We start from the raw sequence: 144,179 nt of genomic DNA, 5'->3' as shown, positions 1-144,179 counted from the left end.
ACTGAGGCTACATGTGATGATACCTCAGAGGTTATGGTTAGTTGCTTCATCTCCCTGTGATCAATGAACAAATTAATGTTTGTAGGTGAAAGTGAGGCCTGCAGATGCTGGAGATTAGAGTCAAGATTAGAGTGGTGCTGAAAAGGCAGCATCCAAGGAACAGGAAAATCAATGTCTAGGGCAGGATTACTGATGAAGGGCTCCTGCCCAAAATATCGATTTTTCCTGCTGCCTGACCTGCAGTGCTTTTCCAGCACCACTCTAATCTTGAATTTAATGTTTGTTCTGAGTCAGTCTCGCATATTGTATTAATTCTAAAGATCCCAGTAAATATTCTGTGTTTAGGTCTAACTGGTTTCTAATCATTAACAATTAACAATTAACACCACTGATTGCTTTGGGACGATACTATGGCTTTAAGAGGTGTATTTTGTCCTGTTTAATTCTTTTTTTATGTATAAAAAACAAAAATGTTTTAAAAGTACAGAAAAGTAGAAATCTTGTATTATTATATTATACTACAGTAATGTTGACAATAAAATGCCTACTCTTCAAGATACAATCATCTCATATTTACTTAATTTAACCCAAATAAACTCAAATTAAATAAAATAACATGAAATTAAATCATGATCCACTAGAATTAAATTACACTACATTGTAATATATTACATTACTCCACTTGCCACATCTCCATCAAGGCTCCCGTCCACGGAAGCAAAAGTTATTATACCTATATTTATTAGGCCTCACCCCCCACTGGGGCCCCCAGACCACCATATACGGCCCTCATGGCTATATAAAAGCCTAATCAGTCTCTAATCAGCCGCCATGTCTTATAAAATTGCTCTGTTCCGTGGCGCACCATACTTGTCAGATAAACTTGAGGGACATACTTCATCATAAATCTGTGCCACCCTGCAAGACCTGGAGGTTTTTCTGATATCCAATTCATTACGATGTTCTGCCTCACACAGTCTGTAAGAACATTGAATAACCTCTTCCTGTGCTCATCCAAAGAGGGAAGATTCGGTAGTCCCAAAAGGAGGGATACTGGATCCTCCCGAACTTCCATTCCCAGGATCCTCTCCAGCTAATTCACTATGGCCCCACGGTATCTGCAGATCTTGTAAAAGGACCAAAAGCAATGTGTAAGGGTGCCAATACTGATTTTACAGTTGGGACATTTTGGAGAAGATCCTTTCTTAAACTTTTCTAACCTCTCTGGCACCATATGGACCCTGTAAAGGATCTTCAATTGCATCACTTGTGCCTAATTGCATATTGAAATTTTCTTTACATTCCCCCATATATCCTCCCATGTTTCCGATGAGATTTCTCCCCCTAACTCCTGATTCCAAATCTACTGGAGTTTCTCCATATCCCCCAAGGCATTCCCTTTCTGCAGATGATATATGGTACTAACTGAGAGAGCGCCCCCACATTGGAGCACTCCTCTTTCTATATCCGACTTGCAGGGCTGGGTCAAGAGCTTGGTCTTCTTCTGTATGTAATCCCTAACCTGGAAATATTGGAAAAGATCCTTAGTAGGGATTCCATGTTTCTGACCTAATTGGCTGAAAGACATCAAGACCTCTCCCTCAAATAAATCTCCCAGACAGAAGATTCCTTTACCCTCCCATGCTCTGAAGCTGGAGTCCATTGACCCTGTTATAAATCCTGGGGGTCCCACTAATGGCAAAACCTTAAGCAAATTGCCCTCACCCTGCCACATTATCCTCTGTCCTTTCACCGTCTTTATGATAATTGGACTCTCACAGTGCTCAGCCACAGAGCTCATCTTATCCATAAAAGTAAGTTTATGAGGGGACATCTCGCCTGCGAGGCTTCAACATCAAGCCATATTGACTTCGAGTCCTTACACACCCATTCACCTCCATTTGACAGCAGGGTGCCTGTTTGGTATCTCTTCAGATCTGGGAGGGCCACCGGCCCCATATCCTGCAGAAATTGCAACTTGGTAAATTTAATTTGGGGGCACCTCTGGTCCCAAATAAATGATCCAAACCATCCCGCAAACCTCCGCAGCACCAATTTGGGTAATAAGAACGGGAGCATCCTCATTGGATATAACAACTGAGGAAGAACATTAATTTTAAACAAGGCTATACGGCCGAGCCATGATACGGGTAATCCCTCCCATCGCAGCAAATCCTGCTTTATTCTCTCAAATAGCTGCACAAAGTTAGCTGTGTACAGCTGCTCGAAGCGAAGGGTAATAAAATTCCCAGATAGAGAAAACCTTTCGAGGTCCATCTAAAAGGAAACTCCATTCTGTCCTCCAGCTTTGGTACTTCCACCAATTCCCCCATGGGCATGACTTCCGATTTTGTAAAATTTACCCTGTATCCCGAAAAGCTGCCGAATAATTTAATTTTTTGTATTAGCCGGGGTATGGACTTTTCGGGGTTAGCCAAAAACAGAAGGACATGGTCCGCATAAGAGTGATTTGGTGTTCCCCAATTCCCACTTTGGTGCAGTTATTTCAGGGCCCTTTAGGATAGCTTTCGCCAGTGGTTCAAGTACCAAGGTAAACATCGATGGTGACAGGAGACATCCCTGTCAGCTGCCCCTCCCCACACCAAAATTACTCGATTTAACCCCATTCGTGATAACCGCCACCTGGGGGTGGTTGTATAACGCTGCCAACCACCTGGCTAAGGCCCCTCCCAGGCCAAAACCATCTAGAACAGCAAAGGGATATGACTATTCCACCCGATCCAAAGCCTTTTCTGCATCCAGGGAGACCACCAAACCCGGAATCAGTCTTTGTTGACATATTTACACTATATTCAATAGCCGCCTGATATTGTCAGAGGAGCTACGGCCCTTGGTAAAACCCGTCTGGTCCTCGTTTATAATAACGGGCAGCACCTTCTCCAGTCTCAGAGCCAACACCTTTTATAGGATGTTAAAATCCACATTCAACAATGAGATGGGTCTTTACGACACGCAATCCTCAGGGTCTTTGCCTTTCTTTAAAATAAGGGAGATATTAGCTTCCCTAAGAGAGGACAGAAGGCAGTTCCAGCTGTATGAATGACCCTACATCTCCAGCAGTGGTTCAGTTAACGTGTGTATGAACTCCCTGTAAAATTCACTCGGGAACCTGTCTGGACCGGGTGCCTTACCACCTTGGAGCTGCCTTACCGCCTCTGGAACCTCCTGTACTGTCAGAGGTGCATTTAAAAGGGAGGCCTCATCTGCCAGTGAGGTCCAGTTTTTCAAAAAAGGATTCCATTCTCGCTACTCCATCCCCACAGCCCTCTGACCGGTATAACTCTGCATAAAGCTCCCAGAATCTGGCATTGATCTTCCTCAGTTCACGAGTGACATTGCCAGTTCTCTCCCTGATAGACACAGTAGACTTTTCTTCCTAGCCAGGTAAGCCAGGTATCTACCCGGCTTATCCCCATATTCAAGTATCCTTTGCTTTGCAAAGGAGACCCTTCTCTTTACTACTTGTGTGAGCACTGAGTACAAAGCAGCCCGGAGAGCCATGAACCATTGCAATTTGACCACGGATAGTTTGGTATAATTTGCCAATTTGGCTGCCTTCAGCCGGGCCTCAAGCATCCGCTGCTGCTCTCCTTTCCATCTCCTTCCCGTTGTCGAGTATGAAATAATCATTCCCCTTAAGAATGATTTGGTGGTCTCCCAGAGCACTGGTGGATTACAAGCCTGATTGGTGTCTCAAAAAGCCCTGAACTCCCTTGTAATATACGGCACAAAGTTGTCATCCTTCAACAGAAACGGATCCATACGCCAGTGCAAGGTTCCTACTTCACTACCTTTGGTCTTAACATCTAAATACACTGCCGCATGGTCCAAAATAGTTATGCTCCCAATCCTGCAGGCCAACACCAAGTCCAAACAAACCGACAAGACAAAGAACATACCAATTCTTGTGCGGCACTTGTGCGGGTTGGAGTAAAAGGTAAAGTCCCTTCCATTCAGGTGGAGACACCTCCACACATTCACTAGCCCCAACTCCTCACACAAGTCCACTAACTGTCTAAAATGCCAAGGTGTACCCAACAGAGACGATTAAGGTCTCCTCCTATAATCGTACGGTGCACCCCAAGAGCCATTAATTTAAAGACCGTGTCAACTAAATGATGAGCAGGATGAGCTGGGGGACAGTAAACGTTCAGGATGCCATACTCATCTCTGTGTATCAGAGCCTTGAGAGTGATGGACCATCCATACACATCCTTGATTTGATCTGTCACCTGAAATGGGACGTTCTTTCATACTAGTATGATCTTTTATCTGCTTTTGCAGTTAAATGAGGTGAAGGATACCCTATCATATCACCCCTGCTGTAACTTTAGGTGTTCCCCATCAGTCAAATGTGTCTCTTGCAACAGTGCAATGTCAACCCTTTCCTTCCTAAGATTTGAGCGCACCTTTTTCCTTTTAATGGGGGAATGGCTCCCCTTTATATTCCAGGTGCACCACCTGAACAGATCACTTGCCATGACCACACACTACAGCCCACAGTCCCCCGAGAGGAAGAAACCCATTCAATGTGCGTTGAGTGGAAAAAATACAGACTTTATCAAATCTAAAGACTATTCCTACAAACCCTACTAAAACTAAAAAAACTAACCTCTACTCCTAACTTAAACAAAAAACACAAAGCTCCAGAGATTTTCCCCTTTCCCACAGGGGGCATTCACTCCCAATCTCACAGCCATCCCAGCACCGCCCAGTTAAGGCCGCACCCCAAACCCAAGCAAAGGGAAAAATAAATATATTATTTACACTCTTGCAAGTTAACAATGGATACCCACCCCACCCCCTCCACATCTCAACCCCACCCATTTTTACACTAAAGATCTCTTCACCCAGCAAAACAGAACAATAAAATAACTAATAACTACCAAACAAATATAATATAAAACATACCAGATTTTACACCAAAGCAATACCAAGCCTATAAGGCCCAAGACCCCAAAAGTGAAAAGAGCAAAGAGAGGGAAGATAAAAAAAATTATTGTCCACGCGCATCTTTTCCCCTTTCCCCCTTGGCCAAAGTCTATCATTTCAGCAAGTACTCTACCTACTTTACATTACAAACTTTCCTCAGGGGTGTCTAATAGCAGGGTGGGGGTGGGGGAGTTATGAGCCCATTTTGCCTGGGGTATGGCACGGAGTTCAACACAGCAGACAGTTCAGACTGCCGCCATCTTGAATCTCCATCTTGTTTATTTTTTACTGAAGAAAGGTACTGGGCGGTGTGCTCAAAGCCAATAAAATAAACAGCTTGTGAGGCCCTTGGTACTTTTTTAAAGTTGGAACAGTAGAAGAAGCCTGAACGTGTGGGGTCAAGCTCCGACAGAATCAAGATTTTTAATTTTAGCTTTCTGTAGTTGCTTCGGTCTTTAAGCTGGATGTGGAAGCTTTTATTCCTGTCTCTGTTACAGGCAAAAGCTGAGGTTCTCTTCCTGCTGCTAGTATTGCATGTGAAACAATCTATTTTACCAAATTTGCCTTTACCAAGGATATGTTTATGGGTATGTTTAGTGTATAAATAAAGTGTGCTTTGCTTAAAGTCGAGTATTTTAACCAGTCAAATTGCATTTGGAACGTAACACCTTACACTTACCTTTAAAATAAGAAAAAAAAAAGAGGCTATTCTCTTAATATATTTTGAGGGGATTTGATCTGGTCTGTAACAACTTGTGAAAGCAGGTTTTGTGGCAGGGGCTGGGTTTTGTGTCCCAGCTGCTTGGAGTAAAGGTTTCAGTTGAAGTCCCTGCCTGTTCCAGAGGTGTTTTATAACATTCAAACAGACTGATTGAAAACTAGTCTCTGCAGAGGTTTCCTTGATCTATGCTTCACTGGTTTAAGAAGGAAGTTCTCTTGATATAACCAAACGTCAGAAGTTAATTTTGTAATATAGGAACAAGGCTTTAAGAAAATGGCTTTTGACAAAACAAGGAGGCCTTAAAAATCTTGTAGAAAATTTGAACCCACAAGAGATATCAAGGCCTTATTAATTAAATGATGCAAGCTCGATGACTGTGCTACCAACCATAATACACTTGGTCACTGTTCCATTTAAATTTCCACTCCCCATAGCTACTCTCCAGCAATACATCTACCAGTTTCACACACCATGTAAGATATACTTATTAGATGTTGTAAGCATGTTTGGAAGTAGTAAGAATTTGGTGTACTGCTGCATGATGGGATACTTGACCAAGGTAAAAGGTATCTTGACTTTCAGGTTTGCAGCTTTTGTGGCAAACTACTGCTGGAGATAAAGACTGAGGTTGTGTAATTAAAGTTTGACAAAATATAGGGAGTGTATCTTAAGCTCATTAGTTTCTCTGTCCTTGAGCAACGTCAAAGAACAAATGGAATAGCTGCACAATGCTTATCTTTATCTTGAATTATTGTATTCAACGCTACTTGAGTGCAGAATGTAAGCAAAGTTGTTTGTGTATTGTATAAATATAGACTGATTGTTTGTTTTGAGAGAGTGCTATGAGACAGTGATGACTGTAGCTGCCTCTCTGTGAATTCATGAAAATAAAGCTTCTTGAAACAATACTTTAAGTCTCAGACTAAATAATTTCCTCAACAGGTTTCCTCTCACTGGGAAGCCTCTTCCAAGGATGCCTACCTTGAAGAAGATCTCCTTTTCTCTCTGCAAGGATCTCAGTGAGTCTCTCTCTCACTGCAACCCCCAGGTCATCTCCTCTGCCCTGAATCTCTTCAGCCACATCCTGAAAGAGACTCACTACCATAGACACATCTCCTTCCTCAGTGCCTGCACCAGTTTTCTCATTTGCCCTCCCCCCACCTTATCCCACTTCTCACCTTCCAACTCGGCTCTGCCCTCATGACCTGTCGTACCTGTTCATTTTCCTTCCCACTTATCCGTTCCACCCTCTACTCTGACCTATCACCATTACCGCCATCTCCATTCACCTATCGCATTTTCAGCCACTTTCCCCCCAGTCCCATCCCCTCCCATTTATCTCTCCACCCCCTTGGCTAACAGCCTCATTCGTGGTGAAGGGCTTATGCCTGAAACATCGATTCTCCTCGGAAGCTGCCTGACCTGCTATGCTTTTCCAGCATCACCCTCTCGACTCTGATCTCCAGCACCTGCAGTCCTCACTTTCACCTAGGTTTCCTTAAGCTGTTTGTCCAATGATACTAGATTAAGAGAACATTGTTGCCAGTGTGCTTTATGTGCATGTTGTGGTTGCCATGCCTTGGCTGTTTGTTCCTACATGGATTATACACTGTCTGGGACTTATAAGGTATTAGGTGACTATAAGATATATAGAGACTGCCCTATCTAAGGTTGCTACTGTCCTGAGCATCTCTAATTTATTCTTACTCTAGAGTAAGGCGCTTACACTCTTCAATCCTGTAACACTCCTTACTTACACACAGATGTACATGTAACTGGATATAGCACTTGGTGCAGTCTTTTATGCCTGCTCCATTATTTGCTTTTCTCACAACTAGGGGATCCCCAGTTCTATAATGAGGGTCACAAGCTGAAAATTAGGCATCATGGTCTCCCAAGCAGCCATGGCTGGTGTGGATCTCACTCTAACACAGGGGCCCCAAACACAACATTGCCCTCCTCCACCTTCCAACTTTTGCAACTTCCATGCACACCCACGGCCGCTTCTCAGTGAAGAGGTGGAACAATTTTCAACCCTCAAAAGGAATCACAGTGTGAAAAGGTACAGGAAATGAATGATTGCCTGTCAGAGCATGATGGCACAACAATCTTGAAGTACGGTGGTGAAACTGATTTTGTGGTTCTGATCAGGAATAATATTGTAATCGCTAGGATTTTAATGGAGTGTTTGTAAGATGATGCAATACTAATCATAGAATCCCTACAGTGTGGAAGCAAGCTAATCAGCCCACACCAACCCTCTGAAAGGCATCCCACATTTACTCATGACTAATCCTCCCAACGTGCATATCTTTGGACTGTGGGTGGAAACCCACACGTTAACAGGGAGAATGTACAAACTCAACTGCGACAGTTACCTGAGGGTGGAATTGAACCGGGTTCCGTGATATTATGAGAGAGCACGGCTAGCCACTACCCCATCATGCTGCCAGCTTTCTTTATCTGATGTAAAACAATCAACCTATATTCCGTGCTAGAATGTTTCCATTGTAAAGAAAGAAATGAAACTGGAAGAACCACCTGGCATCAACCTAGGCATCGGAACAGACAATGACAGAAACCGGTCGACCTTGCAAAGTCCTCCTTGCTAACATCTAGTGGCTCTTGCCAAATTGGGAGAGCTGTCTCATAGACTTGTCAAGCAACAGCCTGATATAGTCACACTTACAGAATCATACCTCACAGACAATGGCCTAGTCATCACTATCACCATCATCATCCCTGGATATGTCCTGTCCCACTGGCAGGACAGACCCAGCATAGGTAACGGCCCAGTGGTATACAATTGGGAGGGAGTTGACATGGGTGTCCTCAACATTGACTCCGGACCCCATAAAGTCTCATGGCTACAGGTTAAAGATGGGCAAGCAACTTCCTGCTGAATACCACATACCATCGTTCCTCGCTGATGAATCACAATTCCTCCATGTTGAACACTTGGAGGAAGCACTGAGAGTGGCAAAGGTGCAAAATGTACTCCAGGTGGGGGATTTCAATGTCCACCACTTGGAGTGGCATGGCAGCAACATTACTGATCACATTGGTCAGGTCCTAACGGATCTACGGCAAGTATGGATGGAACCAACAAGAGGGAAAAACATACTTGACCTTATCCTTACCAAGATGCCAGCTACAAATGCATCTGTCCATGATAGTATTGGTATGAGTGACCACCGCACAGTCCTTGCAGAGATGAAGTCCCACCTTCGCATTGAGAATAACCTCTATTGTATTGTGTGGCACTCTCAGTGTGGGACAGACTTTAAACAGATCTAGCAAAGCAAGCCTGGCATCCATGAGATGCTATGGGTCATTAACAGCAGCGGAATTGTACTCCAGCACAATCGTAACCTCATAGCCCGGCATATCCCCCACTCAACCATTACCATTAAGCCAGGAGATCAACCCTGGTTCAGCAGAGGGTGCAGGAGGGCATGCCGAAAGCAGGACCAGGCATTCCTGAAGATAAGGTGTCAAACAGAACTACTTACATACCAGCATGAGCAGCGAGTGATAGACAGAGCGAAGCGATCCCACACCAACAGATTGGATCTAAACTCTGCAGTCCTGTCACATCAATCATGAATGGTGGCAGGACTGATGTGGCAGATTAACCAACTCACTGGAGGAGGAGGCTCCACAAATATACCCATCCTCAATAATGGAAGGGCCCAACACATCAGTGCAAAAGATAAGGCTCAAGAATTCACAGCAATCTTCAGCCAGAAGTGCTGAATGGATGATCCATCTCTGCCTTGCCCAGTGGTATCCAGCATTACAATACCAGTCTTCAGCCAATTAGAATCACGCTACATGTTATCAAGGAATGGTTGGAGACACTGGGTACAGCAAAGGCTACAGGCTCTGACAACATTCCAGCAATAGTACTGAACGTGCAGCTGTCCAGCCAAAGTATTCCAGTACACTGGCATCTACCCGACAATGTGGATAATTGCTCAGGTCTGTCCTGTACACAAAAAAAACAGGGCAAATCCAACTTGGCCAATTACCACCTCATCTGCCTACTCATAATCACAGTATAAAGATATGCAGGTTAGGCCATCCAATCTTTCCCCTTAAGGCATTCTACTCATTCTGGGTATCAGTCCAGTAAACTTTCTCTGAACTGTTTCCTATGCGTTAGCATCTTTCCGTAAGTACCTGACCAGTATCATTCACTGTACTCCAGATGAAGTCTCATCAATACCTTATATAATTGAAGCAGAACTCTCACTCTTGAATTCAGTTCTCATCAGAATAAATCATAACAGTCTATTAGTTTTCCTGATTACTTGCTGTACCTGCACACTAATCTTCAGTGATTATCCACTAGCACATTCTGCATCTCTGAGCTCTGCAACCACTCACCATTTATGCTTCTTTTTTAATCTTTCTGCCAAAATGGACAATTTAACATTTATCCATATTATACTTCCTTTGGCTGGATCTTTACACACTTAAAGCCATTTTAAAAAAAAAAATTCTTCTGGGATATGTGCATTGCTGACTGATCAGCATTTGTTGCCTGTCCCCATTTGTCCTTGAGAGGATGGTGGTGACCTCTCTTCTTGAACCGCTGCAGTCCACTTGCTGTGTGTTGACCCACAATGCCATGAGGGAGGGAATTCCAGGATTTTGACTCAGCGACTGTGAAGAAATACAACATAGCACATTACCAGCCCTTTGGCCCTCGATGTTGTGCCAACCTTTTATCCTACTCTAAGATCAAACTAATCTACATACCTCAAATGTTACTATCATCCGTGTGCCTATCCAAAAGTCGCTTCAATATTCCTATTTTATCTGACTCTAGATTAGATTACAGTGTGGAAACAGGCCCTTCGGCCCAACAAGTCCACACCGACCCGCCGAAGCGAAACCCACCCCTACATTTACCCCTTACTTAACACTGCGGGCAATTTAGTATGGCCAATTCACCTGACCTGCACATCTTTGGACTGTGGGAGGAAACCGGAGCACCCGGAGGAAACCCACGCAGACACAGGGAGAACGTGCAAACTCCACACAGTCAGTCGCCTGAGGCGGGAATTGAACCCGGGTCTCCGGCACTGTGAGGCAGCAGTGCTAACCACTCGGCCACCATTCTCTGTGTAAAGAACCTATCTCTGACATCTCCCCCTAAACCTTCCTCCAATTACCTTAAAATTATGTCACTTCATGATAGCCATTTCCACCTGGGAAAAAGTCTAGCTATCCACTCTATTTATGCCTCTCATCATCTTGTACACTTCTATAAACTCACCTCTCATCCTTCCTGGCTCTAATGAGAAAACCCTTGCTCCCTCAACCTTTCTTCATGGGACATGCCCTTCAGTCCAGGTAGCATCCTGGAAAATCTCCTCTGCATTGTCTCTAAAGCTTCCACATCCTTCCTATAATAAGGCGAAGTGAATGACTTCACACTTTTACAGGTTGAACTCCATTTGACACAACTCAGCCCAGCTCTGCAACCTACAACAACCTGAGGAATGGTGATATATTTCCAAGTCAAGATGGTGAGTGAACTTGAGTATGGTGGTGTCCCTATACATTTGCTTCCCTTGTCATAGAGTCATAGAAATGTACAGCACGGAAACAGACCCTTCGGTACAACTTGTCCATGCCGACCAGATATCCCAACCCAACCTAGTCAGCACCCACCCCATATCCCTCCAAATCCTTCCTATTCATATACCCATCCAGATGCCTTTTAAATGTTGCAATTGTACCAGCCTCCACCACCTACGCAGCTCATTCTATACAGGCACCACCTCTGTGTGAAAAAGTTGCCCCTTAGGTCTCTTTTATATCATGCCCCCTCACCTTTAACCTATGCTCTCTAGTTCTGGATTCCCCAACCCCAGGGAAGAGACTTTGTCTATTTATCCCATTCATGACCCTCATGATTTTATAAATTTCGATAAGGTCACTCCTCAGCCTCCAACATTCAGGGAAAACAACCCTAGCCTGTTCAGCCTCTCCCTATAGCTCAAATCCTCCAAACCTGGCAATATCCTTGGAAATCTTTTCTGAAGCCTTTCAAGTTTTGCAACATCCTTCCTTTAGGAGGAAGACTAGAATTGCACGCAATATTCCAAAAGTGGCCTAACCAATATCTTGTACACCTGCAACATGACCTCCCAACTCCTGTACTCAATACTCTGACCAATAAAGGAAAGCATACCAAACACCTTCTTCACTCTCCTATCGACCAGCGACTCCACTTTCAAGGAGCTATGAACCTGCACTCCAAGATCTCTTTGTTCAGCAACAGTCCCTAGGACCTTACCATTAAGTGTATAAGTCCTGCTAAGATTTGCTTCCCCAAAATGTAGTACCTCACATTTTATCTAAATTAAACTCCATCTGCAACTTCCCAGCCCATTGGCCATCTGATCAAAATCCCGTTCTAATTTGAAGTAACCTTCTTCGCTGACCACTACACCTCTAATTTTAGCGTCGCTTGCAAACTTACTAACGATACTTCTTATGCTCACATCCAAATCATTTATATAAATGATGAAAAGTAGTGGACCCAGCACTGATCTTTGCAGCACTCCACAGGTACAGGCCTCCAGTCTGAAAAACAACCCTCCACCAACACTCTCTGTTTTCTACCTTTGAGACAGTTCTGTATCCAAATGGTTAGTTCTCCCACTAGTCCATGAGATCTAACCTTGCTAATCAGTCTCCCATGGGGAACCTTGTTAAACTCCTAAATGAAGTCCATATAGATCATGTCCACTGCTCTGCCCTCATCAATCCTCTTTGTTACTTCTTCAAAAAATCAAGTTTGTGAGACATGATTTCCCACGCACAAAGCCGTATTGACTATCACTAATCAATCCTTGCCTTTCCAAATGCATGTACATCCTGTCCCTGAGGATTCCTTCCAATAACCTGCCCACCACTGACGTCAGGCTCATTGGTCTATAGTTCCCTGGCTTGTCCTTACCACCCTTCTTAAACAGTGTCACCATGTAAGCCAACCTCCAGTCTTCCGGCACCTCACCTGTGACTATCGATGATACAAATACCTGGTATGGCAACTGTACCATTTAAGATCAAAGATGGTTACACAGAGTGATGAACTCAGCCCGGACAGTCACAAAGGCCATCTACAGAATCCATCTACCAGGTCTGCTGTCAAGGAAAGGCTGCCAGCACTCTCAAGGTCTGTCCTACCCTGGCAATGTTTTTCTACAACCTCTATCATCGGGGAGAAGGTACAGAACCCTGAACACATGCACCAGCCGGTTTCGTAACAGTTTCTAGCCTACTGTTGTTAGAATACTGAATGGACTCACAAACTCTTAACATTAGCCTATACCTGTGTTTTTGTTTTTCCCTCTGTTTACCTATTATTTACTTATCTATGCTACTTAACTGTGTGATCTGCCCGTATTGCTTGCAAGATAAAGCTTTTCACTGTACCTCAGTACATGTGACAATAAATTCAATTCAATTCATCTTCTCGCCATTGTAAGGTCAGAAGCGGGGATGTTCACCGATGATTGCACAATGTTCAGTACCATTTTTGATTCCTCAGGTACTGAAGCAGTTCATGTTCAAATGCAATAAGATCTGAACAATATACAAGCTTGGACTGTCAAGTGGAAAGTAACATTCATGCCACACAAATGCCAGGCAATGACAATCTAACCGCTGTCCCTTGACATTCAATGGTTTTACCATCACTGACTCCCCCCCCCCCCCCACCGTTATCAACATCCTGGGGGTTTATCATTGACCAGAAACTCGACTGGACTAGCCACATAAACACAGTGGCTACAAGAGCAGGTCAGAGGCGAGGAATACTGTGGTGAATAACTCAGCTCCTGACTTCCCAAAACCTGTCCACCATCTACAAAGCACAAGTCAGGAGTGTGATGGAATACTCTCTACTTGCCTGGATGAATGCAGCTCCAACAAAAGTCAAGAAGCTTGACACCATCCAGGGCAAAACAGCCCGCTTGATTCACACGACATCCACAAGTATCCATTCCCTCAGTAGCAGCAGTGTGTACTATCTACAAGATGCACTGCAGAAATTCACCAAAGATCCTCAGACAGCATCTTCCAAACCCACAACCACTTCTATCTGGAAGGACATTGTGTTTGTATCATTGATAGTTACAAGTGAGGTGCCGGAAGACTGGAGGTTGGCTAATGTGGTGCCACTATTTAAGAAAGTTGGTACGGACAAGCCAGAGAACTATAGACCAGTGAGCCTGACGTCAGTGGTGGGCAAGTTGTTGGAGGGGATCCTGAGGGACAGGATTTACCTGTATTTGGAAAGGCAAGGACTGATTAGGAATAGTCAACATGGCTTTGTGCGTGGGAAATCATGCTCATAAAACTTGATTTTTTTGAAGAAGTAACAAAGAGGATTGATGAGGGGAGAGTGGTGAACATGATCTATATGGACTTCAGTAAGTTGTTCGACAAGGTTATTAGATTAGATTACTTACAGTGTGGAAACAGGCTCTTCGGCCCAACAAGTCCACACTGATGCGCAACCCACCCAGACCCATTCCCCTACACCTAACGCTATGGGCAACTTATAATGGCCAATTCACCTAATCTGCACATTTTTTGGACTATGGGAGGAAACCCACAGAGAATGTGCAAGCTCCACACAGACAATCACCTGAGGTGGGGATTGAACGCGGGTCTCCGGCGCTGGGAGGCAGCAGTGCTGACCACTGTGCCACCGTGCCATCCACAATATCACATGGAATGCAGGGAGAACTAATCATTGGGATACAGAACTGGCTCAAAGGTTGGAGACAGAGGGTGGTGATGGAGGGTTGTTTTTCAGACTGGAGGCCTGTGACCAGTGGAGTGCCACAAGGATTGGTGCTGGGTCCTCTACTTTTCATCATTTATATAAATGATTTGGATGTGAGCATAAGAGTTGTAGTTAGTAAGTTTGCAGATGACATCAAAATTGGAGATAGTGGACAGCAAAGAAGGTTACCTCAGATTACAATAGGATCTTGATCAGATGGGCCAATGGGCTGAGAAGTGGCAGGTGAAGTTTAATTTAGATAAAATGTGAGGTGCTGCATTTTGGGAAAGCAAATCTTAGCAGGACTTATACACTTAATGGTAGGTCCTAGGGAGTGGAGGGAGATAGGATAGTGATGAAAGCATTTGGAACACATGTAGATAACACCTCAAAGCCCTTGAGAAGTGCCATGAATGCTGTTTGAGGTGGATTCTCTGCATCAGCTGGGAAGACAGGCATGTTAACATCGGTCTCCTTGAAGCAGCAATGGTATGGGCTGTTGATCTAGGCCAAAATTAATTCTGCTGGACCATCCACATGCTTAGGATGCCTGAGATTTGACTGCCAAAACAAATCTTCGCCCAGTTCAAGGAAGGTACTCAGATGAAACAGGGGACAAAGCAAGCAATTCAGATTCCATGAAGGCTTTCCTCAAAAAATATAACATAGATTTCAATATTAGGAAGCCCATGTTTAGAAGAAACTGACTTGGAATAACCTCCTGTATGAAGGGATATAATTCTTTCCCATCCAGGGCTATGTTCGTGGACCATGTAGTTGTATTCTTGTCAGCTGCCAATTGTGGTTTCTCAAACGGGTTTGGTACGTTTTGGCACAGCCGTTTGGTCGCCAGCATTTTGGCATGGCCGTTTGGGTGCCAAATCTATTTGGCGACGGACGTTTTGGCACTAAGAACATTTCTTTATTTGTAAATCTGTCTGTATGGACAGCCTTAGTGTAACAAAATTACAATATATCTGTTATATAACCATGTGTTATGTTGAATAACCACGCATGTTTAACGAATGGTGTAGATAAGTTTAATTTCAACATAAATATACTACTTGTACATATGAACGTATAATAGAACATAGAACAGTACAGCACAGAACAGGCCCTTCAGCCCACGATGTTGTGCCGACCATTGATCCTCATGTATGCACCCTCAAATTTCTGTGACCATATGCATGTCCAGCAGTCTCTTAAATGTCCCCAATGACCTTGCTTCCACAACTGCTGCTGGCAACGCATTCCATGCTCTCACAACTCTCTGTGTAAAGAACCCGCTTCTGACATCCCCTCTATACTTTCCTTCAACCAGCTTAAAACTCTGGTTAGCCATTTCTGCCCTGGGAAATAGTCTCTGGCTATCGACTCTATCTATGCCTCTCATTATCTTGTACACCTCAATTAGGTCCCTCTCCTCCTCCTTTTCTCCAACGAAAAAAGTCCGAGCTCAGTCAACCTCTCTTCATAAGATAAGCCCTCCAATCCAGGCAGCATCCTGGTAAACCTCCTCTGAACCCTCTCCAAAGCATCCACATCTTTCCTATAATAGGGCGACCAGAACTGGACGCAATATTCCAAGTGCGGTCTAACCAAAGTTTTATAGAGCTGCAACAAGATCTCACGACTCTTAAACTCAATCCCCCTGTTAATGAAAGCCAAAACACCATATGCTTTCTTAACAACCCTCTCCACTTGGGTGGCCATTTTAAGGGATCTATGTACCTGCACACCAAGATCCCTCTCTTCCTCCACACTGCCAAGAATCCTATCCTTAATCCTGTACTCAGCTTTCAAATTTGACCTTCCAAAATGCATCAACCTCCAGGTTGAACTCCATCTGCCACCTCTCAGCCCATCTCTGCATTCTGTCAATGTCCCACTGCAACAGCCCTCTATACTGTCAATGACACTTCCAACCTCTGTGTCATCTGCAAACCTGCTGACCAATCCTTCAATCCCCTCATACAAGTCATTAATAAAAATTACAAACAGTAGAGGCCCAAGGACAGACCCCTTTGGAACACCACTCACCACTGACTTCCAGGCAGAATAGTTTCCTTCTACTACCACTCACTGTCTTCTGTTGGCCAGCCAATTTTGTATCCAGACAGCTAAGTTCCCCTGTAGCCCATTCCTCCTGACCTTCTGAATAAGCCTACCATGGGGAACCTTATCAAATGCCTTGCTGAAGTCCACATACACCACATCCACAGCTCGACCCTCATCAACCTTTCTAGTCACATCCTCAAAGAACTCAATAAGATTGTGAGGCATGACCTGCCACTCACAAAGCCATGTTGACTGCATTTAATCAAGCCATGCTCTTCCAGATGGACATAAATCCTATCCCTCAGAATCCTTTCTAACGCCTTGCAGGCGACAGACGTGAGACTTACTGGTCTGTAATTGCCGGGGATTTCCCTATTTCCTTTCTTGAAGACAGGAATTAGATTTGCCTCTCTCCAGTCCTCAGGTACTACTCCAGTGAAGAGCGAGGATGCAAAGATCTTCGCAAGTGGTGAAGCAATTGCATTTCTCGTTTCCCAAAGCAGCCGAGGACAAATCTGGTCCGGGCCTGGCAACCTGTCAATCTTAATGTTTGACAAAATTTTCAGCACATCAGCTTCCTCTATCTCTATCCATTCCAGCATGCACACCTGCTCTTCAAAGGTTTCATTCACTACAAAGTTCGTTTCTTTCGTAAAGACAGAAGCAAAAAACTCATTTAGGGCTTCCCCTATCTCCTCAGACTCCACACATAAATTCCCTATGCTATCCCTGATCGGCCCTACTCTTTCTTTGATCATTCTCTTATTCCTCACATACATGTAAAATGCCTTTGGATTCTCCCTAATCTGTTCTGCCAAGCCTTTCTCGTGCCCCCTCCTGGCTCTCCTCAGACCATTTTTGAGTTCCTTCCTCGCCTGCCTGTAATCCTCTAGAGCTGAGCTTGACCCTTGCTTCCTCCACCTTATGTAAGCTACCTTCTTCCTTTTGACGAGAAGCTCCACCGCTCTCGTCATCCAAGGTTCCTTTATCTTACCCCTTCTTGCCTGTCTCAGTGGGACATATTTATTCATCACTCACAACAACTGTTCCTTAAACAGTCTCCACATGTCTATAGTGCCTTTACCATGGACAATTGCTCCCAGTCCATGCTTCCTAACTCGTGTCTAATCGCATCATAGTTTCCTCTTCCCCAATTAAATATCCTCCCATTTTGCCTAATTCTCTCCTTCTCCATAGCTATGTACAATGTGAGGCAGTTGTGGTCACTATCACCAAAATGGTCTCCCACCACAAGATCTGATAGCTGCCCCGGCTCGTTTCCGAGCACCAAGTCTAGAATGGCCTCTCCCCTCGTCGGCCTGTCAATGTACTGAGTTAGGAAACCCTCCTGAACACACCTTACAAAAACAGCTCCATTCAAATCTTCTGCTCAAAGGAGGTTCCAATCAATATTGGGAAAGTTAAAGTCACCCATTACAACAACCCTACCACGTCCACATTTTTCCTAAATCTGCCGACCTATGCTTTCTTCAATCTCCCTGCTGCTATTGGGGGGCCTGTAGTAAACCCCTAACAAGGCGACTGCTCCCTTGCTGTTCCTAATTTCCACCCATACTGACTCAGTAGGCAGATCTTCCTCGACAATGGAAGCTTCGGTAGCTGTTGATACCCTCTCTGATTAGTAGTGCCACACCCCCTCCTCTTCCCCCCCCTATTCTTTTTAAATGCTTGCAAATAATTGTATGCATTTTTTTGTACTAAGTGTTTTTGTATATAGTAGTTGAGCATGCAGCCTCGAAAAGACCAATAGATATGTTGCTAGTTGCACTTCCTTTGTATTCCTTTGTATAAATTGAGCTCATCCATATTTGGAAACAGGAAAACTAGCTCTCTCCTCGTTTAGCTGTTTGCTCAGGCTACAGTTAGTCCTTAGCCTCAGTTGAGTTAACTGCAGGTGCGCTGCCACAAGTGTTTCGTTCTTTTGCCATCTTTTTATATTTTTTTAATCGTTTTATTCATGATATTGAAAGAAATGGAACCCAATTTGAAACCCCTTCAATCATCTGCGATTTTGAACAAGCTGTGCACAGTGCTATGAAGGACATATTCCCTGATATTCAAATTAAAGGATGTTTTTTCATTTAGCTCAAAATATGCAAAAACATTTAGCTGGATTGGGGTTCACTAGTTTGTATAACACTGATCCTGATTTCGGGTTAAAAGCTAGAATGATTATTGCCCTTGCCTTTGTGCCTTTGTACCTTTGAACAAGATCAATGAATATTTGGATCCTCTAGCGACCGAACTGCCACAAGAATTTCAAATTTGGTTAGTGACGAAGGATGTAGTATAGAGACATAGATAGGATGCAGAGCTGGGCTGAGAGGTGGCAAATGGAGTTTAATGTGGACAAGTGTGAGGTGATACACTTTGGCTGGAGCAATTGGAATGCAAAGTACTGGGCTAATGGTAAGATTCTTGGGAATGCAGATGAGCAGAGAGATATCGGTGTCCATGTATACAGATCCCTGAAAGTTGCCACCCAGATTGACAGGGTTGTTAAGAAGGCATACAGTGTTTTGGCCTTTATTAATAGAGGGATTGAGTTCCGGAACCAGGAGGTTATGCTGCAGCTGTACAAAGCTCTGGTACGGCCACACTTGGAGTATTGTGTACAGTTCTGGTCACTGCATTATTAGATTAGATTAGATTACAGTGTGGAAACAGGCCCTTCGGCCCAACAAGTCCCCACCGACCCGCCGAAGCGCAACCCACCCATACCCCTACATTTACCCCTTTACCTAACACTACGGGCAATTTAGCATGGCCAATTCACCTGACCTGCACATCTTTGGACTGTGGGAGGAAACCGGAGCACCCGGAGGAAACCCACGCAGACACGGGGAGAACGTGCAAACTCCGCACAGTCAGTCGCCTGAGGCGGGAATTGAACCCGGGTCTCTGGCGCTGTGAGGCAACAGTGCTAACAAGAAGGATGTGGAAGCTTTGGAAAGGGTGCAGAGGAGATTTACTAGGATGTTGACTGGTATGGAAGGAATGACTTATGAGGAAAGGCTGAGGAACTTGAGGCTGTTCTTGTTAGAGAGAAGAAGGTTGAGAGGTGACTTAATAGAGACATACAAGATAATCAGAGGGTTAGATAGGGTGGACAGGGAGAGCCTTTTTCCAAGTTTGGGGATGGCAAATACGAGGGGACACAACTTTAAAGAGAGGGGAGATAGGTATAAAACAGATTGGATTAGATTACTTACAGTGTGGAAACAGCCCCTTCGGCCCAACAAGTCCACACCGACCCACCGAATCACAACCCACCCATTCCCCTACACCTAACACTACGGGCAATTTAGCATGGCCAATTCACCTGCACATCTCTGGACTGTGGGAGGAAACCCACGCAGACACGGGGAGTGGGCGGCACGGTGGCACAGTGGTTAGCACTGCTGCCTCACAGCGCCAGAGACCCGGGTTCAATTCCCGCCTCAGGCGACTGACTGTGTGGAGTTTGCACGTTCTCCCCGTGTCTGCGTGGGTTTCCTCCGGGTGCTCCGGTTTCCTCCCACATCACAAAGATGTGCAGGGTCAGGTGAATTGGCCATACTAAATTGCCCGTAGTGTTAGGTAAGGGGTAAATGTAGGGGTATGGGTGGGTTTCGCTTCGGCGGGTCAGTGTGGACTTGTTGGGCCGAAGGGCCTGTTTCTACACTGTAATCTAATCTAATCTAAAAAAAAACATGCAAACTCCACAGTCAGTCACCTGAATCAGGAATTGAACCCAGGTCTCTAGCACTGTGAGGCAGCAGTGCTAACCACTGTCCCACCATGCCACCCAATGCCAGTGGTAGTTTCTTTACTCAGATAGTAGTAAGGGTATGGAATGCTTTGTCTGCAACGGTAGTAGATTCATCAAGTTTAAGTGCATTTAAGTCGTCATTGGACAGGCATATGGACATACATGGAATACTGTAGGTGGGATGCGCTTCAGATTAGTATTACAGGGCGGCGCAACATCGAGGGCCGAAGGGCCTGTACTGCGCTGTAATGTTCTATGTTCTATGTTCTATTTACTTAATTGGTTTGAAGATACATATGTTGGTCGTCAGAACAGTAGAGGAAATGGAAGATGAACTCCTCTATTTCTCCATGAGATTTAGAACCTTCATCAGAGAACATTAAATGGGGAGGACCGCACAAACAACCATGCAGAAGCAGCCCACTGTCGATTACAATATGAACTTAGCATGCAACATCCCACTATATGGAAATTAATAGATGGCCTGTGTAAAGTACAGAAAGGTAGAGATGAATATTACAAAGGGTTACTAGCTGGGCATGAACCACCACAGAAACTAAAAAAGTATGGAGACTGAGATAGAAGAATACATGAAACTGTTCTTAGATTTGAAAACATGGATGTTATCGAGTACTTGAGGAGCCTTGCTCATAATTGCTAAATGAATTAAATAAAGCTACGTTACAGTTTTTAGTGATTAATAGATTTAATGTTTTTATTTTTCAATAAAGTTACAGGTTTAAAACTTTTTAAAGTTCTACCTTTGAATGATGATGAATCAAGCAACATTTTTTTCCTAGCGCCCAAATGGCTGCGCCCAATCATCCCATTCCGTTCCCAAATATTGTGACAGCTGCTGTGGTGTTTAACTTGAAATTTGTGAGCTGTCAGTTGACATAAAGGTCAGCTTGAAAAATGTGGTGCTGGAAAAACACAGCAGGCCAGGCAGCATCCGAGGAACAGGAGAATCGACATTTCGGGCATAAGCCCTTCTTCAGGAATCTTTTGCCTGAAACGTCGATTCTCCTGCTCCTCGGATGCTGCCTGGCCTGCTGTGTTTTTCCAGCACCACATTTTTCAACTCTGGTCTCCAGCATCTGCAGTCCTCACTTTCTCCATAAAGGTCAGCTCGCCCAACATGCTAATTCTGAGTCACTTATTCTCCCTCGGAAACCTTCGGGCTTATCTTCTGCTAGAGATTTTCTTTTACCCTGATTGCCTTTTTTTTGGGTAGTTCCTGGGCTTGTAGTTTTTCTGAGGCTGTGTCCTACTTTGGCATGCTTTCTGAAAGTGAATCAAGGTTTTACGTGCAAAAAATCTGGTTTAATTGCTGGGCACTGTTCACTCCCGTGAGGTTTCTTTGCTCCACAGCATTGGTAAGGACCACATTGCAGAATCACCAGATTTATTGCATTTACTTAGCATATGTGCCTTATGTGGTTTTGCACCTTGAGAATTGAATAGATTCTGCTAGTCTCTTGTGCAAAGTTCAATACTCGCTTCTTAGGTATGGTCTGTGCGGATTTCTGCTTCACTCACTATCTGAAAAGGATCAGGTCTTGTTTGGACTGTAATAAATCTGACAAAGACTCTGACGAATATACCTTGGTGTGTACCGAGAGTTTGTGCATATCAGAGTCTTATGGGGTAATTTTTATCTAAAGTTTAGTCTTCTTTCTTAATTTACCAGTTAACTGCACATTATTCTTAGGGTTAACAGAAGTTAAGTTTTCTTGCATCCTTCAATCAGAGATTTCTTCAGAAGGTGATTGGCAAGTACTGATAAGTTACTGCACTATTCTTATTGTTAAAAAAAGCATCTAAAGTTACAGAATGGCAGGATAGCTACACTGTGCGGAACGTACATCCTGCAGTATGTGGGAAGTCAATGACAGGTGAACTATCCCAGATGAACACATTTGTAGGAAATTTCACAGGCATTGCAAGTTTGCACGCAGTGAATTATCCAGACAAAAGAAATAAAAGTGAGTATATCATGCTAATATATTAAAGCAAAATTATGACAGCGAGGATAGACAGGGAGAGGCATATTTATAGTGGCGAAAGAATTAGGGATGGAACAAAATGTCAGAATAATTAGAGAATAATTCAGAATTTGAAAATCATCAAATTGAATAAATTGGAGTTGCTTGAAAAGTTAGATAGAATATTATCCGATGTCACTGAAACTATCAAAGTGACTTCCAAAAGCAATTACACATCCATAAATTGAATTGTGACTGGCAGAATACTGCATATTGCCCAATATGGTAGTAATTATCTAGTTTGGATTTACCTTGCTACCACATTGCCAGTGTTACGGTTGTACAGGTGCAGCTTGGCTAGGGGAACGGCTAGTTCTGGAGCATAAGTCTTCAGTTTTATTGTTGGATGTGTGGCAAACCCTCCAATGATTATATGAACAGATTACAGGATCCAGACACAGCTTGTGCATAGCCCCAGTGGCCTAATGGATAAGGCACTGGCCTCCGGAGCCAGGGATTGTGGGTTCAAGTCCCACCTGGGGTGCTAGGGTACTTGCCAAGCATGGGATGTTGTAAAGCATCACTGGATTGTTGTCACAACTTATGACAGCAAGCTTTTCTTGTAAGTGAGTGACCAATCACAATACCTTCTGAGCAGCATCTTTCACTGCTACTTGCTGGATGTGACTCCAATCAAGTGGGCTGTTTTATCCTGGATCCTATCAAGCTTTTTGAGTGTTGTTGGAGCTGCATCCACCCAGGCATAGAGCAATGTTATCCCAACACACAGGGAACACTGTCACTGCTGCAATTTCCACAACAAATGGAATTAAATAAATGTATGTCATGAAAGGAGGCTATTTAGCCACTCTGGTTATACAGACAGAAATAGGCTGTCGAACCTGATCGCACTTTACAATTCCAGCTCCAACACAATAAGGACGTGATGCTTCAAGTACTTCAATAACAGTTACAACATTGGCATCTATCCAAAAATGTGGAAAACTGCCCAGGTATGTCCTGTACGTAAAAAGCAGGACAAATCCAACCTGGCTAATTCCCACCTCATTGGTCTGCTCTTGATCATCAGTAAAATGATGGAAGGTTCATCAACTATCAAGCAGCTCCTGCTCAGCAATAACCTGTTCGGTGACACCCAGTTTAGGTTCCACTGGAGCCACTCAGCTCCTGACCTCATGACAGCCTTGGTTCAAACATGGACAAATGAGCTGAATTCCAGAGGTGAGGTGAGAGTGACAGCCCTCGACATCAAGGCTGCATTCAAATGAGTGTGGCATCAATGAACCCTAGCTAAACTAAAATCAATGGGTATTGGGGACCAGTTGGAGTCCACCAGTTGGAGTCATACCTGGCACACAGATAGACAGTTGTGGTCACTGGAGGGTCAGTCATCTCAGCTTCAGGACATCTCTGCAGGAGTCCATCAGTGTGGTGTTCTCGGTCCAACTACCTTCAGCTGCTTCATCCATGACCTTCCCTCCATCATTAGGTCAGAACTGGGGATGTTTGCTGATAATTGCACAGTGTTCAGCACCATTCATGACTCCTCAGACACTGAAGCAGGCCATGTTCAATTGCAACAAGATCTGGACAATGTCCAGACATGGGAAACCAATTCTTCTGATCCACTTGCTTAGATCCTCTTGGTTTTAGCAAAAGCAATTACACATCCATAAATTGAATTGTGACTGGCAGAATGCTGCATATTGCCCGATATGGTAGTAATTATCTAGTTTGGATTTACCTTGCTACCACTTTGTCAGGTAGTTGCCAGTGTTACGGGTGTACAGGTGCAGCTTAGCTTGGGGAACGGCTAGTTCTAGAGCCTAAGCTGTGTTAGCACACCTAACCAGGCTGGTAAAGAAAAAAACCTCCTTGTGGTCTTAATGCATCTATGAAATACCTGCATGAACTGGTTGGGCTGAATGACCTCTTTCCGTGCCGTACACTCAGAGTAAACTTCTGCAGCCTCTTCTGTTCCAAACTTAACGTGACGAGCCCATCCAATCAGGGGCAGAATTCTCCATTTCTGCCAATGTTCTTCTAAATTTCCACTTTGGACTCCCATTCCTTCTAGCTGTTGGCCATATCAAAAATGTCCCTGTCTGATGCAAAATGGGTGGCTGAATATTTACCATGCCAAGACCAATTTGCCACAGTTTTCCTACAATTTTACCTTGTCACAGTGACTTAGTAGTTCTTTGCTCCTGTGTACCTTGTTTTCTCTGCCCCCAGTCTCTATGTCACCACATCTTGGATATTTGACTGAACGATCTGAGAGACTAACGAATGGTTGGCGATGATTGGATGGCCTCTGAATGTACAGCATAGAAAGATGTCATTCAGACCAACCAGGTCATGCCAGTGTTGTAACTGTTATAGAAGAGCTTAAGTACTTGAAGCATCACGTCCATTTTGTGTTAGAGCTGGAATTGGAAAGTGCGATCAGGTTAAACAGCGTGGGCCAGAGTGGGCCAGAGTGGGCCAGATAGCATCCTTTCATGACACACATTTATTTGATTCCATTGTTGTGGAAACTGCAGCAGTGACAGTGTTCCCTGTGTGTTGGGATAACATTGCACTATGTCTGGGTGGGTGCAGATCCAACAACACTCAAGAAGCTTGACACCATCCAGGACAAAACAGCCCCTTGATTGGAACCACATCCAACAAGCAGCAGAGAAAGGTGCTGCTCAGGAGATATTGACATTGGCCACAAAGTTAGAAGAAAAACATGCTGCCACAAGTTGTGACAACAATCCAGAGATGCTTTGCAACACAAGTGCCCACAGCACCCCAGGTGGGACTTGAACCCACAATCCCTGGCACCAGAGGCTAATGCCTTACCCATTAGGCCACTGGGGTTATGCATGCATGCAGTCTGGATCTTCCAATCTGCTTCTGTAATCATTGGCGGGTTTGCCGCACTTCCAACAGTAAAACTGAAGACTTATGCTCCACAACTAGCCGTTTCCCTAGCCAAGCTATACCTGTACAACCATAACACTGGCAACTACCTGACAATATGGAAAATTGCCCAATATATTCTGTGCACAACCAGCAAGATAAATCCAAACAAGATAGCTACATATCGGGAAGTGTGCAGTATCTGCCAGTCACAATTCAATTTATGGATCTGTAATTGCTTTTGGAAGTTGCTTTGATAGTTTCAGTGACATCGGATAATATTCTATCTAATTTTTCAAGCAATTCCAGTTTATTCAATTTGAAGATTTTCAAATTCTGAATTATTCTCTAATTATTCTGACATTTTGTTCCATCCCTAATTCTTTCACCACTATAAATATGCCTCTCCCCTGTCTATCTTCCCTGTCAGTTTTACCTTAATATATTTCTTGAGGGCAGCCTTCAGGGAATCTGAAATGCTTGCTTTGTCCCCCTTTTGTTTGAGTGCCTTCCTTGAGCTGGGAGAACATTTATTTTGGCATTCAAGTCTCAGGCATCCTAAGCATGTGGACGGTCCAGCAGAATGAATTTTGGATGATCATGGCCGAGATCAACAGCCCATGCTATTGGCTGTTTCAAGGAGACCAATGTTAGTCTGCCTGTCTTCCCAGCTGATGCAGAGAATCTTGACAATGGGAAGAATGGCCGCGATGAAGATGGAGAAAATGCTGGGGCATTGATACATCTCTGTTTGACCCCTGTCTTTGACCGTAAACGATTCTGTCATATTATCATCATTGAGAACTGTCACTGACATCTTGAGTGGAGGAGATGGAGGATGTTGTTGAATTTCATTGGACAGCTGGCTTTTAGGAGATCTTCCATACCAATCTCCAAGTGACTGAGTCAAAATCCTTGGTCAGATTGATATGGGTGATGTAGAGCAGTTGGTATTGTTCCTGGAATTCCTCAGTGAATTGCAGAGCAGTGAAAAACATGTCAACGTCCATAGAGATGATGGATAAATCAGCTCCTCCAAGTTTGAATATCTCTGCTGAATGCTATACTCCTGCACCTTTTCCATGCTTCATATGTCGATTGTCAGTTTCAACTTCTACAACATAAAGAGGGAATCCAAGGCCATCTTTGATGTGAGTTGGATGATTTCCTTGTACATGTCCTCATTGGTGATTATATCCAGTTTAGGAGTTTTTTTAAAATGTGCTGTCCATTGGAGGCTGATGTTTTCTCTGTGACTCAAAATGACTCATTACTCCACACTGGTTTGAGACCAAAGCTGATTGGTCCATATATTGGGACATATTGGTGGTAGTGAAAAAGCTCTAGGTATCATGATTGTCAGGAAGGAGCTGTGGCTCCTTAGGTTTCTCAATCCACCATTGGTTCTTGATTTCCCTAGATCTTCTTTGTAACTGCACCTTTGTTGTTTGATGAGTTCTACTCTTTGCATTACTGGTGATGTTGTTTTTCCACACAGGAAGAGCTTTCCTCTTCTTGTCAATAAGATCTTGGATGACGTGGTCATGCTCATCGCACCTCTTTTAGTGTTTCCTGGTCTTGTAGCTGATGGCTTCTTCACAGCATGAGATGATGACCACCTTCAGCTCTTTCCACATTCCCTCCATTCTATACAAATGAACTGCTTGGTGATTTTGGTGAAAGCATTGTTGGAGGTTTGTTAGTCTGCTTGGCTCTTGAAGTTGCTTAATGTTGAGCTTTTTAAAAAATTATTTCTTCATTATCAGCTGTCCAGGAGCACAGGAGACAGAGCGGAGGTGGCATTTGAGACCAGGAGGTTGCCAGGAAGTAAAGGACTTAGTATATATTTGGGCAGCAGCTAAACCCGAGATACTACACGTGTAGTATCTCCCTCCCGCACCCCTGCTCTAACCAGAAGAAAAGGACTCTGTAAGGTAAGGCGTTCCTTTTATTTTATGTATTTACGTGCATTGTTTGGAATTAGTTAGTTGATATAAAGCTAAGGCTTACAATGGCAGGGGACCTCAGACCCATGACACATGCCTCTTGCTTGATGTGGGAGCTCAGGCATGTGGCTGAAGTCCCTGACTCTTACACTTGCAAGAAGTGTGTTCAACTGCAACTCTTGTTAGACCGCATTTTGGCTCTAGAGCTGTGGATGGACTCACAGTGAAGTGCCATTGTTTTGATTTTTTTCCCCAAAGTTCGAAAACAACACAATAACTTATAAAACAGTAATTCCTGCTCCTGCAATTTGAGGATGTCAGCTCCAACACTGAAAAAAACCTCTAAAAAAGGAGCAGCTCTTCCAGTCACAAATCTTTCCCATCCTCCATCTTGGATTACCCAGAATCCTCTTGACAAAGAGACCTTGGAGTGCAGCTTCATGGTTCCTTTAAAGTGGAGTTGCAGACAGACAGGATTGTGAAGAAGGCATTTGGTATGCTTGCTTTTATTGTTGGTGCATTGAGTATAGGAGTTGGTGGTCATGTTGCGGCTGTACAGGTTAGTTCATTGGTTAGACCACTTTTGAAACACTGCATCCAGTTCTAGTCTCCCTGCTAGGAAGAATGTTGTGAAACTTGAAAGGGTTCAGAAAAGATTTACAAGGGTAGGAGGGTTTGAGCTATAGGGAGTGGCTGAATAGACTTGTGCTATTTTCACTGGAGCATCAAAGGCTGAAGGGTGACCTTATAGAGGTTTATTAAATCACAAGGGGCATGGGTAGGGTGAATAGCCATGGTCTTTTCCCTGGGTTGGGAGAATGCAAAACTAGAGGGCATAGGATTAAGGGTGAGATGGAAAAGATTTAAAAGTGACCTAAAAGGCAACTTTTTCACGCAGAGGATGGTGCATGTATGGAATGAGCTGCCAGAGGAAGTGGTGGAGGCTGGTACAATTACAGCATTTAAAACACATCTGGATGGGTATATGAATAAGAAGGGTTTAGGGGGTTACGGGCCAAATGCTAGCAAATGGGACAAGATTAATTTAGGATATCTGGTCAGCATGGATGAGTTCGACTGATGTGTCTGTTTCATGCTGAGCAGCTGTATGACTCTATGACTCTATGATTCTACATCACAGAAGGAGGGTGTTTGACCTATTGTGGTTATGCTGAGAGAAAATGAGCTGTCCAGTCTGTTACCATTTCCAAATCCAGCTCCAGCACTCTATGGCATGACACTTCAAGTATTTATGACACTATTTATCCCAGTACTGTAATTGAAATGTACAATGAGACTTTCTAAATCTATCACCCTTTTCACCAGATCAGCAGGATGGAAGAATTACCATCCTTAGTGAAGGTTAATGAGATTTGCTGAAACATCACGTCATCAATATCTGTGGGGGAATTGCTGAGAGATTTGTCTTGATCACATTTGCTAACTCCTGTATCCTTTGGAAAGTTCAATGACAGTCCAATAGACTTGTTTACCACACGTTAATTCTGAGTGTTAGTAAGTTGACTATGTATTGTAGATTGTGTTACTGTTTTAACATTGCATAGTAAAGTTATTATGTCTGTTCTGAACAATAGAATCTTGTAGCTCTATACTCTTTGTAAATCCCTTGGATGTCACCGTTTGTCAAACATTGGTCCTTAAGAGAATCGTGGCACGATTTGGAGATGTCCTATGGGAGGTATTTTCTGGTTCTGGGGTCAATATATATATCAACATCAATACTCCTCTTCATCTTCTTCTCCTCAAAACTCTTTCCTGCTCAATCGCTGCAGCAGCGGGCAGCACAAAGCTCAGCTGGAAGAGCTCAAACAGGGAAGAAGGAAGTGATCTCCTCATGCTGTGTTAATGTGCTGGCAGCACATCTGGGCCAATGGATATGAAGTCAAGTTGGAGGAAGGTGACAGGTGAAGTTGCTGCAACATCTGTGCTGGGATTCCCAACCAATGTCAGAAATGGAGAATTCTGCCCACGATTGGATGGGCTTGGCGCGTTAACTTTGGAACAGAAGAGGCTGTAGAAGTTTACTCTGAATGTACGGCACGGAAAGAGGTCATTCAGCCCAACCAGTTCATGCAGGTATTTCATAGATGCATTAAAATCACAAGGAGGTATTTTCTTTACCAGCCTGGTTAGGTGTGCTATCACAGCTGGAGCAGGTGGGGCTTGAACACACTTACCACTGTGCTACAGAAACCCTCCTGAAACCAAGAGGATCTAAGGAAGTGGATAGGAAGAATTTGTTTCCTGTTGAAGAAGCATAAATGACCAGCTAATACAGATTGAAACAGTTGGATTAGAAGATTAGAAGGGAGTTAGAAGGGAGAAATCTTTTTTCATTTGTGGGATGTGGGCATCGCTGGCTGGACAGCATTTATCACCCGTATCTAGTTGCCCTTGAGAAGGTGGTGGTGAGCTGCCTTCATGAACACTGCAGTCCACCTGCTGTGGGTGGACCCACATGTCATTTCAGAGAAAATTCCAGGATTTTGACCCAGTGACAGTGAATGGTTTGGATGGGAAATTGCAGGTGATGGTGTTCCCATATATCTGCTGCCCTTGTTGTTTTAGATGGAAGTAACTATGGGATTGGAAGGTGCTGTTTAAGGATATTTGGTGTATTTCTGCAGTGTATCTTATAGATAGTACACACTGCTGCTACTGAGCTTTGGTGATGGAGGGAGTGGATGCTTGTGGATGTGGTTCCAATCAAGCGGGTTGTTTTGTCCTGGATGGTGACAAGGTTCTTGGGTGGTGTTGGAGCTGCACTCACCCAGGCAAGTGGGGAGTATTCCATCATACACCTAACTTATGCTTTGGGGAGTCAAGAGATGAGACACTCACCATAGTATTCCTAGCCTTTGACCTGCTCTTGTAACCACTGTGTTTATGTGGTGAGTCCAGTTGTGTTTCTAGTCAATGGTAACTCCTAGGATGTTGATGGGGGGTGGGGGGGGGGGGGGGGGGCGGGAATTCAGTGATGGTAACACCATTGAATGTCAAGGAGTGGTGGTTCCATTGTTTCTTGTGGGAGATGGTCATTGCCTGGCATGTGTGTGGCATTAATGTGTCTTGTCACTTGTCAGCCCATGCCTGGACATTGTCCAGATCTTGTTGCATTTGAACATGGACTGCTTCAGTATCTGAGGAGTCATGAATGCTGCTGACCACTGTGTAATCATCAGCGAACATCCCCAATTCTGACCTAGTGATGGAGGGAAGGTCATGGATGAAGCAGCTGAAGGTAGTTGGACCGAGAACACCACACTGATGGACTCCTGCAGAGATGTCCTGAAGCTGAGATGACTGACCCTCCAGTGACCACAACTGTCTATCTGTGTGCCAGGTATGACTCCAACTGGTGGACTCCAACTGGTCCCCAATACCCATTGATTTTAGTTTAGCTAGGGTTCATTGATGCCACACTCATTTGAATGCAGCCTTGATGTCGAGGGCTGTCACTCTCACCTCACTTCTGGAATTCAGCTCATTTGTCCATGTTTGAACCAAGGCTGTCATGAGGTCAGGAGCTGAGTGGCTCCAGTGGAACCTAAACTGGGTGTCACCGAACAGGTTATTGCTGAGCAGGAGCTGCTTGATAGTTGATGAACCTTCCATCATTTTACTGATGATCAAGAGCAGACCAATGAGGTGGGAATTAGCCAGGTTGGATTTGTCCTGCTTTTTACGTACAGGACATACCTGGGCAGTTTTCCACATTTTTGGATAGATGCCAATGTTGTAGCTGTTATTGAAGTACTTGAAGCATCACGTCCTTATTGTGTTGGAGCTGGAATTGTAAAGTGCGATCAGGTTCGACAGCCTATTTCTGTCTGTATAACCAGAGTGGCTAAATAGCCTCCTTTCATGACATACATTTATTTAATTCCATTTGTTGTGGAAATTGCAGCAGTGACAGTGTTCCCTGTGTGTTGGGATAACATTGCTCTATGCCTGGGTGGATGCAGCTCCAACAACACTCAAAAAGCTTGATAGGATCCAGGATAAAACAGCCCCCTTGATTGGAGTCACATCCAGCAAGCAGCAGTGAAAGATTCTGCTTAGGAGGTAATGAGATTGGTCATTCAAGTTACAAGAAAAGCTTGCTGTCACAAGTTGCGACAACCACCCAGAGATGTTTTACAACATTTGATTCTTGACAAGCGCCCATAGCACCCCAGGTGGGACTTGAATCTACAATCCCTGGTGCTGGAGGCCAATGCCTTATCCATTAGGCTACCGGGGCTATGCCCTTATGCAGTCGGGATCTTGCAATCTGTTCATGTAATCATTGGAGGGTTTGCCATACTTCCAACAGTAAAACTGAAGACTTATGCTCCAGAATTAGCTGTTCACAAGCCAAGCTGAACATATCCAAGCGTAACACTGGCAACTACCGGACAATGTGGAAAATTGCCCAATATTATTTGTGCACAACAAGCAAGGTAAATCCAAACTAGATAATTACTACCATATCAGGCAATTTACAGTATTCTGCCAGTCACAATTCAATTTATGAATCTGTAATTGCTTTTGGAAGTCACTTTGATAATTTCAGTAACCGGTTAATATTCTATCTAAGTTTTCAAGCAAATCCAATTTATTCAATTTGATTACAGAAGAGTCAACTTGATGATTTTCAATTTTTGAATTACTCTCTTATTTGCTCCGTCCCTAATTCTTTCATCGCTATAAATATGCTTCACCCTGTCTATCCTCCCTGTCATAGTTTTGCTTTAATATATATTTTTAGATTAGAGTGTGGAAACAGGCCCTTCGGCCCAACAAGTCCACACCCACCCACCGAAGCGAAACCCACCCATTCCCCTACATTTACCCCTTACCTAACACTACAGGCAATTTAGTATGGCCAATTCACCTGACCCTGCACATCTTTGGACTGTGGGAGGAAACCAGAGCACCCTGAGGAAACCCACGCAGACACGGGGAGAACGTGCAAACTCCACATAGTCAGTCGTCTGAGTCGGGAATTGAACCCGGGTCTCTGGCGCTGTGAGACAGCAGTGCTAACCACTGTGCCACCATGCCGCCCACTTTTTTCTTAATATACTCACTTTTATTTCTTTTGGCTGGAGAATTCACTGCATAGTTCATCTTTTATTTGTTTATTTGTGTGCAAATTTGTGATGCCTGTGACATTTCCTGCAAATGTGTTCATCTGGGATAGCTCATGTGTCATTGACTCCCCACAAACTGCAGGATGTACATTCCACACGGTGTAGCTGTCCTGCCATTCTGTAACTGTAGACACTAGTATGGAAGGTGTTAGCTATGAAAAGAGGTCGGGGAGGTCAGGATTGTTTTCATTAGAAAAAAGGAGATTGAGGGGGGGGAACCTGATTGAGATCTACAAAATCATGAAGGGTATGGGCAGGGTAGATAGAGATAAGCTTTTTCCCACGGTGAGGAATTCAATAATGAGAGGTCACTTGTTCAAGGTGACAGGAGAAAAATTTAAGGGGGATACACATGGAAAGTACTTTAGACAAAGGGTGGTAGGTGCCTGAAACACGTTGCCAGCAGAGGCAGTAGAGGCAGGCACGGTAGATTCATTTAAGATGCATTTGGACAGATGCATGAGTAGGTGGGGAGCAGAGAGATACAGATCCTAAGGAATTGAGCGACAGGTTTAGACAGTGGCTTTGGATCGGCACAGGCTTGGAGGGCCTAAAGGCCTGTCCTGGGCTGTAAAGTTTCCTAGTTCTTCTTTGTTCTTTGTTGCTGGTGGCATTTGATGGAGATTGAGGAATGGAAGGGCGGTTTGTCCAGCAGTCAGATGCACTGGTCATCATTTTGGTAATGAGGACATCCTTTAGGTCTTGGGATCAAACAATAACATAGTTAATCACGTGCCAATGCTTTGATTTTGGATGCCTCCAAGAAATCTTGAATTTGTCTTTTTGGTGGAACAGTGTGTTGGTAATGACGAGGTGGTGTTCTGCACATTTGGTGAACAGAAGAATCCCATTGGAGTTGCAAATCCTGACTTCTTGCTTTCCAGAGTTGGGCAGCTTTTCCAACCTTCACATGCAGTCTCCAAGAAGGATAACCTATCTTCCTGAGGGCTGATTTAGAGGTGCCCGTTTTGGACTGGGGTATACAGAGTTAAAAATCACACAACACCAGGTTATAGTCTAAGGTTTATTTGGAAGCACTAGCTTTCAGAACGCTGCTCCTTCATCAGGTGGTTGTGGAGAATAAGATTGTAGGACACAGAATTTATAGCAAAAGTTTACCGTGTGATGTAACGGAAATTATACATTGAAAAAGACCTGGATTGTTTGTTAAGTCTCTCATCTTTTAGAATGACCATGTTGGTTTCAGTTCTTTCATATGTAAATCCCAGGACTTTTTTAAAAAGTTACATTCTCAAGCGAACTTGAACAATTGGTGTTATGTCGGCCCAGATAATGCATTGAAGGTGTGAGGTGCCCTGTGTGAGACTGTCTGTGCCGAAACGTTCAGACTGATTCTAATCGGAAAAAGGGATTTATAGAATCTTACATGGACTGATGCAATTTTTGAGCAAAGTAAAATATAATTGTGCAAGTACAAATTCACCCCACAAACTTATATATGTGTGTGTGCACGGGGGAGGAGGTATGAGTGTCTGAGAGTGTGCGTCTGTATGAGTGTGCCTATAGTGTATGACTGTGGTGCATTGGGGTCATCTGTAGGGTAACATGAACCCAAGGTCCCGGTTGAGGTCATCTCCATGGGTACCAACCCCATTTGAATGGCCTCAACTGGGACCTTGGGTTTGATGTCACAATACAGATGACCCCCTACTGCACTGCAGACAGACAGACAGACAGACACACACACACACACACACGTACTCACACATACACTCCCACACTCTCACAGACTTATACCCCTTTACACTCATACACACACACATACACATGCTCTCTCACAGACATTCATACTCCTCCCCAACCCCCCCCCCCACACACACACACACAAAAACTGCATGAATCCATGTAAGATTCTGTAAATCCCTTTTTAGATTAGAATCAATCTGAACATTGAGGCACAGACAGCCTCACACAGGGCACCTTACATCTTCAATGCACTATCTGGGCCAACAAGGCACCTATTACATAGGACATTACAGCGCAGTACAGGCCGTTCGGCCTTCGATGTTGCGCCGACCTGTGAAATTAATCTGTTGCCCATCTAACCAACACCGTTCAAATGTATGTCCAATGCCCATTTAAATGCCCTTAATGTCAGCAAGTCCACTACTGTTTCAGGCAGGCCGTTCCACACTGCTACTACTCTCTGAGTAAAGAAACTACCCCTAATATCTGTCCTAAATCTATCATCCCTCAATTTAAAGCTATGTCCCCTCGTGTCCCTTCACCATCTGAGGAAAAAGGCTCTCACTGTCCACCCTATCTAACCCTCTGATTATCTTATACGTCTTGATTAAATCACCTCTCAACCTTCTTCTCTCCAACGAAAACAGCCTCGGTTCCCTCAGCCTTTCCTCATAAAACCTTCCCTCCATACCAGGTAACATCCGAGTAAATCTCCTCTGAACCCTTTCCATAGCTTCCACATCCTTCCGATAATAAGGTGACCAGAACTGCATGCAGTGCTCCAGAAGCGGCCTTACCAGTGTCTTGTACAGCTGAAGCATGACCTCGTGGCTCTGAAACTCAATCCCCCGACCAATGTTTTGCATCAGAGAGCGGCAGGAGCTGGGCGGAAGTGAAGGCAGAGCGCAAAGCCGGTCGGGAAGGTAAGTGATTGTTATTTGAGTGGGTGTGTTCTAGACCCCAGGTCCTACGCCCTTGCCTTGAAGCCTACTTTTCCAAGCCACGCATCCCAAGTCATGCCTCACCGCATCATAATTTCCCTGCCCCCAGCTATAACTCTTGCCCTGCAGTGCACACTTATCCCTCTCCATCACTAGAGTAAAAGTCACCGAATTGTGGTCTAGGTCCTCCCTCCCTCCCTCCTCCTCTAACCTAAATTAAAAGTCCACAGATTTGCCCCAAAGGTGGGGGTAAAAGAAGGGGAGGTGTGGCATTGCTTGTCAAAGATCGTATTACAGCGGTGGAAAGGACGATGGGTGAAGACTCGCCATCTGAGGTAGTTTGGGCTGAGGTTAGGAATAGGAAAGGTGAGCTCACCCTGTTAGGAGTTTTCTACAGGCCTCCTAATAGTCCTAGAAACGTAGAAGAAAGGATTGCGAGGATGATTCAGGAGAAGAGTGAAAGTAATAGGGTGGTTGTTATGGGGGACTTTAACTTTCCTGATATTGATTGGGAAAGCTATAGCTCTAGTTCGTTAGATGGGTCGGTGTCTGTCCAATGTGTGCAGGAGGGTTTCCTGACACAATATGTAGATAGGCCAACAAGAGGTGAGGCCATACTGGATTTGGTTCTGGGTAACGAACCAGGCCAGGTGTTAGAATTAGAGGTAGGTGAGCACTTTGGGGACAGTGACCACAATTCGGTGACTTTTACTCTAGTGATGGAGAGGGATAAGTGTGCACTGCAGGGCAAGAGTTATAGCTGGGGGCAGGGAAATTATGATGCGGTGAGGCATGACTTAGGATGCCTGGCTTGGAAAAGTAGGCTTCAAGGCAAGGGCGTAATTGATATGTGGAGCTTGTTCAAGGAGCAACTATTGAGTGTCCTTGATAAGTATGTACCTGTCAAGCAGGGAGGAAAGGGTCATGTGAGGGAGCCGTGGTTTAATAAGGAATTGGAATCCCTTGTTAAATGGAAGAGGGTGGCCTATGTAAAGATGAGGCTTGAAGGTTCAATTGGGGCGATTGAGAGTTATAAGGTAGCCAGGAAGGACCTGAAGAGAGAGCTAAGAGCAGCAAGGAGGGGACATGAAAGGTCCTTAGTTGGTAGGATTAGGGATGTCAGGAATAAAAGAATGACTAGGGTAGGAATAGGTCCAGTCAAGGATAGTAGTGGGAAGTTGCGTGTGGAGGCTGAAGAGATTGGGGAGACACTGAATGAATACTTTTCATCAGTATTCACTCAGGAACAGGACATTGTTGCCGATGTGAATACTGAGTCACAATTAAGTAGAATGAATGGCTTTGAGGTATATAGGGAAGAGGTGTTGGAAATTCTGGAAAGGGTGAAAATAGATAAATCCCCTGGGCCTGATGGCATTTATCCTTGAATTCTCTGGGAAGCAAGGGAGGAGATTGCAGAGCCATTGGCCTTGATTTTTATGTCCTCGTTGTCTACAGGAGTAGTGCCAGAAGACTGGAGGCTAGCAAATGTGGTTCCCTTGTAACTATAGGCCGGTGAGTCTCACTTCTGTTGTGGGCAAAGTCTTAGAGAGAATTGTAAGGGATAGGATTTATGAACATCTGGATAGGAATAATGTGATTAAGGATAGTCAGCATGGTTTTGTGAAGGGCAGGTCGTGCCTCACAAACCTTATTGAATTCTTTGAGAAGGTGACTAAGGAGGTGGACGAGGGGAAAGCGGTAGATGTGGTGTATATGGATTTTAATAAGGCGTTTGATAAGGTTCCCCATGGTAGGCTACTTCAAAAAATACGGAGGTATGGCATTGAGGGTGAGTTGGAGGTTTGGATTAGGAATTGGCTGGCTGGAAGAAGACAGAGGGTAGTAGTTGATGGTAAAGGTTCATCTTGAAGTGCCATTACTAGCGGTGTTCCGCAAGGATCTGTTTTGGGACCATTGCTGTTTGTCATTTTTATAAATGACCTGGAGGAGGGGCTAAAAGGTTGGGTGAGCAAGTTTGCGGATGATACAAAAGTCGGAGGAGTTGTTGAGAGTGAGGAAGGATGTGGCAGGTTACAGCGGGATATAGATAAGCTGCAGAACTGGGCAGAAAGGTGGCAAATGGAGTTCAATGTAGCTAAGTGTGAGGTGATTCACTTTGGTAAGAGTAACAAAAAGATGGGGTACTGGGCTAATGGTTGGATACTTGGTAGTGTGGATGAGCAGAGGGATCTTGGTGTCCATGTACACAGATCTTTGAAGGTTGCCACCCAGGTAAATAGTGCGGTGAAGAAGGCATATGGCGTACTGGCTTTTATTGGTAGAGGAATTGGGTTCCAGAGTCCTGAGATCATGTTGCAGTTGTATAGGACTCTGGTGCGGCCGCATCTGGAGTATTGTGTGCAGTTTTGGTCGCCATACTATAGGAAGGATGTGGAAGCACTGGAACGGGTGCAGAGGAGGTATACCAGGATGTTGCCTGGTATGGTAGGAAGATCGTATGAGGAAAGGCTGAGGCATTTGGGGCTGTTTTCATTGGAGAAAAGAAGGTTTAGGGTGACTTGATAGAGGTGTACAAGATGATTAGGGGTTTAGATAGGGTTGATCGTGAGAACCTTTTTTCACGTATGGAGTCAGCTATTACGAGGGGGCATAGCTTTAAATTAAGGGGGGGTAGGTATAGGACAGATGTTAGGGGTAGGTTCTTTACTCAGTGAGTCGTAAGTTCATGGAATGCCCTGCCAGTAGCAGTGGTGGACTCTCCCTCTTTATGGGCATTTAAGCGGGCATTGGATAGGCATATGGAGGATAGTGGGCTAGTGTAGGTTAGGTGGGCTTGGATCGGCGCAACATCGAGGGCCAAAGGGCCTGTACTGCGCTGTATTCTTCTATGTTTTATGTTCTATGTAAAAAGAGGGTCCAAGGAAGTTCCTGTGGATTGAAGAGTGAGGCTTTAGCTCAGGAGTCTTTGACAAGGAGGTTGAGTGAAATGATTACGCCACAGTTGAAGAGGTGAAGACATGACTGCCAAGCTGGTTCAGTGTGCTACGTGCTTGATGTGGGAGGTCAATGACTCTGGTGTGTCTGGCTCGTATAAGTGTGGAAAGTGTGTGCATGTTCAGCCACTGACAGAGCATATTGCAGCACTGATGAAAGAACTTATGCGGAAAGTCAGGAGGCATGGGAGAGAGGGAAATTTGGCCAATTGGATAGAAAACTGGCTAAGTGGTCGAAGTCAGAGAGTGGTGGTAGATGGTAAATATTCAGCCTGGAGCCCAGTTACAACTGGAGTTCTGCAGGAATCAGTTCTGGGTCCTCTGCTGTTTGTAATTTTTATTAATGACTTGGATGAGGGAGTCGAAGGGTGGGTCAGTAAATTTGCAGATGATACGAAGATTGGTGGAGTTGTGGATAGTGAGGAGGGCTGTTGTCGGCTGCAAAGGGACTTAGATATGATGCAGAGCTGGGCTGAGGAGTGGCAGATGGAATTCAACCCTGCCAAGTGTGAGGTTGTCCATTTTGGAAAGACAAATAAGAATGCGGAATACAGGGTTAACGGTAGGGTTCTTAGTGAGGTGGAGGAACAGAGGGATCTTGGGGTCTATGTTCATAGATCTTTGAAAGTTGCCACTCAGGTGGATAGAGCTTGTAAGAAGGCCCATGGTGTATTAGCGTTCATTAGCAGAGGGATTGAATTCAAGAGTCGTGAAGTGATGTTGCAACTGTACAGGACTTTGGTTAGGTCACATTTGGAGTACTGTGTGCAGTTCTGGTCGTCTCACATTAGGAAAGATGTGGAAGCTTTGGAGAGGGTGCAGAGAAGATTTACCAGGATGTTGCCTGGAATGGAGAATAGGTCGTACGAGGATAGGTTGAGAGTGCTAGGTCTTTTCTCGTTGGAACGGCGAAGGATGAGGGGTGACTTGATAGAGGTTTATAAGATGATCAGAGGAATAGATAGAGTAGACAGTCAGAAACTTTTTCCCCGGGTACAACAGAGTGTTACAAGGGGACATAAATTTAAGGTGAAGGGTGGAAGGTATAGGGGAGATGTCAGGGGTGGGTTCTTTACCCAGAGAGTGGTGGGGGCATGCAATGCGCTGCCTGTGGGAGTGATAGAGTCAGAATCTTTGGTGACCTTTAAGCGGCAATTGGATAGGTACATGGATGGGTGCTTAAGCTAGGACAAATGTTCGGCACAACATCGTGGGCCGAAGGGCCTGTTCTGTGCTGTATTGTTCTATGTTCTATGTTCTGACTCGAGGACCTTAGGCTCATCTGAGAGAACGAGATCTTTCTGGACAAGACCTTCAGCAAGGTTATTACAACAATCGTACCAGAAGAGAGCAGAAGAGAGCAGACGATGAGGAAGGCAGAGGTGCAAGAGACCCCAGGGGAAGTACCTGTCAGGAACAAGTTGAATCTTTTGGAAACAGTAGAGACAGATGACACTGCCAGTCCGCGAGGTGGCCAGGTCTGTCAGTCAAAAGTTGGCATGGAGGCAGAGCGGAAGAGTCGGACATCGCACAGAGCCGTGGTAATAGGGGACTCCATAGTGAGAGGAACTGACCGGGGTTTTTGTGGCAGCAGATGGGACTTAAGGATGGTGTGTTGCCTTCCTGGTGCCAGGGTTAAAGACATCACAGACAGAGTGCAGGAAATCCTCAAGGATGAAGGTAAAGAGCCAGAGGTGGTGGTACATGTCGGCACAAATGATGTCGGGAAGAAGAGGAGGAACATACTACTGCGGGACTTTGGAGAACTAGGAAGAAGGCTGAAAAGCAGGACGTCCAAGGTGGTTATCTTCCAGTTCCTCGGGCTGGTGAGGCCAGAAACAGGGAGATAATGGACTTGAACTTGTGGGTGGGGAACTGGTGCAGGAAGCAAGGATTTAAATTCTTGGATCACTGGGGTATGTTTTGTGGTAAGCATAAATTCCAGAAGACAGACGGTCTGCACCTTAATTGGTTAGGGACCAGCATTCTGGCAAGCAGGTTTGCTACTGCAACACAGCTACGTTTAAACTAAGTAGCGGGGGGGGGGGGAGCAAACTGGATGTTTAAGAAGGAAATTGGAGGGAAAGTTAGAACAAGGGAAGTCAAGAAAGACAACTGTATCAATGAGGCAGAAAACTCAGAAAGGGATCATGCTGTAAGGTTGAGTGAAATAGGAGTTGATGGGAAGGGTGAGGGCAGTAACAAATTAAAAATACTATACATGAATGCACGAAGCATTAGAAATAAGATGGATGAGCTTGAGGCTCTTTTGGAAATTGGCAGATACGATATTGTGGGGATAACTGGAACGTGGCTTCAAGTGGACAGGGTCTGGGAAATGAATATTCAAGGCTACACGTGCTATCGTAAGGACAGACTGACGGGCAGAGGGGGTGGGGTGGCCATGTTGGTAAGGGATGATATTCAGTCTCTTGCACGGCAGTCCTAGAATCAGGGGGTGTAGAGTCAGTGTGGATAGAGCTGAGAAATACTAAGGGTAAAAAGACCCTCTTGGGAGTTATCTACAGGCCCCCAAACAATAGTCTGGATGTCGGATGTAAGTTGAATCAGGAGCTGAAATTGGCCTGTCACAAAGATGTTACTACAGTTGTTATGGGGGATTTCAACATGCAGGTAGACTGGGAGAATCAGGATGGTATGGGGCCACAAGAAAGAGACTTTGTGGAGTGCCTCAGAGATGGATTCTTAGAACAGCTGGTGCTGGAGCCAACCAGGGAGAAGGCAATTCTGGATCTGGTATTGTGCAACGAACCAGAATTGGTCAGGGACCTTGAAGTGAAGAAGCCATTGGGAAGTAGTGACCATAATACAATAAGCTTCAATCTGCAATTTGAGAGGGAGAGGGTGACAATATTTCTGTTGAATAAAGGGAACTATGGAGCTATGAGGGAGGAGCTGGCCAAAGTTCAATAGTGCAATACCTTAGCAGGGATGACCGTGGAGGAACAATGGCGAATATTTCTGTGTATAATGCAGAAGTTGCAGGATCAGTTCATTCCAAAAAGGAAGAAAGATCCTAGGAGGAGGCATGGGTGGCCGTGGCTGACGAGGGAAGTTAAGAAACATATAAAGTTAAAAGAGAAAAAGTATAACATAGCAAAGATGAGTGGGAAAACGGAGGACTGGGAAGCTTTTAAAGAACAACAGAGAATTACTAAGAAGGAAATACGCAGAGAAAAAAATGAGGTACGAAGGTAAACTGGCCAATAATATAAAGGAGGATAGTAAAAGTTTTTTTAGGTATGTGAAAGGCAAAAAAATGGTTAAGGCTAAAATTGGGCCCTTGAAGACAGAAACAGGGGAATATATTACGGGGAACAAAGAAATGGCAGAAGAATTGAATTGGTACTTCAGATCTGTGTTCACTGGGGAAGACACAAGCAATCTCCCTGAGGTAACAGTGGCTGAAGGACCTGAACTGAAGGGAATTTATATTTGCCCAGGAATTGGTGTTGGAGAGACTGTTCGGTCTGAAGGTCAATAAGTCTCCATGACCTGATGGTCTACATCCCAGGGTACTGAAGGAGATGGCTCGGGAAATCGTGGATGCGTTGGTGATTATTTTCCAGAGTTCAATAGATTTGGGATCAGTTCCTGCGGATTGGAGGGTGGCTAATGTTGTACCACTTTTTAAGAAAGGTGGGAGTAAGAAAGCAGGAAATTATAGACCAGGTAATCTGACCTCAGTGGTGGGAAAGATGCTGGAGTCTATTATAAAGGATGAAATTAGATTAGATTACTTTACAGTGTGGAAACAGGCCCAACAAGTCCACACCGACCCGCCGAAGCGCAACCCACCCATACCCCTACATTTACCCCTTACCTAACACTACGGGGAATTTAGCATGGCCAATTCACCTAACCTGCACATCTTTGGACTGTGGGAGGAAACCGGAGCACCCGGAGGAAACCCACGCAGACACGGGGAGAATGTGCAAACTCCACACAGTCAGTCGCCTAAGGCGGGAATTGAACCCGGGAATCTGGCGCTGTGAGGCAGCAGTGCTAACCACTGTGCCACCGTGCTGCCCAACCACTGTGCCGCCCAACCACTGTGCCACCGTGCCCCCCTGGATAGTAGTAACAGGATAGGTCAGAGTCAGCATGGATTTATGAAGGGGAAATCATGCTTGACTAATCTTCTGGAATTTTTTGAGGATGTAACTGAAGATGGATGAGGGAGATCCAGTAGATGTAGTGTACCTGGATTTTCAGAAAGCTTTTGATAAAATCCCACATAGGAGGTTAGTGAGCAAAATTAGGGCGCATGGTATTGAGGGCAAAGTACTAGATTGGATTGAAAATTGGTTGGCTGATAAAAAAACAAAGAGTAGTGATAAACAGCTCCATTTCGGAATGGCAGGCAGTGACCAGTGGGGTACCGCAGGGATCAGTGCTGGGACCGCAGCTTTTTACAATATATGTTAATGATATAGAAGATGGTATTAGCAATAACATTAGCAAATTTGCTGATGATACTAAGCTGGCTGGCAGGGAATGTGATGAAGATGTTAGGAGATTACAGGGTGACCTGAACAAGTTAGGTGATTGATCAAATGCATGGCAGATGCACTTTAATGTGGATAAATGTATGGTTATCCACTTTGGTGGCAAGAACAGGAAGGCAGATTACTACCTAAATGGAATCAATTTAGGTAAAGGGGCAGTACAGAGAGATCTGGGTGTTCTTGTATACCAGTCAATGAAGGTAAGCATGCAGGTACAGCAGGTAGTGAAGAAGGCTAATAGCATGCTGGCCTTCATAACAAGAGGGATTGAGTATAGAAGCAAAGACGTTCTTCTGCAGCTGTACAGGGCCCTGGTGAGACCACACCCGGAGTACTGTGTGCAGTTCTGGTCTCCAAATTTGAGGAAAGACATTCTGGCTATTGAGGGAGTGCAGCGTAGGTTCACAAGGTCAATTCCTGGAATGGCGGGATTACCTTACACTGAAAGACTGGAGTGACTGGGCTTGTATACCCTTGAGTTTAGAAAACTGAGAGGGTATCTGATTGAGACATATAAGATTATTAAAGGATTGGACACTCTGGAGGCAGGAAACATGTTTCCGCTGATGGGTGAGTGCCGAACCAGAGGATACAGCTTAAAAATACGGGGTAGACCATTTAGGACAGAGATGAGGAGAAACTTCTTCACCCAGGGAGTGGTGGCTGTGTGGAATGCTCTGCCCCAGAGGGCAGTGGAGGCCCAGTCTCTGGATTCATTTAAGAAAGAGTTGGATAGAGTTCTCAAGGATTGTGGAATCAAGGGTTATGGAGATAGGGCAGGAACGGGATACTGATTAAGGATGATCAGCCATGATCATATTGAATGGTGGTGCAGGCTCAAAGGGCAGAATGGCCTACTCCTGCACCTATTGTCTATTGTCTATTGTCAATAAATGCCAACACACCATGTGCGTTCTTAACAACCTTATCCATTTGGGTGGCAACTTTCAGAGATTTATGCACCAGGACATTGAGCTCTCTCTGTCCATCTACACTGCAAGAAGGTTACCATTAGCCCAGTACTCTGCACTCCTGTTGCTTCTTCCAAAGTGAACTACCTACACTTTTCTGCATTAAACTCCACTTGCCACTTCTCAGCCCAGTTCTGCATCTTATCTATGTCCCTCTGTAACCCACAACATCCTCCGGCACTATCCACAACTCTGCATACCTTAGTGTGATCTGCAAATTTACTAACCCATCCTTCTATGCCCTCATCCAGATCATTTATTAAAATGACAAACAGTTAGTGGCCCCAAAACAGACCCTCGCAGCACACCACTGGTAACTGAGCTCCAGGATGAACATTTCTCATCAACCACCGTCTTCTTTCAGCTAGCCAATTTCTGATCCAAACCGCTAAATCACCTTCAATCCTGAAACTCCGTATTTTGTGCAATAGCCTACCATGTGGGACCTTATCACATGCCTTCCTGAAATCCATGTATATCACATCAATCACCTTGCCTTCACCCACCTGTTTGGTCACCTTCTCGAAGAACTCAATAAGGTTAGTGAGGCACGACCTACCCTTCACAAAACTGTGTTGACTATCCCTAATCAAATTATTCCTTTCCAGATGATTATAAATCCTTTCTCTTATAGTCTTTTCCAAAACCTTACCCACAATCAAAATAAGGCCCACTGACCTGCAGTTGCCAGTGTTGTCCCGACTCCCCTTCTTACACAAGGGAGCAACATTTGCTATCTTCCAGTCTTCTGGCACTATTCCTGTAGACAATGATGACATAAGGATCGAAGCCAAAGCCTCTGCAATCTCTTCCCTAGCTTCCCAGAGAATCCAAGGATAAAGCCCCTCTGGTCCAGGGGACTTATCTATTTTCAGATCTTCCAAAATTGCTAAAACCTCCCTTGTCCACCTCAATCCCATCTAATCTTGTAACCTGTATCTCCATATTCTCATTAACATTGCCCTTTTCCAATGTGAATACTGACGAAAAGTCCTCAGATTCCACACACCACTTTCCACTACTATCTTTGAATGGCCCTAATCTTACTCTCATCATTCTTTTATTCCTGATGTACCTTTAGAAGGCCTTAAGGTTTTCCTTGATCCTCTCCGCCAACAACGTCTCATGTCTTCTTAGCCCTCTCTTCAGATCTTTTCTGGCTAACTTATAACTCTCAAGCCCTCTAACAGAGCCTTCATGCCTCATCCTCACATAAGCCTTCTTCTTCCTCTTGACAAGAGCTTCAACTTCTTTAGTAAACCATGTCCCTCTCTCAACAACTACCTCCCTGCCTGATCGATATATACGTATCAAGGTCCTGCAGTAGCTGTTCCTTGAATAAGCTCCACGTTTCAAGTGTGTCCATCCCCTGCAGTTTCCTTCCCCATCTCATGCATCCTAAATCTTGCCTAATTGCATCATAATTACCTTTTCCCCAGTTATACCCCTTCCCCTGTGGTATATACATATCCCTGCCCAAAGCTATTGTAGACATAACCGAATTGTGGTCACTACCGCCAAAGTGCTCACCCATCTCCAAATCCAACACCTGGCCTGGTTCATTCCCCAGTACCAAATCCAACATGGCATCTCCCCTTGTTGGCCTGTCTACATACTGTGCCAGAAAACCCTCCTTTACATACTGAACAAAAACTGACCCATCTAAACTACTTGAACTATAATATTCCCAGTCAATATTGGGGAAGTTAAAGTAACAACTACCCTGTTACTCTCGCTCCTATCGAGAATCATCTTTGCTATCCTTTCCTCTATATCTCTGGAACTATTCAGAGGTCTATAGAAAACTCCCAACAGGGTGACCTCTCCTTTCCTGTTTCTAACCTCAGCCCAAACTACCTCAGTGGATGAGTCCTCAAACGTCCTCTCAGCTGCTATAATATTACCCTTGATTTACAATGTCACACCCCCCACCTCCTTTACCATCTTCTCTGTTCTTGCTGAAACATCTAAATCCTGGAATCTGCAACAACATTCCTGTCCCTCCGCTAGCCATGTCTCTGAAATGACCACAACATCGAAATCCCAAGTAACAGCCCATGCTGTAAGTTCACCCACCTTATTCTGGATGCTCCTGGCATTGAAGTACACACATTTCAAACCAACATCCTGATTGCTGGTGCCCTCTCGTGACCTTGTAAACCTATCCCTGACCTCACTACCCTCAACCACCTGTACACTCGAACTACAATTCAGGTTCCCATTCCCCTGCTGCATTAGTTTAACCCCTTCCCCACCCCACCCCCCCCCCCTCCACCAGAAGAGCATTAGCAAATTTCCCCCCTAGGATACTGGTACCCCTCTGGTTCAAATCAAGACCATCCTGATGGTAGAGGTCCCACCTGCCCCAGAAAGAACCCCAATTATCCAAGAACCCAAAACTCTCCCTCCTGCACCATCCCTGTAGCCTTGTGTTCAGCTCCACTCTCTCCCTGTCCCTTGCCTCACTAGCACATGGCACGGGCAACAAAGCAAAGACAACAATTCTGTTTGTCCTAGCTCTAAGCTTCCATCCTAGCTCCCTGAATTCCAGCCTTAAATCCCCATCTCTCTTCCTACCGAAGTTGTTGGTGCCGATGTAGACCATGACTTGGGGCTGCTCCCCCTCCCCCTCAAGGATCCCGAAAACACGATCAGAGACATCACGAACCCTGGCACCTGGGAGGCAACACACCAATAGTGAGTCTTTCTCGTTCCTACAAAACTTCCTATCTGTCCCTATTGTTATAGTTGAACCCGGGTCTCTGGCGCTGTGAGGCAGCAGTGCTAACCACTGTGCCACCGTGCCGCCCACCACTGGTTGGTACGGCAGGAAAGGAAGAAGCGGAGGGCTTTGAGTCCTTCATGATGGGGGATGGAGGTGTACAGGGACTGGATGTCCATGGTGAAGATAAGACGTTGGGGACCGGGGAAGCGAAAATCATGGAGGAGGTGGAGGGCGTGGGTGGTGTCCCGAACGTAGGTGGGGAGTTCTTGGACTAAGGGGGACAGGACCGTGTTGAGGTATGCAGAGATGAGTTCAGTGGGGCAGGAGCAGGCTGAGACAATGTCCTTGGACTCCTCCATCGCCAGACCATAGCAACACGACGGTTGGAGGAAGAGCGCCTCATCTTCCGCCTAGGAACCCTCCAACCACAAGGGATGAACTCAGATTTCTCCAGTTTCCTCATTTCCCCTCCCCCCCCCACCTTGTCTCAATCAAATCCCACGAACTCAGCACCGCCTTCCTAACCTGCAATCTTCTTTCTGACCTCTCCGCCCACACCCCACTCCGGCCTATCACCCTCACCTTGACCTCCTTCCATCTATCGCATTTCCAACGCCCCTCCCCAAGTCCCTCCTCCCTACCTTTTATCTTAGCTGCTGGACAACTTTACTCATTCCTGAAGAAGGGCTTATGCCCGAAACGTCGATTCTCCTGTTCCTTGGATGCTGCCTGACCTGCTGCGCTTTTCCAGCAACACATTTTCAGCGCAGGTGGTATTTAACCCTGGTAACCATGAGGTGATGCACTTTGGAAGAGAAACAAGATGAGGGAGTATCTAAGGAATAACAGGACATAGAATATAGAACAGTACAGGCCCTTCAGCCCTCGATGTTGCGCCAACCTTTTATCCTACTCTAAGGTCAAATTAACGTACATACCCTTCATTTTATTATTATCGTAGTGGAGGATACTAGGTAGCCCAGAGGAACAGTGGGATCTTGGGATAATTATTCACAGATCCCTGAAGTAAGCAGAGCACATGAATAGGTTAGTTAAGAAGGCATATGGGACACTTGCTTTCATCAGTGTTGGAATAGAGTATAAGAGCAAGGAGGTAAATGCGGGAGTTGTACAGAACATCATTTAGGCTGGAGTGCTGTGTGAATTCTTGTCACCTTACTACAGGATGGATGTGATAGCACTAGAGGGAGTACAGAGGAGATTCACCAGGATGTTGCCTGGGATGGAACAATTGAGCTAGATAAGCATGGATTGTTTTATTTAAAAAGAGTAGAGATGGGAACATGATTGAGGTGTGTAAGATTATGAGGGGTATGACAAGGTGAGTATGGAGCAGTTGTTCCCTTTGGTTAAAGGGGTCAATCACGATGGGGCATAGTTTTAGGATCGGGGCAGGAAATTCAGACTGAATTTGCGAAAAACCTTTTTCAGTCAGGGGGTGGTGGGAATCTGGATGGAACTGCCAGGTAAGGTAGTTTAGGCTGAAAACCTTACAACCTTTAAAAAAAATTTGGATGAACACTTGAAATATAGGACATTCAAGGATATAGGACAAGTGCAGGAAATTGGGATTAATGTGCCTTTCGTGGGAGTTATTGTCGATACAGACTTGATGGGCCAAAGGGCCTCTTCTGTGCAGTATGACTCTATGATTGTGAGTTGCGACGTTAACAAGCAATAATGAGCGTCAGTTGCCATCATGCTGCTGCCCAATGAAAATCTCACTATGCTGCTTCTAAAAAGCACAAAAGATGGAATGATATGATCATGATGTTGAGATGGGCCTCGCTAGACTTGCTGCCTGATCCTGCCACACATCTTGTCATAGCCCACATCATTCAGAATCCCACACCATTCTGCTCACAGTCTGAGAATAAGGGGTCTCCCATTTAAGATTGTGATGAGGGTGAATTCTATCTCTCAAAGGGATGTGAGTCTATGGGAGGAGTGGTGGAGGTAAGGTCATTGGATCTTTTTAATGCAGATGTAGAGAGATTCTTGACCAATGAGAGAGTCAGGGACTATGAGTGGATAAGTGGGAATGTGGGTTTGACATTACAATTGGATCAGCTATGATCTTACTGAATAGCTCTTAAATTCAGTGTTAGTGTGCCAGTTTGTGACTTATCCCAACATGTCCTCGGTTGGTACCAATATAGCAATGTCTGAAAAACTTGAAGGGCCACAGTTCCAATTTATTGGTGAGTGAGTACTGTCATTGTACACTCGGTCAATCAAAGACTCCACTTTTATTTGTTACATTGTAAAATACTCCATAGGTCAGAAACATCACTAAATTCCTGAACATACTATCTGGTTGATTGCAGCAGAATGTGTGTGTGGGCTCTCTTCCGTCACTTCAATGTACTTCCACATCCGGAAGTTTTAACATTACTGGTGTAAAATCCTAAAATACCAACAAAGGTACAAATTAGGCCTTCACTCTTTGAACGCAGTAAAGATGTTAAATTTTCAATATTTAAAATGTTATTGACCTTCGAATAATCACTTAGAATGTAATTTTGAAATCTCAAGTCAAGTGCGCTTTGCTTTTAACAGCCAACCTGTCAATAAACTGATGCAGTGAATTAGTTTCAGCAAAGTTTAATTAATAATGAAGCTCCTTCAATGATATGGGACATAAATAACTTTAGCAATAAATTACCTTATTGTCTTTATGTCTCCATGCAGCAAAGGCTAAGCTAAGAGCAGCCAGGCAAAGTAAGATTCCAATAGACAAGAATATATAAGGAATGTAAGTCACCACACGTATTTTATAAAGTGCTGATTTCAGTTTCACTGCTGATTTATCATCGATTAAAGCTTGCTGTTGGACAAATGGGGGAGAAAGCAGAACCACAAAATTACTAAGGCACTTTTATACATTATCCTCATACCAAATGTTACATCTTTATGTAATTTAAGATGGATAAATTCCCAGGACGTGATCAGGTTATCCCAGAACTTTGTGGGAAGCTATAGAAGTGATTGCTGAGCTCTTTACGAAGATATTTGTATCACCAATAGCCAGGAGTGAGGTGCTGGAAGACGGGAGGGTGACTTATGTGGTGCCACTATGAAGAAAGGTGGTAAGGAAAAGCCAGGGAACAATAAACCGGTGAACCTGACGTCTGTGGTCGGTAAATTGTTGGAGCAAATTGTGAAGGACAGGATTTACATGAATTTGGAAAGGCATGGACTGATTAGAGATAGTCAACATTGCTTTGTGTGGAAAAAACAAATCTCACGAACTTTATTGAGGTTTTTTTTTGAAGAAGTGACAAGATTGAGGAAAGCAGAATGGTAGGTGTTGTCGAACACCTTGCAGAAGTCCATATAGACAAGGTTCGGCATGGTAGACTGGTTAGCAAAGTTAGATCACATGGAATCCAGGGGAGGTACCAGTTGGATACAAAATTACTTTGAATGTTAGAGACAGAGGATGATGGTGGTGGAGTGTTGTTTTTGGACTGGAGGCTTGTGACCAGTGGTATGCTGCAAGAATTGGTACTGGGTCCATAGCTTTTCATCATTTATATGATTTTAATGTGAATATAGGAGAAATTGTCAGTATATTTGCTGATTACACCAAAATTGGTGGGGTAGTGGACAGTGAAGAAGGTTACTGCAGAGTTCACAGGACCTTGATCAGATAGGCCAATGAGCCAAAGAGTGGCAGATAGAGTTTCATTTAGATAAGTGCAAGGTGCTGCGTTTTGGTAAGGCAAACCAGGGCAGATGTTATACAATTACTGGTAGGGTTCTGGGGAGTGCTGCCGAAATGTACAACCAGAAACTTTCAGTCCAACTTGTTCATACCAACAAGATATCCTAAATTAATTCAGTCCCATTTGCCAGCATTTGACACATATCCTTCTAACCCTTCCTGTTTCATATACGCATCCAGATGCCTTTTAAACGTTGTATCTGTATCAGACCCCACCACTTCCTCTGGCAGCTCATCCACACACGGACCACCCTCTGCGTAAAACGACTGCCCCTTAGGTCCCTTTTCTAGCTTTTCTCTCTCACCTGAAACCTATCCCCTCTAGTAGTGGACTTCCGTACACTGGGAAAAAGACCTTGACATTTTACCTACCTATGCCCCTCATGATTTTAGAAACCTTTATAAGGTCACCTTACAGCTTTCAATGATCCAGGGAAAACAGCTCCAGACTATTCAGCTTCTCCCTCTAAGTCAAAACCTGCAACCCTGGCAACATGCTTGTAAATCTTTTCTGAACACTTTCAGGTTTCACAATATCTTTCCTACAGCAGAGAGACCAGATTTGAACACTGGTTAGGCCACTTTTGGAATACAATGTCCTATACATGAGCTGAAAAATGTGTTGCTGGAAAAGCACAGCGGGTCAGGCGGCATCCAAGGAGCAGGAGAATCGATGTTTCGGGCATAAGCCCTTCTTCAGGAATGAGGAAGGTGTGCCAAGCAGGCTAAGGTAAAAGGTAGGGAGGAGGGACTTGGGGGAGGGGTGTTGGGAATGCGATAGGTGGAAGGAGGTTAAAGTGAGGGTGATAGGCCGGAGAGGGGGTGGGGGCGGAGAGGTCAGGAAGAAGATAGGCCGGAGAGGGGGTGGGGGCGGAGAGGTCGGGAAGAAGATAGGCCGGAGAGGGGGTGGGGGCGGAGAGGTCGGGAAGCCCCCACCCGCTTCTTTCCGATTTCTCCGACCTTCTTCAGGCTCATGCCCGAAACGTAAATTCTCCTGCTCCTTGGATGCTGCCTGACCTGCTGCGCTTTTCCAGCAACACATTTTTCAACTCTGATCTCTAGCATCTGCAGTCCTCACTTTTTCCTAAAACTCTCCTGGACCTTACCACTAACTGTTTTAGACTTGCCCTACCCAAAATGCAGCACCTCACATTTATCTAAAAGTGGTGCAAGGTGGATACAATTGCAACCTTTAAAAGTGATGTGGACAAGTTAAAAATCACACAACACCAGGTTATAGTCCAACTTGTTTATTTGGAAGCACGAACTTTCAGAGCGCTGCTCCTTCATCAGGTGGTTGTGGAGTAGGATCATACAACACAGAATTTATAGCTAAAGATCTCAGTGTCATGCAACTGAAACAATATATTGAACAAACCTAGGTTGCTGTTAAGTCTTTCATCTTTTAGAATGGGTAGCAGGTTTTGGTTCATTAATATTTAAATCCCAGAACTTCTTTCAAGTCACATTCTCAAGATAACTTAAGGTTTTATAAAAAAAGGTGGCACCTCAGCTCAGCCAATGCATTAAAAGGTGTGAGGTTAGAGTCTGTCTGTATCCCAATCTAGGTTCTATTTCCAAAGTAAGAATTTATAAATTGTTACATGGATTGACTGCTTGCATTAACTGCCTGCAGACTGTGTCTTTTCGAACAAAATAGAATGTATCTACAAATACAATTCTGCAAATGCAAAATCACTCCATAGACATTTAAAAGGCATGTGGATGGTTACATAAATAGGAAGTGTTTGGAGGTTTCTGGGCCAAACGCTGGCAAGTGGGACTAGATCAGTTTAGGTTATCTGGTTGGCACGGACGAGTTGGACAGAAGGGTCTGTTTCTGTGCTGTATAACTCTATGACTCTAAATGCCAGCCTCAGCTTGCCTTAATCCCAGTTTACACTTGGAACTCTCCATCAGTGCCTAAAGGTTTGACCTTACTGTTATGCATAAAGAATGCAATCCATTATGATCTCTCCAATGAAAGTCACCATTACGTAAATCCATTTATTTAATCAGACTCTTAGCATAAACACGATGTGAGCCATTTCAGGCTGTGATGAAGAAAACCTCCTTTGCTCACAAGCTTGGTTTTGTTGTCGTATTTTGTTTTACAGTTGCTCCTGTGAAGAACCCTGAGACATATCACTGTCCTCAATCTGCCATATTAAATGTAAGTTGTTGTTTCTGTTGTCAAACTCTAAACCCTGGAGATCAGCTCTTCACAAATATTTTGTGGTGTGAGCCCATTTTAATGCCTCAGACTTTCCAAATGACATTCTGATCTCTTTAAAAAAAAGGTTGGCTTCACAGAACTGAAACCAAAACACATATGTCTCTACTTTAGAAATCCAAATTCCTAATCACAAATTATACGTGATGCACTTGTACCACAGAATCACGGGAAAGATTCTGTGGTACAAGTCGGGGTTCTTCATTAGAAAAGACTCGAAGGCCTTTAATATTACAAAGTCTTTGAACAGAGGAGTTATGCAGAGGTTGACTCTTAAGTGCCCTCTGACATGGCTGGCAAGTTACTCAGTTCAAGGATGATTAGGGACACACAAAAAATATTGACCTAGCCAGTGACACCCACATCCCATGAAAGAATAAAGGAAAAATTAAATACTCATGATAATTCATTTTCACCAATTCAACTAAAGTCATTCTGATATCATTAGAAAATAAACATTATTTATACAGCCTTCATATCTACAGGCCTCCCCTAAGTAATTGCTTTTGAACCACAGTCAATATTTTCATTAACAAATACTGTATCCAATTTGTAAGCAGCAAGCACAGTAAGCTCCAGACTCAAAAATGGTGCATTTTATGTTCTTATATTTAAATGGTTTTGGTCAAGTAAATATTGACCAGGGCAAACACAGAAAAGTATCATGTGTTGAACAGTTAGAGACAAAAACACTACAGATGTTGGAATCCAAAGTAGAGGAGGAGGCTGGAAGACCACAGTAAGCCAGACAGTATCAGGAGGTGGAGAAGGCAGTGTATCGGTGTAGCCCTTCTTCAGGAATGGAGGTGGGGGTAGGGGAACTCAGATAAAGTGCTTACTGCTTACAAATTGGATGCTGCATTTGTTAATGCTGTGAAATACCACCACATTAGCCAGTGGAATTGAAATTCAATTAATAAGAAATGTGAAAATGAAAGCTAATCTTGGGAATGGAGACCACTGACAACTATCATCAATTGGTCATTAATGCCAGCCTCAGCTTAACAGGTCTGGCCTATATGTGACTGTAGAACCACAGCACTGGACTAGAAAGTGGCCCAGCAAGAGACTCAGTTCAAGGGTGATAAGGGAGCAGCAGCAAATACTGGCCCCTTCTCAGCACGGTCACATCCAGTTGTGAATGGTGGTGAACAGTTCAACAATGAACAGGAGTTGGAGGCTCTACATACGTCAAGATGGTGGCGAATAGGATACTTCAGTGGGAGCTCATCCACTCTGCCTGTTTATTTTTGTCATTTTCTTCTGTTTTGTGTTTTATTCTCTTCTTTCTTGAGGCAGTCTCACGGCCCAGTGTGGTCAGCACCACGTGGCAGTCTTGCGGCCTGCCAGTCCTTTGATGGCCCGTGGTGACTTCTGGCCTTGTGAGCCTCAAGGTGAAGCTAAAGTGAAGCCCAGCGCTGTCTGGAGGCCGGGTTGGAAGGACTATTGTTCTGAACTTTCTATTTATCTATTTTCTCATTTATTCCTACAATCTGTAATGCTGGAAGCTTTATTTATTTATTTTTCTATTTTTTACCCTAAGAACATGTACTGAAGAATCTGTACTTGGGTACCTTGTACCTAAGATGACGCCATAAGTAGTGACTTTCTACTGTACTCATTTGATACATCAGGAACAGTGTAATGTTGTTGCACTGTTTCACACAGATTTTGTCTTTGGTTTACAGAGTACACTTTCTCCCACTTCAGTAGCTGGTCCTCATACTTACCCCTTCTACCAGCAAAGCCCATGTCATCCTCAGTTTCAACTTTCTCTCTCTCTCTGTTCATTTAGACACATCCTTCTTGCCCAGCCCCCCATCAAAATCCTACCCCAACTCAAACTTTGTGCCCAGATGCCTCATTAACATCAGGCCTAAAATCAAAACATGCAACTTACCTCATTTAAAAAGAGGACTGGTAAAATCATTGTCCGCATTTGACTAGTTTGGCTGCAAATAAATGAATTGAAAACATGTTGTGAAATATTTGTGAATATTTAACTAATGTAGAATTTTAAATCAACTACACAGTTTTTACATGATTCCAATGGCATCAAAATTGGGAGAGGTGTTTAATACTGAGGATGATGACAACAAGCTAGATAGACACAAATGAAATTGAAGAATGGACATATAATTTAAAAATACATTTCAGTATAAAGTTCAAATACTGTAAGATAAGTAGACACACATTCAGGTAAACCAGGCAGAGATCCTGACCTTAGAAAAAGCAATATGAGTGAGACAAACAGCAGTGCATAACCAGAATAGGACAATCCTGAGATTTGAAAAAAAGCATTGGCTCAGGAAACCGCACAGGTCCTTAAGCATGGGACTGTAAAGGAGAAATGGAAGGGAAAGTGCACGATCTATAAAAGTGTACCAGTGCAGTGGCACCATAATGATCCACAGCCATAAAACAGTGCCCTGTACACACTGCAGGGTCCTTTTTCTGCTGAATAATTGACCATTTTGGGAGGATGTGCTAAAGTAAAACCTCTACTTTCAAAGAAAATGTCATCCCACAATTGGCTACTTAATCATGTTCGCAAATCTCGATCACAAGAGGAACAACATTATTTCCTTGGTGAGATCAAAGACCCCATTCATGCCTTCTGGCCCACATTCCGATATGTAAGATCATTTGGCCCATCAAGACTGCTCTGCTATTTGATGAGTACAGGAATTGGGATGTCATGTTGCAGCTGCACAGGACATTTTGGAATATTGCATTCAATTCTAGTCTCTCCGCTACAGGAAAGATGTTGCTAAACTTGTAAAGATTCAGAAAAAATTGACAAGGATGTTCCCAGGGTTGGAGGGTTTGAGCTGTAGGGAGAGCCTGAATAGGCTGGGACTATTTTCCCTGGAGTGTCAGAGGTTGAGGGGTTGATGTTCTAGAAGTTTATAAAATCATGAATGTCATAGTTAAGGTGAAACGCCAAGGTCTTTTTCCCAGGATAGGGAAGTCCAAAACTAGAGGGCATAGGTTTAGGGTGAGAGGGGAATGATTTAAAAGGGACCTAATGGGCAACTTTTCCAAGTAGAGGGTGGTGCTTTTATGAAATGAGCTGCAAGAGCAGGTGGTGAAGGCTGGTACAATTATAACATCTAAAAGACATCTGAATGGGTATATGAATAGGAAGGGTTTAGAGGGGTATTGGCCAAGTGCTGGCAAATCGGACTAGATTAATTTAGGAAATCTGATTGGCATGGACAAGTGAACTGAAGGCTCTGTTTGTGTGCTTTACAAACCTATTACACTTAGATCATGGCTGATCGGATACAAATACAGAGAAAGCTGAAGAAGCATCTGTGGAAATAGGAACAGAGTTAATCTTTCAAGTCTGGTATGATTCTTCTTTAAATAAAATGCTCCTCAATTCCACTTTCCCGTCATTCCCTTACTGCTTAAAAATCTGTCCATCTCAGTTTTGAATATATATATATGTCAACGGATATATGACTAACTTTAAACTAGATACTGGAGCGAGTGTATTTGTTCTATCAGATGACCAACCACAATTATATCTGCAATGCCTTCAGCAATAAAAATCCAGGTACATAGTTCAGGTGGAAGTAAAAGTGAAGAGACATTTACAGACAGCACTTGAGTACAAGGTAAAGCAGATATTGGAGACAATGGTCTTAGACATTCTAGTCTGCACTGAATCTGTTGAAGAATATGGGCTGGGGGTTCAAGAGGCTTTAAACTGTTTACTAAAATGAAAAGTGTGAATTCTTGAAAAACGTCTATTCATTACCCAGGGCAAACTTTTAATAATACCCACAAAAAACAACACCATTAGTGAATTTCCAATCCCTGTTTTATCTTAAGTTTTCAACATTTCCTTGGTATGGTTAATCACCTAGAGAAATTTCTGCCTGGCCCAGTGTATTTATTGACGCCTTCAGACAGCGAATTAAAGCAAGCTCAAGCACAGTGTTGGAATTCATATCAGGAGCAAGCATATGACAAGGAACAAGGAGATATTCTGCTTTCACTGGACACCTTACCTTATTGTGACCCTTCACTACTGACTATAATTGCAGCTGATGCCTCATCTACATAGCTGTGGCAATACTGTTTCAAGAACAAGCAGATAGGTGTCATAGGCCAGTTTGCAATGCATCTAGAGCATGTCTGACACTGACAGGAGGTACATGGTCAAGGAGAAAGACACTGTTACATGGATTACAGTGTTACATGTAACCACTGTTACATGAAATTCTTGGATTACATCATCAGTTTAAATACAACACGATGGCTCAGTGGTTAGCACTGCTGCCTCACAGCGCCAGGGACCCGGGTTCGATTCCTGCCTAAGGCGAATGTCTTTGTGGAGTTTGCACAATCTCCCGGTGTCTGCGTGGGTATCCTCCCACAATCCAAAGATGTGCAGGTCAGGCGAATTGGCAGTGCTAAATTGCCCATTGTGTTAGGTACATTAATCAGGGATAAATATAGGGTAGGGGAATGGGTCTGTGTGCATTACTCTTAGGAGGGTTGGTGTGGATTTGTTGAGCCGAAGGGCCTGCTCCCATACTGTTGGGAATCTAATCTAAAAGGTCATCATATAGACTTATCAGAAGCTGCTAGGCTCTTTATCTGATTTGGCCCTAATAAGTCAAAGCAGCAGTCAATGAATGGTAGGATGCTAGAAATCTCTGAGGAATAGAGAGATCTCTGGGTGTTTGTGATTTATGAGAAATCTCTGAAGGTGACAGGACAGGTTTTACCTAGGTTAATAGGGTAGTTAAGGCATACCTTGTGCTTGTGTTTATCGTTCGTGGCATAGATTCTAAGAGCAGGAAGGTTATGTTGAAGTTGTACAGAACTTTGGTTGGGCTCTAGCTGGAGTATTGTATGCAGTTCTGGTCACCTCACTCTAGGAAGAATGTGATTGCACTGGAGGGGCTGCAGAGGAAATTCACCAGGATGTTGCCTGGGATGGAGCTTCCATCAAGGAAGACTGGATAAGATCGAGCTGTTTTCTTTGGAGCACAGAGGTTTCAGGGGAAACCTGACAGAGATGGATAAGATCATGAGGGACATGAGCAAGGTATATAGGAAGAAGCTGTTTTCCTTACCGAGAGAGGCAATAACGAGGGGGCAAAACTTTAAGGTGAAAGGCAGGCGCTTTTAGAGGGAACTTGAGGGAAGGCTTTTTCACCGAGAAGTTGGTGGGTCTGGAATGCTAGGTAAACGCCATTCCTGATGAAGGGCTTTTGCCCGAAACATTGATTTTACTGCTCCTCGGATGCTGCCTGAACTGCTGTGCTCTTCCAGCACCACTAATCCAGGGTCTGGAATGCACTGTCTGAGACTGTCATGTAGGGCAGGAAACCACATAATCTTTAAAACATACTTGGATGAGCACTTGAAATGTCATAATAATCAAGGCTGTGCGCCTAGTGTGGGAAAGTGGGACCGGTGTAGATTCAGAGTCGTTTTTTTGTCGGTGTAGACTCAATGAGCAAAAGTGTGTATTTTGTACTGTATAATTCTGAATAAACAATATATATTCATTCCACACCCCTCCCATTTATCTCTCCACCCCCGAGGCTCCCAGCCTCATTCCTGAACATAGAAAGGTACAGCACAGAACAGGCCCTTTGGCCCATGATACTGTGCCAAGGGTTAATCCTAATGTAAAATAAAATAACTTAACCTACGCACCCCTCAACTCACTGCTCTCAATGTGCATGTCCAGCAGTCACTTAAATGTCCCCAATGATTCTGCTTCCACTATTTTTACCCAAAACATCGATTCTCCTGCTCCACGGATGCTGCCTGACCTGCTGTGCTTTTCCAGCACCACTCTAATCTTGACTCTATTCACCAGCATCTGCAGCACCCACTACTGCCTAATACATATTCATTATCTATCTGTTGGCTATACCATTAGTGATTTACTAGAGACTCATTTTCAGCATCGTCTTGTACTTTGTCGCATTTACTTTGTTAATTCCCATCTGCACTTTGAAACAACAGAAACATTGAACTCAAGAGGACAACAATATGTGAAAAATGGCAAGAAAAGTAAAGAGCAGATATTCATTCAAAAAGGACCAACATCTTTGTCAAAAAGTCAATCTTCAAAAGCCAAGGCTGTAGGATTCTAACTGCAGGCTGTCAGAAGCTTGATACCATCCAGAATAAAGCAACCCACATGATTGGCACCACCTTTGACATTCATTTCCTGCACAGTAGGAGCAGTGCGTACAATCTACAAGACAAACTGCAGAAATTCACCCAAGGCTCCTCAGATAACACCTCCATGACCACTTCCAGTTAGGAGTCGTCAAAAAGTGTGGCGCTGGAAAAGCACAACAGGTCAGGCAGCATCCGAGGAGCAGGAGGGTCAACATTTTGGGCAAAAGCCCTTCATCCGTTCCTGATGAAGAGTTTCTGCTCGACACATCGATTCTCCTGCTCCTCAGATGCTGCCTGACCCGCTGTGCTTTTCCAGCGCCACACTTTTCGATTCTGATCTCCAGCATCTGCAGTCCATACTTTCTCTAGTTAGAAGGACTTAGGGCAACAGGTATGTGGGAACATCACCCCTTGTAAGGTCCCCTCCAAGCCACTCACCATCCTGACTGGGAATTATGTGACTGTTCCTTCAGTGTCACAGGGTCAAAATTCTGGAACTCCTTAGTGGGCAGCACGGTGGCACAGTGGTTAGCACTGCTGCCTCACAGCGCCAGAGACCTGGGTTCAATTCCCGCCTCAGGCGACTGACTGTGTGGAGTTTGCACATTCTCCCCGTGTCTGCGTGGGTTTCCTCCGGGTGCTCCGGTTTCCTCCCACAGTCCAAAGATATGCAGGTCAGGTGAATTGGCCATGCTAAATTGCCCCTAGTGTTAGGTAAGGAGTATATGTAGGGGTATGGGTTGTTTGCGCTTCGGCGGGTCGGTGTGGACTTGTTGGGCCATGGTCCTGTTTCCACACTGTAAAGTAATCTAATCCTTCCTGAATGATATTGGGGGTCCACCTGCAGTACGTGGATTGCAGCAGTTCAAGAAGGCAGCTCACCACCACCTTCTCAAGGGCAACTAGGGATGGGCAATAAATGGTGACACACTTTGTGAATGAATAAAAATCACATTAATTGGCAAAATTATGAGGTGCCCTGCTCCAACAGAATCTGCACCATTGTACCTCAGTGGTTTGTTCACTGTGTTAAACGTTTGGGGAGAGTGTGCTAAGTATATCTGGAGGTTTTATTGAATCTAGTTAAAAATCAAACACCACCAGATTGTAGTCCAACAGGTTTAACTGGAAGCACTAGCTTTCGGAGCGTTGTCAACCACCTGATGAAGGAGCAGCGCTCCGAAAGCTAATGCTTCCAAATAAACCTGTTCGACTATAACCTGGCGTTGTGTGATTTGTAACTTTGTACACCCCAGTCCAACACTGGCGTCTCCAAATCACTATTGAATATAAGCTCTCTTAGTTCAGTCCCTAAAATCAAGGAGATATTCAATGAATGTGGATATTCTCAGCAATTCTTTCAGTCTATTTGGGAAACAGTTACATTCATCCTTAGATAATCAATCTGAGTGTGTAAAAGGAGTCACTTACACAACGCCCTTCACCGACTCGACATGAATATTGATCTGCATTCTCTTGGCTGCTCTGACAGGGATACCAGTCATCTGGAAGGAATGGGAGAACACAATTACCTCAGCTGGATGGATTTCTATATCAATTCTCTGTGCTTCAAGGTTTTGTGGTCACCCTGGGACATGGCTGCTGCCACAGGAAACCCAAGAGAAGGCATCTGCAAGAGTCATTGAATTATCCTTGTTAATGTAATATTCTCAATGTCAAACAGCAACCTAAAATGGCCACAATTATGGCAACAACATGTAAAGCTTTCAGAGGTGATGCACACATTGTACATGAGGTGATCTCTTGTGGATGATACTTGGTTTAAGGTGTGAGATATTGTGTTATGGGATATTGTATTATAGGCTATCTTTATTAACTCATTCACCAGCTTGCTATATTCATTAATATAAGGTTCCCATTCATTCATTCATAACCCTTTTCTAACTCATTATTTACTGTAACACGGTTTCATTCATAAAACCGCAGTTCTGTAATATCCAAATTTAAGAACAACCCTTTCAAATCCATTACTGCATTTCCATACCTTATCAGCCCTTGCTGCTCAGCACACAGAATAATACCATCCCCATCAAGTCTTCACGAAACATTATAATATTAATCAGCCCTTACCAACCATCTCCAGGGCCTGAATAGATTAAGTACTTGTTAAATGTCTTTTAACTGGGCCATTATCCCTTTAAGTGATTCATTGAAATTGCATGAACGAATGAAACTCATACCAGCAAATAGTAAACAAATCTCACAACCCAGCTGCAGTAATCAAGAGTGGGTTCATTTGTCATTTCTCCCATATACAACTGAAACAGTAAAAACGAGACAGCGTTCCTCCAGGACCAAGGATAGCACAAACAGCATGATCATATCCAGGGTGGCATAAAGTGCATAAGAAGTGCAAAACACACAAGACAGCACGGTAATTCCTGACATGTCAAGACAATAGGCACAGTGGTGTACAAATTACAGAGTAATAAAAGAATGATAATTAATAAAACATTGTTCAAGCAGCAATTTGAAGTCATGCAAAGAGTTTAGATGGAATAGAGTCTGATCATACTGTGTTAAGAAGCCTGATGGCTTAGAGGAAGAAACTGTTGAACAGTCTGGCCGTGAGAGATTGAATGCTCTGGTATCTTCTTCCAGAAGAAAGTGAGGACTGCAGATGCTGGAGATCAAAGCTGAAAATGTGTTGCTGGAAAAGCGCAGCAGGTCAGGCAGCATCCAGGGAACAGGAGAATCGACGTTTCGGGCATGAGCCTTCCTGAAGAAGGGCTCATGCCCGAAACGTCGATTCTCCTGCTCCTTGGATGCTGCCTGATCTGCTGAGCTTTTCCAGCAACACATTTTCAGCTATCTTCTTCCAGATGGCAGGATAGAGAAGAGTTTGAGTGAGGGGTGTGTGGGGTCTTCCACAATGCTCTTAGCCTTCCAGATGCAGCGTGTGGTGTAAATGTCAGCAATGGAGGGAGAGAGACCCCGATGATCCTCTCAGCTGTCCTCACTATCCGTTACGGGGTCTAACAATCAGAGGCAGTGCAATTCCTGAACCAGGCAGTGATGCAGCAGCTCAGGGTACTCTCAATGAACCCTCTGAAGAATGTGGTGAGGATGGGGGGCGGGTGGGCTTTCCTCAGCCTGAGCAGAAAATAGAGACACTGTTGGGCTTTTTTGGCTATGGAGCTGGTGTTGAAGGTCCAGGTGTGATTCTCCATCGCGGGGGGGGGGGGGGGGGCGGGGGGGTGGGGTGGGGGGGGGGTATGCCAAGAAATTTGGTGCTCTTCATGATCTTCACGGGGAAGTCGTCGATGTCCAGCGGAGAGTGGACACTCTGTGCCCTCCTAAAGTCAAGAACCTTCTCTTTCGTTTTGTCCACATTCAGAGATAGGTTGTTGGCTCTGCACCAGTCCATTAGCCTCTGCACCTCCTCACCTGTATGCTGTCTCATCGTTCCTGTTAATGAGGCCCACTACAGTCATGTCATCAGCGATCTTAACAATATCCTTTCTTCTTTTATTAAGTCTACTTACAATTTTTAACGTATTTGGAGCATATAGGCCTATATTGTTGCTAATATTTACTAACATAAAGGGCAAAAGGACTAACACTTCCTCATTATGCAAGCAGACCTCACAGACACCCCAACAGAAGTAGCAGCCAGCACTTAACACATGTTTTAATCCATCTCCTGTCTCCCAGGACAGAGGCCCTTCAAACCTTTGTGTACTATAGATAAAAAATGCAACATCAAGGTAATAATGCACTTTTAATATATGTAAGAGCTGTGTATAAAGGGGCTCCTGTAAGAATTGTATTTCAGGACTGTTTTGCTGCCTTGAACTGGTGAAGTGATTGCTGAATAAAAGCAGCTATTTCCACCCCTCCCTGATTTCGGTCGTTATTTGAACATGATCCCACACAGGGCACAGGATGACAAAATGTAGATGGTGAACTACGTTAGTCCCTGTCTGAAGTCATACATTTGATCTTTATTTGCATGCAATACAACAACTTGTACTGATGTAGAGCCTTTATGAGGTAAAGTGTCACAAGATCATTTGTTGTGTTATCAAACCAAATGTGACACCAAACTGCTCCTCAGGAGGCACTAGGGCAGTGAACAGTCAAGGAGGTTTAAGGGTTGCCCACAAAGGATGGAAGGAGGGAATTTCAAGCTTAGGGCTCAGGAAAGTTTTTCCGGTGGGTGAGGCTAGGACAGGGGATTACACTCAGGGATGTTCACAAAGCCAGAGGCAGAGAGCCCCTGATGTCTTAGAGGCTGGTGAGGCAGGAGATTACAGATATAAGGAGAGGCGAGGCCATGGAGGGACTTGAAAACAAGGAAGAGAATTTTAAAACTGAAGCCTTGCTTCACCAAGACCCAATGTGGGTAAGATAGCACAGCAGGTGATGGGGAATGGGGCAGGATGCAATTAGGACATACATACGCACATACAGAAGTACACATATACACATATGCAGAAGTTCATATATACACATATCCACATCCATACATACATGAGCTTGTATATACACATACATAGACATGAGCACGCATGCACCCACGGACATGTGAACATGAGCATGTATATACATACCATATCTAAGTATGCTACATAGGCATGCTTGCATAAACTCATACATGAGCATGTATACACATACAGATGCATGAACATGTATACACAAACATGAACATATTTACACACACATACAATGGTCATTCACCCACTATGGATATACACATGAGCATGCATACACATAGATGTGCGTGCACTTGCACACATATGCACACAGTAACATACATACATGCATGAACACACACATACATACACAAGCACAAAAAGACACATGAACACACATATGCACACGTACATTAGCACATATAAACAAACATACACAAATTTTAAATCAGTTCCCATATCTAGAATATAAAACTATTCTTGGTAATGGTACCCATAACAACTGTCAATGTGAAAAACCATCTGGTTCACAACTGTCCTATTGTCCTTATCTGGTATGGCTGACATATTACAGCATTACACAATTGTTACAGTGCTATTCAGCCCATCATTTCTGCACTGACTCTAAGTATTGTAAATTAGTGCCATTCTCCTGCCTTTTCATCAGAACCCTGTTTCTATTTAAGTTATCACCCAATGCCCTCTTGAATGCCCCAGTTGAATGTGCCAATGAGCCACAACAATAACTGCTCTCTCGAATGGTCTGGGCATGCCACTCAGTTCATGGGCAATTAGGGATGGACAATAAATGTGGTCTTGCCAGCAACATCCAAGTCCCATCACAGAATAAATAAAATATCACATTTTTTAAAAAGGCTTGGGGATGACATGTATAGCACAAACAGTTATGTTCGCTTACCGGTTCAATATCGAGGAATGTTTGATGAGCTTCTGTATTAGGTTCCATTCCGCCAATGTCACTCACTAGTCGCTGATCTCCATTGTAAAAATGAGGTGATGATATGAAAATAGGGGCTCCTGGGATATCAGAGCAAAAGAAATGAAGTTTACATTTCAAAGGGAAATCAATCTGTTCTACTCCTTGTCAATGCTAGACGCATGAAGCAGGGACTGAGAATAGGCTCTGCATCTGGGGACAATGTCATGGATTGTGACAGTGTTCCCTTGCACACCAGTTGGTGATGTAACAGTAGTGTAAATCTAATATTGACACCAGACCACTAGGAAATTACTGTGTATTGTGTTACTCCCAGGTGAGTAGAGGGAAACTAGCCCTCTCTGTTCACCTCTTAGTCTGGTCACAATAAAACAAAAGAAAGTGCAGAGGAATCTCAGCAGGTCTGGCAGCATCTGTGGAGAGAGTAACAGAGTTAATATTTTGAGTCCAGTATGTCTCTTCTCCAGAAGAAGGCTCACTGAGTTTTTCCAGCAATTTCTGTTTTTGTTTCAGATTTATAGCATCCAGTGTTCTTTGTAGTATTAAAGTATTGCAGCATATTTTTTTCCACCTAAGAATGTACCCGTCTATGGTTAAAAATGGAGTTTACTTTTGCTGTAAGAAATAAGAAGCCAATCAATGAGGTATTCCAAGTTAAAGAAAGAGGAAATATATTAACTGTCGAAATCTAGGAAAATAATTTAACAAAAATATCAAGTCATCAACTTTAGTGCAGTCAGAGCACACAATCAGATATATCCATACAGAAACACACACACACTTACATGCAGAGAGACACAGATGCAAGTGCACACAAACACAGGTACTCACAAGCACACACACGTGGACACAGAATCACACACAAGCATTCACAGACACACACTTACTCACCCTCACACAGGCATACATACTTGCACACAGATTCACAATAATCATTCACAAAACCTTGTACACAGAGACACAGACATACACACACATAACAACGTGTTGCATATGGACTACAGTGGTTCAATAAAGCAGCTTACCACCATCTTCTCTAGGGCAACAATGCAATAAATGCTGGCCCAGCCAGCAACACCTACATTGCATGAGGGAATGAAAAAAAAACACACATATACCCATTCTCACAAGCTCACACCCTGACACATTCATACTAATACATATGATCACAGACACACACTAATGTACACACAGGCACATAGACAAACTAATTTACACACACAGATACAGACATACACAGAGACACACAGACACAGACACACACACATAGACACACACACCCATATTCACTAATTAACACACACACATTGCTACACTCACAGTAATACACAACATCCACGCACACTAATACAAAATTAAAATGGAATAGTGCTGTCTACAAAGAGACATAACCATGTTTGTTTGGTTTGGTCCTTTGGTTGTCTTTAAGGCTAAAGTTTTTATCCTGAGGCTGATGCTGATTAACTGTCCTCTTGGATACAATCAGTCATAGCAAATTTTGCAGTTACTGAAAATGTTCAATTCCTTAATTAGTGTTCTCTCTAGCTGTTTCGTTAGGAGCCAGGAGTCAATTTCTTCAGAGAGAGAAAATAGAGACAGCAGCCTCTCTTCCATTATCTGCCCAAAGACACTCAGCACCTCCACTGAAATACTGGGTCCAGTGTGCATTCCAAGAGATCTACAGCACAGAAGATCATTCAGCCCATTATGTCTGACAACATTAATTCCATTTCCAGCTTTTGGCCTATTGCACTGGAGGTTACAGCAATGTATTGGAAAGCTAAATATTGCTTTAATCTTACAAGAGTTTTTGACTCTAACATCCTTTCAGGCAGTGAAATCCAGGCACTGTTAGTGAAAACCGTTTCTCCTCAACTCTTCTTTTTAGCTTTTTTAGTTTGTTGGCCCTCCTGAAGTGCATTACATCACACTTTTCGGCATTGAATTCCATTTGCCAGTGCTTTGCCCACCAGACCAGATCTTTCAGCTCTAAACCTCCTGAAGTTTAGAGCTATTCTCTTCATTATTTGTCACTCTACCAATTTTTGTGTCATCTGAAAACTTCTTTATCATACCCCCTTCCTTCAGGTCCAGATCATTAATGCACACCACAATAGCAAGGACTCCAGCACCAAGCCCTGAGGAACGCACTGGAAACAGATTTTCAGTCACAGAAACATCCGTCTACAATTGCCCTTAACTTCCTGCCTCTCAGCCAGTTTTCCGTCCAGCATGCCCCTTTACCTTGGATCTCATGGGCGCTTTCTTGACCATTCTGCCATGGGACCTTCTCAGAAGCCTTGCTAAAGTCCATGCAGACAATATTTATTGTCATACACTAATGGACACTTTTGCGTACCATTTCAAAAAAACCAAACTTGTCAAAAATGATCAACTCCTATCTTAGAATCCATACAGTGTGAAAGCAGGCCATTCAGCCCAAGCCCAGACCAACCCTCTGAAGAGCACCCCATCCAGACCCACCCAATCCCTGTAACCCATGGTTAACCCACATAACCTGAACATCCCTGGATACCAAGGGCAATTTAAGATGGCGAATCCACCTAACCTGTACATAGTCAGAGAGATGTACAGCATGGAAGCAGATCTTGCAGTCCAACTTGCACCGTGGGCGGCACGGTGGCACAGTGGTTAGCACTGCTGCCTCACAGCGCCTGAGACCCGGGTTCAGTTCCCGCCTCAGGCGACTGACTGTGTGGAGTTTGCACGTTCTCCCAGTGTCTGCGTGGGTTTCCTCCGGGTGCTCCGGTTTCCTCCCACAGTCCAAAGATGTGCAGGTTAGGTGAATTGGCCATGCTAAATTGTCCGTAGCCTTAGGTAAGGGGTGAATGCAGGGGTATGGGTGGGTTGCGCTTCGGAGGGTCGGTGTGGACTTGTTGGGCCGAAGGGCCTGTTTCCATACTGTAATGTAATCTAATCTAAAAAAAAACTTGTCCATGCCGACCAGATATCCTGAACTATATCCCTCTAAACCCCCCCTATTCATATAACCATCCAGATCCCTTTTAAATGTTAAAAATCACACAACACTAGGTTATAGTCCAAAAGGTTTATTTGGAATCACTAGCTTTCAAAGCTCTGCCTCTTCATCAGGTGGTTATGGAGCAGCATTTAAAATGTTGCAATTGTACTAGGTTCCATCACTTCCTCTGGTAGCTCATTCCATACACACACCATCCTCTGCCCCTTTGGACTGCGGCAGGAAACCGGAGTACCCAGAAGAAACCCACACAGATATGGGGAGAATGTGCAAACTCCACAAGACAGTTGCCTGGGACAGTGAGGCAGCACTGCTAACCACTGAGCCACCATGCTACTGTTAAGAAATTCATGCTGGTTAATTTGTTTCTGTCCGAATGCAGACATATCCAGTCTCTTCAAAATACTTTCTAACAACTTCCCCAACACTGGAGGTTAGACTGACTGACCTTCAATTTTCTGCTCTGTCCCTTCCTCCCTTTTTATATAATGGGACAACATTAGCAGTCCCCAAATCTTCCAGCAACTCACCCATCCTCCAAGCGGGTCTGTCTGTGACAACCATTGACTTTATTGTCACGTGTAATCAAGTACAAATGTACTGAAGTACAGTGAAAAGTGCATAAATGTTGCCACACAAGGCGCCATTTTAGGTACAAATACCTCGGTATAGTAAAAAGCAAGAACAAAGTTAAAAGTTAAATATTTGCATATGTTAATATCACATGTCTGGATGATGGGATGTTTCTATTTTCAGATACCTCCTTGGGGGTAATTGGCTTGTCTCCACCTTGGAAGGGGGCCTTGCAATTGTGAGCAATTGTTTCATTTCAATTTAAAACTATTCCAGTCAGTTGAATACTTTCACAGTATCCTTCTTTTAACATTCCATCCACCACTCCCCAGCTATTTTTGTTACTTCATGAGAGATGTATTTGCACTCAATTTTGACCTGATTATTGCTGATACTTATTAATTTTTAAAATGCAAGTTACAGTACAACAAAGCCTTCAAGGTGTGAATGTGCATCATGAATAAATATATTACTATTGTGGTTATTATTGTGTCAACCAGCACCTAACCAAAGTAAACTCTCCCAACCAATAAACAGACAAAAAACAGCTGCTAACTAGTAACCGGCTGACAGGACAGCCCCAAACAGTAAACAAGCAAAAGATTCACTAACCTAGTAATCATCGAAAATACAAGTTACTAATTAGTAATTAAGCAAAACAATCACAAACTTGTAACCCAAAAAACACAAGTCACCAACTATTAACCACTAAATAAAAACAACCATAAGTAATCAATAAAAACACAACATTGCCAAACAGTAAACAGACAAAAGAGTCATTGACTAGTAACCAACTGAAATATAATAGTCAGTTTTTGTTCCATATTTTAATGGTATTTTATTACAAAGGATAACGCTTGAGGTACCATTTGCTGTTTTGATTCCTGTTTAGTCAAGTTTTCCTTTTTCAGATTTTATCGTGAGGGAAATCCAGAGAACGAAAACTGTTGGAAATGCCTTGTGACCTCAACAAGCAGTGTTGGACTTTGTCACAGATTAGTTCAAGGATTCCAGAGGAACAGTGTGAGATTATACTACAAACTCTCAAAATATATTGATCAGACTCTGGACTCAATGTGATGTGCCAACAATGTTGGTGCACGGTCGATGATACACCACACGAGATATGATAACAGCTGGGCCGTTGACCACACTTGAGGTCTGATAGATTAATGCGATTTATAGAACTGATCAGGATGACTTTGAAAATTGTCTCGATTCTGTGAAGTGTCACATGCAAATTGACAACATGATCAAATTTGTTTCCAACCTGGATTTAGTGCGAAACAAATCGTAGATAATAAATCCAACAGAGAATTCTTTTACATTTATTGCATATCCCACGCTGCCTTTGAGAAGGTGGTGGTGAGCTGCCTTTTTGAACCATTAGGTCCTTGTGTTATAGATCAGAGTGGTGCTGGAAAAGCACAGCAGGTCAGGCAGCATCCGAGGAGCAAGAAAATCGACGTTTTGGGCAAAAGCCCTTCATCAGGAATAGAGGGAGGCTCTCCACCTGAAACGTTGATTTTCCTGGTCCTGGGATGCTGCCTGACCTGCTGTGCTTTTCCAGCACCACTCAGATCTAAACTCTGGTTTCCAGCATCTGCAGTCCTCACTTTTGCCTCCTTGTGTTATAGGTTGACCCACAATGCCCTAGGGAAGGAGTTCCAGGATTTTGGCCCAGCGACACTGAAGGAATGGTGACATATTTCCAAGTCAGAATGGTGAATGGCTTGGAGGGAAACTTACAGGGGATGGTGTTCCCATGTATCTGCTGCCCTTGTCCTTCTAGATGAAAGTGGTCGTGAGTTTGGAAGGTAATGTCGGAGGATCTTTGGTGAATTCCTGCAACGCATCCTATAGACAGGACACACTGCTGCTACTGAGTGCCAGAGGTGGAAGGAGTGGATGTTGAATGGGGATGGAGGTAAATGTTGAAGGGGATGGGGGTAAATGTGAAAGGGATGGTTGATAATTATTGAAGGGAGGAATTGTTGGGGGTGAATGTTGAAAGGGTACGAGTTAGTAAATGTTGAAGCCGGTGGATTGAAGGGGATTTCAGGGATGAATGTTGAAGGAGTGTATGGGGGTGAATGCTGAAGGGAGATGGAGATGAACGTTGACGGGGGAGGTGGCATTTGATCAGTAAATACATAGGGATGTGTTAGAATGTGAGCCATGATCAAACAAGGCTTGCATTTATGCAACCTTCAGACTTTACAGTCAGTTAGGACTGTAATCACTTAAATAATGTAGAAAAAAAAGAGCCAATTGGGATCAGAGAGATCTCAGAAACAGCCACATGCTAATGACTACACAATCCATCGTAATAACGTCGGTTGAGGAATTTGTATTGGTCAAGAACTCGGATACCTCGCTCCACTCTCCCATAAGGCCATTGGGTCTTTTGCATTCACCTAAGAGAGCAAGGTAATGCCTCGATTGAACATCTGACCTGGAAGACAGCATATCCGAGTTATAGGATATGCTGTTCCTTGGATGCTGCCTGACCTGCTGCACTTTTCCAGCAACAAATTTTCAGCATATCCGAGTTGCCTGTTTTGGGCTGAATGGTTTATTTCTGTAGACGTCTCTGCCAACGCTAAGGGTACAATGACCCACTTGTGGGACCGCAAAGTGATTCTGTTTTCAGATGTGTAGGAAGCTGACTGAACAGTGCCAGCTCTACATTGCCCTATGACCCCGGCAGAGTAAGAGATTGTCAATGGCCCACCTTGTCTGCAGGTGCTGATATTCAGGACTCCTGACAATGGACAGTTCCCTCCTGGACAACACTCTTTGTTACTGGGATGGTCACTTGCGAAAGCCTCTTTTGGCAGAATAAATCGATAGGCACCAATGCCTTCTACTTCGACCTCCTTTTCAAACATCAAATAGAAAGACCTGTGTGAAGCAGCAACAATTGGAAGTCATCTCTTGCTTGAAGTTATTATTTTTCACTTACAACACACACACACACACACACACACACACACACACACACACACACACACACACACACACACACACACACACAACGCCAGCTCCTCCCCATCCACTGTCCCCTTATGTACATCCCAGTCCTCTCTACGTTGGCTCCATTCTATCTGCTTTGAGCTCTCATACTCCTTCCGTTTCACCCTCTTCATTCCCTTCCACCTCCAGTATTATTCCACAGCTACATAGCACCTAAAGAGTGTAGGCAAAAGTGAGGACTGCAGATGCTGAAAATCAGAGTGGTGCTGGAAAAGCACAGCAGGTCAGGCAGCATCCAAGGAGCAGGAAAATCGACATTTCGGGCAAAAGCCCTTCATTAGGAATGAGGCTGGGAGCCTCCAGGGTGGAGAGATAAATGGGAGGGGGTTGGAGCTGGGGAGAAGGTAGCTAAGAATGCAATCGGTGGATGGAGGTGGGAATGAAGGTGATTGGTCGGAGAGGAGGGTGGAACGGACAGGTGGGAAGGAAGATTGGCAGATAGGACAGATCATGAGGATGGTGCTGAGCTGGCAGGTTGGAACTGGGGTAAGGTGGGTGTACCAGATTCACGTTACACAAGTGCCAGTCAACAACCATCAAGGGAGAATCTAACCATCATCTCTTGACAATTAATGGTGTTACGATTATTAAAGCCCTCACTATCCACAATTACCATTGACCAGAAACTGAACTGGACTTGCCATATAAATAAAAACTAAAAGAACTATGAATACTGTCTGTGTGGAGTTTGCACGTTCTCCCTGTATCTGCTCTGGCTTCCGCCCACAGTCCAAAGGTGTGCAGTTCAGGTGAATTGGCCATGCTAAATTGTCCGTAGTGTTAGGTGTGTTAGTCAGGGGTAAATATAGGGTATGGAATGGGTCTGGGTGGGTTGGTCTTCAGAGGGTCGGTGTGGACCTGTTGGGCCGAAGGGCCTGTTTCCACACTGTAGGGAATCTAACCTAATCTAATCAAATACAGAAGTTGCTAGAAAAGCTCAGCAGGTTTGGCAGCATCTAAAGAGAACTCAGAGTCAATGTTTCGGGTCTGGTGACCCTTCCTCAGGACTGATGGTAGCTGGGAAAATGTCAGTTTATATGCAGACATTGAGGTGGGGGGGGGGAAAGGGCTAAGCAATAAGTGATAGGTGGTGATGGAGTCCAAAGAGACAGAACAGTTAGAGCTGAAAATGTGTTGCTGGAAAAGCGCAGCAGGTCAGGCAGCATCCAAGGAGCAGGAGATTCTATGTTTTGGGCATGAGCCCTTCTTCAGGTTTCCTGAAGAAGGGTTCATGCCCAAAACATTGATTCTCCTGCTCCTTGGATGCTGCCTGACCTGCTGCACTTTTCCAGCAACACATTTTCAGCTCTGATCTCCAGCATCTGCAGTCCTCACTTTCCCCCCCAGACAGAGCAGTTAGACAGACAAAGGAGTCGATAAAGATCTGGCTGGGAGGTTGAATAACTGTTGATGGAGACTGTTAGTGGCTAATAATAGGTAGTGTGTAATGGCAGACTTTGTGATAACAAGGCCTGGTTGTGTGTCTAGGGTTGGGGACGAGAACATGGGAGAGTTCAGGCCCTAAAATTATTGAACTCAATACTGGGTCCAAAGGGCTGCAGGGACCCCAAGCGAAAATAAGGTGCTGTTCTACCAGCTTGCGCTGAGCTTTGCTGGAACACCGCAGCGAGCCTGTGACAGAGATGTTGGCCAGGGAATATGGTGGTGTGTTAAAGTGTGTAACGGCAAACTATGTGATAACATGGCCTGGTGTGTGTGGGGTTGGAGGCTAGGACTTGGGAGAATTCACGCCCTAAAATTATTGAATCTTACTGCCATATAAATGCTATGGTTACAAAAGCAGGTCAAAGGCTAGCAATCCTGCAGCGAGTAGCTCACCTCCCAAATCCCCAAAAGCCTGTCCACCATCTGCAGGGAATGTCAGGAGTGTGATGTAGTAGTCCCCACTTGCATGGATGAGTGCAGCTCCAACAACACTCAAGCAGCTTGACACCACCCAGGACAAAGCAGCCAATTTGATTGGTCCCACGTCCACAAAAATCCACTCCCTCCACCACTGACACCCAGTGGCAGCAATGTGTACTGTCTCCAGGACACATTGCCACTTCCGTGGTGAAAACATTATTGGACTTAAATTGTTTTGAAAGTTTGATAATGCATATCAACCCTAATTTTTATTTAAGTAGAAGCAAGACAATGTATTAACTATATACCAACTGACCTTAAATATATATGGGTGATGGGCATTTACTGGGGACTCACTTGAGCTTCTATAAGCAGACACAGAAGGGGTGTTGTGGCACAGTGGACATGAACCTAACTGCAAGTCATATAGTTTGGCTTCAAGACCCACCCGAGGAAGTGATGCACACAGAGAGGTTTCATAAGGTGTAAGAACAGGCTAATTATTTCTGAACTGAAGCAGACCGGAACTCTGGCTGTGGAGGTCTTACTCGAGATCAGAGTGGTGCTGGAAAAGCACAGCAGATCAGGCAGCATCCGAGGAGCAGGAAAATCAATGTTTCGGGCAAAAGCCCTTCATTAAGAATCAATTTTTGCCCAAAATGTCAATTCTTCTGCTCCTCGGATGCTGCCTGACCTGCTGTGCTTTTCCAGCACCACTCTAATCTTGACTCTGATCTCCAGCATCTGCTGTCCTGACTTTCATCTATGGAGTTCTTAGGTCTAAGCGCGCAATTCTGTAAATCAATATCCATGTGGATAAGGATTGGCTGTGGTTGTGTCCCACATATTTCTGGAATAGAAGACCAAGGAGATATGACTGTTATGGAGGATGGACACTGGACACCACAACAGTCAGGAACAGTGACTAGGTACACAGATTGTCGAAGACAGACACGATCTGGCTGTCAAAACAACTGAGGGACAAGAAAATAAAATGCACTCTGCAATGTCCTGCTGCCATGATAATGCAGTGCTTACATAATATTTGCAGTACAGAGGCAGTCCATTCTGACCAACATGTCCTTGCCAATGTTTGTGTTAACATTCTCACCATCCTCTTCACCTCATCGATCAACACTTTTTACCATTTGCTCCTTCAACTATTTGACAGCTACTCCTTAAATATAAGGACACCCTTCAGTCCAGCCACCCCTGTGGGCATGAGCCTCACCTTCTCTGGGGAAAAGGAAATCTCACCTGAATTTCTGACTAGATTTGTTAGTGACTACCTGCTGGTTATGACCACTAGTGTTGGGTACCTCCATGCTTGGCAACATTTGATCTTCGTCTTCCCTATTAAACCCAGCCTTTACAGCCACCCTGAGGGAGAAAAAGGGTCATCTCACAGCCCTCTTTCTTCCAGGGAAATGGTCTCAGTCTATTCATTCTCTCCTTACACATACAGCCCCTCTTTCTCTCTCTCTACACATATACACATACATATATACCTGGAATTTGTTTAGCACATCATCAATGTCCTTTTAGTTCCTCAGAGCTCTGACTTTCACACTGTTACCGCAGAAACAGAAGTAGGTCACTCAGCCCATCATGTCTGCACCACCATTCAATGAGATCACGGCTGACCTAATAACCCTCAATTCCATAACACTTGATTCCTTTACTGATTAAATAATCAGTCGATCTCAACCTTAAACATAATTAACAACCCAGCCTCAACATCCCTCTGTGATACTACCCTCTGAAAGAAGAAATTCCTCCTCACCTCTGTCTTAAATAGGTGACCCCTTACTCTGAGATAATGTCCTGTGGTCCTAGACTTTCCTACTTGGATAAACATCTCCCCTGAGGTAAAAACAATGACTGCAGATGCTGGAAACCAGATTCTGGATCAGTGGTGCTGGAAGAGCACAGCAATTCAGCCTATCCTCGGATGCTGCCTGAATTGCTGTGCTCTTCCTAAACATCTCCCCTGTCAAGTCCCTGAAGAATTTTGCATATTTCATTTTGCTAAACTCCAATGAGTACAGGCCCACCCTGCTCATAAGCCAGTCCCTCCATACCCTGGAACAACCTGATGAACCTTCTCTGGACTGTCTTCAATTCCTTAGATAAAGGAGAGCAAGCCCTGTCCCAGTACTCCAACTGTGGCCTTGTGTAGTTTTAGCAAAACCTTCTTATTTTTGTTTTACATTTCCTCGGAAATAAAGGCCAACATTCCATTTACCTTCCCTATTACCCATTGAACTTGTATGCTAGCTTTTTGTCATTTATGCATGAGGAATAGTAAAATCCATCTGGTACATTCAGTCTTTCTTCACTTAAATAATATTCGTGCCCACTATTCTTCCTGTCAAAGTGCATAACCTCACCCTTTCCCACATTATCTTCCCACTGGCTTAACCTGTCTATAATCCCTCTGTAGAACTATTTTTGCCAACTGAACCACTTACTCTTCACCTGCTTTTGTGTCATCTGCAAACCTGGTGACAGTACATTCACAAAGTCATTTATATCATCAATAATTGTGGCTCCAACTCTGCTCCCTCCCACAGTTACACATAAGTCGTCTCTGCAATTACCTGCAAATATCAGATGCAAAAATGTAAAGCTTCTCGTCCCTTTTGATCAAAGGGTGGAAACTGGCTCCATCAGTTCCATTTATCATGTTGCATGCATTTGATGCCCACAAATTCAGAGACCTGTCCAAAAGATAATGATCAACTTTCTGTTAATCATTGAGACCTTTGCCTTGGTTAATTCTCTCTGCAACAGTGATCTGATACAGCAAATGTCAACATGAAGCTTACCCAGGTATAGTGTTCTCTAACATAATTCCAGCAACGCACTTTACCCTCAAACAGAATTTGCTGAGGCAGGAAGCAGTCCCAACGCTATCCATCTTTCGAAAAATATTTGACTTCTGGGAAATAATTTGGACATATGCTACTGATAAGATGGATCCACAACTGTAACGCTTCAATGAATCGGTGCAAATTGCTTTGCAATTTTGGTGAACATTTGGCAAAAGGTTGTGCACATTTTCTTTATCATGGATACATGGAATCTTTACAGTACAGAAGGAGGTCCTTTGTCCCATGGTGCCTGCACTTGCTCTCTACAAGAGCACAGTTGAACTGGAACCCACAGTTGACTCTGCGATCACCACACTGTCAAGCAACACATTCTAACTACACTCTCCTGAATAAAAAAAAACAGAATGCTTTCTCACCTCACATTTGGTACTTCTGCATATCATCTTTTATCAGTGTTGACTAATTCCCAATCTTCCTACCATGGAAACAGTTTCTCCCTAACTACTCTTCAGGGCAGCACAGTGGCTCAGTGGTTAGCACTGCTGCCTCACAGCGCCAGGGACCAAAGTCCCCTCTCAGGCGACTGTCTGTCTGTGTGGAGTTTGCACATTCTCCCGGCATCTGCGTGGGTTTCCTCCGGGTGCTCCAGTTTCCTCCCACAGTCCCAGGTCCCAGGTTCGAATCTTGCCTCGGGCAACTGTGTGGAGTTTGCACATTCTCCGTGTCTGCGTGGGTTTCCTCCGGGTGCTCCAGTTTCCTCCCACAATCCAAAGATGTGCAGATCAGGTGAATTGACCATACTAAATTGCCCATAGTGTTAGGTGCATTAGTCAGGGGTAAATATAGGGTGGGGGAAATGGGTCAGGGTGGGTTACTCTTCCACACCGACTTGTTAGGCTGAAGGGCCTGTTTCCACACTGTAGAGAATCTAATCTAATCTCTCAAACAGCCAACTCCTTGACTGATGACAGCCTCAGACACTGAACCAGTGCGTTGAGGACTGGAGCCAAGGTGTTGCCTGTAAATGTGGACAAAACTGAGGCTCCAAGAAGCTGGGGGGGGGGGGGGGCACCCACACTTACACTTACACCCAGCTTATGAGTGATTCAGTCATGATACCACACATTGTTTTTGCAGTGAATGTTCATTCTATGTATCGGCTTTTCAAAGGAGCACATTGCAATCAAGGTAACCAGCAGTTCACACACCCACTCTGTCTCACAGTGTAGTGGTGTACAGAGAGAAGCTGCATAAACTGCTGCCCCTTGCACGGTCAACGCTGGATTCTCAAACATTTCGGGTCAACCTACATGCATTCTGAAACATTACCTGATTACATTTGCTGAGCTGAGAGGGCAAGGAGGCAATTAGTCCCCACTATAATCACTTAATGCCTTAATCCTTAATGGGCATCCTTGGATAATGTTGCATCCGTGGCTGAAATGCAAACTGAAGCCAGGGTTAATAAATCAGCAGAGGCACAATTGCTGCAAATGTCCCTAGTAGGGTCTCAAGTTCCAAGTGTTTTACACTGCCTTTTGTGAAAAGGACAGTAGCTAACCCACTTAGAGATGTACAACGTGGAAACAGACCCTTCGGTCCAACCTGTCCATGCCGACCAGATATCCCAACCCAATCTAGTCCCACCTGCCAGCACTCGGTCCATATCCCTCCAAACCTTTTCTATTCATGTACCCATCAAAATGCCTTTTAAATGTTGCAATTGTACCAGCCTCCACCGCATCCTCTGGCAGCTCATTCCATACACATACCACCCTCTGCATGAAAATGTTGCCCCTTAGGTCTCTTTTATATCTTTCCCCTCTCACCCTAAACCTATGCCCTCACCCCAAGGAAAAGACTGTCTATTTATCCTATCCACGCCCTTCATAATTTTGTAAACCTCTATAAGGTCCACCCCTCAGCCTCCAACACTCCAGGGAAAACAGCCCCAGCCTGTTCAGCCTCTCCCTGTAGCTCAGATCCTCCAACTCTGACAACATCCTTGTAAATCTTTTCTGAACCCTTTCAAGTTTCATATCCCAACCCTTTCCGATAGGAAGGAGACCAGAATTGCACGCAATATTCCAACAGTGGCCTAACCAATGTCCTGTACAGCTGCAACATGACCTCCCAACTCCTGTACTCAATACTCTGACCAATAAAGGAAAGCATACCAAACGCCTTCTTCACTATCCTATCTACCTACGACTCCACTTTCAAGGAGCTATGAACTTGCACTCCAAGGTCTCTTTGTCCAGCAACAGTCCCGAGGACCATTTAGTGTAAAAGTCCTGCTAAGATTTGCCTTCCCAAAATGCAGCACCTCGCAGTTATCTGAATTAAATTCCATCTGCCACTTCTCAGACCATTGGCCCATCTGGTCCAGATCCTGTTGTAATCGGAGGTAACCCTCTTCGCTGTCCACTACACCTCCAATTTTGGTGTCATCTCCAAACTTACTAACTGTACCTCTTATGCTCGCATACAAATCATCTATGTAAATGACAAAAAGTAGAGGGCCCAGTACCGATCCTTGTGGCACTCCACTGGTCACAGGTCTCCAGTCTGTAAAACAACCCTCCACCACCACCCTCTGTCTTCTACCTTTGAGCCAGTTCTGTATCCAAATGGCTAGTTCTCCATGTATTCCATGAGATCTAACCTTGCTAATTAGTCTCTGATGGGAAACCTTGTCAAACACCTTACTGAAGTCCATATAGATCACATCTACTGCTCTGCCCTCCTCAATCTTCTTTGTTACTTCATCAAAAAACTCAATCAAGTTTGTGAGACATGATTGCCCACGCACAAAGCCATGTTGACTATCCCGAATCAGTCCTTGCCTTTCCAAATACATGTACATCCTGTCCCTCAGGATTCCCTCCAACAACTTGCCCACCACCAAGGTCAGGCTCACCATTCTATAGTTCCCTGGCTTGTCTTTACTGCCCTTCTTAAACAGTGGCACCACGTTTGCCAACCTCCAGTCTTTCGGCACCTCACCTGTGACTATCGATGATGCAAATATCTCGACAAGAGGCCCAGCAATCACTTCTCTACCTTCCCACAGAGTTCTCGGGTACACCTGATTAGGTCCTGGGGATTTATCCACTTTTAACCGTTTCAAGACATCCAGCACTTCCTCCTCTCTAATCTGGACATTTTGCAAGATGTCACCATCTATTCCCCTACAGTCTATATCTTCCATATCCTTTTCCACAGTAAATACTGATGCAAAATATTCATTTAGTATCTTCCCCCAATTTCTGTGGCTCCACACAAAGGCCACCTTGCTGATCTTTGAGGGGCCCTATTCTCTCCCTAGTTACCATTTTGTCCTTAACATATTTGTAAAAACTCTTTGGATTCTCCTTAATCCTATTTGCCAAAGCTATCTCATGTCCCCATTTTGCCCTCCTGATTTCCCTCTTAAGTACACTCCTACTCCTTTATACTCTAAGGATTCACTTGATCTATCCTGTCTATTCCTGACATATGCTTCCTTCTTTTTCTTAACCAAACCGTCAATTTCTTTAGTCATCCAGCATTCCCTACACCTACCAACCTTCCCTTTCACTCTGACAGGAATATACTTTCTCTGGATTCTTGTTATCTCAGTTCTGAAGGCTTCCCATTTTCCAGCTGTCCCTCTACCTGCAAACATCTGCCTCCAATCAGCTTTCAAAAGTTCTTGCCTAATACCGTCAAAATTGGCCTTTCTCCAATTTAGAACTTCAACTTTTAGATCTAGTCTATCCTTTTCCATCACGATTTTAAATCGAATAGAATTATTGTCGCTGGCCCCAAAGTGCTCCCCCACTGACACCTCAGTCACCTGCCCTGCCTTATTTCCCAAGAGTAGGTCACGTTTTGCACCTTCTCTAGTAGGTACATCCACATACTGAATCAGAAAATTGTCTTGTACACACTTAACAAATTCCTCTCCATCTGAACCTTTAACACTATGGCAATCCCAGTCAATGTTTGGAAAGTTAAAATCCTCTACCATAACCACCCTATTATTCTTACAGATAGCTGAGATCTCCTTACAAGTTTGTTTCTCAATTTCCTTCTGACTATTGGGGGGTCTATATTAGAATCCCAATAAGGTGATCATCCCTTTCTTATTTCTCAGTTCCACCCAAATAACCTCCCTGGATGTATTTCTGGGAATATCCCACTTTGCACACTATGTCAACCATCTCTACATAGTTACTGCACAGCTAACATAGAACATAGAACATAGAAGAATACAGCGCAGTACAGGCCCTTCGGCCCTCGATGTTGCGCCGATCCAAGCCCACCTAATCTACACTAGCCCACTATCCTCCATATGCCTATCCAATGCCCGCTTAAATGCCCATAATGAGGGAGAGTCCACCACTTCTACTGGCAGGGCATTCCATGAACTCACGACTCGCTGAGTAAAGAACCTACCCCTAACATCTGTCCTATACCTACCACCCCTTAATTTAAAGCTATGCACCCTTGTAATAGCTGACTCCATACGTGGAAAAAGATTCTCACTGTCGACCCTATCTAAACCCCTAATCATCTTATACACCTCTATCAAGTCACCCCTAAACCTTCTTTTCTCCAATGAAAACAACCCCAAGTGCCTCAGCCTTTCCTCATGCGATCTTTCTGCCATACCAGGCAACATCCTGGTAAACCTCCTCTGCACCCGTTCCAGTGCCTCCACATCCTTCCTATAGTATGCCGACCAAAACTGCACACAATACTCCAGATGCGGCCGCACCAGAGTCTTATACAACTGCAACATGACCTCAGTACTCCGGAACTCAATTCCTCTACCAATAAAAGCCAGTACGCCATATGCCTTCTTCACCGCACTATTTACCTGGGTGGCAACTTTCAAAGATTTGTGTACATGGACACCAAGATCCCTCTGCTCATCCACACTACCAAGTATCCGACCGTTAGCCCTGTACCCCATCTTTTTATTACTCTTACCAAAGTGAATCACCTCACACTTAGCTACATTGAACTCCATTTGCCACCTTTCTGCCCAGTTCTGCAGCTTATCCAAATGCCGCTGTAACCTGCCACATCCTTCCTCACTGTCTACAACTCCTCCGACTTTCGTATCATCCACAAACTTGCTCACCCAACCTTCTAACCCCTCCTCCAGGTCATTTATAAAAATGACAAACAGCAATGGTCCCAAAACAGATCCTTGCGGAACACCGCTACTGACGGCACTCCAAGATGAACCTTTGCCATCAACTACTACCCTCTGTCTTCTTCCAGCCAGCCAACTCCTAATCCAAACCTCCAACTCACCCTCAATGCCATACCTCCGTATTTTTTGCAGTAGTCTACCATGGGGAACCTTATCAAACGCCTTACTAAAATCCATATACACCATATCTACTGCTTTCCCCTCGTCCACCTCCTTAGTCACCTTCTCAAAGAATTCAACAAGGTTTGTGAGGCACGACCTGCCCTTCACAAAACCATGCTGACTATCCTTGATCACATTATTCCTATCCAGATGTTCATAAATCCTATCCCTTACAATTCTCTCTAAGATTTTGAAACACGTTTGACGTTATGTGTTTCAATGCGAGTGAATTGCAGGCTGCACCTGTAACACATGAATATCCCCTCACCCTCACCTTCCCTTTCATTTCCCAATGCCTCCATTGACCCTTCAGCCTCCCTCCATTTCCACTGAACCTTTTATGTCAATATCGTCACTTTACTTCCAGAGGACATTACTGCGGAAATTCCCATCACCTTGCTGGAATTCCCATCCCCTTGCTGTAATTCCCTCCTCCCTGTGTGTGGGTCAGAATTGCCGTGATCTGCTTGGAGTGTCCCTTTCCAGAGTTCCCAGTTCTCTCTTCTTCACTATCAGCTCCCAGCCTAATGGTGGCTCAATGGTTAGCACTGCTTCCTCAGCGCCAGGGACCTGGGTTCAATTCCCACCTCGGGTAACTGTCTATGTGGAGTTTGCACATTCTCCCAGTGTCTGCGTGGGTTTCCTCCAGGTACTCTGGTTTCCTCCCACAGTCCAAAAATGTGCAGGTCAGGTGAATTGGCCATGCTAAATTGCCCGTAGTGTTAGGTGTAGGAGAATGGATCTGGGGTGGGTTGCTCTTCGGAGGGTCGGTATGGACTTGTTGGACCGAAAGGGCCTGTTTCCACACTGTAGGGAATCTAATTATAATCTCCAATTGCCCTCTCTCCCTGTCACTATGTCTCCAGCGGTCCAGGACAATGAGGCCTATCCCCAGACTTGGAGCATCCTGCTTTCCCCAGCACTCCATGACTTTGCATTGTTAAGCCCCCTGACCATTTTTGACCAATCCCAGACCACTGACCATTATTCACCACCTGGACTGACTTGACAGAAAAAGCCCCAAAATGAATATATAGACTAGCTTCCAGGGTACCTCTCAACATCTCCCCTCCCAGCCCCTTCCCGGATGCCATGACCAAGTGGTTGCCTGACCAGACGTGAATCCCCCTCCCCTCCCGCCACCCCTGGGAAAACGCAACAGAGTTTGCTTTCCAGATTCCCCACGTGACAATTGCATCAACTGTCACTGGTTAAAGACCAGTTCAGTCAGGATGAGGTCCCCAAGTAAATTTTAATTCAAATCTTGGTGACAAAATGGTGGGGTATCCATTCCTTATCCTCTGGCACAACTAAATGCTGGACACTTCGCCTCCAAAGTGGCGGCTCAGCGGTTAGCATTGCTGCCTTACAGTGTCAGAGACCCGGGTTCAATTCCAGCTTTGGGCGGTTGTCTGTGTGGAGTTTGCACGTTCTCCCCGTGTCTGCGTGGCTTTCTTCCAGGTGCTCCAGTTTCCTCCCACAATCTAAAGGTTAGATGGATTGGCGATAGGGAAAGCAGAGTTGTAGGGCTGGGTGGGATGCTCTTTGAAGGGTCGGTGTGAAAATTATGGGCCAAATAGCCAGATTCCACAGTGTAGGGATTCTATGAACTGACCTCAGGAGAGACCATTCAATTCCTGCTCCTGCTCCCCCACTATTCATTTTGTTTCTCTCTCTATAGGATTTCCAGCGCTTTCTGCTTATATGTCTGATTTGCACATGCTGCTATATTCCATTTTTATATTGGATCACCTGCCTATTTGCTCCAATGCTCTTCATGGGATCTTGCCATGTCCAAGCTGGCTGCAATGGTCACTATAGTTACAACAGAGAGACCTTGCACAAAGTACTTTCCAAGCGCTGTGGGACGTTCCAAAATGGAACTCAAGGGTGGCTCACCGCCTGGGGTAATTAGGAATGAGCAGTAAGTGACCCAGATCCTGAAATCAAACCAAATAACCACAAGGCTACAAGGTGGTGTTCTCATTTGCATTTTGCCAATAGCTGGACGATACCTAGCGACAACAGAGCAGCGAGAACCTCCAGTTAGTCCATCAGAAACTAGATTTATCAACACAAAATTCACGCTTTCTTTATTCATACTGCATTAGGATAAGATTATAGCTCCGACAGTTGTAGTAAGGAGAAGTTACTTACTCCTGCCCATTCCACATCATTACTTCCATGAATTTCATATAGTCATCTTTGCCAGTATTGAATAAATACTCTCCGTCGTTTGTTCCATTCATCTGGAAATGGATTGAAATACTCTTATAGAAAGTGCCTGCTTTAGCCGAAGATAATCATTTATGATTCCTCCATGAGCTGTCTATATACACACACACACACACATACACACACGTGCATTTACAATATAAAATTTCACAATTGGAAACTCGGTACAGTGCAATAAATGGACCTACTTTTGAATAGACTTGGCAATGGCTGGAACTGCTAAAATGGTGGTTACTTTTAGTTATCCTGAGGGTACTAAGTCATTCATTTAGTGTTTTGTTGGGATTATATGTCGACTCTCATGGGTTTTGTGCGACAAAGTGTCTCTGAGGAACATTCGTGAACTACATGGGCATCAACAGTAACATCTACAGGTCAGTTTTGACTCCATATGCCAATATTTAATATGCCAAATGATTTGATCTGCTGCCATACAGCCTTATGTCTAGGCCGTCAACACCAGGTAAAGCTAAAAATCACACAACAGGTTATAATCCAACAGGTTTATTTGGAAGCACTAGCAACACCATAACCTGCTGATGTGTGATGTTTAAACTTTGTCCACCCAGGTCCAACACCGGGTAATGTTGTCAGGCCTCAGACATGACCATCAGTGTTATCTGACACGAGATTGCATGCATACTATAAAGAGGCACTATTTTAGTCAAAAGATGCTTGAGGAGAAGAAAGGAGGATGGCACAGTGACTCAGCGGTTAGCACTGCTGCCTCACAGCAAGAGGGACCTGGGTTTGATTCTATCCTCAAATGACAGTCTGTGTGCAGTTTGCATGCTCTCCCCAAGTCTGTGTGGGTTTCCTCTCACAGTCCAAAGATGTGCAGGTTAGGTGGGATTGGCCATGCTGAAATGCCCAGAGTGTCCTGGGATGTGCAGGCTAGGTGGATTAGCCATTAAATTTGCAGGGTTACGGAGATAAGGTAGGGTTGGAGGGGTCAGTGCAGACTTCAGCAAGCCAAATGGCCTGCTTTTACCCTGTAGGGATTCTTGGACTCTAACCATTCTTTCACAGTGTTGATGAGAATGATAAAGTGTTGTAATATTATGGTTTTCTAACCAAATGAAGAAAAAGGCCAATCATTTTTAGAAACTTGCTATCCATTTAATACATTGTTCATTTTATTTTCAGATAAAGTACCACATTTCTAGATCCAAAAGTGCCTGGATGGCGAAGCTCCTGGGTTAGAGGGTATGCAGAAAGAGGGAGAGAAATCACAACACTGACATCCGGTTTATGGAGATCGGCCCTGCAATCTGTGACAGCAGCTTTGAGAAATGCTTCCAATTTACTGGTTAGCTTGATGGACAAAACATGTGTGTTTCAATATTGCTGATATGCAACACGTATGTCTATCAGCCTGACCAGTCAAAGCCAATAACCTTCAACACCTTTTACACATTAATTTCATAGGTAGCTGGCCTGAAATTGGCACGGTGGACAGGCTAACTCTCCTGAATGGCATTTCTGTCTGGTTACTAAGGGTGCAGACATGTAAAATTACCCTCACATTGACATCTAAAGACCCTTTGTTAAAAATCCAAATTTTGTTGCTAATTTCATTATCGCATGTGGTTTGAAATAAGCTTGTGTTACGGTGTTTTGCCAGACACTGAATTTCACAGGAACCCAGCCTGTGCGCATACACAGGGAAATAAAAATGGAGTTGAATTAAATAGCCACTTAGTTGTTGTATCAATCAATCAATTGCATATCACTGAGAAAGACACTTTGCTCTTGTCAGGACCTCTGCAAGAATGCCTAAACATAACTAATCGCAGGAGAAAACAGTGCTGATTGGTTGCTAAGTTGGCTTTGATTCTGGGTCACATCTTCCCCGCATATCTTGATCAAATTCTTAAATCTATGTTGCCTAGTCCTTAGACCATCACAGTCCTTGTAGAATTGCAGAATGATTACAGAACGTAAGGACACCATTTGGCTCATCATGTTGAGGGGTAGCACGATGGCTCAATGCTTAGCACTGCTACCTCACAACACCAGGGACCTGGGTTCAGTATCTGCGTGGGTTTCCTCCCAAAATTCAAAGACTTGCAGGTCAGGTGGAGTGACCATGTTAAATTGTCCATAGTGTTCTGGGATGTGTCGGTTAGATGCATTAGTCATAGGAAATGTAGAGTAATAGGGTAGGGGAATGGGTCTGGGTGGGATACTCTTCAGAGGGGGTGTGGGACTTGTTGGACCAAATGGCCTGTTTCCACACTGAAGGCATTCTACTCTGTCTATGCTGGCCCTCTACAGGAGGCTCTGCTGCCTTTTCCTTGTAACCTCTCACAATCTTCCTTTTCAGATAATAGCTCAAGTCACTTACAGAAGTCTTGATTGAACCTGCCTATAACATGCTCTCAGGCAGCACTTTCCAGATTGTAATCATATCCTGTGTCATCGCTTCTGTTGTCAATACCTTAAATCTGAGCCCCTTCCACTTCTGTCCTCAGAGTCATAGAGACATTCAGCATGGAAACAGACCTTTCAGTCCAACTTGTCCATGCTGACCAGATATCCTAAATTGATCTAGACCCACTTGCCAGCATTTTGCCCATATCCCTCAAAACCCTTTCTATTCATATACCCACCCAGATGCCTTTTAAATATTGTAATTGCACCAGCCTTCACCAACTCCTCTGGCAGCTCATTCCATACACGCACCGCCCTCTGCATGAAAAGGTTGCCCCTTAGATCCATTTTATATCTTTGCCCTCTCACTTAAGCCCTTTAGCTATGGACTCCCCCACCCCAGGGAAAAGACCTTGCCTTGTCATGCTATCCAGGCCCCCCATGATTTTATAAACTTCTATAAGGTTTAGCCTCCGATACTCCAGGGAAAACAGCCCCGGCCTATTCGGCTTCTCTCTGTAGCTCAAACCTTCCAACCCTGGCAACTTTCTTGTAAATTGTTTGTCCATCTTCTCAAGGATAACAGTGTCTTTCCTATAGCAGGGAGACCAGAATTGAATGCAGTATTCTAAAAATGGCTTAACCAATGTCCTGTACAGCCACAACATGACATCCCAACTTCTACACTCAATGTTCTGACCAATAAAAGCAAGTGTATTGATTGCTTTCTTCACGATCCTGTCACTCCACCTTCAAGGAATTATGAACCTGCATCACAAAGTCTCTTTGTTCAGCATTCTACCCAAGATCCTACCATTAAGTGTATAAGTCCTGCCCTGATTTGCCTTACCACAATGCACATACCACATACATCGGCTCATCTGATCAAGGTTCCGTTGTACTCTGAGATAACCTCTTCACTGTCCACTACACCAGTAATTTTGGTGTCATCTCCAGCTTACTAACCATACCTCCTATGTTCACATCCTTTGACCAAAAGAAACAATTTGTCCCATTTACCATGTCAAGGTCCCATCGTGATTTTGAATAATTCCATCAAATCTCCTCCTGGTCTACTCTTTCCTAGGGAGAACAATCCCAACTTCTCCAATCCATCTGACGTTCTTCATCCCTGGAATCGTTTATGTGGATCTTACTTGCACCATCTCACATTTCTTCTCTTCCTTCCTAAAATTTGGCACCCAAAACTGGACCTAACTTTCCAGATGAGGTTGAGACAATGCTCTATATGGCTTCAAGAGTTTAAAAAGGGACCTGAATTGTGAGTAAGGGTGAAGAATTTCTACTTCCTGTCAATCTGCAGGTGATAGTTAAAAGTACAGGACTAAGGTTAAAGTAAGTTAGAGTGGGTAAAACTAGGTAAAGTTAAAGTAACTGCAACATATAATGACAAAGTTTGGCAGGACAGCTCGACCAAGTGGAGCATCCATCCTGTGGCCCCTTCTTGTCACCTAGACAAGCCCACGTTACCGACTGCACAAGACTGAGTGACAGGTTTCAGAACTAGAGCATTAGCTGGAGTCACTGTTGAGCATTGGCAGGGCAGAGGCCTATGTGTCTATTTCATTCAGGGAGGTGATCACACCACAGGTTAGGTGCAGGCAGGCACATGGGAATGGGTGAGTGCCAGGCAGTCCAAGAGAGGTAAGTAGGTAGAGCAGGAATCCCTGGATGTTCCGATGGATAACTGGTTTTTCATTCTGGATACTGTTAAGGACTATGGATATTCGGAGGAATGCAGCTGTACGGGAGGGGAAGGCAAAGAGCAGTAAGATAGCAAGGTTTTAATTCACTCGTGAGATGTGGGCATCACTAGCTGGGGCCAGTATTTATTTCCCATCTTTAGTCACCCTGGAGAAGATGGTGCATTCTTGAACTGCTGCAGCCCACATGTTGTAGGTTGATTCATGATGCTGTTAGGTAGGGAATTCCAGGAATTTGACCATGTGACAGTGAAGGAATAGCGATCTATTTCCAAGTCAGGATGGCAACTGGCTTGGAGTAGCTTTAAGTTGAATGGAGAATTGATAACTTTCTTAAACTCTGTTTGTGGATGAGTCCAAATAGCCAATATGTCAGCACAAATACATGGTATACATCCCACTTGTCTGCATGGGTGCAGCTCCAACAACACTCAAGAAGCTGGACACCATTCAGGCCAAAGAGATCGCTTGATTAGTAACACTTTCTTCCATCACTCAGTAGCAGCAGTGTGTACTATCCACAAGATGCACTGCAGAAATTCACCAAAACTCTTTAGACAGCATCTTCCAAACCCATCTGGAAAGAAAAGAGAACATCACTATCTGCAAGTTCCCCTCCAAGCCACTCCAGACTTGCAAATATATCACCGCTCCTTCAGTGTCGTTGGGTCAAAATCCTGGAATTTCCTTCCTCACAGCAAGGTGGGTGTAACTACAGCCCAAGGGCTTCAGTGGTTCAACAACACTCTTCAGAGCAATTAGAAATGGGTAACAAATGCCATCCACATCCTGCAATCAAATGCAAAGGAAAAACTGTGCTCTCGCCTCTTCTTTTGTCACAGTGTTGTGTAGAACTCTTGGTCAGCCCATTTTAAATGGACTGCTGGTTCCTCCAGTAAAGGTTCAGTACATTGGATTGATATTAACTGGATTAGACAAGAATGAGAGATGTTCTGATTGAAATGTGCGTGACTCTGGTCAGCCTAATAATGCGAGTCTAAATGTCTAATACTAGTCTTCTGCTAGTCTAAGAGACTGCAGCACACTCCCAGGATAAGGAGATGTTCATTTCACACCGAGATGAGGAACAATTTCCACATACAAAAGCTTGTGACTCTTTGAAATTCTCTGCCTCAGAGGGTTGGGAATGCTGCATCACTGAAAGTTTTTAAGAACGAGACCGACAGATTTGTGATCCCTCAGGGAATAAGGGATATAGGGATTAGGCAGAAAGTGGAGTTGAGACCAAAAACGTCAGCCCTAATCATTATTCACCATGAAGACAAATGTATTCTTCCAGAGTGTGGAGCAAAGAAAAAAGCACATGGGGCAGCCTCAAAGGGCTGAATGGCCTACTCCCACTGTGCTTGGTCAAGCTACCGCACAATGCTTCAAGAAAGCAGGTCACCACCACCTTCTCAAGGGGAACTAGGGTCGGGCAATAAATTCTGGCCTAACCAGCGACACACATGTCTCATGAGTGAATAAAACAAAACTCCTATTACCCGGTTTCATGTGTTTTAGTGAAACAGGAAGACCAAAGTGATTTAATCTGTCGTTCTCCTTGGGACATTATTTGTTTTTTTTTAATTTAACCTGTTCATTGATGTTATTACACACCTCTGGAGCAGGTGGGACCTGTACCTGGGTCTCTCCTAAGAGTAGGGACACTATCACTGTGCCACAAAGTAGCATTCTTAAAGACACTGAGGAAAATCCCAATCCAAAATAAGAGCTAAAAATGACAACCAAATAATATCCGGTTAATAAAAACTGAAAGAACTGCAGATGCTGTAAAGTAGAAACAAAATTAGAAATTGCTGGAAAAGCTCAGCAGGTCTGGCTGTATCTGTGGAGAGAAATCAGGAGTTGTTTCGGGCTGAGTGACCCTTCTTCAGAACTGATGGTAGCCAGGAACATGTGGGTTTATATGCACCAGATAGTTGGGTTGTCGAGGGTGAGGAGTAAACAATAGGTGGGGATAGAATCCAAAGAGACAGAAGAACAGTTTGATAGACAAAGGAGTGGATAACAATCTGGCGAGGAGGGTGAAAAACTATTAATGGAGACTCTTAGTGCTTACCAATATCCAGTTAACACCTGGTCACTTACCAACAAAACCAACTGATGACATTCAAGAATATCACTCTGCCTTAGAATTTCAAGATTTTGACCATTCTGAACTAATGAGATTTAGGCGATAGGGTGTGCAGTGATGATTGATGAATCCTGGTCAGTAAGACTACCATGTGGTTATGCATCAGGCATCATCGCTCTCACACAGAAACACCACAGGAGTTAACACTAATGAATTCTGGGAATGCTCGACAGTAATGTTCTATTTTAATCCTATATCCGGATTGTTCAAAACGCACTGATTACTTACTCCATAGAAAAGTCCAAACTGGCTGCCCGGGAAAACACTTGGCAACAGTTTATGACCAAGCTTCAGCAGAGGATGCTCGTAACCCCAAAGCCACTCCTCCACACTCTGGCTCTGGAACAGCTCATTCCTCTTCAAGGTAAATAGTGCGGATGCAAAGATCTTCTGGGTGATCCCACTGCGCCTCAGCATTTGCAGCAGAGTCTGGCAAAGGAAATTGGAGAGATAAGTGTTACACCCGCAGGGGGTACAAGGGCTGGAGGCACTCACCAGGTGCCAGAAGGTGGAATCTGAACAATGTTCCCACATCAGTGTATCCGAAACTGCTGTACTTTGACTGAAGGTGGAGGGGAGATGTCAGAGGTAGGTTCTTTTAAACAGAGAGTGGTGGGTGCGTGGAGTGCACTTCCAGCAGTGGTAGTAGAGTCAGATACATTAGGGACATTTAAGCGACTCTTGGATAGGCACATGGAAGTTGGTACAATGAAGGGTATGTAAGTTAGTCTGATCTTCGAGTAGGATAAAAGGCCGGCATAACATAGAGGGTCAAAGGGCCTGTACTGTGCTGTACTGTTCTATGTTACTGATGTACATCCTCCTACTTACAATAAATGGAATGTTGATTGTCGTAATGATGTCCTCCTGCGGATCACCCACTGACATTGTTGGCTCAAAGACAAAGCTTCTCTGAGTTGTGGCTGAGATCGTGGAATTGCTGAACAACGACACGTTAGCACGATGTCGGAACTCCCTGTTGGGAACGAGAACCATTGGGAGTTATTAGGTTAGGTAAGTTCAACATGTTGGAGAAATAAGAAACAGGTAAGAAATATTCATTCACTTATTCCAAACAGCACACAGGCCACACAGCGTTATTCTGGACATCAAAACCATAAAATCTCGGAGTAGAATTAGGCCATTCAGCCCATCGAGTCTGCTCCACCATCCCTGATATGATTCTTAATCCCCTTCTCCTGCTTTCTCCCTATAACCCTTAATCCCCTGACTCATCAAGAATCAAGCTGTCTTAAATACACTCAATATCTTGGCCTCCACAGCCTTCTGGGGCCACGTGTATCACAGATTCACCACCCTCTGGCTGAAGAAATTCCCTCTCGTCTCAGTTCCAAAGAGTCCTCCTTTCACTCTGAGACTGTTCCTTTGGGTCCTGATCTCTCCTACTAGTGGAAACATCTTCTCCAAGACCACTTTATCCAGATCACTCAGTATTCTCTCAGTTGAAATAAAACGTCCCCATATACTTCTAAACGCCATCGAGTACAGACGCAGAGTCCTCAACCACTTCTCATATGACAAGCCCTTTAAATACAGACCCCAGAATTGAAATTGTTGGTGTACCTGGAGGAGGGGAGATGGGGTAATAATGGGGTGAGTTGCCTTGAATAGACTCACACTCCGTGGCTGGTTTATAATGGGGGTAACCAAGGCCACTGGTTTGTTGGATTATGGATCTTGAGGCTCCAGTGTCCCCAAAACCTAGGGGCACACGGTTCCATGGATGGAGCAAAGAGATGACCTCTGTAAATCCATCACCAAACACTCCCAGTCTCACCTACATCACCCTTCGACCCCCCCAACCCTGCAAGAGTATCAAGATCTTGCTATTGGATCCTCAGAGGAAGATTAGGCTGACTTTAAAAACCAGAAGCTATAGATGACCTGCGATGGCAGAGTTGAGGTCTGTGATTTATCATCAATCATCCGTATGGCCTGTCAGCTCTTAACAACCCAAATTGTGGGCAATTGGGTACGCTTTTTTCAAATGGTGGAGGGAGTGCCTTGGTTGCCATGTACTTGCCCCCACACTGTACAAAAAATGTGGGAAATCTCGACTGTGATCCGGCAGCCAGCAGCAGAAATGGCCCCAAGTTTGTTTATGAGCTACAATGAAGCTTGCTGGGAATTTTGGTCAAGCTAGTTTAAATGCTGACCTCAGTTAAAATCGCAGCCAGGACCTGCTGTGACCTGCAGTTTCCTGTGTTGACCAAATAAGGGCAGATGTCATGTGATCAACTCATATTACAATATTACCTTATGTGGGACTTGGAATATGGCTGCTGTTTAATATTTGTAATTAGAAATATTAGTGTGTAAACAGGCCCTTTGGCCCAACAAGTTCACACCGACCCTCCAAAGAGTAACCCATCCAAACCCATTCCTCTACATCTACCCGAGTAATGTACCTAACCTACACATCCCTAACACTATGGGTAATTTGGAGAAAGTGAGAACTGCAGATGCTGGAGATCAGAGCCGAAAAGTGTGGTGATGGAAAAGCACAGCCAGTTAGGCAGCATCAGAGAAGCAAGAGAATTGACGTTTTGAGCGTAATGATTAAGAGCTTATGCTCAAAATATCAACTCTCCTGCTCCTTGGATGCTGCCTGACCAGCTGTGCTTTTCCAGCACCACACTTTTCGACTATGGGTAATTTAGCATGGGCATTCCACCGAACCTGTACATCTCTGGATTGTGGGAGGAAGCCTGAGCACCCAGAGGAAACCCACACAGACACGGGTAGGACATGCAAACTCCACACAGAGTGTCGCCCGAGCCTGGAATCGAACCCAGGTTGCTGGTGCTGTGAGGCAGCAGTGCTAACCACTGAGCCACCGTGCCACCCATTTGGGAGTTTTTATAACCAGTAAAATTCCATTGGCTGGGGTCAAATGGTGGGATCAGGGTTCATTGGCTGAGTGCCATAGAAGTTCTGGAAATCAATCACATTTTGAGATAAGCTAACAGAAAAAAAAAACAATTTTCTCAGGAGAAGCCTTTGAGACCAACATTTGGGAAGTATGTGCCCTGACATTATCTTCAGAGAAGACACAGAACCCCAGCAGAAAAGACCTGAATGGAGAACAAAGTTGGCCACTTTCACGCGATTCGGGGTAGTTTTTGCTTCAAATCCAACCTCCAGATTGGGTCAAATCTGAATTAAGTGAAGTAAGACACAGCGAAGTTAAATGAAGGGAGTTAGAGCTGAAGTTAAGTTTGATAAAGTTAGAAGTAAATGCTGCAACAAATGTATGCTTTATATTGAATATTTTACTTGAAGAGTTAGAATAAAGAAAGGTTGTTTAATTAAATTCTGAGTTTGGTCTGTTATATAAGGGCACCTAGCAAAAGGTTTGACTATTCCCTTTTGACAACACCACCTCTAATGACAGGAAAACAAAGGTAGCTCATATCCACAATTCCATAAATGGAACAAGACGGCTTTTGCTTGCACCAAGATCAAGAATTAATTTTCAAAGAATGCCTTCAGTAGGGCGCGGACAAGGATCAAATACAGGGCAAACCTCTTTTCTCGAGTGACCAGTTTCTGAGCTGGAATGGAATTTAACTCCATGAGTTACGATTGTGCCACAGAAGGGACGATATGGAGAAATGCCAATCCCAACTTTCTTATTTGTCATTACCTTCACAGAACCAAGATCCTTCTGGACAATGAAGGAGAGTGACCCCAGGGTCACATGATCCCTATCAGCTGATTTCAACAGGTAGATGAAGTCCCTGGCAGTCCAACTGAAGACGGTGCACCAGAACTTGCCGTTCCCGAAGTCAAGCTCTTGCAGTACAGTTACAACACTGGCATATACCCGACAATGTGGAAAATTCTCCAGGTATGCCTTGGCTTTTATGTACAAATCCAACCTGGTCAATTAATGCCCCAACACTTGACTCTCCATCATCAGTAAAGTGATGGAAGGGATCATCAGCACTGCTATCAAGCAGCACCTGCTCAGCAGTAACCTGCTCAGTGACGCCCAGTTCAGATTTCACTTAGGCAACTCAGCTCCTGATCTCACTACAACCTTGAGTTACTGTGTGCACACACATACAGCTCACTATCCCAGTCGATGCAGAGCGCGCACACAGCCAGATATCCCAGTTGATGCAGAGCGCGCACACAGCCAGATATCCCAGTCGATGCAGAGCGCACACACAGCCAGATATCCCGTTCAATGCAGAGCACACACACAGCCAGATATCCCAGTCGATGCAGAGCACACACACAGCCAGATATCCCGGTCGATGCAGTGATGTATTAGACTGTCACTCTCAAGCATTGCAAGGATGTTAAAGCTGGGAACTAATTATTCAGGATGATGTGAGTTTTTGGAAGGAAAGGATGGTGGTGTATGTTTGTTAGTATGGGTACATACAGTAGCAAGGCATGATCATTAATCAGATGCAGAAACTATATTGGCTAAGGTAAGAAATGGCAAGAGAAGAAGGTAAATTTAGAGTAGCTTATGGGCTGACCAGCTATATTGTAGGTTAGCATGTCAGTCACTAGATGTAATGGAAAAAATCAAATTAACAGAAGTAGCCAGGAGAATGGATTTTTATTTCCAGATCAGGCTATTTTGGACCTGAAAATGTGTAATAAAACAGATTCATAAAATGATCTCAGAGTGAGTGGTCCACTTGGAAGCAATGATCATAACATTGTAGAATTTAATATTTAATGTGAGTGTGGGAAACGTGGGTCAAAAGCAACCATTACTTAAGGAAGGATAATTACAAAGGCAGGAGGACAGAGTCAGCTGGAATGGATTGGGAAATAAGTTTAGTTAAAATGATGATTGATGAGCGACGGTGGATGTTTAAGAAAATAGTTCATTGCTTACAGCAAAGATATGTTCCACTGAGGCAGAAGGGTTTTAGGAAGGGGATAAACCAACAAAGTTAAGGATAGTTTCAAACTGAAAAACATATAATTTAGTAAAGATGGAGCTAAATCAGAAGATTGGCAAGTTTTAAAAATTAATAGCAGATGACGTAAAAACAAAGGGAGAAAATATCCCCTAGGAGATATAAAGATAGACAGTAACAGCTGTCAGTAACAACAGAAGAGAGAGGCCAAAGTGATCATAGAGAACAAGACTGTGGAAATAGTAATCGCAAGCAAGGAAATGACAAAGGATTGGAATAAACACATTGTCCCAGCCTTCACACTATAGCATTCAAAAATTACTATATAATCAAAGAACAAAAAGAGAAGAGGAAGTCACTATCACTGGAGAAAAGGTGCTGGGGAACTAATGGAGGTAAAGGCTGCTAAGTCTCCAGGATCTGATGTAACGTATTCTAGCATATGGAAGGAAGTAGTTACAGAGATAGCGAATGCACTGGTCATAACCTTTCAGGAATCCTTAGATTCCGGAAAATACCCATAGGATTGGAAAACTGCCGACGTCACACTCTGATTTTAAAAACGGAAGAAGATGAAATCAAATGACTCTAGGCCAGTTAGCTTAACTTCTGCTATTGGGAAAATTAAGTCATAGTCATAGAGTCATACAGTACAGAAATCGACTCTTCAGTCCCACCAGTCCCTGCCAACCATAGTCACAAACTAAATTAGTCCGACCTGCTAGCACCTGTCCCATATCCCTCCAAACATTTATTATGCATTAACTTATTCAAATGTTTTTTAAATGTTGTAACATCCACCACTTCCTCTGGAAGTTCATTCCACACACAAACCACTCTCCGTATAAACAAATGCTCATGTCTTTTTAAAATCTTTTTCCTCTCACCCCAAAAATATTCCCCAGTCTTGAAATCCCTCACTGTAGGGAAAAGACACCTGCCATTCACCTTATCTGGAAGGCATTTAGTACACTTGCCTTTAGTGCTCAATGCATTGAGTATAGGAGTTGGGAGATATGTTCCATCTGTAGGTTAGGCCACTATTGGAATACTGCGTGCAATTCTGGTCTCCCTGTTGTAAGAAAAATGTTTTGAGAATTGAAAGGGTTCAGAAAAGATTTACAAGGATGTAGCCAGGGTTGGAGAGTTTGAGCGATAAGGAGAGGCTGAATAAGCTGGGGCTGTTTTCCCTGGAGCATTGAAGGCTGAGGGGTGACCTTAGAGGTTTATAAAATCATGAGGGGCATAAATAGACAAGGTCTTTTCCTTGGGGTGGGGGAGTCCAAAATTAGAGGGCATAGGTTTGAGATGAGGGGGAAAATTTTAAAAGGGACCAAAAGGGCAACTTTATATCATGCAGAGGAGATGGTGGAGACTGGTACAATTACAACATTTAAAAGGCATCTAGATGGGTATATGAGTAGGAAGGGTTTAGAGAGGTATGGGCCAAATGCTGGCAAATAGGAGTAGAGCTATTAAGGATATCGGGATTAGTAGGACTGAAGGACACAGCTTCCATGCTGTGCAGCTCTATGACTCTACATCCCTCATTATTTTATAAACCTCTATAAGGCCATCACCTAACCTCCTATGCTCCAGTGAAAAAAGTCCCAGATTATTTTTATACATCAAACCTTCCATTCCCGGCAACATCCTGGTAAATCTCTTCTGAACCCTCTCCAGCTTAATAAAATCTTTCCTATAACTGGACTCAGTACTCCAGAAGAGGCTTCACCAAAATCCTGTACTAAAGGAATCAATATCAGGGAATTTATAAATACATAATAATAAGGCAAAGTCAGCATGACTTTGGGTTGGCACTGTGGCACAGTGGTTAGCACTGCTGCCTCACAGCGCCAGAGACTCAGGTTCAATTCCCACCTCTGGCATCTGTTTGTGTGGAGTTTGCACACTCTATGCGTGGGTTTCCTCTCACAGTCCAAAGATGTGCAGGTTAGGTGAATTGGCCATGCTAAATTGCCGGTAGTGTTAGGTGAAGGGGTAAATGTAGGGGAATGGGTCTGTGTGGATTGCTCTTTGGAGGGCTGAAAGGCCTATTTCCACACTGTATGGAATCTAATCATATTAAAAAAAAGGCTTCATGAGGGGGAATTTAATGAAATCCTTTGAGGAGGTGACATGGAGCATAGATGAAGGGAAACCGGTAGATGTTGCACCTGAACCAGAAGGGCACCAATATCCTGGGGGGTAGGTTTGCGAGCACTCTTCGGGGGGGTTTAAACTAATTTGGCAGGGGGATGGGATCCGGACTTGTAGTCCAGCAAGTAAGCTAGCTGTGTGTCAGGATGCCCAAGACTGTAGGGAGGCTGTGGAGAAGGTAGCACTGACAGGGACTACTTGCGGACACAGAGATGGGCTCAAGTGCGTATACTTCAACGCAAGGAGTATCAGAAATAAGGTGGATGAACTTAAGGCGTGGATCGGTACCTGGGACTACGATGTTGTGGCCATCACGGAAACGTGGATAGATGAGGGACAGGAATGGCTATTGGAGGTTCCTGGTTACAGGTGTTTCAGTAAGATTAGGGAGGGTGGGAAAAAAGGAAGGGGGGTGGCATTGCTAATTAGAAATGGTATAACGGCTGCAGAAAGGAAGTTTGAGGGGGATCTGCCTCTGGAGGTAGTATGGGCTGAAGTCAGAAATAGGAAAGGTGCAGTCACCTTGTTGGGTGTTTACTATAGGCCCCCCAATAGCAGCAGAGATGTGGAGAAACAGATTGGGAAACAGATTTTGTTCCCCTCAAGAACAAGTATACCGTTTTGGATACTTGTGGGGGGGATGACTTACCAGGGGTAAGTAACGGGGCTCAGGTCTCTGGCACGGAGCCTGTCCCCGTTACTCAGAAGGGAAGGGTGAAGAAGAGCAGAGCAGTAGTAATTGGGGACTCGATAGTTCGTGGCACAGATAGGCGGTTTTGTGGGAACGAGAGAGACTCACGTTTGGTATGTTGCCTCCCAGGTGCAAGGGTACGTGATGTCTCTGATCGTGTTTTCCGGGTCCTGGAGGGGGAGGGGGAGCAACCCGAAGTCGTGGTCCACATTGGCACCAACGACATAGGTAGGAGGAGTGCTGAGGATGTTAGACAGGCTTTCAGGGAGCTAGGTTGGAAGCTTGGAGTTAGAACAAACAGAGTTGTTGTCTCTGGTTTGTTACCCGTGCCACGTGATAGAGATTCGAGGAATAGGGAGAGAGAACAATTAAATGCGTGGCTTCAGGGATGGTGCAGGAGGGAGGGGTTCCAGTTTTTGGATAACTGGGGTTCTTTCTGGGGACGGTGGGACCTCTATAAACAGGATGGTCTACACCTGAACCTGAGGGGAACCAGTATCCTTGGGGGGAGGTTTGCTAGTGCTCTTGGGGGGGATTTAAACTAACTCGGCAGGGGCATGGGAACCCAGATTGTAGCTTCAGGGTGCAGGGCCTGGAGTGTAGGGAGGTGAGGAACATGGCATCAATTTCCAAGGAGGGTGCCTGTAAACAGGGAAGTGGCTTGAAGTGTGTATACTTCAATGCAAGAAGTATACGAAATAAGGTAGGTGAACTTGCAGCGTTGGTTGGTACCTGGGACTTCGATGTTGTGGCTATTACGGAGACATGGCTAGAACAGGGACAGGATTGGCTGTTGCAGGTTCCGGGATTTAAATGTTTTAGTAGGTTTAGAGGTGGGGGTAAAAGAGGGGGAGGTGTGGCATTGCTTGTCAAAGATAGTATTACAGCGGTGGAAAGGACGATGGATGAGGACTTGCCATCTGAGGTAGTTTGGGCTGAGGTTAGGAATAGGAAAGGCGAGGTCACCCTGTTAGGAGTCTTTTACAGGCCTCCTAATAGTCCTAGAATCATTGAAGAAAGGATTGGGAAGGTGATTCAGGAGATGAGTGACAGTCATAGGGTGGTTGTTATGGGGGACTTTAACTTTCCTGATATTGATTGGGAAAGCTATAGCTCAAGTTCGTTAGATGGGTCAGTGTTTGTTCAATGTGTGCAGGAGAGTTTCCTGACACAATATGTAGACAGGCCAACAAGAGGTGAGGCCATACTGGATTTGGTTCTGGGTAACGAACCAGGCCAGGTGTTAGAATTAGAGGTAGGTGAGCACTTTGGGGATAGTGACCATAATTCGGTGATTTTTACACTCGTGATGGAGAGGGATAAGTGTGTACTACAGGGCAAGAATTATAGCTGGGGTAAGGGAAATTATGATGCGGTGAGGCATGACTTAGGATGTGTGGCTTGGAAAAGTAGACTCCAAGGCAAGAGTGTAAATGATATGTGGAACTTGTTCAAGGGGCAACTATTGAGTGTCCTTGATAATTATGTACCGGTCAGGCAGGTAGGAAAGGGTCGTGCGAGGGAGCCGTGGTTTAATAAGGAATTGGAATCCCTTGTTAAATGGAAGAGGGCGGCCTATCTCAAGATGAGACGTGAAGGTTCAATTGGGGCGATTGAGAGTTATAGGGTAGCCAGGAAGGACCTGAAGAGAGAGCTAAAAGCAGCAAGGAGGGGACATGAAAGGTCCTTAGTAGATAGGATTAGGGAAAACCCTAAGGCTTTCTATAGGTATGTTAGGAATAAAAGAATGACTAGGGTAGGAATAGGTCCAGTCAAGGATAGTAGGGGGAAGTTGCGTGTGGAGGCGGAAGAGATTGGGGAGACACTGAATGAATACTTTTCTTCAGTATTCACTCAGGAACAGGGCATTGTTGTCGATGAGAATACTGAGGCACAAATAAGTAGAATGGATGGCTTTGAGGTATGTAGAGAAGAGGTGTTGGAAATCCTGGAAAAGGTGAAAATAGATAAGTCCCCTGGGCCTGATGGCATTTATCCTAGGATTCTCTGGGAAGCAAGGGAGGAGATTGCAGAGCCATTGGCCTTGATTTTTATGTCCTCTTTGTCTACAGGAGTAGTCCCAGAAGACTGGAGGATAGCAAATGTGGTTCCCTTGTTCAAAAAGGGGAGTAGGGATAGCCCTAGTAACTATAGGCCGGTGAGTCTCACTTCTGTTGTGGGCAAAGTCTTAGAGAGAATTGTAAGGGATAGGATTTATGCACATCTAGATAGGAATAATGTGATCAAGGATAGTCAGCATGGTTTTGTGAAGGGCAAGTCGTGCCTCACAAACCTTATTGAATTCTTTGAAAAGGTGACGAAGGAGGTTGATGAGGGGAAAGCGGTAGATGTGGTATATATGGATTTTAGTAAGGCGTTTGATAAGGTTCCCCATGGTAGGCTACTGCAGAAAATACGGAGATATGGCATTGAGGGTGAGTTGGAGGTTTGGATTAGGAATTGGCTGGATGGAAGAAGACAGAGGGTAGTAGTTGATGGCAAAGTTTCTTCATGGAGTGCCGTCACTAGCGGTGTTCCGCAAGGATCTGTTTTGGGACCATTGCTGTTTGTCATTTTTATAAATGACCTGGAAGAGGGGTTAGAAGGTTGGGTGAGCAAGTTTGCGGATGACACGAAAGTCGGAGGAGTTGTTGACAGTGAGGAAGCATGTGGCAGGTTACAGCAGGATATAGAGAAGCTGCAGAGCTGGGCAGAAAGGTGGCAGATGGAATTCAATGTAGCTAAGTGCGAGGTGATTCACTTTGGGAAGAATAACAAAAAGATGGGGTACTGGGCTAATGGTCGGATACTTGGTAGTGTGGATGAGCAGAGGGATCTTGGTGTCCATGTACACAGATCTCTGAAAGTTGCCACCCAGGTAAATAGTGCGGTGAGGAAGGCATATGGCGTACTGGCTTTTATTGGTAGAGGAATTGAGTTCCGGAGTCCTGAGGTCATGATGCAGTTGTATAAGACTCTGGTACGGCCGCATCTGGAATATTGTGTGCAGTTTTGGTCGCCATACTATAGGAAGGATGTGGAGGCATTGGAACGGGTGCAGAGGAGGTTTACCAGGATGTTGCCTGGTATGGAAGGAAAATCGTATGAGGAAAGACTGAGGCACTTGGGGCTGTTTTCACTAGAGAAAAGAAGGTTTAGGGGTGACTTGATTGAGGTGTACAAGATGATTAGGGGGTTAGATAGGGTCGACAGTATGAACCTTTTCCCGCGTATTGAGTCGGGTATTACAAGGGGGCATAGCTTTAAATTAAGGGGGAGTAGATATAGGACTGATGTTAGGGGTAGGTTCTTCACTCAGCGAGTCGTTAGTTCATGGAATGCCCTGCCAGTAACAGTGGTGGACTCTCCCTCTTTATGGGCATTTAAGAGGGCATTGGATAGGTATATGGAGGATAGTGGGTTAGTGTAGTTTAGGTGGGCTTGGATCGGCGCAACATCGAGGGCCCAAGGGCCTGTACTGCGCTGTATTCTTCTATGTTCTATGTTCTATTTTGGAAAGGTGCAGAAGCCACAGGGTCGTAGTCATGGGCGACTTCAACTTCCCAAATATTGATTGGAAGCTCTTTAGATCAAATAGATTGCATGGGGCGGTGTTTGTGCAGTGTGTCCAGGAAGCTTTTCTAACGCAGTATGTAGATTGTCCAACCAGAGGGGAGGCCATATTGGATTTGGTACTCGGTAATGAACCGGGACAAGTGGCGGGCTTGTTAGTGGGTGAACATTTTGGTGATGGTGACCACAATTCTGTGACTTTCACCTTGGTTATGGAGAGAGATAGGTGCGCACAACAAGGTAGATTTTATAATTGGGGGAAGGGAAATTACGATGCTGTAAGGCAGGATTTGAGGAGCATACGTTGGGAGCATAGGCTGTCAGGGAAGGATGTGGTGGAAATGTGGAACTTTTTCAAAGAGCAGATACGACGTGTCCATGATATGTATGTACCTATCAGGCAGGAAAGAAATGGTCGTGTGAGGGAGCCTTGGTTGACGAGAGAGGTTGAATGTCTGGTAAAGAGGAAGAAGGAGGCTTACATAAGGTTGAGGAAACAGGATTCAGACAGAGCAGTGGAGGGATACAGGATAGCCAGAAGGGACCTGAAGAAAGGGATTAAGAGAGGGCATGAAAAATCTTTGGCGGATAGGATCAAGGATAACCCCAAGGCATTTTATGCGTATGTGAGAAACCTGAGAATGACGAGAACGAGGGTAGGTCCGATCAAGGACAGTAGTGGGAGACTGTGTATTGAGTCGGAAGAGATAGGAGAGGTCTTGAACAAATACTTCTCTTCAGTATTTACGAACGAGAGGGACCGTATTTAGAAGAGGAGAGTGTGAAATGGACTGGTAAGCTAGAAGAGATACCTGTTAGGAAGGAAGATGTGTTGGACATTTTGAACAACTTGAGGATAAACAAGTCCCCCGGGCCTGACGGGATATATCCTAGGATTATGTGGGAAGCAAGAGAGGAAATTGCAGTACCGTTGGCAATGATCTTCTCGTCTTCACTGGCAACGGGGGTGGTACCAGGGGACTGGAGAGTAGCGAATGTTGTGCCCCTGTTCAAAAAAGGGAATAGGGATAACCCCGGGAATTACAGGCCTGTTAGTCTTACTTCTGTGGTAGGCAAAGTAATGGAAAGGATACTGAGGGATAGGATTTATGAGTATCTGGAAAGACACTGCTTGATTAGGGACAGCCAGCACGGATTTGTGAAGGGTAGGTCTTGCCTTACAAGTCTTATTGAATTCTTCGAGGAGGTGACCAAGCATGTGGATGAGGGTAGAGCAGTGGATGTAGTGTACATGGATTTTAGTAAGGCATTTGATAAGGTTCCCCATGGTAGGCTTATGCGGAAAGTCAAGAGGCATGGGAGAGAGGGAAATTTGGCCAATTGGATAGAAAACTGGCTAACCAGTCGAAGGCAGAGAGTGGTGGTGGATAGTAAATATTCAGCCTGGAGCCCAGTTACAAGTGGAGTCCCGCAGGGATCAGTTCTGGGTCCTCTGCTGTTTGTAATTTTTATTAATGACTTAGATGAGGGAGTCGAAGGGTGGGTCAGTAAATTTGCAGATGATACGAAGATAGGTGGAGTTGTGGACAGTGAGGAGGGCTGTTGTCGGCTGCAGAGGGACTTAGATATGATGCAGAGCTGGGCTGAGGAGTGGCAGATGGAGTTCAACCCTGCCAAGTGTGAGGTTGTCCATTTTAGAAGAACAAATAAGAATGCGGAATACAGGGTTAATGGTAGGGTTCTTAGTCAGGTGGAGGAACAGAGGGATCTTGGGGTCTATGTACATAGATCTTTGAAGGTTGCCACTCAGGTGGATAGAGTTTGTAAGAAGGCCTATGGAGTATTATCGTTCATTAGCAGAGGGATTGAATTCAAGAGTCGTGAAGTGATGTTGCAGCTGTACAGGACTTTGGTTAGGCCACAGTTGGAGTACTGTGTGCAGTTCTGGTCGCCTCACTTTAGGAAAGATGTGGAAGCTTTGGAGAGGGTGCAGAGAAGATTTACCAGGATGTTGCCTGGAATGGAGAGGAAGTCATACGAGGATAGGTTGAGAGTTCTCGGCCTTTTCTCGTTGGAACGGCGAAGGATGAGGGGTGACTTGATAGAGGTTTATAAGATGATCAGAGGAATATATAGAGTAGACAGTCAGAAACTTTTTCCCCGGGTACAACAGAGTGTTACAAGAGGACATAAATTTAAGGTGAAGGGTGGAAGGTATAGGGGAGATGTCAGGGGTGGATTCTTTACCCAGAGAGTGGTGGGGGCATGGAATGCGCTGCCCGTGGGAGTGGTAGAGTCGGAATCATTGGCGACCTTTAAGCGGCATTTGGATAGGTACATGGATGGGTACTTAATCTAGGTTAGAAGTTCGGCACAACATCGTGGGCCGAAGGGCCTGTTCTGTAATGTATTGTTCTATGTTCTATGTTCTATGTTATATATTAGATTCCCAAAAGCATCAATAAGGTCCCACATGAACCATAATAAGACAAGGCCATGGGGTTAGAGATGGCATTATAGCATGGGTAACTAATAGAGCACAAATAGCTGGGATAAGGGGGACACTTTAAGCTGGCAACCTGGAACTAGTGGAGTGCCACAGGGACCAGTGCTGGGACCACAATTATTTATTCTATGCATTAATGATTTGGATGAGGAAGACGAATGTACTATAACCAGGTTTGCAAATGCCATAAAAAATAGATGGGAAGACAAATGGTGAGGACAACTCAAACAGCGCAGAGGGTCAGAGACAGGTTAAGTGAAAGGGTACGAACTTGACAGTTGGAATATAATGTGTGCAAATGTCAGGTTATGCACTTTGGCAGGAAGAATAGAGGGGCTGAATATTGTTGAGATGGGAAAAAAAATGCAGCAAGCTACAGCACAGAAGGGTTTAGATTAGATTCCCTACAGTGTGGAAACAGGCCCTTCGGCCCAACAGGTCCACAACAACCCTCCAAAGAGTAACCCACCCAGTCCCATTTCCCTCTGAATGATGTACCTAACACTATGGGAAATTTAACATGGCCAATTCACCTGACCTGCACATCTTTGGACTGTGGGAGGAAACCGAGCACCCAGAGGAAACCCACGGGGAGAACGTGCAAACTTCACACAGACAGTCACCCAAGGCTGGAATTGAAGCCAGGTCCCATTGGTGCTGTGAGGCAGCAGTGCTAACCACTGAGTCACCATGCAATATAAAAAAAAGCCTGCTGGCAACAGTAGCCACAAGCTCAATGAAATCAAGCAGAGAATCAAACATGTGACTCAAAGAGTGGTGTTGGGAGAGGGGTCATGGGTCACAGAGAGTACAACTTCAGAAAGAGTGAGCTGTGTCATTGGGTCTGCATCCTCTTACACTGGCTGCAGTGTAGTGAGCACCTCCCACATCAGGGTGAAAGTGAGGACTACAGATGCTGGAGATTAGAGTCAAGAGTGTGGTGCTGGAAAAGCACAGCAGGTCAGGCAGAATCCAAGGAGCAGGAAAATCGATGTTTCAGGCAAAAGCCCAATTTCATCAATTCCCGATGAAGGGCTTTTGCCCGAAACGTCGATTTTCCTGCTCCTCAGATGCTGCCTGACCTGCTGTGCTTTTCCAGCACCACTCTCTTGACTCACCTCCCTCATCAGGTCAAACCCATTAGGACCCAGGTGGTCAGCAGTGATGTTCCTACAGCTTCTGTCACCTCTGATCAAGCCTGGACTCCTAAAGACACTTGGTCATCTTCTTGCTGCCTGGTGGGAATAGCACATCTTTCCCACCTCTTGGCTTTGTGCTTGATGCAGTCAGGAAAGATAATGCTGGGAGGAACCCACCCCTCTTAACTATCATCACCAAGAACACTCCTCCTGCCAGAGAGTAACTTCTCATGAATGACCTGGATTCCTGCCCATGTAACCCCCATTCACTTGTCTCTCTGGGTAGAGTTGTTTCTTCTGAATTCCCCGTCTGATTTCTTGGTGACCATATGAACAAAATGGCTTCTTGACCTGTTGTTTTCCACAAGTGCAAATATTCCTTCTGTCGTCAGTTTTCTGATAACAAAGGCTGTTGAGCTTTCCCTGATTGTTAGAACCTCACGGTTCTGCTATCACCACTCTCTGTTACAAAGGGGAAAAACTTGTCATGGATTATTATTACTGCACAGGAAAAGGCCATTCAGCCCATCAAGTACATGCTGGTGTTCTGTACAGCAATCCAGTCACTCCTGTTCCTTTGGCCCTGCCTATTTATTTCTCTCAAACATTCACCCCCAAATTTCCTTTCATGACAACATACCATTTCCTGTTTCCACTGCCCTCATAAGGAGTGGGTTCTTGGTCCATACCTCTTGTTGTATAAAATGATTCTTCCACCCAACACCTCCCCATGTCCCTAATATCTCTCGCTCAAAATCTGTATACCTTTGTCCTTGTCCCTACCTCTCAGGAAGGAGAAAGTGAGGACTGCAGATGCTGGAGATCAGAGCTGAAAATGTGTTGCTGGAAAAGCGCAGCAGGTCAGGCAGCATCCAAGGAACAGGAGAACATTCCTGAAGAAGGGCTTATGCCCGAAACGTCGATTCTCCTGTTCCTTGGATGCTGCCTGACCTGCTGCGCTTTCCCAGCAACACATTTTCAGCTCCTACCTCTCAGGAAAACAGCATTGCAAATCTTATTTAAACCTGTCATTATTTAAGACCGCTATTAAATCTGCTACTAAATTATTAAATTTCTATTAAATCCTCTCCTCCAAGGGGATACTGCCAGCTGCTCCTGTCTAATCGCATCACTGAAGTCTCCTCTGCATCCCTGGAATCATTCTGGTAAATCTCCGCTGTACCTTCTCAATATCATTACATTAGATTAGATTACTTACAGTGTGGAAACAGGCCATTTGGCCCAACAAGTCCACACCGACCCTCCGAAGAGCAACCCACCCAGACCCATTCCCCTACATTTATCACTGACTAATGCAACTAACACTACGGGCAGTTTAGCATGGCCAATTCACCTAACCTGCATATCTTTGGACCGTGGGAGGAAACCGGAGCACCCAGAGGAAACCCACGCAGGCATGGGGAGAACATGTAAACTCCACACAGGCAATCACCCAAAGCTGGAATTGAATCTGGGTCCCTGGCGCTATGAGGCAGCAGTGCTAACCACTGAGCCACCGTGCCACCCATAAGCTTTGAAATATTTTGAGGTGTCACCTGAATGTTACAGAATGCAACAGGTACATATGACATGGTGGTTCAGTGGTTAGCACTGCTGCCTTACAGCACCAGGGATGCAGGTTCAATACCATCTTTGGATGATGTCTGTGTGGTGTTTGCATGGTCTCCCTGTATCTGTATGGGTTTCCCTGGGAACTCATGTTTCCTCCCACAGTCCAAAAGACATGCAAGTTGGGTGGATTGGCCATGCTAAATTGCTCATAATGTCCAGGAATGTGTGAGGTAGCCATTGGAAATGCAGGGATAGGGCAGGTCTGGATAGGATGCTGTTCAGAGGGTTTGTGTGTACTTGATGGGTTGAATAGCCTGCTTCCTCACTGAGGAATCTTTATGCAGTTATCCATTAAAAACAGAAATCTTTAAAATGTCAAAAGCATCTCAATGTTCAAACAGGTCTCACATTGCAAACTTAAAGGTTATAATGCAATGGAATAGGTTATTGGATCTCTACTCCACCTTCTATCACATTCAGTTGATAGCAGTAAGTGTGCATCTTACTTGTATGTGTATGGCCCAAGTTGTTTCACGATGGCTTTCGCTCCCTGTAAGATTTCCTCTTTGTTTTCAACGTTGAAGAAGTAGAACTGCAGGTAAGCAGGGACCGGGGGGTCTTTCCAATTATTGTACACCTCGCTGTTCAGCTTGAGCTCTGCATGCTGTGGAGATCAGCACAGAAACGTTACTGTATTTACAGAACCATCATCCAGTCAACAGCACGACAACCATCAGTAGATACAGAACTTTCCAGTCTAAACTTATACCCAACTATCTGATTTAAATACCTGAAGGGCAGTTTCTGTGAAGGCACAGTCCCCTCTCTTTCTTTGGACCATCTTTACATCTGCCTTTTAAATAAAATGCACCATAACCATTGGCACCTTATTGTCATCATCAGAGGAAGTCAGAGGAGTTGTAGACTGTGAGGAAGGATGTGGCAGGTTACAGCGGGATATAGATAAGCTGCAGAACTGGGCAGAAAGGTGGCAAATGGAGTTCAATGTAGCTAAGTGTGAGGTGATTCACTTTGGTAAGAGTAATAAAAAGATGGGGTACTGGGCTAATGGTCGGATATTTGGTAGTGTGGATGAACAGGGGGATCTTGGTGTCCATGTACACAGATCTTTGAAAGTTGCCACCCAGGTAAATAGTGCGGTGAAGAAGGCATATGGCGTACTGGCTTTTATTGGTAGAGGAATTGAGTTCCGGAGTACTGAGGTCATGTTGCAGTTGTATAAGACTCTGGTGCAGCCGACTCTGGAGTATTGTGTGCAGTTTTGGTCGCCATACTATAGGAAGGATGTGGAGGCACTGGAACGGGTGCAGAGGAGGTTTACCAGGATGTTGCCTGGTATGGTAGAAAGATCGCATGAGGAAAGGCTGAGGCACTTGGGGTTGTTTTCATTGGAGAAAAGAAGGTTTAGGGGTGACTTGATAGAGGTGTATAAGATGATTAGGGGTTTAGATAGGGTCGACAGTGAGAATCTTTTTCCACGTATGGAGTCAGCTATTACAAGGGGGCATAGCTTTAAATTAAGGGGTGGTAGGTATAGGACAGATGTTAGGGGTAGGTTCTTTACTCAGCGAGTCGTGAGTTCATGGAATGCCCTGCCAGTAGCAGTGGTGGACTCTCCCTCATTATGGGCATTTAAGCGGGCATTGGATAGGCATATGGAGGATAGTGGGCTAGTGTAGGTTAGGTGGGCTTGGATCGGCGCAACATCGAGGGCCGAAGGGCCTGTACTGCGCTGTATTCTTCTATGTTCTATGTTCTATGAAGCCAGAGATACTGCCCCTTTGATGCATGTGTTAAATGGTGTAATAGCAGATTATCTGCTCCTTACTCACTCAATCATCATCCCTTCCCATTCATATCAATTTAGATGGCCAGATGAGACAGGTCTGGAACAGGCAGCCCCATTAAACATCAGAAGCCACAAGTTAACATCGTTTCCATCCATCTCTCCTAAACAAGAGAAGACCCTCCTCAAAACACTCTTTCTAATGACCCTACTTACAATTAGCCTTGTTGATCCTCATTAGCGGTGACACAGTAGCTCAGTGCTACCTCTCAGTGCCAGAGACCCGGGTTTGATTCCAGCCTTGGTCTGTGTGGGGTTTGCGCATTTTCCCCCTGGGTGCTCTGGTTTCCTCTCACAATTCAAAGATATGCAGGTTAGGTGGATTAGCCATATTGTCCGGGGATGTGAAAACTAGATGGGTTAGCCATAGGAAATGCAGGGTTATAGGGATAGGGTAGGGGGTTGGAATTGTCTTCAGAAGCTCAGTGTAGACTAGATGGGCCGAATGGCCTGCATACACACACTAGGGTATATTTGATCCTTATTTCAACTAGACCACAAGTGAGGTTGCTCAGTTCATTACAGGATATCCCAAATGTTTGGTTCCCATTTGCTGCAGGGTGAGCTGGCTCCCCTTCTTTATTCAGCATGCCCCTCTCACCCCAGTTGTTTGTAGCAGGTTTAATTTAGAACAGATCACTTCCCCTCTGGACACTTTTCTCCCAGAGCCAAACAAACCTACTTTCCTAAAGTCTATTTAATCAGGCCTTCTTGAATTAATAGAGTACATCAGTTACAAAATGCAAGAGGTTAGTCCAAAAAGATAAAATAAAATATATACAGGTCAATCTTTGAATTGCTTTTGAAGAGTGGACAGTTGAATGTTGCTGCTGTTGCAGTTGAGATTACCAGTAAGTGTTGATGTTTGTAGTTGAACACTTGGTTTCACAGACCGCTGTTTTGTGAATTGGTTGAGATTCTGTAGTCCTGATCCTTTTCAACTGCAATTGAAACCTCAGCAACCAGGGTAAGACAGTATCATTTTGCTCAGCTGTTCTTTTTCACTGGTATGTAGTAAGATTGAGGGAAAGTCTTTACCTGCAACGTTTTGGTAACTAGGGGATAATTCTTCAACTGCGACCTTCAAATCTCACTAACACCTGACTCCAAGTTGATACATAACAATGTTCAGTCATATTAGTACCCGGAGGAAACCCACGCAGACATGGGGAAAATGTGCAAACTCCACACAATCAATCAGTCGCCTGGGATGGGAATTGAACCCGGGTCTCTGGCGCTATGAGGCGCCACTGCAGTGCCACTGTGTCACCCACCTCTCCTGGCCTTTTCTCTCTATCCTCTCATTCACGCTTGCTTCTAAACTGACTTATTTTTTCACAATGTCAGTTTGAGTTTTGCTAGGTTGAACATTGGCAATAAATGTGATGGGAAACATCCAAAACTTCAGACGATGCACCACAGATTGTGCTAAGAGAAATGGAATGGGGAGACTCCTCCTGTTGGAACATACTGCAATGGAATTCAATGTCTGGAATCTTCTTCAGATTTGTTGGGGCATGGCAAGAAGAAAGTTAATGATCTGATGTGAATGCTCAAGGAGAGCAAGGAGTTAAAAATCACACAAAACCAGGTTATAATCCAACAGGTTTAATTGGAAGCACACTAGCTTTCGGAGCGTCGCTCCTTCATCAGGTGGTAGTGGAGGGCTCAATCCTAACACACAGAATTTATAGCAAAAACTTATAGTGTGCTTCCAATTAAACCTGTTGGACTATAACCTGGTGGTGTGAGATTTTTAACTTTGCACACCCCAGTCCAACACCGGCAGCTCCAAATCATGGAGAGTAAGATTGTCTCCAAGTGGCACACCCGACCAACTGCAGATCTCACCTACTCAGCACCGAAATACTGCAGCCATCTCAACTCCGTCGTCAGGACCAATGCTTCGGTTAATACACACGACATTCTACAATTATTGCACAGTATAGAAGGAGGTCATGTGCCCCTGAAGTCTATGTGAGGGATTTCAAACAGCAGTCCAAATCAACTGTACTTCCCCTGTCTCCTTGCAAAGTGTTTCCTGCACTTGCCTCTCTCTCCCTGCAATATTTTACTGCACTGTCCCGTGTCCCTGTAATATTTTACGACATTGTCCCCCGTCTCCCGACAATATTTTACTGCACTGTCCCCTGTCGCCCTGCAATAACTTACCGCATGGTCCCCTGTTGCCCTGCCATATTTTACTGCACTGACTGCTGTTGGCATGCTATATCTGACTGCACTGTACACTGCCGCCTGTCGCCCTGCAATATCTTACTGCACTGCCCCCTGTCGTCCTGCAATATCTTACCGCACTGTCCCGTCGCCCTGCAATATCTTACCGCACTGTCCCCTGTCGCCCTGCAATATCTTACCGCACTGTCCCCTGTCGCCCTGCAATATCTTACCGCACTGTCCCCTGTCGCCCTGCAATATCTTACCGCACTGTCCCCTGTCGCCCTGGAATATCTTACTGCACTGTCCCCTGTCGCCCTGCAATATTTTACTGCACTGTCCCATCACCCTGCAATATCTTACTGCACTGTCCCCTGTCGCCCTGCAATATCTTACCGCACTGTCCCCTGTCGCCCTGCAATATTTTACTACTGTGTCCCCTGTCTCCCTGGAACATCTTACTGCACTGTCCCCTGTCACCCTGCAATATTTTACTGCACTGTCCCATCACCCTGGAATATCTTACTGCACTGTCCCCTGTCGCCCTGCAATATCTTACCGCACTGTCCCCTGTCACCCTGCAATATCTGACTGCACTGTCCCCTGTAGCCCTGCAATGTCTCTGCACTGCCCCGGGTCGCCCTGCAATATTTTACTCCACTGACCCCAGTCTCCCTGGAATATTTTACTGCACTATCCCGTCTCCCTGCAATATTTTACTGCACTGTCCCCTGTCGCCCTGCAATATTTTACTGCACTGTCCCCTGTCCCCTGTTGCCCTGCAATATTTTACTGCACTGTCCCCTGTCGCCCTGCAATATTTTACTGCACTGTCCCCTGTTGCCCTGCAATATTTTACTGCACTGTCCCCTGTTGCCCTGCAATATTTTACTGCACTGTCCCCTGTCGCCCTGCAATATCTTACCACACCATCCCCTGTCGCCCTGCAATATCTTACCGCACTGTCCCCTGTCGCCCTGCAATATCTTACCGCACTGTCCCCTGTCGCCCTGCAATATCTTACCGCACTGTCCCCTGTCGCCCTGCAATATCTTACCGCACTGTCCCCTGTCGCCCTGCAATATTTTACTACTGTGTCCCCTGTCTCCCTGGAATATCTTACTGCACTGTCCCCTGTCACCCTGCAATATTTTACTGCACTGTCCCATCACCCTGGAATATCTTACTGCACTGTCCCCTGTCGCCCTGCAATGTCTTACTGCACTGTCCCATCACCCTGCAATATCTTACTGCACTGTCCCCTGTCGCCCTGCAATATCTTACCGCACTGTCCCCTGTCGCCCTGCAATATCTTACCGCACTGTCCCCTGTCACCCTGCAATATCTGACTGCACTGTCCCCTGCAGCCCTGCAATGTCTCTGCACTGCCCCGGGTCGCCCTGCAATATTTTACTCCACTGACCCCAGTCTCCCTGGAATATTTTACTGCACTGTCCCGTCTCCCTGCAATATTTTACTGCACTGTCCCCTGTCGCCCTGCAATATCTTACCGCACGGTCCCCTGTCGCCCTGCAATATCGTACCGCACTGTCCCCTGTCGCCCTGGAATATCTTACTGCACTGTCCCCTGTCGCCCTGCAATGTCTTACTGCACTGTCCCATCACCCTGCAATATCTTACTGCACTGTCCCCTGTCGCCCTGCAATATCTTACCGCACTGTCCCCTGTCGCCCTGCAATATCTTACCGCACTGTCCCCTGTCACCCTGCAATATCTGACTGCACTGTCGCCTGCAGCCCTGCAATGTCTCTGCACTGCCCCGGGTCGCCCTGCAATATTTTACTCCACTGACCCCAGTCTCCCTGGAATATTTTACTGCACTGTCCCGTCTCCCTGCAATATTTTACTGCACTGTCCCCTGTCGCCCTGCAATATTTTACTGCACTGTCCCCTGTCCCCTGTTGCCCTGCAATATTTTACTGCACTGTCCCCTGTTGCCCTGCAATATCTGACTGCACTGTCCCCTGTCACCCTGCAATATTTTACTGCACTGTCTCCTGTCGCCTTGCAATATTTTGCTGCATTGACCCCTGTCGCCCTGCAATATTTTACTGCACGGTCCCCTGTCGCCCTGCAATATCTTACCGCACTGTCGCCTGTCGCCCTGCAATATCTTACCGCACTGTCGCCTGTCGCCCTGCAATATCTTACCGCACTGTCCCCTGTCGCCCTGCAATATTTTACTGCACGGTCCCCTGTCGCCCTGCAATATCTTACTGCACTGTCCCCTGTCGTCCTGCAATATCTGACTGCACTGTCCCCTGTCGCCCTGCAATATCTTACCGCACGGTCCCCTGTCGCCCTGCAATATCGTACCGCACTGTCCCCTGTCGCCCTGGAATATCTTACTGCACTGTCCCCTGTCGCCCTGCAATGTCTTACTGCACTGTCCCATCACCCTGCAATATCTTACTGCACTGTCCCCTGTCGCCCTGCAATATCTTACCGCACTGTCCCCTGTCGCCCTGCAATATCTTACCGCACTGTCCCCTGTCACCCTGCAATATCTGACTGCACTGTCCCCTGCAGCCCTGCAATGTCTCTGCACTGCCCCGGGTCGCCCTGCAATATTTTACTCCACTGACCCCAGTCTCCCTGGAATATTTTACTGCACTGTCCCCTGTCGCCCTGCAATATTTTACTGCACTGTCCCCTGTCGCCCTGCAATATTTTACTGCACTGTCCCCTGTCCCCTGTTGCCCTGCAATATTTTACTGCACTGTCCCCTGTCGCCCTGCAATATTTTACTGCACTGTCCCCTGTCGCCCTGCAATATTTTACTGCACTGTCCCCTGTCGCCCTGCAATATCTTACCGCACCATCCCCTGTCGCCCTGCAATATCTTACCGCACCGTCCCCTGTCGCCCTGCAATATCTTACCGCACTGTCCCCTGTCGCCCTGCAATATCTGACTGCACTGTCTCCTGTCACCTTGCAATATCTTACTGCACTGTCTCCTGTCACCTTGCAATATCTTACTGCACTGTGCTCTGTCTCCCTGGAATATCTGACTGCACTGTCCCCGGTTGCCCTGCAATATTTTGCTGATTTGACCCCTGTCGCCCTGCAATAATTTACTGCACTGTCCTCTGTCTCCCTGGAATATCTTACAGCACTGTCCCCAGTTGCCCTGCAATATTTTGCTGCATTGACCCCTGTCGCCCTGCAATATTTTACTGCACTGTCCTCTGTCTCCCTGGAATATCTTACCGCACTGACCCCTGTCGCCCTACAATATTTTACCGCAGTGTCCCCTGTCGCCCTGCTATATCTGACTGCACTGTCCTTGTCGCCGTTCATTATCTGACTGCACTGTGCCCTGTCACCCTGCAATATCTTACTGCACTGTCCCCTGTCTCCCTGGAATATCTTACCGCATGTCCTCTGTCTCCCTGCAATATTTTACTGCACTGTCCCCTGTCTCCCTGCAATATTTTACTGCACTGTCCCCTGTCGCCCTGCAATATTTTACTGCACTGACCCCTGTCGCCTTGCAATATCTGTCTGCACTGTCCCCTGTCGACCTGCAATATCTTACTGCACTGTGCGCTGTGTCCCTGGAATATCTTACCGCACTGTCCCCGGTCGCAATGCAATATTTTGCTGCATTGACCCCTGTCGCCCTGCAATATCTGACTGCACTGTCCTTGTCGCCCTGCAATATCTGACTGCACTGTCCCCTGTCGCACTGCAATATTTTACCGCACTGTCCCCTGTTTCCCTGCAATATCTTACTGCACTGTCCCTTGTCGCCCTGCAATATCTGACTGCACTGTCCCCTGTCGCCCTGCAATATTTTACTGTACGGCCCCCTGTCGCCCTGCAATATCTTACCGCACTGTCCCCTGTTGACCTGCAATGTCTGACTGCACTGTCCCATGTCGCCCTGCAATATCTGACTGCACTGTCCCATGTCGCCCTGCAATATCTGACTGCACTGTGCGCTGTCTCCCTGGAATATCTTACTGCACTGTCCCCTGTCGCCCTGCAATGTCTTACCGCACTGTCCCCTGTCGCCCTGCAATATCTTACTGCACTGTGCGCTGTCTCCCTGCAATATCTTACTGCACTGTCCCCTGTTGCCCTGCAATATCTGACTGCACTGTCCTCTGTCGCACTGCAATATCTTACCGCACTGTCCCCTGTCACCCTGCAATATTTTACTGCACTGTCTCCTGTCGCCTTGCAATATCTTACTGCACTGTCCCCGGTTGACCTGCAATATCTGACTGCACTGTCCCCTGTCGCCTGCAATGTCTTACCGCACTGTCCCCTGTCGCCCTGCAATATCTTACTGCACTGCGCGCTGTCTCCCTGCAATATCTTACTGCACTGTCCCCTGTTGCCCTGCAATATCTGACTGCACTGTCCCCTGTCACCCTGCAATATTTTACTGCACTGTCTCCTGTCGCCTTGCAATATTTTGCTGCATTGACCCCTGTCGCCCTGCAATATTTTACTGCACGGTCCCCTGTCGCCCTGCAATATCTTACCGCACTGTCGCCTGTCGCCCTGCAATATCTTACCGCACTGTCGCCTGTCGCCCTGCAATATCTTACCGCACTGTCCCCTGTCGCCCTGCAATATTTTACTGCACGGTCCCCTGTCGCCCTGCAATATCTTACTGCACTGTCCCCTGTCGTCCTGCAATATCTGACTGCACTGTCCCCTGTCGCCCTGCAATATCTTACCGCACGGTCCCCTGTCGCCCTGCAATATCGTACCGCACTGTCCCCTGTCGCCCTGGAATATCTTACTGCACTGTCCCCTGTCGCCCTGCAATGTCTTACTGCACTGTCCCATCACCCTGCAATATCTTACTGCACTGTCCCCTGTCGCCCTGCAATATCTTACCGCACTGTCCCCTGTCGCCCTGCAATATCTTACCGCACTGTCCCCTGTCACCCTGCAATATCTGACTGCACTGTCCCCTGCAGCCCTGCAATGTCTCTGCACTGCCCCGGGTCGCCCTGCAATATTTTACTCCACTGACCCCAGTCTCCCTGGAATATTTTACTGCACTGTCCCCTGTCGCCCTGCAATATTTTACTGCACTGTCCCCTGTCGCCCTGCAATATTTTACTGCACTGTCCCCTGTCCCCTCTTGCCCTGCAATATTTTACTGCACTGTCCCCTGTCGCCCTGCAATATTTTACTGCACTGTCCCCTGTCGCCCTGCAATATTTTACTGCACTGTCCCCTGTCGCCCTGCAATATCTTACCGCACCATCCCCTGTCGCCCTGCAATATCTTACCGCACCGTCCCCTGTCGCCCTGCAATATCTTACCGCACTGTCCCCTGTCGCCCTGCAATATCTGACTGCACTGTCTCCTGTCACCTTGCAATATCTTACTGCACTGTCTCCTGTCACCTTGCAATATCTTACTGCACTGTGCTCTGTCTCCCTGGAATATCTGACTGCACTGTCCCCGGTTGCCCTGCAATATTTTGCTGATTTGACCCCTGTCGCCCTGCAATAATTTACTGCACTGTCCTCTGTCTCCCTGGAATATCTTACAGCACTGTCCCCAGTTGCCCTGCAATATTTTGCTGCATTGACCCCTGTCGCCCTGCAATATTTTACTGCACTGTCCTCTGTCTCCCTGGAATATCTTACCGCACTGACCCCTGTCGCCCTACAATATTTTACCGCAGTGTCCCCTGTCGCCCTGCTATATCTGACTGCACTGTCCTTGTCGCCGTTCATTATCTGACTGCACTGTGCCCTGTCACCCTGCAATATCTTACTGCACTGTCCCCTGTCTCCCTGGAATATCTTACCGCATGTCCTCTGTCTCCCTGCAATATTTTACTGCACTGTCCCCTGTCTCCCTGCAATATTTTACTGCACTGTCCCCTGTCGCCCTGCAATATTTTACTGCACTGACCCCTGTCGCCTTGCAATATCTGTCTGCACTGTCCCCTGTCGACCTGCAATATCTTACTGCACTGTGCGCTGTGTCCCTGGAATATCTTACCGCACTGTCCCCGGTCGCAATGCAATATTTTGCTGCATTGACCCCTGTCGCCCTGCAATATCTGACTGCACTGTCCTTGTCGCCCTGCAATATCTGACTGCACTGTCCCCTGTCGCACTGCAATATTTTACCGCACTGTCCCCTGTTTCCCTGCAATATCTTACTGCACTGTCCCTTGTCGCCCTGCAATATCTGACTGCACTGTCCCCTGTCGCCCTGCAATATTTTACTGTACGGCCCCCTGTCGCCCTGCAATATCTTACCGCACTGTCCCCTGTTGACCTGCAATGTCTGACTGCACTGTCCCATGTCGCCCTGCAATATCTGACTGCACTGTCCCATGTCGCCCTGCAATATCTGACTGCACTGTGCGCTGTCTCCCTGGAATATCTTACTGCACTGTCCCCTGTCGCCCTGCAATGTCTTACCGCACTGTCCCCTGTCGCCCTGCAATATCTTACTGCACTGTGCGCTGTCTCCCTGCAATATCTTACTGCACTGTCCCCTGTTGCCCTGCAATATCTGACTGCACTGTCCTCTGTCGCACTGCAATGTCTTACCGCACTGTCCCCTGTCGCCCTGCAATATCTTACTGCACTGCGCGCTGTCTCCCTGCAATATCTTACTGCACTGTCCCCTGTTGCCCTGCAATATCTGACTGCACTGTCCCCTGTCACCCTGCAATATTTTACTGCACTGTCTCCTGTCGCCTTGCAATATTTTGCTGCATTGACCCCTGTCGCCCTGCAATATTTTACTGCACGGTCCCCTGTCGCCCTGCAATATCTTACCGCACTGTCGCCTGTCGCCCTGCAATATCTTACCGCACTGTCGCCTGTCGCCCTGCAATATCTTACCGCACTGTCCCCTGTCGCCCTGCAATATTTTACTGCACGGTCCCCTGTCGCCCTGCAATATCTTACTGCACTGTCCCCTGTCGTCCTGCAATATCTGACTGCACTGTCCCCTGTCGCCCTGCAATATCTTACCGCACTGTCCCCTGTCGCCCTGCAATATCGTACCGCACTGTCCCCTGTCGCCCTGGAATATCTTACCGCACTGTCGCCTGTCGCCCTGCAATATCTTACCGCACTGTCCCCTGTCGCCCTGCAATATTTTACTGCACGGTCCCCTGTCGCCCTGCAATATCTTACTGCACTGTCCCCTGTCGTCCTGCAATATCTGACTGCACTGTCCCCTGTCGCCCTGCAATATCTTACCGCACGGTCCCCTGTCGCCCTGCAATATCTTACCGCACCGTCCCCTGTCGCCCTGCAATATCTTACCGCACTGTCCCCTGTCGCCCTGCAATATCTTACCGCACGGTCCCCTGTCGCCCTGCAATATCTTACCGCACGGTCCCCTGTCGCCCTGCAATATCTTACCGCACGGTCCCCTGTCGCCCTGCAATATCTTACCGCACGGTCCCCTGTCGCCCTGCAATATCTTACCGCACGGTCCCCTGTCGCCCTGCAATATCTTACTGCACTGTCCCCTGTCGTCCTGCAATATCTGACTGCACTGTCCCCTGTCGCCCTGCAATATCTTACCGCACGGTCCCCTGTCGCCCTGCAATATCTTACCGCACTGTCCCCTGTCGCCCTGCAATATCTTACCGCACTGTCCCCTGTCGCCCTGCAATATCTTACCGCACGGTCCCCTGTCGCCCTGCAATATCTTACCGCACGGTCCCCTGTCGCCCTGCAATATCTTACCGCACGGTCCCCTGTCGCCCTGCAATATCTTACCGCACGGTCCCCTGTCGCCCTGCAATATCTTACCGCACGGTCCCCTGTCGCCCTGCAATATCTTACTGCACTGTCCCCTGTCGTCCTGCAATATCTGACTGCACTGTCCCCTGTCGCCCTGCAATATCTTACCGCACGGTCCCCTGTCGCCCTGCAATATCTTACCGCACTGTGCTCTGTCTCCCTGGAATATCTTACCGCACTGTCCCCTGTCGCCCTGCAATATTTTACTACTGTGTCCCCTGTCTCCCTGGAATATCTGACTGCACTGTCCCCTGTCGACCTGCAATATTTTACTGCACGGTCCCCTGTCTCCCTGCAATGTCTTACCGCACTGTCCCCTGTCGCCCTGCAATATCTTACCGCACTGTCCCCTGTCGCCCTGCAACATCTGACTGCACTGTCCCCTGTCACCCTGCAATATTTTACTGCACTGTCTCCTGTCGCCTTGCAATATCTTACTGCACTGTGCGCTGTCTCCCTGGAATATCTTACTGCACTGTCCCCGGTTGACCTGCAATATCTGACCGCACTGTCCCCTGTCTCTCTGGAATATCTTACTTCACTGTCCCCTGTCGCCCTGCAATATTTTACTGCACTGACCCCGGTCACCCTGCAATATTTTACTGTACTGTCCCCTGTCTCCCTGGAAAGTTTACCGCACTGTCCCGTTGCTCTGTAATATTTTACTGCACTGTTCCCTGTCACCCTGCAATATCTTACTGCACTGTCCCCTGTCACCCTGCAATATCTTACCGCACTGTCCCCTGTCGACCTGCAATATCTGACTGCACTGTCCCCTGTCACCCTACAATATTTTACTGCACTGTCCCCTGTCGCCCTGCAATATCTGACTACACTGTCCCCTGTCGCCCTGCAATTTCTGACAGCACTGTCCCCTGTCGCCCTGCAATTTCTGACAGCACTGTCCCCTGTCGTCCTGCAATATCTGACTGCACTGTCCCCTGCCTCCCTGGATTATCTTACTTCACTGTCCCCTGTCGCCCTGCAATATTTTACTGCACTGACCCCGGTCACCCTGCAATATTTTACTGTACTGTCCCCTGTCTCCCTGGAAAGTTTACCGCACTGTCCCGTTGCTCTGTAATATTTTACTGCACTGTCCCCTGTCGCCCTGCAATATTTTACTGCACTGTCCCCTGTCACCCTGCAATATCTTACCGCACTGTCCCCTGTCGACCTGCAATATTTTACTGCACTGTCCCCTGTCGCCCTGCAATATTTTACTGCACTGTCCCCTGTTGCCCTGCAATATCTTACCGCACTGTCCCCTGTCGCCCTGCAATATCTTACCGCACGGTCCCCTGTCGCCCTGCAATATCTTACTGCACTGTCCCCTGTCGTCCTGCAATATCTGACTGCACTGTCCCCTGTCGCCCTGCAATATCTTACCGCACTGTCCCCTGTCGCCCTGCAATATCTTACCGCACTGTCCCCTGTCGCCCTGCAATATCTTACCGCACGGTCCCCTGTCGCCCTGCAATATCTTACCGCACGGTCCCCTGTCGCCCTGCAATATCTTACTGCACTGTCCCCTGTCGTCCTGCAATATCTGACCGCACTGTCCCCTGTCGCCCTGCAATATCTTACCGCACTGTCCCCTGTCGCCCTGCAATATCTTACCGCATCGTCCCCTGTCGCCCTGCAATATCTTACCGCACTGTCCCCTGTCGCCCTGCAATATCTTACCGCACGGTCCCCTGTCGCCCTGCAATATCTTACCGCACTGTGCTCTGTCTCCCTGGAATATCTTACCGCACTGTCCCCTGTCGCCCTGCAATATTTTACTACTGTGTCCCCTGTCTCCCTGGAATATCTGACTGCACTGTCCCCTGTCGACCTGCAATATTTTACTGCACGGTCCCCTGTCTCCCTGCAATGTCTTACCGCACTGTCCCCTGTCGCCCTGCAATATCTTACCGCACTGTCCCCTGTCGCCCTGCAATGTCTTACCGCACTGTCCCCTGTCGCCCTGCAACATCTGACTGCACTGTCCCCTGTCAAACTGCAATATTTTACTGCACTGTCTCCTGTCGCCTTGCAATATCTTACTGCACTGTGCGCTGTCTCCCTGGAATATCTTACTGCACTGTCCCCGGTTGACCTGCAATATCTGACCGCACTGTCCCCTGTCTCTCTGGAATATCTTACTTCACTGTCCCCTGTCGCCCTGCAATATTTTACTGCACTGACCCCGGTCACCCTGCAATATTTTACTGTACTGTCCCCTGTCTCCCTGGAAAGTTTACCGCACTGTCCCGTTGCTCTGTAATATTTTACTGCACTGTTCCCTGTCACCCTGCAATATCTTACTGCACTGTCCCCTGTCACCCTGCAATATCTTACCGCACTGTCCCCTGTCGACCTGCAATATCTGACTGCACTGTCCCCTGTCACCCTACAATATTTTACTGCACTGTCCCCTGTCGCCCTGCAATATCTGACTACACTGTCCCCTGTCGCCCTGCAATTTCTGACAGCACTGTCCCCTGTCGCCCTGCAATTTCTGACAGCACTGTCCCCTGTCGTCCTGCAATATCTGACTGCACTGTCCCCTGCCTCCCTGGATTATCTTACTTCACTGTCCCCTGTCGCCCTGCAATATTTTACTGCACTGACCCCGGTCACCCTGCAATATTTTACTGTACTGTCCCCTGTCTCCCTGGAAAGTTTACCGCACTGTCCCGTTGCTCTGTAATATTTTACTGCACTGTCCCCTGTCGCCCTGCAATATTTTACTGCACTGTCCCCTGTCACCCTGCAATATCTTACCGCACTGTCCCCTGTCGACCTGCAATATTTTACTGCACTGTCCCCTGTCGCCCTGCAATATTTTACTGCACTGTCCCCTGTTGCCCTGCAATATCTTACCGCACTGTCCCCTGTCGCCCTGGAATATCTTACCGCACTGTCCCCTGTCTCCCTGCAATATCTTACTGCACTGTCCCCTGTCGCCCTGCAATATCTTACTGCACTGTCCTCTGTCGCCCTGCAATATTTTACTGCACTGTTTCCTGTCACCCTGCAATAACTTACTGCACTGTTTCCTGTCACCCTGCAATATTTTACTGCACTGTCCCCTATCGCCCTGGAATATCTTACCGCACTGACCCCTGTAGCCCTGCAATATTTTACTGCACTGCCCCCTGTCGCACTGCAATATTTTACTGCACTGTCCCCGGTCTCCCTGCAATATCTTACTGCACTGTTCCCGGTTGCCCTGCAATATTTTGCTGCATTGACCCCTGTCGCCCTGCAATATTTTACTGCACTGTCCCCTGTCGCCCTGCAATATCTTACTGCACTGTCCCCAGTCACCCTGCAATATTTTGCTGCATTGACCCCTGTCGCCATGCAATATTTTACTGCACTGTCCCCTGTCGCCCTGCAATATCTTACCGCACTGTCCCCTGTCGCCCTGCAATATCTTACCGCACTGACCCCTGTCGCCCTGCAATATCTTACCGCACTGACCCCTGTCGCCCTGCAATATCTTACCGCACGGTCCCCTGTCGCCCTGCAATATCGTACCGCACTGTCCCCTGTCGCCCTGCAATATCTTACTGCACTGTCCCCTGTCGCCCTGCAATATCTTACTGCACTGTCCCCTGTCGCCCTGCAATATCTTACCGCACTGTCCCCTGTCGCCCTGCAATATCTTACCGCACTGTCCCCTGTCGCCCTGCAATATCTTACTGCACTGTCCCCTGTCGCCCTGCAATATCTTACCGCACTGTCCCCTGTCGCCCTGCAATATCTTACCGCACGGTCCCCTGTCGCCCTGCAATATCTTACCGCACTGTCCCCTGTCGCCCTGCAATATCTTACCGCACGGTCCCCTGTCGCCCTGCAATATCTTACCGCACTGTCCCCTGTCGCCCTGCAATATCTTACCGCACTGTCCCCTGTCGCCCTGCAATATCTTACCGCACTGTCCCCTGTCGCCCTGCAATATCTTACCGCACGGTCCCCTGTCGCCCTGCAATATCTTACCGCACTGTCCTCTGTCTCCCTGGAATATCTTACCGCACTGACCCCTGTCTCGCTGCAATATCTGACTGCACAGTCCCCTGTCGTCCTGCAATATCTTACTGCACTGTTCCCTGTCGCCCTACAATATCTGACTGCACTGTCCCCTGTCGCCCTGCAATATCTGACTGCACTGTCCCCTGTTGCCCTGCCATATCTGACTGCACTGTCCCCAGTCGCCCTGCAATATTTTGCTGCATTGACCCCTGTCGCCCTGCAATATTTTACTGCACTGTCCCCTGTCACCCTGCAATATCTGACTGCACTGTCCCCTGTCGCCCTGCAACATCCGACTGCGCTGTCCCCTGTCTCCCTGGAATGTCTTACCGCACTGACCCCTGTCGCCCTGCAATATCTGACTGCACTGTCGCCTGTCGCCCTGCAATATCTTATTGCACTGTCCCCTGTCACCCTGCAATATCTTACCGCACTGTCCCCTTCTCCCTGGAATATCTTACCGCACTGTCCGCTGTCTCCCTGGAATATCTTACCGCACTATCCCCGGTTGCCATGCAATATTTTGCTGCATTGACCCCTGTCGCCCTGCAATATCTGACTGCACTGTCCCCTGTCACCCTGCAATATTTTACCGCACTGTCCCCTGTCTCCCTGGCGTGTCTTACCGCACTGTCCCCTGTCTCCCTGCAATATCTGACTGCACTGTCCCCTGCTGCCCTGCAATATTTTACCACAACGTCCCCTGTCACCCTGGAAAGTTTACCGCACTGTCCCGTTGCCCTGTAATATTTTCCTGCACTTCCCGTGTCGCCCTGCAATATCTGACTGCACAGTCCCCTGTCGCCCTGCAATATCTTACCGCACTGTCCTCTGTCTCCCTGGAATATCTTACCGCACAATCCCCTGTCGCCCTGCAATATCTTACTGCACTGTCCCCTGTCGCCCTGCAATATCTTACTGCACTGTTCCCGGTCGCCCTGCAATATTTTGCTGCATTGACCCCTGTCGCCCTGCAATATCTGACTGCACTGTCCCCTGTCGCCCTGCAATATCTTACCGCACTGTCCCCTGTCTCCCTGGAAATCTTACCGCACTGTTCCCTGTCTCCCTGGAAATCTTACCGCACTGTTCCCTGTCTCCCTGGAATATCTTACCGCACTGTCCCCTGTCGCCCTGCAATATTTTACTGCACTGTCCCCTGTCGCCCTGCGATATCTTATTGCACTTTCCCTGGTCTCCTTGCAATATTTTACTCTGCCTCCACTCATTCCCTGCAATATTTTATTGCATTCACCCCTGTCTCCCATGCAGTATTTTACTGCACTGTCTCCTGTCTCCATACAATGTTTTATTACATCTCCTCTGTTTCCCTACAACACTTTACTGAAATCAACAGTAGAGTCACCGCAGGAGGAGTGCACAAGAGCCAATGTTGGTCATGGAAGAACGGGAGGTGAAAGAGTCCGGCTGTTGTCAGCTGATGGAGGGCAGGGTACCCACCAGTCCAGGTAGAAAGGTTTCAGATGAGGTTGAAGGTCAGGTACAGGTGTGATAAATCCCTGTACCAGGGCACCAACACCATGTTGGCACAGAGACCTCAGGGCATCCCTTTTACAGCTGGCGTCCAATAGCTGAGAAATAACACCTGCTAGGCTGTGGGAGGCAGTGTGGCACCGTTACCAGTGTGTGACATCTGCAGTACTGCTGAGGACTGGAGACCGGTGGGTGGGCATTTTACTTAATAGAAGTGCTGGAAAAGAGCCCCAAAAGGTCAACTGTTATCCATGGAATGAAACAGGATTTAGTGGCTTGGGTTGAGGCGAAGAGCCAACTTAGATTTCCTATATGGATTCTCAGGAGTGCTCGGGGAGTGCCGAGCACAGAGCGATAAAGGGAGCAGGTGCCTGCTGCCATCTTGCAGCACAACACTCTACTTGCCCTCTCTCCCCAGCGGGCCCAGGTCTGAACCATGGCATGCTGCAGCCTCCTGAAGTAAGCATTGCTCAGCTAACACTGTGTATTTTTAAAAATTGTTTCAAGAGATGTGGGCATCACTGACTAAGCCAGCAATTATTGCCCATCTCTAGGGGGCGGTTAAGAATCAACCACATTGCTGTTGGGCTGGAATCACATGTCGGCCATATCAGGTTAGAATGGCAGTTTCCTTACTTAAGGGACGACCCAGATGGGCTTTTCCTGACAATCAACAATGGATTCATTAGACTCTGAATTCCAGACTTGTAAAAAAATTATTGAATTCAAATTCCACCATCTGCTGTGATGGGATTCGAACCCAAGTCCCCAGTGCAGGTCTCTGGATTAACAGTCCAGCCATAATACCACAAGGCATCTGTGTGAGAGCAGGAGGGGAGTGAATCGCACAACAGAAGACAGCCATTAAGGCGATGGCCAAGGCTGACTTGTTTAACTGTTGAATGCACGGTCTCCCGAGCAGAATTTTAACAACTTGGACTTGCGTTTTGTGGTGGCTTCGTGTTGTGGCAAACAGCGGGAGGTCAGGAATGGGTCCATTAGAAAATGAGGAATGCTGAGGAGTGTAAATGATATCATACGGGCTTGTTTTGGATCTCGGATGGGAGTCTTGTCTTTGGGTCCCCCTCATAGTCTCTGTAATGATGTCTGTTATAGAACATCGAACATAGAAACGTACAGCACAGAACAGACCCTTTGGCCGTTATATTTATAGAATCTGGAACTAGTTGCTAATGTGCAATATCCATATTTTGTTAACTACAAGAGCAACTTCTAGATGATCCAGGAAGTGGTTTCTCCCTGCCTCCCCACACTAGACCGTGCAGGCGCTGGTATTTGCTACAGTTAAGGAGCACAGTGGGACTAACCTTCACCATGAGCAGCAGCTCTGACAGTGCACTGAGCTGGCCCTGCACATTCAATAGGTCTCCCTTTTCTCACTTCTTCATATGTTTCCTCCTCCTCCCTCACATCACCCTTTCCTTCCTCATTCACCACGAGCTGGTCACAGAATAGAAACGTACCGAATTCTTAAGGGGCTTGCAATGGTCATAGAGTCCCTATGGTGCAAAAAAGGGGCCATTCAGCCCATCAAGGGGCACGGTGGTTCAGTGGTTAGCACTGTTGCCTCACAACACCAGGGACGCAGTTTGGATTCCAGCCTCAGACAGCTGTCTGTGTGGAATTTTCACATTCTCCCCGTGTCTGTGTGGGTTTCCTTCGGGTGCTCTGGTTTCCTCCCACACTCCAAAGATGTGCAGAATGGGTGAATTGGCCATGCTAAATTGCCCACAGTGTTCAGGGATGTGTAGGTTCGGTGCATTAGTCAGGGGTAAATTTAGAGTAGTATATGGGTAGGGTAGGGGGATAGGTCTGGGTGGGTTACTTTTCGGAGGGTCGGTGTGGACGTGTTGGTCCAAATGGCCAGTTGGCTCAGTGGTAAATACTATTGCCTCACAGCTTCAGGGAGCTGGGTTCCACTCCACAGTCTGCGTGGAGTTTGTACATTCTCCCGTGTCTGCGTGGGCACCCTCCGGGTGCTCCGGTTTCCTCCCACAGTCCAAAGATTGTCGGGATTCTATAAATAAAAGTCAGCATCAACCCTCTGTTGAGCATTCCACCCTTTCCCCATTACCCTGCACCAACCTTGGCTAATCCACCTAGCCTGCACATTCTGAGACACTACAGGATAATTCAGCACAGCCAATTCACCCTACCCGCACACCTTTGGACTGTGGGAGGAAACCGGAGCACCCGGAGGGTGCCCACGCAGACACGGGAGAATGTACAAACTCCACGCAGACTGTGGAGTGGAACCCAGCTCCCTGAAGCTGTGAGTCAATAGTATTTACCACTGAGCCAACTGGTAAGGTTCTTTCCGCATAACCTTGGCACTGCCCATTTGAGACTCAGAGTTCATCTGAAGCAGGGGCATTGATCGAGGTACCCACTTGACATCTGTACTCTCTGTGCAAGCTGCCTATTTAGACATCCTGGCTCGGTCTGCCCCATTTTATGCCATTGGTGGTCCATTTCAAGGCCTTACTACGCCTAAGGGAGGTGGGTAGCTGGCATCCACCCTACCCACTGTATAACAGGAGACAGCGTGGTTGCAATGCAGGAATAGTTCAGGACCTGTTAACAGAAAATCCCTAGGCCTCATCTCGATGGCTCTCTGCTGAAAGCCAGCCTCATTGTTCACAATACACCAACCCCCATTCCCTATTCCTCTTTTACTGTCACTGCAGCATTGACCTCATGAACTCTCAACTCTGTAGAAACGCTCACCTTCTCACACATCTCCGACACCATCATAGAATCACACAATATTCCAATGCTGAAGGAGGCCATTCAGCTCCTCATGCCTGTACTGGCTCAGTAAACAAGCATCATCACCCAGAGCCAATTTCCTGCCATCTCCCTGCACATCATTTCTATCCAAATAACCATCCAGTGCCCCTCATGAATGCCTCAACTGAATCTGCCTCCACCACATTTGCAGACAATGCATTCTGTACTCAAACTACTAGACAGGTATATTCTCACATCACCCTTCCTTCATTTGCACCTCACTTTAACTCTATGCCCTCAAACAACAACGAGAGGGCAAGCAGAAACAAATTCAACGGGTGCACTATTCTACGATAAGAAGCTTCACTGCGTTCTTCCTGTCTAGCTGCCCCCTTGAGAAGGTGGTGCTGGTGAGCTGCCTTCTTGAACCGCTGCAGTCCATGTGACCCACAATGCTGTTAGGGAGTGGATTCCAGGATTTTGACCCAGCGACACTGAAGGAATGGAGTTAAAAATCACACACACCAGGTTATAGTTCAACAGGTTTAATTGGAGGCACACTAGCTTTCGGAGCAACGCTCCTTCATCAGGTGATCGCTCCGAAAGCTAGTGTGCTTCCAATTAAACCTGTTGGACTATAACCAACAGGTGTTGTGTGATTTTTAACTTTGTACATCCCAATCCAACACCGGCATCTCCAAATCATGAAGGAATGGAGATATATTTCCAAGTCAAGGTGGTGAGTGGCTTGGAGGGGAAGGGAGTGATGTTCCCATGTATCTGCTGCTGAAGTGGGTGTCCTTGTTCTGGGGAAATAATGACCGGAGAGAGCAATGCCACCTACAGAGACTGGTACCAGTGTGAAGTTGATGAAATGGTCATCCTGGAACAGCACTGAAGGAGACATTATACACGATTCCTCCTCTTCTGTCCCTTTCCACACAGTGTAAGAGGCAGAAACAGAATCGCCCCAACAGTCAGTCATTCGAGTTATCATTTGCTAATGAATGAACAAAGGCCACGGTTAAGCAAACAGGGGAACCCTGGCGGTATACAAGAGTGTTTGGTCAAATCTGAAATACCTTTGCATAAATGTGCAAAATATCCTCGAAATATACGGAGAGAACACTGTGTGTTGAGGGAACCGAGCCAGCCCCTTGCACTTTCTTACCTCTTTGATGCGGTTTTCCACGACTTTCTGAAAAACGTCTTGCGAAAACAAGACCAGAAATATAACGAGGCAACCCACAGCGACCGCACCAGTCAGAGCAGCCTTGTTTCTGAAGCGAGTCATGACTGTCCCAGGGCACACAAAACACAAGGAACGAATGCAAAAAAAAAAGTGCTGGCAAACAGTTCCGACCGGCGAAGGAGTTGGAAACTCAGCCCACCAGGAATGTTGGAAGTCTGCCAGATTCAGGAGGATACTGACCTGAGCAAAGTTCCAGCTCCTACAGCCAGTTTCGACACAGGGAAGGTCACTGTGCAGCCAATCAGTGTCAGGCCAAGCTCTCTGCTTAACTCAACAAACCCCAGGTCGCTCCTGCCTCGCCTTGCCGCCATTCATTCACTAAACATCTACCCAACACCTTTGGATCCATTTCCAAACAGCGATCCAATGAGGGGGTAAGATAGAGGACAGTACCATCAAATCACAGCAGGCCACACCACAGAGAGGTGGGTTTGAGGAGGGGGAGAGACATCTTGGGGGGGGGGGGGGAGGCGGCATATGTCTGGTGGCCAGAGACATCTGGTGGGGTGAGAGGTGAACAGGGAAGAAGGGCTTATGCCCGAAACGTCGATTCTCCTGTTCCCTGGATGCTGCCTGACCTGCTGCGCTTTTCCAGCAACACATTTTCAACAGGGGAGATATGACTTGGGAGTGGGATGGACATGTCTGAGGAGGAAGGAGTGACATATCTGAGGAGGGGGCGTCACTCTCAGGAAATACCATCTCCAAATAAGGGTCAGAATCCATAAATACCCGCTCCAAATAATGGTCACTCAGTAAATACCCTCTCCAAATAATGGTCACTCACTAAATACCATCTCCAAACAAGGGTCACTCTCAGTAAATACTCTCTCCAATAGGGTCACACTCAGTGGATACCCTCTCCATCAGGGGTCGCTCTCAGTAAATACCCTTTCCAGACAAGAGTCACTCTCAGTAAATAACCTTTCCAAACAAGGGTCACACTCAGTAAATACTCTCTCCAATAAGGGTCACACTCAGTGGATACTCTCTCCATCAGGGGTCCCTCTCAGTAAATACCCTTTCCAGACAAGAGTCACTCTCAGTAAATAACCTTTCCAAACAGGGTTCACACTTTGTAAATACCCTCTGGACAGCACAGAGGTTAGCACTACTGCCTTATAGCAGCAGGGACCTGGGTTGAATTCTGGCCTCAGGCAACTGTCTGTGTGGAGTTGCACATTCTCCCCGTGTCTGCATGGGTTTCCTCCCACAGTCCAAAGATGTGCAGGTCAGGTGAATTGGCCATGCCAAGTTGCCCAGAGTGTTAGGTGCATTAGTCAGAAGGAAATGTAGGGAGGCGATTCTGGGTGGGTTGCTCTTCAGAGGGTCGGCGTGAACTTGTTGGGCCAAAGGGCCTGATTCCAAGCTGTAGGGAATCTAATCTAATCTCTCCAAACAGGGGTCACTCAGCAAATACCCTCTCCACACAAGGGTCACTGAGCAAAACACCTTTCCAAACCATTGATTGGTCCCTTTGTGGATGATCCTTCACCAGCTTAGCTGACAGTTCCCACCATTCAGTGGAGGATATGACAGTGGGTTTTGAGGGCATTGATATTTCCTCAGCCCTCCTGTCAATTCCTATTATGACAAAGCTCGAGATTTGGCTTTGAGATAGTAAAGTTTGAATTTTCAGTACCTCTTCAGACATTTCTCTCACTGTTTTTAGCGAAACAAGTAACTCATCTGCTCTGAAGAACCTCTGTTGTGGTAAAATAAAAGTTACGAGTCAGATCAAGGAGCACAGTAAACTGTTTATATTAAACAGTACAATTGCAACGGCATTTTATTATCCTCCTTTTGCTTGCTCTAAATCAACATCAAGGGAAAGACTTTATTTCTAGAGCAGCGAAATCGACATTTCGGGCAAAAGCCCTTCATCAGGAATAAAGGCAGAGAGCCTGAAGCGTGGAGAGATAAGCTAGAGGAGGGGGGGGGGGGGGGGGGGGAGAAAGTAGCATAGAGTACAATAGGTGAGTGGAGGAGGGGATGAAGGTGATAGGTCAGGGAGGAGAGGGTGGAGTGGATAGGTGGAAAAGGAGATAGGCAGGTCGGACAAGTCCGGACAAGTCATGGGGACAGTGCTGAGCTGGAAGTTTGGAACTAGGGTGAGGTGGGGGAAGGAGAAATGAGGAAACTGTTGAAGTCCACATTGATGCCCTGGGGTTGATGTGTTCCGAGGCGGAAGATGAGGCGTTCTTCCTCCAGGCGTCTGGTGGTGAGGGAGCGGCGGTGAAGGAGGCCCAGGACCTCCATGTCCTCGGCAGAGTGGGAGGGGGAGTTGAAATGTTGGGCCACGGGGCGGTGTGGTTGATTGGTGCAGGTGTCCCGGAGATGTTCCCTAAAGCGCTCTGCTAGGAGGTGCCCAGTCTCCCCGATGTAGAGGAGACCGCATCGGGAGCAACGGATACAATAAATGATATTAGTGGATGTGCAAGTAAAACTTTGATGGATGTGGAAGGCTCCTTTAGGGCCCCCCACCACCAGGGATATATTTCCCTCCCGACTCCTTTCCGCCTTCCGCAAAGACCGTTCCTTCCGTGACTACCTGGTCAGGTCCACGCCCCCCTACAACCCACCCTCCCATCCTGGCACCTTCCCCTGCCACCACAGGAACTGTAAAACTGTGCCCACACCTCCTCCCTCACCTCTATCCAAGGCCCTAAAGGAGCCTTCCACACCCATCAAAGTTTTACTTGCACATCCACTAATATCATTTATTGTATCCGTTGCTCCCGAGACTGGACGCCTCCTAGCAGAGCGCTTTAGGGAACATCTCCGGAACATCCGCACCAATCAACCACACCCTAGTTCCAAACTTCCAGCTCAGCACTGTCCCCATGACTTGCCCGGACTTGTCCTACCTGCCTATCTCCTTTTCCACCTATCCACTCCACCCTTCTCCCTGATCTATCACTCCATCCCCTCCCCCACTCACCTATTGTACTCTGTTACTTTCTCCCCACCCCCACCCTCCTCCAGCTTATCTCTCCAAGCTTCAGGCTCACTGCCTTTATTCCTGATGAAGGGCTTTTGCCCGAAACGTCGATTTCGCTGCTCCTCGGATGCTGCCTGAACTGCTGTGCTCTTCCAGCACCACTGATCCAGATCTGGTTTCCAGCATCTGCAGTCATTGTTTTTACCTCCTTTATTTCTAAAGCACCTATCACAGCAACCAGCAAATTCCCACAGTACTTTAAATAAATAAATATTAAGCATTATTTGAAATTTTTGTCACTGCTGCCATAGAGTCACAGAGATGGGTGGCACGGTGGCTCCCGGAGCACTGTTGCCTCACAGTGCCATGGACCCAGGTTCAATTCCTGTCTTGGGCAGCTGTCTGTGTGGAGTTTGCACATTCTCCCCGTGTCTGCGTGGGTTTGCTCCGGTTTCCTCCCATAATCTAAAGATGTGCAGGTTAGGTAAATGTGAGGGAATGGGTCTGGGTGGGTTGCTCTTTGGAGGGTCGGTGTGGACTTGTTGGGCTGAAAGGCCTGTTTCCACACTGTAGGGAATCTAATATGTACAGCACAGAAACAGATCCTTTGCTCCAACTCATCCATGCCAACCATTTCCTAACCTAATCTATTCCCATTTGCCAGCGCTTGCCCCATATCCCGCTAAACGCTTCCTATTCATATATCCATCCAGATGCCTTTTAAATGGTGTAATTGTACCAGCCTCCACCACCTCCTCTGGCAGCGCATTCCATAACCGCACCACTCTCTGCGTGAAAACGTTCCCCCTCAGGTCAGTTTTAAATCTTTTGCCTCTAAAGCTAAACTTATGCCCTCTAGTTCTAGACTCCCCTGCCCTGGGGAAAAGACCTTGGTTATTCACCCTACCTATGATTTTATAAAGGTCTCTAAGGTCACCCCTCAGCCTCCACCACTCCAAAGAAAAAAAGCCCCAGCCTTTTCAGCCTCTTTCTATAGGTCAAAGCTTCCAACTCTGGTAACGTCCTTGTAAATCTTTTCTGAAACCTTTCAAGTTTCGCAACACCTATCCTATACCAGAATTGAATGCAGTGTTGCAGGAAAAGCAGATGGTCATGCACAGCAAGATCCAGTATCATCAACGTGGCCATGAGCAGGCAATCAGCTTCTATAATGGTGATTAATGGGAAAAGTGTTGGCCCAAGGCACCCTGGGATGTCCCTCAGAGCAGGCTGGTTAAGATGGACCCACTAAAGAAACTGGTTAAATCTCAGCTGGTGTAGTGTGTACGTTCTGGATGCCATACTACAGAAATGATGGAGAGAGTGCAGGAGAGGTTTATGACAATGGTTCCAGGGTTTTATAATGGAGATAAGGAGAAGTTTCTTCAGCCAGAGAGCAGTGACGCTATGGAATTCATTGCCACAGAAGGCTGTGGAGGCCAGGCCATTGAGTATATTTAAGACTGAGGTAGATAGGTTCTTGAGAATCAAGAGCATCAAGGGTTACGGGGAGAAGGTAGGAGAATGGAGTTGAGAACCATATCAACCATGATAGAAAGGCAGAGCAGACTCAATGGGCTGAATGGCCTAATTTCTGCTCCTGCTTCTCATGGATGAGAAACTTTAGTCACAGGGCAAGATCAGAGAAATTGGGCCTGTTCTCCTTGGAGAGAAGAAGGCCGAGAAGAGATCTGATGGAGGTTTTTCAAAATCATGAGTGGGGCTGGGTAGAGAGGACATGGAGAAGCAGTTCCTGCTTGTAAAAGGGTCAAGAACCAGAAGGCAGCGGTTTAAAGTGTTTCGCAAAAGAAGCGAGAGTGAGTAGAAATGAAAGTTTTTCCAGACACCGAGTGGTCCAATGCACTGCCTGGAAGAGAAGTGGAGACAGATTCAATGGAGCCATACAAGAGAGGCATTGGATGGTTAACTCAACAGAATGGATGGGGTTATGGGGAAAAGGCAGGAGAATAGGCCTATCACAAAGCTCAGAGAGTCAGAGCACACACAATGGGCCAAATGGCCTTGTTGTGAACTAAGCTCTATGAAACAAACTCAAAGGAAATTCAATTACAAAAGACTGAGAATGGGTTTGGGGAACCACATGAAGTTATTTGCTTCATTTCGGTGGGCCAAAACTGGGCAGACCTTACATTGTCAATGTAGGACACTGCATAGGGTAATTGAACAAAGGGTACAGGGAACAAAGAGTACAGGTATTGAACAAAGGGTACAGGTTGATAACACCTTGAAAGTGGAGTCACAGGTAGACAGGGGGGTGAAGAAGGCTTTCGGCATGCTTGCTTTCATTGGTAACAACACTGAGTAGAGGGGTTGGGACACTTTGCTGCAGCTGTAGAAGACATTAGTGAGGTCTCAGTTGAAGTGCTCCTTGCAGTTGTGGTCAATCGACAATAGAAAGTATATTATTAGACGCGAAAAAGTGCAGGGTGTGCAATGTGGCTGGATGTTCATTACAGGGTGTGCAGTGTGGCTGGATGTCAGTTACAGGATGTACAGTGTGGCTGGATGTCAGTTGCAGGATGTGCAATGTGGCTGGATGTCAGTTGCAGGATGTGCAGTGTGGCTGGATATCAGTTGCAAGGTGTGTAGTGTGCTTGCATGTCAGATGCAGGGTGTGCAGTGCAGCTGGATGTCAGTTACAGGTGTGGAGTGTGGCTGGATGTCAGTTGCAGGGTGTGCAGTGTGGCTGGATGTCAGTTTCAGGGTGTGCAATGTGGCTGGCGGTCAGTTACAGGGTGTGTAATGTGGCTGGGTGTTAGTTGCAATGTGTGCAGTCTGGCTGGAAGTCTGTTTCAGGGTGTGCAGTGTGGCTGGATGTCAGGGTTTGCAGTGTGCCTGGATGTGAGTTTCAGGGTGTACAGTGTGGCTGGATGTCAGTTGCAGAGTGTGCAATGTGGCTGGATGTCAGTTATAGGGTATTCAGTGTGGCTGGATGTCAGTTATAGGGTGTGCTGTGTGGCTGGATGTCATTTTCAGGGTGTGGAAGGTGGCTGAATGTCAGTGAAGGGTGTGCAGTGTGGCTGGATGTCAGTTGCAGGGTGTGCAATGTGGCTGGATGTCAGGAACAGGGTGTGCAATGTCGCTGGATGTCAGTTACAGGGTATGCAATGTGGCTGGATGTCAGTTTCAGGGTGTGCAGTGTGGCTGGATGTCAGTTGCAGGGTGTGCAATGTGGCTGGATGTCAGGAACAGGGTGTGCAATGTCGCTGGATGTCAGTTACAGGGTGTGCAGTGGGGCTGGATGTCAGTTGCAGGGTGTGCAGTGTTGCTGGATGTCAGGTGCAGGGTATGCAGTGTGACTGGATGTCAGTTGCAGGGTGTGCAATGTGGCTGCATGTCAGTTACAGGGTGTGCAGTGTGGCTGCATTTCAGTTACAGGGTATGCAGTGTGGCTAGATGTCAGTTGCAGGGTGTGCAGTGTGGCTGGATGTCAGTTACAGGGAGTGCAGTGTGGCTGCATGTCAGTTGCAGGGTGTGCAATGTGGCTAGATGTCAGTTTCAGATTGTGCAGTGTGGCTGGATGTCAGTGACAGGGTGTGCGTTGTGGCTGGATGTCAGTTACAGGGTGTGTTTGTGGCTGGATGTCAGTTGCAGGATGTGCAGTGTGGCTGGATGTCAGTTGCAGGGTGTGCAGTGTGCCTGGATGTCTGTTGCAGGATGTGCAGTGTGGCTGGATGTCAGTTGCAATGTGTGCAGTCTGGCTGGAAGTCAGTTTCAGGGTGTGCAGTGTGGCTGTCTGTCAGTTGCAGGGAGTGCAGTGTGATTGGATCTCAGTTTCAGGGGGTACAGTGTGGCGGGATGTCAGTTGCAGGATGTGCTGTGTGGCTGTTTGTCAGTTACAGTGTGTGCAGTGTGGCTGGATGTCATTTACAGTGTGTGCAGTGTGGCTGGATGTTAGTTACATTGTGAGCAGTGTGATTGGATGTCAGTTACAGGGTGAAGCAATGTGGCTGGTTGTCAGTTGCTGTGTGTGCAGTGTGGCTGGATGTCAGTTACAGGGTGTGCGTTGTGGCTGGATGTCAGTTACAGGGTGTGTTTGTGGCTGGATGTCAGTTACAGGGTGCGCTGTGTGGCTGGATGTCATTTTCAGGGTGTGGAATGTGGCTGAATGTCAGTTACAGGGTGTGCAGTGTGGCTGTTTGTCAATTACAGTGTGTGCAGTGTGGCTAGATGTCAGTTGCAGGGTGTGCAATGTGGCTGGATGTCAGTTACAGGGTGTGCAATGTGGCTGGATGTCAGTTTCAGGGTGTGCAGTGTGGCTGGATGTCAGTTGCAGGGAGTGCAGTGTGGTTGGATGTCAGTTTCAGGGGGTACAGTGTGGCTGGATGTCAGTGGCAGGGTGTGCAATGTGGCAAGATGTCAGTTGCGGTATGTGCAGTGTGGCTGTTTGTCAGTTACAATGTGTGCAGTCTGGCTGTATGTCAGTTTCAGGGTGTGCAGTGTGGCTGGATGTCAATTTCAGGGAGTGCAGTGTGGTTGGATGTCAGTTTCAGGGGGTACAGTGTGGCTGGATGTCAGTTGCAGGGTGTGCAAAGTGGCTGGATGTCAGTTGCAGTATGTGCAGTGTGGCTGGGTGTTAGTTGCAATGTGTGCAGTCTGGCTGGACGTCTGTTTCAGGGTGTGCAGTGTGGCTGGATGTCAGTTGCACGGTTTGCAGTGTGCCTGGATGTCAGTTTCAGGGTGTACAGTGTGGCTGGATGTCAATTTCAGAGTGTGCAGTGTGGCTGGATGTCAGTGACGGGATGTGTAATGTGGCTGGATGTCAGTTACAGGGTGTGCAGTGTGGCTGGATGACAGTTACAGGGTGTGCAGTGTGGCTGGATGTCAGTTGCAGGATGTGCAGTGTGGCTTGATGTCAGTTGCAATGTGTGCAGTCTGGCTGGAAGTCAGTTTCAGGGTGTGCAATGTGGCTGGATGTCAGTTCCAGGCTTTGCAATGTGGCTGCATGTCAGTTGCAGGGCGTGCAGTGTGGCTGGATGTCAGTTGCTGTGTTTGCAATGTGGCTGGATGTCAGTTTTAGGGTGTACAGTGTGGCTGGATGTCAGTTGCAATGTGTGCAGTGTGACTGGATGTCAGTTGCGGGGTATGCAGTGTTGCTGGATGTCAGTTGCAATGTGTGCAGTCTGGCTGGAAGTCAGTTTCAGGGTGTGCAGTGTGGCTGGATGTCAGTTGCAGGGAGTGCAGTGTGGTTGGATGTCAGTTTCAGATGGTACAGTGTGGCTGGATGTCAGTTGCAGGGTGTGCAATGTGGCTAGATGTCAGTTGCGGTATGTGCAGTGTGGCTGTTTGTTAGTTACAGTGTGTGGATGTGGCTGGATGTCACTTGCAATGTGTGCAGTCTGGCTTGAAGTCAGTTTCAGGGTGTGCAGTGTGGCTGGATGTCAGTTGCAGGGAGTGCAGAGTGGTTGGATGTCAGTTTCAGGGTGTGCAATGTGGCTGGATGTCAGTTGCAGGGTGTGCAATGTGGCTGGATGTCATTTACAGTGTGTGCAGTGTGGCTGGATGTCAGTTGCAGGGTGTGCAATGTGGCTGGATGTCATTTACAGTGTGTGCAGTGTGGCTGGATGTTAGTTACATTGTGAGCAGTGTGATTGAATGTCAGTTACAGGGTGAAGCAATGTGGCTGGTTGTCAGTTGCTGTGTGTGCAGTGTGGCTGGATGTCAGTTACAGGGTGTGCAGTGTGGCTGGATGTCAGTTACAGGGTGTGCAGTGTGGCTGGATATCAGTTGCTGGGCCTGCAGTGTAGCTGGATGTCAGTTACAAGGTATACAGGGTGGCTAGATATCAGTTGCAACGTGTGTAGTGTGCTTGCATGTCAGATGCAGTGCGTGCAGTGTGGCTGGATGTCAGTTATAGGGTGTGCAGAGTGGCTGGATGTCCATTACAGGGTGTGCAATGTTGCTGGATGTCCATTACAGTGTGTGCAATGTGGCTGCACGTCAGTTGCAATGTGTGCAATCTGGCTGGATGTGAGTTGCAGAGTGTGCAGTGTAGTGGAAGTCAGTTGCTGGGTGTGCAGTGTGGCTGGATGTCAGTTGCAGGCTGTGCAATGTGGCTGGATGTCAGTTGCTGGGTGTGCAGTGTAGTGGAAGTCAGTTGCAATGTGTGCGATGTCACTGCATGTCAGTTACAGCGTGTGCACTGTGGCTGCATATCAGTTACAGGGTGTGCAATGTCGCTGGATGTCAATTGCAGTGTATATGCAGTGTGACTGGATGTCAGTTGCTGGGAGTGCAATGTGGCTGCATGTCAGTTACAGCGTGTGCAGTGTGGCTGGATGTCAGTTACAGGGTGTGCAATGTGGCTGGATGTCAGTTGCAGTGTTTGCAATTTGGCTACATGTCAGTTACAGGGTGTGCAATGTGGCTGGATGTCAGTTGCAGTGTTTGCAATTTGGCTACATGTCAGTTACAGGGTGTGCAGTGTGGCTGGATGTCAGTTACAGGGTATGCAGTGTGGCTGGATGTCAGTTACAGGGTGTGCTGTGTGGCTGGATGTCATTTTCAGGGTGTGGAATGTGGCTGAATGTCAGTGACAGGGTGTGCAGTGTGGCTGAATGTCAGTGACAGGGTGTGCAGTGCAGCTGGATGTCAGTTGCAGGATGTGCAGTGTGGCTGTTTGTCAGTTACAGTGTGTGCAGTGTGGCTAGATGTCAGTTGCAGGGTGTGCAATGTGGCTGGATGTCAGTTACAGGGTGTGCAGTGTGGCTGCATGTCAGTTGCAGGGTGTGCAATGTGGCTGGATGTCAGTTACAGGGTGTGCAATGTGGCTGGATGTCAGTTACAGGGTGTGCAGTGTGGCTAGATGTCAGTTGCAGGGTGTGCAATGTGGCTGGATGTCAGTTACAGGGTGTGCAGTGTGGCTGTTTGTCAGTTACAGTGTGTGCAGTGTGGCTAGATGTCAGTTGCAGGGTGTGCAATGTGGCTAGATGTCAGTTACAGGGTATGCAATGTGGCTGGATGTCAGTTTCAGGGTGTGCAGTGTTGCTGGATGCCAGTTTCAGGGTGTACAGTGTGGCTGGATGTCAGTTTCAGAGTGTGCAGTGTGGCTGGATGTCAGTGACGGGATGTGTAATGTGGCTGGATGTCAGTTACAGGGTGTGCAGTGTGGCTGGATGTCAGTTGCAGGATGTGCAGTGTTGCTGGATGTCAGTTGCAATGTGTGCAGTCTGGCTGGAAGTCAGTTTCAGGGTGTGCAATGTGGCTGGATGTCAGTTCCAGGCTTTGCAATGTGGCTGCATGTCAGTTGCAGGGCGTGCAGTGTGGCTGGATGTCAGTTACAATGTGTGCAGTGTGACTGGATGTCAGTTGCGGTGTATGCAGTGTGGCTGGATGTCAGTTGCAATGTGTGCAGTCTGGCTGGAAGTCAGTTTCAGGGTGTGCAGTGTGGCTGGATGTCAGTTGCTGTGTTTGCAATGTGGCTGGATGTCAGTTTCAGGGTGTACAGTGTGGCTGGATGTCAGTTGCAGGGTGTGCAGTGTGACTGGATGTCAGTTGCGGGGTATGCAGTGTGGCTGGATGTCAGTTGCAATGTGTGCAGTCTGGCTGGAAGTCAGTTTCAGGGTGTGCAGTGTGGCTGGATGTCAGTTGCAGGGAGTGCAGTGTGGTTGGATGTCAGTTTCAGGGGGTATAGTGTGGCTGGATGTCAGTTGCAGGGTGTGCAATGTGGCTAGATGTCAGTTGCGGTATGTGCAGTGTGGCTGTTTGTCAGCTCCAGTGTGTGGATGTGGCTGGATGTCACTTGCAATGTGTGCAGTCTGGCTTGAAGTCAGTTTCAGGGTGTGCAGTGTGGCTGGATGTCAGTTGCAGGGAGTGCAGAGTGGTTGGATGTCAGTTTCAGGGTGTGCAATGTGGCTGGATGTCAGTTGCAGGGTGTGCAATGTGGCTGGATGTCAGTTGCGGGATGTGCAGTGTGGCTGTTTGTCAGTTACAGTGTGTGCAGTGTGGCTGGATGTCAGTTGCAGGGTGTGCAGTGTGACTGGATGTCAGTTTCATGGTGTGCAATGTGGCTGGATGTCATTTACAGTGTGTGCAGTGTGGCTGGATGTTAGTTACATTGTGAGCAGTGTGATTGAATGTCAGTTACAGGGTGAAGCAATGTGGCTGGTTGTCAGTTGCTGTGTGTGCAGTGTGGCTGGATGTCAGTTACAGTGTGTGCAGTGTGGCTGTTTGTCAGTTACAGGGTGTGCAGTGTGGCTGGATATCAGTTGCTGGGCCTGCAGTGTGGCTGGATGTCAGTTACAAGGTGTACAGGGTGGCTAGATATCAGTTGCAACGTGTGTAGTGTGCTTGCATGTCAGATGCAGTGCGTGCAGTGTGGCTGGATGTCAGTTATAGGGTGTGCAGAGTGGCTGGATGTCCATTACAGGGTGTGCAATGTTGCTGGATGTCCATTACAGTGTGTGCAGTGTGGCTGGATGTTAATTGCTGGGTGTGCAATGTGGATGGATGTCAGTTACAGGGTGTGCAATGTGGCTGCATGTCAGTTGCAATGTGTGCAATCTGGCTGGATGTCAGTTACAGGGTGTGCAGTGTGGCAGGATGTCAGTTGCTGGGTGTGCAGTGTAGTGGAAGTCAGTTGCAATGTGTGCGATGTCACTGCATGTCAGTTACAGCGTGTGCAATGTGGCTGCATATCAGTTACAGGGTGTGCAATGTCGCTGGATGTCAATTGCAGTGTATATGCAGTGTGACTGGATGTCAGTTGCTGGGAGAGCAATGTGGCTGCATGTCAGTTACAGCGTGTGCAGTGTGGCTGCATGTCAGTTGCAGTGTTTGCAATTTGGCTACATGTCAGTTTCAGGGTGTGCAATGTGGCTGGATGTCAGTTGCAAGGTGTGCAATGTCGCTGGATGTCAGTTGCGGAATGTGCAGTGTGGCTGTTTGTCAGTTACAGTGTGTGCAGTGTGGCTGGATGTCAGTTGCAGGGTGTGCAGTGTGACTGGATGTCAGTTTCACGGTGTGCAATGTGGCTGGATGTCATTTACAGTGTGTGCAGTGTGGCTGGATGTTAGTTACATTGTGAGCAGTGTGATTGAATGTCAGTTACAGGGTGAAGCAATGTGGCTGGTTGTCAGTTGCTGTGTGTGCAGTGTGGCTGGATGTCAGTTACAGTGTGTGCAGTGTGGCTGGATATCAGTTGCTGGGCCTGCAGTGTGGCTGGATGTCAGTTACAAGGTGTACAGGGTGGCTAGATATCAGTTGCAACGTGTGTAGTGTGCTTGCATGTCAGATGCAGTGCGTGCAGTGTGGCTGGATGTCAGTTATAGGGTGTGCAGAGTGGCTGGATGTCCATTACAGGGTGTGCAATGTGGCTGGATGTCCATTACAGTATGTGCAGTGTGGCTGGATGTCAGTTTCAGGGCCTGCAGTGTGGATGGATGTCAGTTACAGTGTGTGCAGTGTGGCTGGATGTCAGGTGCAGGGTATGCAGTTTGACTGGATGTCAGTTACAGCGTGTGCAATGTGGCTGCATATCAGTTACAGGGTGTGCAATGTCGCTGGATGTCAATTGCAGTGCATATGCAGTGTGACTGGATGTCAGTTGCTGGGAGTGCAATGTGGCTGCATGTCAGTTTCAGGGTGAGCAGTGTGGCTGGATGTCAGTTACAGGGAGTGCAGTGTGGTTGGATGTCAGTTGCAAGGTGTGCAATGTGGCTGGATGTCAGTTGCAGTGTTTGCAATTTGGCTACATGTCAGTTACAGGGTGTGCAGTGTGGCTGGATGTCAGTTACAGGGTGTGCAGTGTGGTTGGATGTCAGTTGCAAGGTGTGCAATGTGGCTGGATGTCAGTTGCAGTGTTTGCAATTTGGCTACATGTCAGTTACAGGGTGTGCAGTGTGGCTGGATGTCAGTTACAGGGTGTGCAGTGTGGTTGGATGTCAGTTGCAAGGTGTGCAATGTGGCTGGATGTCAGTTGCAGTGTTTGCAATTTGGCTACATGTCAGTTTCAGGGTGTGCAATGTGGCTGGATGTCAGTTGCAGGGTGTGCAATGTGGCTGGATGTCAGTTGCGGAATGTGCAGTGTGGCTGTTTGTCAGTTACAGTGTGTGCAGTGTGGCTGGATGTCAGTTGCAGGGTGTGCAGTGTGACTGGATGTCAGTTTCATGGTGTGCAGTGTGGCTGGATGTCAGTTGCAGGGTTTGCAGTGTGGCTGGATGTCAGTTTCAGGGTGTACAGTGTGGCTGGATGTCAGTTTCAGAGTGTGCAGTGTGGCTGGATGTCAGTGACGGGATGTGTAATGTGGCTGGATGTCAGTTACAGGGTGTGCAGTGTGGCTGGATGACAGTTACAGGGTGTGCAGTGTGGCTGGATGTCACTTGCAGGATGTGCAGTGTGGCTTGATGTCAGTTGCAATGTGTGCAGTCTGGCTGGAAGTCAGTTTCAGGGTGAGCAGTGTGGCTGGATGTCAGTTACAGGGAGTGCAGTGTGGTTGGATGTCAGTTGCAAGGTGTGCAATGTGGCTGGATGTCAGTTCCAGGCTTTGCAATGTGGCTGCATGTCAGTTGCAGGGCGTGCAGTGTGGCTGGATGTCAGTTGCTGTGTTTGCAATGTGGCTGGATGTCAGTTTTAGGGTGTACAGTGTGGCTGGATGTCAGTTGCAATGTGTGCAGTGTGACTGGATGTCAGTTGCGGGGTATGCAGTGTTGCTGGATGTCAGTTGCAATGTGTGCAGTCTGGCTGGAAGTCAGTTTCAGGGTGTGCAGTGTGGCTGGATGTCAGTTGCAGGGAGTGCAGTGTGGTTGGATGTCAGTTTCAGATGGTACAGTGTGGCTGGATGTCAGTTGCAGGGAGTGCAATGTGGCTAGATGTCAGTTGCGGTATGTGCAGTGTGGCTGTTTGTCAGTTACAGTGTGTGGATGTGGTTGGATGTCACTTGCAATGTGTGCAGTCTGGCTTGAAGTCAGTTTCAGGGTGTGCAGTGTGGCTGGATGTCAGTTTCAGGGTGTGCAATGTGGCTGGATGTCAGTTGCAGGGTGTGCAATGTGGCTGGATGTCAGTTGCGGGATGTGCAGTGTGGCTGTTTGTCAGTTACAGTGTGTGCAGTGTGGCTGGATGTCAGTTGCAGGGTGTGCAGTGTGACTGGATGTCAGTTTCAGGGTGTGCAATGTGGCTGGATGTCATTTACAGTGTGTGCAGTGTGGCTGGATGTTAGTTACATTGTGAGCAATGTGATTGAATGTCAGTTACAGGGTGAAGCAATGTGGCTGGTTGTCAGTTGCTGTGTGTGCAGTGTGGCTGGATGTCAATTACAGGGTATGCAGTGTGGCTGGATGTCAATTACAGGGTGTGCAGTGTGGCTGGATGTCAGTTACAGGGTGTGCAGTGTGGCTGGATATCAGTTGCTGGGCCTGCAGTGTGGCTGGATGTCAGTTACAAGGTATACAGGGTGGCTAGATATCAGTTGCAACGTGTGTAGTGTGCTTGCATGTCAGATGCAGTGCGTGCAGTGTGGCTGGATATCAGATGCAGTGCGTGCAGTGTGGCTGGATGTCAGTTATAGGGTGTGCAGAGTGGCTGGATGTCCATTACAGGGTGTGCAATGTTGCTGGATGTCCATTACAGTGTGTGCAATGTGGCTGCATGTCAGTTGCAATGTGTGCAATCTGGCTGGATGTGAGTTGCAGAGTGTGCAGTGTAGTGGAAGTCAGTTGCTGGGTGTGCAGTGTGGCTGGATGTCAGTTGCAGGCTGTGCAATGTGGCTGGATGTCAGTTGCTGGGTGTGCAGTGTAGTGGAAGTCAGTTGCAATGTGTGCGATGTCACTGCATGTCAGTTACAGCGTGTGCAATGTGGCTGCATATCAGTTACAGGGTGTGCAATGTCGCTGGATGTCAATTGCAGTGTATATGCAGTGTGACTGGATGTCAGTTGCTGGGAGTGCAATGTGGCTGCATGTCAGTTACAGCGTGTGCAGTGTGGCTGGATGTCAGTTACAGGGTGTGCAATGTGGCTGGATGTCAGTTGCAGTGTTTGCAATTTGGCTACATGTCAGTTACAGGGTGTGCAGTGTGGCTGGATGTCAGTTACAGGGTAGGCAGTGTGGCTGGATGTCAGTTACAGGGTGTGCTGTGTGGCTGGATGTCATTTTTAGGGTGTGGAATGTGGCTGAATGTCAGTGACAGGGTGTGCAGTGTGGCTGAATGTCAGTGACAGGGTGTGCAGTGTGGCTGGATGTCAGTTACAGGGTGTGCAGTGTGGCTGCATGTCAGTTGCAGGGTGTGCAATGTGGCTGGATGTCAGTTACAGGGTGTGCAGTGTGGCTAGATGTCAGTTGCAGGGTGTGCAATGTGGCTGGATGTCAGTTACAGGGTAGGCAGTGTGGCTGGATGTCAGTTACAGGGTGTGCTGTGTGGCTGGATGTCATTTTTAGGGTGTGGAATGTGGCTGAATGTCAGTGACAGGGTGTGCAGTGTGGCTGAATGTCAGTGACAGGGTGTGCAGTGTGGCTGGATGTCAGTTACAGGGTGTGCAGTGTGGCTGCATGTCAGTTGCAGGGTGTGCAATGTGGCTGGATGTCAGTTACAGGGTGTGCAGTGTGGCTAGATGTCAGTTGCAGGGTGTGCAATGTGGCTGGATGTCAGTTACAGGGTATGCAATGTGGCTGGATGTCAGTTTCAGGGTGTACAGTGTGGCTGGATGTCAGTTTCAGAGTGTGCAGTGTGGCTGGATGTCAGTTTCAGAGTGTGCAGTGTGGCTGGATGTCAGTGACGGGATGTGTAATGTGGCTGGATGTCAGTTACAGGGTGTGCAGTGTGGCTGGATGTCAGTTGCAGGATGTGCAGTGTGGCTGGATGTCAGTTGCAATGTGTGCAGTCTGGCTGGAAGTCAGTTTCAGGGTGTGCAATGTGGCTGGATGTCAGTTCCAGGCTTTGCAATGTGGCTGCATGTCAGTTGCAGGGCGTGCAGTGTGGCTGGATGTCAGTTGCTGTGTTTGCAATGTGGCTGGATGTCAGTTTCAGGGTGTACAGTGTGGCTGGATGTCAGTTACAATGTGTGCAGTGTGACTGGATGTCAGTTGCGGGGTATGCAGTGTGGCTGGATGTCAGTTGCAATGTGTGCAGTCTGGCTGGAAGTCAGTTTCAGGGTGTGCAGTGTGGCTGGATGTCAGTTGCAGGGAGTGCAGTGTGGTTGGATGTCAGTTTCAGGGGGTATAGTGTGGCTGGATGTCAGTTGCAGGGTGTGCAATGTGGCTAGATGTCAGTTGCGGTATGTGCAGTGTGGCTGTTTGTCAGCTCCAGTGTGTGGATGTGGCTGGATGTCACTTGCAATGTGTACAGTCTGGCTTGAAGTCAGTTTCAGGGTGTGCAGTGTGGCTGGATGTCAGTTGCAGGGAGTGCAGAGTGGTTGGATGTCAGTTTCAGGGTGTGCAATGTGGCTGGATGTCAGTTGCAGGGTGTGCAATGTGGCTGGATGTCAGTTGCGGGATGTGCAGTGTGGCTGTTTGTCAGTTACAGTGTGTGCAGTGTGGCTGGATGTCAGTTGCAGGGTGTGCAGTGTGACTGGATGTCAGTTTCAGGGTGTGCAATGTGGCTGGATGTCATTTACAGTGTGTGCAGTGTGGCTGGATGTTAGTTACATTGTGAGCAGTGTGATTGAATGTCAGTTACAGGGTGAAGCAATGTGGCTGGTTGTCAGTTGCTGTGTGTGCAGTGTGGCTGGATGTCAGTTACAGTGTGTGCAGTGTGGCTGGATGTCAGTTACAGGGTGTGCAGTGTGGCTGGATATCAGTTGCTGGGCCTGCAGTGTGGCTGGATGTCAGTTACAAGGTGTACAGGGTGGCTAGATATCAGTTGCAACGTGTGTAGTGTGCTTGCATGTCAGATGCAGTGCGTGCAGTGTGGCTGGATGTCAGTTATAGGGTGTGCAGAGTGGCTGGATGTCAGTTATAGGGTGTGCAGAGTGGCTGGATGTCCATTACAGGGTGTGCAATGTTGCTGGATGTCCATTACAGTGTGTGCAGTGTGGCTGGATGTTAATTGCTGGGTGTGCAATGTGGATGGATGTCAGTTACAGGGTGTGCAATGTGGCTGCATGTCAGTTGCAATGTGTGCAATCTGGCTGGATGTCAGTTACAGGGTGTGCAGTGTGGCAGGATGTCAGTTGCTGGGTGTGCAGTGTAGTCGAAGTCAGTTGCAATGTGTGCGATGTCACTGCATGTCAGTTACAGCGTGTGCAATGTGGCTGCATATCAGTTACAGGGTGTGCAATGTCGCTGGATGTCAATTGCAGTGTATATGCAGTGTGACTGGATGTCAGTTGCTGGGAGTGCAATGTGGCTGCATGTCAGTTACAGCGTGTGCAGTGTGGCTGGATGTCAGTTGCAGTGTTTGCAATTTGGCTACATGTCAGTTACAGGGTGTGCAGTGTGGCTGGATGTCAGTTTCAGTGCCTGCAGTGTGGCTGGATGTCAGTTACAGCGTGTGCAATGTGGCTGCATATCAGTTACAGGGTGTGCAATGTCGCTGGATGTCAATTGCAGTGTATATACAGTGTGACTGGATGTCAGTTGC

The 144,179-nt window shown here is 46.2% G+C and overlaps 1 protein-coding gene and 3 non-coding genes across 5 annotated transcripts in view; 1 reads left to right on the top strand and 3 right to left on the bottom strand.

The window, feature by feature from the left end:
* trnaq-cug (transfer RNA glutamine (anticodon CUG)) overlaps window positions 1-8 on the bottom strand; it is a 73-nt gene extending 65 nt beyond the window's left edge. The window contains exon 1 of the tRNA in view: window positions 1-8. This exon is cut by the window's left edge and continues 65 nt beyond it. This is a non-coding gene — a tRNA (tRNA-Gln).
* Window positions 9-22,772: 22,764 nt separating this feature from the next.
* Window positions 22,773-22,845, top strand: trnar-ccg (transfer RNA arginine (anticodon CCG)). The gene has a single exon. It is a non-coding gene; the product is annotated as a tRNA-Arg (tRNA).
* Window positions 22,846-25,114: 2,269 nt separating this feature from the next.
* Window positions 25,115-25,187, bottom strand: trnaq-cug (transfer RNA glutamine (anticodon CUG)). The gene has a single exon. It is a non-coding gene; the product is annotated as a tRNA-Gln (tRNA).
* A 23,224-nt stretch (window positions 25,188-48,411) lies between these two features.
* On the bottom strand, window positions 48,412-126,854 carry LOC122551966 (lysosome membrane protein 2-like). 2 transcript variants are annotated; one of them, XM_087993162.1, is made up of 13 exons: window positions 126,626-126,854; window positions 105,879-106,036; window positions 89,695-89,839; window positions 89,092-89,292; window positions 82,531-82,622; window positions 74,772-74,891; window positions 70,004-70,173; window positions 63,657-63,775; window positions 59,733-59,806; window positions 54,043-54,094; window positions 48,848-49,009; window positions 48,678-48,757; window positions 48,412-48,589 (listed from the first exon to the last, which is right to left on the bottom strand). In XM_087993162.1, the coding sequence occupies exons 1-12, from the start codon at window positions 126,746-126,748 to the stop codon at window positions 48,713-48,715; spliced, it is 1,461 nt and encodes a 486-aa protein (XP_087849288.1). In that variant the 5' UTR covers window positions 126,749-126,854; the 3' UTR covers window positions 48,412-48,589; window positions 48,678-48,712. The 2 variants fall into 2 exon arrangements, with proteins under 2 accessions (XP_087849288.1, XP_087849287.1); XM_087993161.1 differs by lacking the exon at window positions 48,678-48,757 and having other exon boundaries at window positions 126,626-126,852.
* Window positions 126,855-144,179: the final 17,325 nt, after the last annotated feature.

The sequence above is a fragment of the Chiloscyllium plagiosum genome, unplaced genomic scaffold, assembly GCF_037043375.1.
Source record: "Chiloscyllium plagiosum isolate Xiang-an unplaced genomic scaffold, Cpla_swu_hap1 HiC_scaffold_12, whole genome shotgun sequence".
Classification (NCBI taxonomy): Eukaryota; Metazoa; Chordata; class Chondrichthyes; order Orectolobiformes; family Hemiscylliidae; genus Chiloscyllium; species Chiloscyllium plagiosum.
Note: the sequence above shows the minus strand (reverse complement) of the source record. Positions and strands in the feature narration are given on the sequence as shown.

What these genes read in the sequence shown, in the direction of transcription:
- LOC122551966 (XM_087993161.1), bottom strand. Translation starts at nt 126,748, where the DNA reads ATGACTCGCTTCAGAAACAAGGCTGCTCTGACTGGTGCGGTCGCTGTG. An exon ending in CTTGGGCCATACACATACAA is followed by an intron (nt 89,840 to 105,878) that starts GTAAGATGCACA and finishes CGTTCCCAACAG; the next exon opens with GGAGTTCCGACATCGTGCTA. An exon ending in ATGATGTGGAATGGGCAGGA is followed by an intron (nt 74,892 to 82,530) that starts GTAAGTAACTTC and finishes TCTTTTGGACAG; the next exon opens with GTCTCTGAATTTGTGGGCAT.